The following is a 144,179-nucleotide window of genomic DNA, read 5'->3' as shown; positions in this document are numbered from 1 at the left end:
AGAGAATTGTTACTCAGGGACAGACAGAATTGTTACTGAGTGCCAGAGAATTGTTACTTAGGGCCACAGAAACTTTACTTAGGGCCACAGAATTGTTACTCGCACAGACACAGAATTGTTACTGAAGGCCACAGAACTGTTACTTAGGGCCACAGAATTGTTACTCGCACAGACACAGAATTGTTACTCGCACAGACACAGAACTGTTACTGAGGGCCACAGAACTGTTACTTAGGGCCACAGAATTGTTACTCGCACAGACACAGAATTGTTACTCAGGGCCACAGAACTGTTACTTAGGGACAAAGAAACGCTAGTTAGGGCCACAGAATTCATACTCAGGGACAGACAGAATTGTTACGGAGTGCCAGAGAATTGTTACTCTGGGCCACAGAAACTTTACTTAGGGCCACAGAATTTTTACTCAGGGACAGACAGAATTGTTATTGAGTGCCAGAGAATTGTTACTCAGGGACAGACAGAATTGTTACGGAGTGCCAGAGAATTGTTACTCAGGGCCACAGAAACTTTACTTAGGGCCACAGAATTTTTACTCAGGGACAGACAGAATTGTTACTGAGTGCCAGAGAATTGTTACTCAGGGACAGACAGAATTGTTACTGAGTGCCAGAGAATTGTTACTTAGGGCCACAGAAACTTTACTTAGGGCCACAGAATTGTTACTCGCACAGACACAGAATTGTTACTCGCACAGACACAGAATTGTTACTGAAGGCCACAGAACTGTTACTTAGGGCCACAGAATTGTTACTCGCACAGACACAGAATTGTTACTCGCACAGACACAGAACTGTTACTGAGGGCCACAGAACTGTTACTTAGGGCCACAGAATTGTTACTCGCACAGACACAGAATTGTTACTCAGGGCCACAGAACTGTTACTTAGGGACAAAGAAACGCTAGTTAGGGCCACAGAATTCATACTCAGGGACAGACAGAATTGTTACGGAGTGCCAGAGAATTGTTACTCTGGGCCACAGAAACTTTACTTAGGGCCACAGAATTTTTACTCAGGGACAGACAGAATTGTTACTGAGTGCCAGAGAATTGTTACTCAGGGACAGACAGAATTGTTACGGAGTGCCAGAGAATTGTTACTCAGGGCCACAGAAACTTTACTTAGGGCCACAGAATTTTTACTCAGGGACAGACAGAATTGTTACTGAGTGCCAGAGAATTGTTACTCAGGGACAGACAGAATTGTTACGGAGTGCCAGAGAATTGTTACTTAGGGCCACAGAAACTTTACTTAGGGCCACAGAATTGTTACTCGCACAGACACAGAATTGTTACTCGCACAGACACAGAACTGTTACTGAGGGCCACAGAAACTTTACTTAGGGACAAAGAAACGCTAGTTAGGGCCACGGAATTCATACTCAGGGACAGACAGAATTGTTACGGAGTGCCAGAGAATTGTTACTCAGGGCCACAGAAACTTTACTTAGGGCCACAGAATTTTTACTCAGGGACAGACAGAATTGTTACTGAGTGCCAGAGAATTGTTACTCAGGGACAGACAGAATTGTTACGGAGTGCCAGAGAATTGTTACTCAGGGACAGACAGAATTGTTACTGAGTGCCAGAGAATTGTTACTTAGGGCCACAGAAACTTTAATTAGGGCCACAGAATTTTTACTCAGGGACAGACAGAATTGTTACGGAGTGCCAGAGAATTGTTACTCAGGGCCACAGAAACTTTACTTAGGGCCACAGAATTTTTACTCAGGGACAGACAGAATTGTTACTGAGTGCCAGAGAATTGTTACTCAGGGACAGACAGAATTGTTACGGAGTGCCAGAGAATTGTTACTTAGGGCCACAGAAACTTTACTTAGGGCCACAGAATTGTTACTCGCACAGACACAGAATTGTTACTCGCACAGACACAGAACTGTTACTGAGGGCCACAGAAACTTTACTTAGGGACAAAGAAACGCTAGTTAGGGCCACGGAATTCATACTCAGGGACAGACAGAATTGTTACGGAGTGCCAGAGAATTGTTACTCAGGGCCACAGAAACTTTACTTAGGGCCACAGAATTTTTACTCAGGGACAGACAGAATTGTTACTGAGTGCCAGAGAATTGTTACTCAGGGACAGACAGAATTGTTACGGAGTGCCAGAGAATTGTTACTCAGGGACAGACAGAATTGTTACTGAGTGCCAGAGAATTGTTACTTAGGGCCACAGAAACTTTAATTAGGGCCACAGAATTTTTACTCAGGGACAGACAGAATTGTTACTGAGTGCCAGAGAATTGTTACTCAGGGACAGACAGAATTGTTACGGAGTGCCAGAGAATTGTTACTCAGGGCCACAGAAACTTTACTTAGGGCCACAGAATTTTTACTCAGGGACAGACAGAATTGTTACTGAGTGCCAGAGAATTGTTACTCAGGGACAGACAGAATTGTTACGGAGTGCCAGAGAATTGTTACTCAGGGACAGACAGAATTGTTACTGAGTGCCAGAGAATTGTTACTTAGGGCCACAGAAACTTTAATTAGGGCCACAGAATTTTTACTCAGGGACAGACAGAATTGTTACTGAGTGCCAGAGAATTGTTACTCAGGGACAGACAGAATTGTTACCGAGTGCCAGAGAATTGTTACTCAGGGACAGACAGAATTGTTACTGAGTGCCAGAGAATTGTTACTTAGGGCCACAGAAACTTTAATTAGGGCCACAGAATTTTTACTCAGGGACAGACAGAATTGTTACTGAGTGCCAGAGAATTGTTACTCAGGGACAGACAGAATTGTTACGGAGTGCCAGAGAATTGTTACTCAGGGCCACAGAAACTTTACTTAGGGCCAGAGAATTTTTACTCAGGGACAGACAGAATTGTTACTGAGTGCCAGAGAATTGTTACTCAGGGACAGACAGAATTGTTACTGAGTGCCAGATAATTGTTACTCAGGGCCCCAGAAACTTTACTTAGGGCCAGAGAATTTTTACTCAGGGACAGACAGAATTGTTACTGAGTGCCAGAGAATTGTTACTCAGGGACAGACAGAATTGTTACTGAGTGCCAGATAATTGTTACTCAGGGCCCCAGAAACTTTACTTAGGGCCACAGAATTTTTGCTCAGGGACAGACAGAATTGTTACTGAGTGCCAGAGAATTGTTACTCAGGGACAGACAGAATTGTTACTGAGTGCCAGAGAATTGTTACTTAGGGCCACAGAAACTTTACTTAGGGCCACAGAATTGTTACTCGCACAGACACAGAATTGTTACTCGCACAGACACAGAATTGTTACTGAGGGCCACAGAACTGTTACTTGGGGCCACAGAAACGTTAATCAGGGACACAGAATTGTTACTGAGGGCCACAGAACTGTTACTTAGGGCCACAGAATTGTTACTCGCACAGACACAGAATTGTTACTCAGGGACACAGAATTGTTACTCAGGGACACATAATCGTTTAATTAAAGAGTATGTCAGACAACATGCAGAGGAGTGGCAGAGGAGGCAATGTTTTAGGAGCGAGCAGACGTGGCAGCAGAGGAAGGGGTCGAGGCAGCACTATTCGCAGCCAGAGGCCAGTGCTCCCGGTGTCATCCAGCGGTCGTGTCTCCACCGACAACCCTGCCGTCGTCGATTGGTTGGCTCGGTCGTCTTCCTCTTCCCAGGTCACCTCTGACACCTACAGCCAACGGTCGGTGGGTACGTCAGACACAACCGTTAGTTGGCATGGCCCGGGACCAAGCCCACTGAAATCACGTGTCCTCTACCTGCCCCTGTCCTTTGGTGTTCCCTCACCAAGCGAAGTATCGCATGCTGTGGGCTCAGCCCCACTGTACAGTGAGGAAGAGCTAACAGAGGGCGGTCAGGAACGGGGGGAGACATCCGCCTTTTCAGCAGCCAGGCGAAGAAGTAGTGGCGAGGAGAGTGGCTCGGTAGCCGGTCTAGAGACAGGTCTGTCTCCTGACCCAGACGCAGCCGAGGGGGCTAGTAGTGAGGCGGAGACCCTACTTGATGATGAGGAGGTTGATCGCACTTGGCAGCCTCGTCGTCATCAGGCAATTTCTTCCGCATCATCAGGAGAAGAGGGTGGCAGCTTGGCAGCGAGCAAAACAGTCGGTGGGTTGCCCAGGAGACAGCAGCAGGGTCGCAGCAGTGTCAGTGGAGCCAAACGTCCACGGAGTAGAGCACCAGCTCCACTGCAGCCTACCACCACGGCCAGTAGTGGTGCCGGTGTGCACGGAGGAAGCAGCAGTCAGCCAGTGAGGAGTATCGGGGGCAAAGTTTCCTACTCGGCGGTGTGGCAATTTTTCGTCAAGCCGCCCGAGGAAGTAAACGTAGCCGTATGTCGACTATGTGGCCAGAAAGTCAAGCGTGGCCAGGGGGCCCATGTTGGGACTACAGCGTTGCGGCAGCATATGCAGCGTCGCCATTTGGTGGCCTGGGAAAACCGTGATAAAGATACGGCGGTTCTGCCAGCCCCAGCCCCTGCTCCATCACCCGCTCCGTTACTTGCTCCGTCACCCGACGTCAATCGCCCTCCATCAGCCAGTCAAGGCTCCAACACCTCTGCTGAGGGGAGTTGTCGCTCGTTGGCATCTTCCGCTCGTTCAGATGCTCCTTCTCCTGCTACTCCTCTTCACGGATTCCGTCAGCAGTCTTTCTTGGAATCCGTTTCCAAGAGACAACAGTTTGCGAGCACGCACCCGACGGTGCAAAAGCTGAACGTCCTCCTGTCCAAGTTGCTGGTGCTGCAGTCCCTCCCTTTCCAAGTGGTGGACTCAGCACCTTTCAGAGAAATGATGGCTTGTGCCGCGCCGCGGTGGAGAGTGCCAAGCCGTCATTTCTTCGCCAAAAAGGCAGTGCCAGCCCTGCATTCACATGTAGAAGACATGGTGGGCCAGTCTTTGAGCATGTCGGTCTCTGCCAAAGTGCACGGCAGCGCCGACGTGTGGAGCTGTAACTATGGTCAGGGACAGTACATGTCATTTACGGCCCACTGGGTGAACGTGGTGCCGTCACAGCCGCACCAGCAACTTGGACAGGTCACGCCGCTTTTGCCTCCACGTTTGCACGTCCTTGGTCCGGCAAAGATGTCCGCCTCTACCACCTCTTCTTCCGCCGTGTCCTCAGCCGCCACCCCCGTGCCAAGTCCCATTACCCGACCGGCATATCACATGTGCAGGGCGCAACGGTGTCACGCTGTTCTGCACCTGGTATGCCTTGGCGAACGTAGTCACACAGGGGAGGAACTTCTGAGTGTAATGAACAGAGAAATCGACAGATGGCTGTCTCCGCGCAAACTGAAAATCGGAACCATGTTGACCGACAACGGAAAGAACATGGTGTCTGCTCTGCGTCAAGGAAGGTTGTGCCATGCGCCATGCATGGCTCACGTGTTCAATCTGGTTGTCAAGCGGTTCTTAAAATCCACCATCCCACTGCAAGACATCCTTAAAATGTCACGTAAACTTTGCATGCATTTCAGCCATTCCTACACCGCAAAGCACACCCTCCTTGAGCTGCAGTGGCAGAACGGAATTCCACAGCATCGCCTGATCTGCGACGTTGCAACAAGGTGGAATTCAACCCTACACATGTTAGACCGCCTTTACGAACAGCGAAAGGCCATCACCGATTTCCTGATGTTACAAGCGGATAAAGGTACTCCCCTGTGTAACTTCGATGTCAGCCATTGGCAGCTCATGCGTGACACCTGCCGCTTGCTCAGGCCCTTTGAGGAGGCCACGCTATTCGTGAGTCGGCAGGATTATGGGATGAACGACGTCATTCCTCTGTTGCACGTCCTTGAACAAATGCTGTTAACAATGGCTGGTCAGGGTGCGGTAGACGTGGCGCACAGATCTCAACGCCACATGACCCCTGTGGGGGCAGGACAGGAAGAAGAGGAGGAGGTAGAGGAGGACATTTGTGCTCAGGAATTATTGAGTGAAATGGGTGGTTTTTCCACTCAGCGGACAGGAGTGGAGGAGCAGGAGCATCTGGTAGAGGAGGAGGAGGAGGAGACAGAGGACCCAGACGCACCGTGGCAGTATGCTGTGGAGATGGAGGCAGGGAGTCCCTCGCATTCCTTGGCACAAATGGCCCATAGCATGCTCGGTTGCTTGCGTAGCGACAGCCGAATAATAACCATCAGACAGAGGGATGACTTTTGGCTGTCCACCTTGTTGGACCCTCGCTACCGTTCCAAAATGGTGGCCTTTTTCACACCTGCTGAGAGGGAGGCCAAAATAACGTACTATAAAAACCACCTATGTAGTCAGTTGGTCTCTGCCTTTGTGCGCCAACGTCCATCCTCAGACACTGTGGGCCCTGTGCGCTCGCGTTCCGCTGCCATGGCAGCAGGGGAGGGGTGGGGTGGTAGTAGCAGTGGCAGCTCCACCAGCAGCAGCTGCCTCAGTCTGCAGTCGATGATGAGTAGCTTTCTTCACCAGCGCAGTGAGGAAACTACTAACCAGCCGCAGCAGCAGCAGCAGCATCAGGTGGACCTGGAGCAGGACCTCAAACAACAGGCTTGGGCCTACTTGGACAGCACCCTGCCAACCGAGGTAGACAATCCCCTTGACTACTGGGCAACGAAACTTGACCTTTGGCCCCAACTAGCTGAATTTGCCCTTGAAAGGCTGTCATGCCCGGCCAGTAGCGTGGCATCGGAGCGCGTGTTTAGTGCGGCAGGAGGTATTGTAACTCCGCGGAGGACACGACTGTCCACCCAAAGTGTGGAGAGACTCACGTTTGTGAAAATGAATCAGGCGTGGATTAGTCTGGATTTCAAACCACCAGTTCCTGACACAACTGACTAAATCCACCATGAATCATGCCTCAAACATGTGCCACTTTGAGGTCTCCTCACACACTGCTGGTGTGTAGAATTTTTTGACATAGGGTGCTGGCAGATTACGGGCCTCCCATAGCTGCTGCCAGGCCCCTAATCTGCCATAGGCCCCTATATACCGCCTCCTCATGCTGCTGCCAGGTCCAGAGTCTCTCATGGGTCCCTGTACGGCCTCCCATTGCTGCTGTCTCCATCGCCACACTCTGCCATGTGCCACTTTCAGGTCTCCTCACACTGCTGGTGTGTAGAATTTTTTGACATAGGGTGCTGGCAGATTATGGGCCTCCCATAGCTGCTGCCAGGCCCCTAATCTGCCATAGGCCCCTATATACCGCTTCCTCATGCTGCTGCCAGGTCCAGAGTCTCTCATGGGTCCCTGTACGGCCTCCCATTGCTGCTGTCTCCATCGCCACACTCTGCCATGTGCCACTTTCAGGTCTCCTCACACACTGCTGGTGTGTAGAATTTTTTGACATAGGGTGCTGGCAGATTATGGGTCTCCCATTGCTGCTGCCAGGCCCCTAATCTGCCATAGGCCCCTATATACCGCTTCCTCATGCTGCTGCCAGGTCCAGAGTCTGTCATGGGTCCCTGTACGGCCTCCCATTGCTGCTGTCTCCATCGCCACACTCTGCCATGTGCCACTTTCAGGTCTCCTCACACACTGCTGGTGTGTAGAATTTTTTGACATAGGGTGCTGGCAGATTATGGGCCTCCCATAGCTGCTGCCAGGCCCCTAATCTGCCATGGGCCCCTATATACCGCCTCCTCATGCTGCTGCCAGGTCCAGAGTCTGTCATGGGTCCCTGTACGGCCTCCCATTGCTGCTGTCTCCATCGCCACACTCTGCCATGTGCCACTTTCAGGTCTCCTCACACACTGCTGGTGTGTAGAATTTTTTGACATAGGGTGCTGGCAGATTACGGGTCTCCCATTGCTGCTGCCAGGCCCCTAATCTGCCATAGGCCCCTATATACCGCTTCCTCATGCTGCTGCCAGGTCCAGAGTCTCTCATGGGTCCCTGTACGGCCTCCCATTGCTGCTGTCTCCATCGCCACACTCTGCCATGTGCCACTTTCAGGTCTCCTCACACACTGCTGGTGTGTAGAATTTTTTGACATAGGGTGCTGGCAGATTATGGGCCTCCTATAGCTGCTGCCAGGCCCCTAATCTGCCATAGGCCCCTATATACCGCTTCCTCATGCTGCTGCCAGGTCCAGAGTCTCTCATGGGTCCCTGTACGGCCTCCCATTGCTGCTGTCTCCATCGCCACACTCTGCCATGTGCCACTTTCAGGTCTCCTCACACACTGCTGGTGTGTAGAATTTTTTGACATAGGGTGCTGGCAGATTATGGGCCTCCTATAGCTGCTGCCAGGCCCCTAATCTGCCATAGGCCCCTATATACCGCTTCCTCATGCTGCTGCCAGGTCCAGAGTCTCTCATGGGTCCCTGTACGGCCTCCCATTGCTGCTGTCTCCATCGCCACACTCTGCCATGTGCCACTTTCAGGTCTCCTCACACACTGCTGGTGTGTAGAATTTTTTGACATAGGGTGCTGGCAGATTATGGGCCTCCCATAGCTGCTGCCAGGCCCCTAATCTGCCATAGGCCCCTATATACCGCTTCCTCATGCTGCTGCCAGGTCCAGAGTCTCTCATGGGTCCCTGTACGGCCTCCCATTGCTGCTGTCTCCATCGCCACACTCTGCCATGTGCCACTTTCAGGTCTCCTCACACACTGCTGGTGTGTAGAATTTTTTGACATAGGGTGCTGGCAGATTACGGGCCTCCCATAGCTGCTGCCAGGCCCCTAATCTGCCATAGGCCCCTATATACCGCCTCCTCATGCTGCTGCCAGGTCCTGAGTCTGTCATGGGTCCCTGTACGGCCTCCCATTGCTGCTGTCTCCATCGCCACACTCTGCCATGTGCCACTTTCAGGTCTCCTCACACACTGCTGGTGTGTAGAATTTTTTGACATAGGGTGCTGGCAGATTATGGGCCTCCCATAGCTGCTGCCAGGCCCCTAATCTGCCATAGGCCCCTATATACCGCCTCCTCATGCTGCTGCCAGGTCCAGAGTCTGTCATGGGTCCCTGTACGGCCTCCCATTGCTGCTGTCTCCATCGCCACACTCTGCCATGTGCCACTTTCAGGTCTCCTCACACACTGCTGGTGTGTAGAATTTTTTGACATAGGGTGCTGGCAGATTATGGGCCTCCCATAGCTGCTGCCAGGCCCCTAATCTGCCATAGGCCCCTATATACCGCCTCCTCATGCTGCTGCCAGGTCCAGAGTCTGTCATGGGTCCCTGTACGGCCTCCCATTGCTGCTGTCTCCATCGCCACACTCTGCCATGTGCCACTTTCAGGTCTCCTCACACACTGCTGGTGTGTAGAATTTTTTGACATAGGGTGCTGGCAGATTACGGGCCTCCCATAGCTGCTGCCAGGCCCCTAATCTGCCATAGGCCCCTATATACCGCCTCCTCATGCTGCTGCCAGGTCCTGAGTCTGTCATGGGTCCCTGTACGGCCTCCCATTGCTGCTGTCTCCATCGCCACACTCTGCCATGTGCCACTTTCAGGTCTCCTCACACACTGCTGGTGTGTAGAATTTTTTGACATAGGGTGCTGGCAGATTATGGGCCTCCCATTGCTGCTGCCAGGCCCCTAATCTGCCATAGGCCCCTATATACCGCTTCCTCATGCTGCTGCCAGGTCCAGAGTCTCTCATGGGTCCCTGTACGGCCTCCCATTGCTGCTGTCTCCATCGCCACACTCTGCCATGTGCCACTTTCAGGTCTCCTCACACACTGCTGGTGTGTAGAATTTTTTGACATAGGGTGCTGGCAGATTATGGGCCTCCCATTGCTGCTGCCAGGCCCCTAATCTGCCATAGGCCCCTATATACCGCTTCCTCATGCTGCTGCCAGGTCCAGAGTCTCTCATGGGTCCCTGTACGGCCTCCCATTGCTGCTGTCTCCATCGCCACACTCTGCCATGTGCCACTTTCAGGTCTCCTCACACACTGCTGGTGTGTAGAATTTTTTGACATAGGGTGCTGGCAGATTATGGGCCTCCCATAGCTGCTGCCAGGCCCCTAATCTGCCATAGGCCCCTATATACCGCTTCCTCATGCTGCTGCCAGGTCCAGAGTCTCTCATGGGTCCCTGTACGGCCTCCCATTGCTGCTGTCTCCATCGCCACACTCTGCCATGTGCCACTTTCAGGTCTCCTCACACACTGCTGGTGTGTAGAATTTTTTGACATAGGGTGCTGGCAGATTACGGGCCTCCCATAGCTGCTGCCAGGCCCCTAATCTGCCATAGGCCCCTATATACCGCCTCCTCATGCTGCTGCCAGGTCCAAAGTCTGTCATGGGTCCCTGTACGGCCTCCCATTGCTGCTGTCTCCATCGCCACACTCTGCCATGTGCCACTTTCAGGTCTCCTCACACACTGCTGGTGTGTAGAATTTTTTGACATAGGGTGCTGGCAGATTATGGGCCTCCCATAGCTGCTGCCAGGCCCCTAATCTGCCATGGGCCCCTATATACCGCCTCCTCATGCTGCTGCCAGGTCCAGAGTCTGTCATGGGTCCCTGTACGGCCTCGCATTGCTGCTGTCTCCATCGCCACACTCTGCCATGTGCCACTTTCAGGTCTCCTCACACACTGCTGGTGTGTAGAATTTTTTGACATAGGGTGCTGGCAGATTATGGGCCTCCCATAGCTGCTGCCAGGCCCCTAATCTGCCATAGGCCCCTATATACCGCCTCCTCATGCTGCTGCCAGGTCCAGAGTCTGTCATGGGTCCCTGTACGGCCTCCCATTGCTGCTGTCTCCATCGCCACACTCTGCCATGTGCCACTTTCAGGTCTCCTCACACACTGCTGGTGTGTAGAATTTTTTGACATAGGGTGCTGGCAGATTACGGGCCTCCCATAGCTGCTGCCAGGCCCCTAATCTGCCACAGGCCCCTATATACCGCCTCCTCATGCTGCTGCCAGGTCCTGAGTCTGTCATGGGTCCCTGTACGGCCTCCCATTGCTGCTGTCTCCATCGCCACACTCTGCCATGTGCCACTTTCAGGTCTCCTCACACACTGCTGGTGTGTAGAATTTTTTGACATAGGGTGCTGGCAGATTATGGGCCTCCCATAGCTGCTGCCAGGCCCCTAATCTGCCATGGGCCCCTATATACCGCCTCCTCATGCTGCTGCCAGGTCCAGAGTCTGTCATGGGTCCCTGTACGGCCTCCCATTGCTGCTGTCTCCATCGCCACACTCTGCCATGTGCCACTTTCAGGTCTCCTCACACACTGCTGGTGTGTAGAATTTTTTGACATAGGGTGCTGGCAGATTATGGGCCTCCCATAGCTGCTGCCAGGCCCCTAATCTGCCATAGGCCCCTATATACCGCCTCCTCATGCTGCTGCCAGGTCCAGAGTCTGTCATGGGTCCCTGTACGGCCTCCCATTGCTGCTGTCTCCATCGCCACACTCTGCCATGTGCCACTTTCAGGTCTCCTCACACACTGCTGGTGTGTAGAATTTTTTGACATAGGGTGCTGGCAGATTATGGGCCTCCCATAGCTGCTGCCAGGCCCCTAATCTGCCATAGGCCCCTATATACCGCCTCCTCATGCTGCTGCCAGGTCCAGAGTCTGTCATGGGTCCCTGTACGGCCTCCCATTGCTGCTGTCTCCATCGCCACACTCTGCCATGTGCCACTTTCAGGTCTCCTCACACACTGCTGGTGTGTAGAATTTTTTGACATAGGGTGCTGGCAGATTATGGGCCTCCCATTGCTGCTGCCAGGCCCCTAATCTGCCATAGGCCCCTATATACCGCTTCCTCATGCTGCTGCCAGGTCCAGAGTCTCTCATGGGTCCCTGTACGGCCTCCCATTGCTGCTGTCTCCATCGCCACACTCTGCCATGTGCCACTTTCAGGTCTCCTCACACACTGCTGGTGTGTAGAATTTTTTGACATAGGGTGCTGGCAGATTATGGGCCTCCTATAGCTGCTGCCAGGCCCCTAATCTGCCATAGGCCCCTATATACCGCTTCCTCATGCTGCTGCCAGGTCCAGAGTCTCTCATGGGTCCCTGTACGGCCTCCCATTGCTGCTGTCTCCATCGCCACACTCTGCCATGTGCCACTTTCAGGTCTCCTCACACACTGCTGGTGTGTAGAATTTTTTGACATAGGGTGCTGGCAGATTACGGGCCTCCCATAGCTGCTGCCAGGCCCCTAATCTGCCATAGGCCCCTGTTGTCGCTTGTTGGCATATTCCGCTCGTTCAGATGCTCCTTCTCCTGCTACTCCTCTTCACGGATTCCGTCAGCAGTCTTTCTTGGAATCCGTTTCCAAGAGACAACAGTTTGCGAGCACGCACCAGACAGTGCAGAAACTGAACGTCCTCCTGTCCAAGTTGCTGCTGCCAGGCTCGTAATCTGTCATGCGCCCCTGTACCGCCTCCTCATGCTGCTGCCAGGTCCAGAGTGTGTCATGGGCCCCCGTACCGACTCCTCATGCTGCTGCCAGGCCCGTAATCTGCCATGGGCCCCTGTACCGCCTCCTCATGCTGCTGCCAGGTCCAGAGTGTCTCATGGGTCCCTGTACGGCCTCCCATTGCTGCTGTCTCTATCGCCACACTCTGCCATGTGCCACTTTCAGGTCTCCTCACACTGCTGGTGGTTTCCATTTTTGTCATAGGGTGCTGTATGGCCTCCCATTGCTGCTGCCTCCACCGCCACACTGTGGCTCCACACTCTGGTTTTGGCCCCGTGACTGGCCAAATGAGTGAAGTGTGCGGTGATTCTAAGATCGACGGCACTCATCTGCATGTCATACTGCCTGACAGTATTATTTCTCTTCCCCAGCAGACTCCAAGGGCATTTAAATTAAAGGTACAGTGTTCAGCACTAATATTAAGTCTCTCTGAAGCCTAGAAACACCCTTTTTTAAGTTAAATTCACAGCGAATATATTCGACTCGAATCGAAATTTTTCTACGACTTCGCCGAATCAGTCGAATCGAATTTTTGAATACTTCGCTCATCTCTAGCTGCATATATGCATACAGCTGGCAGCAACAGGTTAAATTCCATGTATGCCAGGGGGATGCTCTGACCCTGCCTGTGATGTGGCACATCTGTGGGATGTTTATAACAAAACTGACATTTACAAAGAAAAGTGTGTTTGACTTTCCATCAAAATGACAACTTTTGTCCACTTTGTTTTATTGGTAAACAAATTGGGGATTCCAATCATCTACAGGGGTTAGTTGCAGACAACATGTTTCTTTCCTAAGTGTTTCTTTTGCGAGTGTTGTTGTTTTTATCATTTTCTCATCATCATGTCCTCTCTGTTTTTTCATAGGTAAATGTCTCTGTGCAATAACCATCTGTACTATCTCCATGCCATTTATGATGGATAATTGACACTGCTATGCTATATGGTAAATGTCAGCATGCAAAATCCTTTAAACTTGTCTATATACTGTCTATACATGTCTATATACTTGGTGATTTGATTCTTGCCTCCCTTTTTTTGCCTTCACAATCAAAGAATCAATCACCTTTTTACGACTTTGGCCTTTGTCTGACCTTTTTTCCTCCCCCACCCATTCAAGTGTCTAAAATCAGATCCTAATTAAATCAATTGACAAATGTTTGCCAGTCCCATCTTCCTATAAATTTAGTTCAGCTAATGGAGAAGTCGCAGACAGGGGTTAGTCATGGACAACATGTTTCTTTGCTGAGTGTTTCTTTAACAAGTGTTGTTGCCGTTTTACCGCCACAGTTTAACAAAAGCAGGACAATGAAAGCTGTACAAAGATACAAGAACTCTGCTCCACTCTGGAAGGATGGCAAACAAATCAACATTTGATATTTCTTTTCCTATGACATCTGATTCTCACTAATATGCTCCCTCTACTCTTCCTTTTCACATTAATGTTCTCTGTCCTCAAATTTTCCTTACTTTACCGCTCATCTCCACACCACAGCCTATACATATCACCCTCACTCCTACCATCTCCCTTTTACTGCACCTATCACCTCTTTGAAATGCTGAACCTTCATTCTGACACAAACACCAGGGCAGTGAAGTATGTGCGCTCATATATATCTTGCTCCCATCTTACTTTCCTCACCTTCTGTCTTTTCCTAATCTCTGGGGACATTTCTCCCAGTCCTGGTCTGCCCTGTTCTAACTTCAAAAACCATATCCATAACCCTTCCTCCAATCTACAAATATATGTTGCACTCCTAAATACTTCTCAATAAATAATTAAATTATTACCATTAAATTAATTCAAATTATGATACAAATAACTAATAAAAGTGTATAAATACCAAAAAATATTTAAATAGATAATTTCAACTAATCAATCTCCTCCAAATAAATATCAAAATAATTCCACATAAAATACTCCTCTGAAAAAATATTTTGCCAAGTGCTCATAAATCATTAGTGGCATGATGTACTTACTAATACCCTCAATTTCATTTATATTCATAATACCCTCATTTAATATAAAAAAAATAATAAACCAACTAATAACACTCAACTAAAACGCATTTAAATGATCCCCATAAACAAAAATAACCAAATGCTCATAAATAACTAGTAGTGATTAGTATGAATCCAAACATCATCAAAATAATAGTCCCATTGAATAAACAATTGTTTGTATATAGTGACTTGGTGCTTGTTGTTCCTCAATTTGTGACTTTTGTGAATCCTTCAAATAGTGAAGATGTGCGCTCACCTCCTTTGATGCCTGCAATTAGGCTATACACGCTTTCGGTTCACTTTCCCTGGAACCTGCTGGACATATACTTTTGCTGGTAAAATTGGGAGATCCTTCCTTTAGGAGTAATGGATGTATCCTCTGGTGGCTGATTATCCCCTCAGGGATTACACACTCCTTTTGTTATCCCAGACCTCCTAATTATCCTCTCCTTGTGTTACTCCGCATGCAGGAAGAAATAGAGGACATAGTGCTTTACCTTTTAAAACTTTTTTATTCCCACCATCCAAGTATTAAACTCACATTAGACAAGTTTAAATAACGCAATATCCCATTGGAAATGCCACTAATGATTTATGAGCACTTTGCAAAATATTTTTTCAGATGAGTATTTTATGTGGAATTATTTTGACATTTATTTGGAGGAAATTGATTAGTTGAAATTATATATTTAAATATTTTTTGGTATTTATACACTTTTATTAGTTATTTGTATCATAATTTGAATTAATTTAATGGTAATAATTTAATTATTTATTGAGAAGTATTTAGGAGCGCAACATATATTTGTAGATATTTCTAACACAGTTGTAGTTATGTGTTTCATGTTTGCGATCCTCTAGTAATTATCACACCTGTGGCTCGCAAGTCACTCTGATTCATCTATACCTTCCTCCAATCTACTCTAAGTTAATTTCTATGCCCATTTCCAAAAAACAGCCCACCCCCAATCTCATTTGACCTCTGGAATTCCAGGTAAATCTGTAACAAGGTCGCATCTGTGCATGACCTTTTTATCTCCCATTGCTTCAACATACTTGCCATAACTGAAACTTGGCTTCAAGATTCTGACTCAGCTTCTCCTGCTGACCTCTCCCATGGTGGCCTGCACTGGACTCACTCACCCAAACCAAGTGGACAAACAGAAAGGAGGTGGAGTTGGATTCCTTCGATCCCCATGGAGCACCTTCCAAGTCCTTCCTATCCCTCCCTCTCTATCCCTTCTTTCTTTCAAGATGCACTGTATTCATCTGTTTTCTCCAATTTCTCTGAGGACTGCAGTCATTTATCATCCTCCTGGACCATTATCAAGCTTTTTTGACAAGTTCTCTGCAAGGCTACCCTACTTTCTTTTCTCTGAAATACCCACTATTATTCTTTAATGTTAATGTTAACAGCCCAGCTTCTGCTCGACTTCTCAACTTAACCTTATCTTTTGACCTAACACAACGGACATTGTATTCTCCCATCTCTGCACTCTGCATCTCTGCACTCTTGACAACCTTACCAACACCCCCTTTTCACTTTCACAGTATCCTTGTCTTCAACCACTTATCCCTCCAAGCAGCAAATGATTACTTGTGGAAACCTTCACCACTTTATCCCTTCACTGGTCTATTGTGCTACTGACCACCTCTATGACAAAATCTCTCCCTTTTCCTGTCCTAACCTGGCCACCTCTATCTATAACAGTTCACTCTAATCCTCACTGGACGCACTTGCTCCTCTAACTACATGAAGAATCAGACCCTGATCGTTACAACCCTGGAAAACTGACAACACCACAAATCTCAAGAGACATTGTCATGCTCTTGTACTACTGTGGTGTGAAACCAAATCCCTGCAGGATAATATTACCTTGTCATCCAGTCGGCTTTTCACTACCTTTAACTCTCTGCTTTGTCCCTCACCTCCTTTACCCACTACCTCGCTCACTTGCCAAGAGATTGACTATCACTTCAAAGACAAGATTGATGCAATACACGAGGACACATCCACTATACAGATATCTTCCCCACTTAATATATCTTGTCCAACAACACAGTCAACACTTTCCTCTTTTGGCCTGGCTACCACTGAAGAAGTTACCAAACTGTTCTCAGATGCCCACCTAACCAGTTGTCCCCTGGATCCTGTTCCCTCACAACTACTATGGTTACCCTCTTCTTCCTATGCTCTCTCATATCTTCAATTTCTCCCTCTCTACTGACACCTTCCCCTCCCTCCTAAAGCATGTACAGATAACTCCCATACTTAATAAGCCCTGACTGGACCCCACCAACGTGAACAACTTAAGACCCATCTCCTTGCTCCCATTCACCTCTAAACCTTTGGAACGCTTAGTCTACAACCATCTTCACTCCTACCTCACTGAAAACAACCTTCTTGACCCCTTAATATCTGGCTCTCACTTGGAGCACTCCACAGAAACTGCAGGTGTAGTGTCCCGCAGCCCCAAGAATTTGAACACAGGCCCATAGAGCCGATAGTGTCCTTCCAGATGTGCTTGCAAATCTTGATTGGCAGCCCACAAATTTTGCAGCAGCCGTACTTCCCCCCCCCCCATTCACTGTCCAACACGGAATTCAGGTGGAAACAGCAAATTTTAACTACTACCCTTGATTTTTGGAGTTGTTTTTCACAGACGATCTGTATGGATTGATTTTGGATCAAAGCAATTAATATGCACAACAATTTATCACCGCCAACCCATATTCTAACCCTGCTAGTCCATTTACATGGAAACATATTACAGTTTCCAAGTATAACGTTTTTTTTGTGCCTAACCCTCAACATGGACATTAAAAAGAATGAGTTGAGGTCATATTGGTCCACAGACCCGCTGACATAGCCAGGCATAGATATGAGAACATAATGCAATTTATGCATTTCAATGACAATACACTCTGTCATCCTCAGGGTGCTCCACAAAAATTTGGCCCCTTGTAAATCACCTCATCCAGAAAGTAGCAGATGTGTATATGCCCCAGCAAACCATCTGCGTTTATGAGTCCCTAATTAATTTTTCTGTCCCCCTTGCATTCAAACTATTTCTCCCTAGCAAGCATACCAAATCTGGGGTCAAAATATACAAGCTCCATGGGAGGACAACAGGCTATACATGTAAGTTTCAAATTTATGACAGAAAAGCTAGTCATGTGGAGCCCCTCGGATGCCCAGACTACAATGGGGAGCAGTGGCAAGATAGCTTGGGACTTGGTGTCACCTTTGTTCTGTAAGGGGTACCACTTATATGTGGACAATTATTATACCAGTGTGCCACTATTTAGACATTTGTACATGGCTCATGTGGCACCATACGACCTATTTGCTGGGGCTTCCCCCAAAGGCTTGGAAATACCCAACTTAGAAAGGGGGAGAAAGCCTACTTGAGAAATGATAAATTGCTCTCAATGAAGTGGAAGGACAAATAGGATGTTTTCATCCTGTCTTCCATTCATGCAGACACGACAGTCCAAATTTGCACAGCAACTGGTGCTGTTGAGTAGAACGCTTTTGAGCTTTACAAAGCAACTGGATGAAGTGGATCCTTGTAACTTCTTGTATTTAAAAGATCTTTACTAATATACTGTATTGAGATCTGTAGCTCCACCATACCTGGAGAAGTGGAAAAAAGAGCTTGGAACAAAATTGGAGGAGCAAGATAAAAATAAAATATTCAGATTGGCACACAGTGCTGTAAATATGAAGGTAGCAGAAATGAACTATAAATGTCTAGTAAGATTGTATTGCACACCTAAAACAACGACCACAGAATTCACTTTTATATTGCAGGGGGTGTGGGTTTGAAGGAACTATCTCCTAGATTGTAAGCTCCAAGGAGCAGGGCTGTGTGGCAGGCGCAGCACCCTTTGGTGCCTAGTGCGCTGTGGCATTAGAAAAATTATGCAATTGTTGTTTTTTTGTTTGATTAGACTGACTTTACTCTGTAATTCCTCCAATGCCGCTCTATGGATGCAGTAGGTTTAAAGAGCACACCGAATACTTTAGTTAACTTCTTTAATAACTTCAATCTTCTTCATATAACACTGCTTACAATGGCTTGTTTCATTTATCATACAGTAGCTTATTTCTTTCATATTACAGTGGTTTGATTTGATAGCTTATCTCGATAGGTTCAATAGATTCAATAAATTTGTTCTGTATATTTTGATAGATTGATAAATTTGCTTGGATTTATAAATTCGTTAGATTACTCTACAGTGACTTGATTCGTAAGTTCGTAAATTCGATAAGTTCGTAAGTTCGATAAGTTCGATAAGTTCGGTGGAACTACAAGTAAACACACACACAACAGTTTTAACATACAGATCTACCTGCATTACTAAACAACAGAGGAACACACACGTGCATTAAATACCTATTTGGCCTGCTCTGCTTCCATAAAGCTTTTCTGATTGGAACTGTCTGTTTCCTCTTCTGTCTGGTGAGCATGTGTCTCTAGAAAATCCTAGCAGGGAGTTTTACACAGGCATAAATGTGAAACTGGCTGGGATTGGTTAAGGCTCTGTACAGTGTGAGGCTGTCTGTGATTGGCTCATCTTTAACTAACTCTTAAAGGCATATTTTCCTTTTCTGCCTCTGCTAACACAATTAATATAAAAATGTCATATAACAATCAAAGACATAAATCACAGCAATGATTCTGCTTTGGCTTTAACATATGCACATATATACTGTACTGAGGTTATTGGCAGGTTTGGTATACACATATATGTGAACCATATTAGCAACCTAGGACTGGTCTTAGCTGGCCAGCTACACTCCCACCAAAATTACCTATAATTCTATGTTCTCAGTAATAGGAATCGAACATGAATTTGAGGAATTTTCCATCAGTTTCTCAACTCTCCAGTGTCTTTGTTCTTCTGTAGGTCTACGTGCCTTTCTACAGATTACACATTTACTTATGTACTTCGCTATAACTTTGCTTCCTTTCACTATCCAGTAACCACCTTCTCTCAAACAGCTTTGAGTAAAGCTTCTTCCTTGATGCAAGGATTTGTTGTGGTAGTGATTGATAATCAACCTTGTGAAGGTAGAATTTTTGGGTAGAATTGCTGGATGCCTAACTCTGTTAGGTAGCGACGCATTTTCCAGCCTCCCTCCCACCTTCAGTATACCATCCTGCAGAATAAGATTAAGCTTGTATAATGGGTGGTTGTTTGGAAGTCTCTTAGGTTCTTGACTAAGTCTCTTCAATTCTTCACTGTAGAATCTTTGATGAATGAGTCTTATAACCGTTTCTTCATCTTTCACTCTTTCCTCTACATTCAATGATTCTTTCTTTCTGATTCCTTTTGCTAAGCGTTGAATTCGAGCTACTATGTTTATGACTGTATTCCACTTTGAACATCTAGCTAGTCGTTCAAGTATGTCATCTTGACACTTGGCGGCAGTGCTCAATGTTTGAACTACCTTTACTTCTGGATCACCCATAGACAGTTCTGTATAACCTTCACTGGGTATGATTTCCCTTTCCCAAAGGAACTCTGGACCGGTGAACCAGTTTGAATTCTTCAATTCTGTTACATTTAGGCCTCTTGAAGCATGATCTGCCGGGTTTTGCTTTGTGTCAACATAGTGCCAATGCTCTGGATTTGTTGCTTTTCCAATTTTTTGAACTCTGTTAGCGACAAAGGTGTGGAATCTTCGAGCTTCATTGTTTATGTAACCTAGGACAACTTGTGAATCTGTCCAAAAATGCTCTTCATCTATTTTCAATTCCAATTCTTCTCTCAGAAACTGACTTACTGATGCTGAAACGACGGCTGCCGTTAGTTCGAGTCTTGGTATTGTCTGAATATTGTTGGGTGCTACTCTGGCCTTTCCCATAACTAGGGCACAGTGTATCTTTTCTTCTCCTATTGCTCTAATGTAGGAGCACTGACCATAACCATGACTACTGGCATCTGAAAAGTGATGAAGTTCTATTTTCTTGTACTTTCCGAAATCAGGAGGTACAAAACATCTGGGTATCCGAATTTCTTTCAAATTTTGCAAGTCTCTTACCCAACTCTCCCACCTTGGCCTCAAGCCTGCAGGTATGGGTTCGTCCCATCCCAACTACTGTCTGCATAATTCTTGCAGTATTTCTTTTGCTCTGAGGATTATTGGTGCCAAGAATCCCAACGGATCATATATTGAGGCTACTGTGGAAAGAATGATACGTCTAGTTGGAACTTTCTCTTCCATGGATATTTCAAAGAAAAAATTGTCGTTTTCTACATTCCATCCCAATCCGAGTACATTCTGAACTGGAAGAGGATCATAGTTAAGATCCACATTCTTTGTTGTTGATGCACGTTCGGAGCCACTGATGGATTCTAGTACCTCTCTGTCGTTTGAGATGAATTTGTGAAGACGCAGGTTTCCCTTTGCGCATAACTCTTGGCTCTCTCTCACCAATTGAATTGCCGATTCTGAGGATTCTAGGCTTATAAGACCATCATCTACATAAAAGTTTTTCTTCAAAATATTTGCTGCTGATGGACAATCCTTTTCATTCTGATTGGCCAGATACTTCATACCATAATTGGCACAACCTGGGGATGCTGCTGCTCCAAACAAGTGTACTTTCATCCTGTATTCTGCTGGCTCTGTATCTGTATCTCCGTCTTCCCACCATAGGAACCTCAGGAAGTCTCTATCTTCTTCCTTCACATGAAATTGGTGGAACATCTTTTCAATGTCGCACATGACTGCTATGGGATACTTTCTGGATCTACAGAGTACTCCAGGTACAGTGTTTGTAAGATCTGGTCCCTTTAGTAGATGATCGTTCAATGCAACATCATTGTACCTTGCTGAGCAATCAAAAACTACTCTGATCTTATCTGGTTTCTTTGGGTGATAGACACCTTGATGCGGGATGTACCACACTTCTCCATTTTTAGGCTGACCATCAACTTTCTCTGCGTGCCCTTCTTTGAGGATTTCTTTCATGAATTTCAAATAATCGTCTTTGAGTTTGGGATCTCTTCCCATCCTTTTCTTTAAGCTTTTCAATCTTGCCAGGGCAAGATCCCTGTTATTTGGCAGATGAGGTCGTTCTCTAAAAGGTAGGAGCATTTCAAGATGACCTTGTTGATTTTGCTGAATATTATCTTCTAGAACTTGTACAAACTTTATGTCCTCTTGGGATACACTCTTTTCATTACAACTTACGTCTGCAAAGTCGGATTCTAGGATTTTGAGTACTTTCGCTGGACTTACAGTTGGTAACTCTTGGACAGATATTCTATGACACAATCCTGTCACCTGTCCTGAATCTGCAATCTGTCGTTTTCCTCCAACAACACCCCATCCTAGATCAGTTTGGACTGCGTAGGGTTCACCCTTTCCTCCTGCGATTATCTTTCGTGGCACCAAGGCCTCGGGACAGTCGTAGCCTATCAAGAGTCCAACACCAAATTCCTTCAGCGGGGACATTTCATGAGGTATGACAGATAGGTGTTCCCATTTGTTGGCTGTTTCACAGGTAGGTATGCGATCTCGATCCAGAGGTATGTCGTCTTTTGTATAAGCTGGAGGTAGATCTAATATGCAGTTTGAGTGGAGTCCTCTAACTCTCAGTCCTTTGACTCTTTGACTGTTCACCAATGTGTCTCTTCCTGTCATTGTAGTGAGTTTGAGTTTCACTGGTTCTGTGGCCACTTGTAATTTCTTGCAGATTTCTTGATCAATGAAGGTGACGTCACTCTGGGCATCCAGTAGCGCATAGGCGTGTACCTTCTTGTTCTTCCTTTTAGGATTTGAAATACACACTGGTACAACCATTGACGTGCCATTGATTTCTCTTTCTTTCACTCTGCAAGAGAATACTGTTGCTTTATTTTCTTCCTCAGTGTCCTTGGGCATTAAGGATTTCTCTTTCTTTGGACATTCTTCATGTAGTGGTGTAGGATGACGTCCTTTACAAACGCTGCAAGTGGCCTTTTTGTTGCATTCTTTATTAATATGACCTTTTCTTAAACATCCAAAACACAGCTGATTATCAAACACAAACTTCTTCTTTTCGTCTGGAGACCTTTCCTTCAATCGTTGGCACTTATGTATGGAGTGATTCTCTTCACAGAACATACACTTGAAGGTAGTCTGAAGACTTGTCGGTTCAAACTCTTTACTGATCCCAGTAGTGATGTTGAACTTGCTCTCATGGGCATCTGGACCTTTATTAGCTGTGTTGGTTGCAAAGCTAGTTGCTCTTGCGCGTCTTGTCTCTCTTATAGGCCTTTCTTCTAAGGGTTTTAAGACATAAGATGCTGTTATTGGATTACACGCTATTCGTGCTTCCTTATTGATAAATTCAGAGAACTCTCTGAAACTTGGGAAGTTTTTGCCTTGATCTAACTGTTCAGTCACATAGCGATTCCATTCAGAAGCCACTTGTTCTGGTAGCTTGGCTAGCATCCTGTGGTTTTCTAGATAGTCGTTCAATACTTTTAGTCCTTGAACATGTGGGATAGCATTGCTGCATGCTTGCAGGAAGTCGCCATACTCTTGGAGCTTGAAGTGTTCTTTAGGACCTATTTTAGGCCAGTTTATCAACTTCTCTCTGAAAGCTCTTTGTACTAAGAAGGGATGACCATATCTTGCATTTAATTTTTCCCAAGCTTGCTTGTAGGCTTCTTCATCTTTCCTATAGAAGTTACCTTCAAGAACCTTTTTTGCTTCTCCACCAGTATACCGCTGGAGGTAAAATAACTTGTCCACTGGACGGGAGCAATGATGTTCAATGATCATTTCAAAACTTGCCTTCCACTCTATAAACTTCAGTACGTCTCCGGAGAATACAGTAGGTTTCGGAACAGGAAGTCTAGTGAGAAATATTCTCTGAGGTTTCGTTGGGTCAACAGTTGTATCATCCTCGTGACCACTGCCATGACATATGAGAGTTGAATTATCTGGTTCTATTTTTCCACTTTGTTCTGAATCAGGTGAGTCTCTCTTCTTTTCTCTCTGAGCAGGGATGGAAGGACTATGACTTATTTCTTTACTACATGCTGGAGATTTCCTTCCATTTTCCTGGGCGTAAGGAAGAACGGAGGAGTCAGCTTGTCAGGGATCTCCTTGATCCCTGCCGCGATGGTCCCGGCGCAGGCGCACTGCTCCGCCCTGTACACGGGCACTAGGTCCGGGCCGGCCGCGGCGTTCGAGTTCGCGCATGCGCAGTAGAAGCCGCGGCCGCCCGCTGGGCACCAATGGCAGCGCAGGGCGGGATATTTAAAGGTCCCTGAGCTGTCATTTCGTTGCCTTCTGGTCTTACCTGCTTCCTGTGATTCTGTACCTGTGCCTAGTAAGTTTATTGACCCGGATTGCTTCTTGACCTGCTGATTTCTCCTGCCCAGACCCTTGCTTGCCTGACCTCTCTCCCTGGATGCCCCTCATTAGATCTGACCTCCTGTTGCTGACCTGGCGTGTGACCCGACGATTCTCTGCCTGCTCCCTTGTACCCTACCGTCCTCTACGTTACCGACTCGGCCTGTCTGACTACGCACTTGCTCAGCCATCCATCCATCCATCCCATCGGGGTCACCCGACCTCCTCACATTTGGCTCTCCCTGGTTGGAGCCCCTGGCGAACACCCCTACCACTGACAGGTGTGCTCAGTAGTGGCGACCTGGTCTCGGGGTACTACAAGTCCATCCCCACCATCAGGGGCCCTGGTGAACAAGTACCCTGGGGCTTAGACTCCGCCATGACTGAGCCTCGAGGAGGACCCTCCCCATTGGACGAGGTTTGCAGGCACCTGGCTACCCTGACGCAAGCAATAAACACATTACAGGACAGATGTCTGCAGATCGAGAATCTGTTTCAGGCCTGCACCATATCTGTTCCTGTTTCACAGGCCCCGGCTCCTGCACCGCCGGTCGCAGTAGCCCACGAGCCGGCTCCTGGGCCTTCCACATCACTCCCTATGGCGGAACCCCGAGTACCCTTACCCGAGCGCTTCCACGGGGATCGCACACGTTTTCGGTCATTCCGTGACTCCTGTCTGCTCTATTTTGAACTGCAGCCACGGACCTTTCTGATAGAATCGGTGAAAGTGGGGTTTGTTATCTCCCTGTTGCAGGGGGAACCCCAAGACTGGGCCCACCGACTAAGGGGAAACAATGATCCTCACCTGGTTACGGTTGACAGCTTCTTTAACGCTATGGCCATCTTATACGATGACCCACAACGGGCGGCCTCGGCCGAGGCCACATTATACGCACTTCGACAAGGTCGGCGGGCGGCTGAGGAATACGCCTCTGACTTTAGGCGCTGGATGGGTGACACTCGTTGGAACGAGTTCACACTTTTGCACCAGTTCCATATGGGCCTTTCTGAGGCTCTGAAAGACGAGCTCGCCCGGGTGGAGGTGCCCGAGACATTAGAGGACTTGATTGCACTCACCATTAAAATTGACCGTAGGCTACGGGAGCGCAGATTGGAGAGGTCTGGTCAGGGTCGCGGAAATACCTGGGGGTCATTCCAAGGATCCAGTCAACATACTAGGCCAAATGTCCAGAACCTGCCGTCTGAAGATGCTCCCGAACCCATGCAGCTAGGCCTGGCACGGCCTAAACTATCGCCTGAGGAACGTCAGCGCAGACGCTCCCAGAATCTGTGTCTGTACTGCGGCGAAGCTGGTCACATGGTACGTTCCTGCCCGCAGAAACTGAGTAAGTTCACCTCATCTTCTTTATCTATTGGCAATATGAACCCGTCCCAATACTTAGTTGTTCCCCTCTCCTTTCAGCTTTCAGAAAGGACCGTGGAGGTGACGGCCATAGTTGATTCGGGGGCATGCAGCTGTTTTGTGGATATCAATTTTGCTCACCAGCAGGGTATCCCCCTCCGCCCAAAGGAGAAGGGGTTTCACATCTTTTTGGCTGATGGTTCCCGGATAAAGTCAGGGGTGGTTAACCAGGAAACCCCTTCCATTGTGACTTCCATTGCCGGTCAGCACCGGGAACTCCTCCGCCTGGATGCTATTGCATCACCCCTTTTCCCAGTCATTCTGGGGCTCCCTTGGTTGCGGGCCCATAACCCCCAAATTGACTGGGAAACTGGGGTTGTCTCGTTCCCTTCCCCATACTGTCGGGAACTGTGTCGAACTTCGGGCCCGGAGGTCCCCCAGGTCCTCCTGTGCTCTGAAGGGGATGACAGCCTAAAACAAGTGATTCCTGCAGCCTATCATAAGTTCCTTGATGTATTCAGTGAACGGGGAGCAGATGCTCTACCCCCCCACCGCCCATATGACTGTCCTATTAATCTGTTACCCGGTTCTGAAATTCCGTTCGGGCAAATTTTTCCCCTTTCTGAGCTAGAATTAGGGGCCCTGAAGGATTATATTGAGGACAGCCTCCGAAAGGGATTCATCCGTTCCTCCACTTCCCCAGCAGGTGCAGGGATCTTCTTTGTAGAAAAGAAGGACAAGACTTTGAGGCCATGTATCGACTATCGGGAGCTGAATAGGGTCACAATTAAAAATCGTTACCCATTACCACTGGTACCTGAATTATTCCAGAGCTTAAAAGCTGCAGTAGTATTTACCAAGCTGGACTTAAGGGGAGCCTACAATTTGGTTCGCATAAGGGAGGGGGACGAGTGGAAGACGGCCTTCCGCACCCGTTTCGGCCATTTCGAATACCTGGTCATGCCTTTCGGGTTGTGCAATGCGCCGGCCACCTTCCAGCACTTTGTAAACGACATCTTTAGGGACCTCCTGGACATCTTTGTCATCATCTACTTAGACGACATTTTGATTTTCTCATCCTCCCTGGGGGAGCACAGGGTACATGTAACAAAGGTGTTGGGGCGGTTGCGGCAGCACGGGTTGTACGCTAAAGCAGAGAAATGTTGCTTTGAACAGGCTAGCGTTACATTTCTGGGTCTGATTATCTCTACCATGGGGGTCGCAATGGACCCTCAGAAGGTCTCTGCGATCCTAGATTGGCCTGAACCCACGGACAGGAAAAGCGTCCAACGTTTTATTGGGTTCGCAAACTTCTACCGGAAGTTCATCAAGAACTTCTCGGGTCTGGTCTCCCCCATCACTCAGTTAACCAAGCTTGGGACGCGATTCAGATGGACGCCTGAGGCACAGGAAGCTTTTGAAGCACTAAAGAAGTTATTTACCTCGGCACCCATTCTGGGTCATCCCGACGCCTCCCTGCCCTTCATCTTAGAAGTAGATGCATCAGAAAACGCGGTTGGCTCCATCCTTTCCCAGCGGAAGGGCGCCAAGGAATTACTTCACCCAGTAGCATTCTTCTCACGGAAACTTACCCCTGCGGAGAGGAACTACGACATTGGGGATCGCGAACTACTGGCTATCAAGACCGCGTTAGAAGAATGGAGGTACCTGCTGGAAGGTGCCTCCCATCCCATCCTGATATTCACGGACCACAAGAACCTGGAATATCTGAGGACGGCCAAACGTCTGCACCCACGACAAGCAAGATGGGCATTGTTTTTCTCGAGGTTCCAGTTCCACATCACATACAGGCCCGGCTCGAAAAACACGAAGCCAGACGCGTTGTCGCGCATGTACGAAGACACCAAGGAGATCCCAGTACCCGACACTATTCTTCCTGCAGGAAATTTCTTGGCCCTCCAGACGAACCTCCGCTCCGAGATCCTGAGAGCGTCCACAGCGATGTCTACCTCCGATGGGGCACCCCTCCAGAACAAGGAGGGACTCCTATGGAGGGAGGACCGGATTGTGGTGCCGGAGGATGCCCGAACCTTAGTCTTGGGACATTGCCATGACCACCCAATGGCAGGACATTTTGGCCCGGTCAAGACCCTGGAACTTCTCCGACGTTCCTTCTGGTGGCCGGACATGGCCAAGGATTGTAAGAATTACGTGGGCTCCTGTGCCATCTGCCAGCGGAACAAGCCTTCAAGAAATAAGGCGTGGGGCCTGCTACGTCCATTACCCATCCCTGAACGGCCCTGGCAGAAAATCTCTATGGACTTCATAGTCGAGCTTCCACCTTCACTGGACCACACAGCAATTCTCGTGGTCGTGGACCGCTTATCCAAGATGGCCCATTTCATTCCTTTACGGAAGACTCCAACAGCAGCCGAGACGGCGCAAGTTTTTATTCGAGAAATCGTTAGACTGCATGGGGTTCCCGAAGACATCGTCTCGGACCGAGGGGTGCAGTTTACCTCGAGGTTTTGGAGGGCATTGTGCAAAGCCCTGGATATCAAGCTATCCCTTTCCTCTGCATTTCACCCTCAGACCAATGGTCAGACCGAAAGGACCAATCAGAACCTAGAGCAATACCTGCGATGCTACACATCATTCTCTCAGGACGACTGGGTGCCACTTCTCCCTTTGGCGGAATTCGCGTACAACAACGCTTGCCATTCAGCAACTGGGCAGTCCCCGTTCTTCTCCAACTATGGGTTTCACCCTGTCTTCCTCCCGGATTTAGTCCCGGAATGCCCAATTCCAGCGACACAGGATGCACTGACCTTCTTCACTTCCAACAATAAGAAACTACAGGAAGCCATCCGTCAAGCCCAAGAAGACTACAAGAGGGCTTTTAATAGGAAGCGAAGAGGGGATCTGGTGTTGCAGCCCGGAGAGAAAGTTTGGCTGGCTACGTCGAACTTGAAGATGCTCTGCCCGTCAAAAAAGTTGGGACCTAAATTTATAGGCCCTTTTTGCATCAAACGGATGGTCAATGAAGTGGCCTATGAACTTGTTCTCCCTGAGACACTCAAGATCCACCTTGTCTTCCACGTGTCCCTGTTGAAGCCGGTAGTCCCTGATGCCTTCCCGGAACGGGAATCCAGGCCCCCGGAGGCCGTAACGGTTGAAGAGGAAGAAGAATTCAAGGTGGAGGCAATCCTGAAGTGCCAACGAAGGGGGGGCCAGACCCAATTTCTCATCAAGTGGAAGGGCTACGGCCCTGAGAACAATTCGTGGGAACCGGCCCATAATGTCCATGCACCTAGACTTGTCCGGAGGTTTCTTTGTGATCACCCGTGGTGGAGAGATCGGGTGGGCATCCGGAGGTTGCCCGTAGGGGGGGGGCAATGTCAGGGATCTCCTCGATCCCTGCCGCGATGGTCCCGGCGCAGGCGCACTGCTCCGCCCTGTACACGGGCACTAGGTCCGGGCCGGCCGCGGCGTTCGAGTTCGCGCATGCGCAGTAGAAGCCGCGGCCGCCCGCTGGGCACCAATGGCAGCGCAGGGCGGGATATTTAAAGGTCCCTGAGCTGTCATTTCGTTGCCTTCTGGTCTTACCTGCTTCCTGTGATTCTGTACCTGTGCCTAGTAAGTTTATTGACCCGGATTGCTTCTTGACCTGCTGATTTCTCCTGCCCAGACCCTTGCTTGCCTGACCTCTCTCCCTGGATGCCCCTCATTAGATCTGACCTCCTGTTGCTGACCTGGCGTGTGACCCGACGATTCTCTGCCTGCTCCCTTGTACCCTACCGTCCTCTACGTTACCGACTCGGCCTGTCTGACTACGCACTTGCTCAGCCATCCATCCATCCATCCCATCGGGGTCACCCGACCTCCTCACATTTGGCTCTCCCTGGTTGGAGCCCCTGGCGAACACCCCTACCACTGACAGGTGTGCTCAGTAGTGGCGACCTGGTCTCGGGGTACTACAAGTCCATCCCCACCATCAGGGGCCCTGGTGAACAAGTACCCTGGGGCTTAGACTCCGCGCTCTGGGCACGCCTGACCAGTGGAGTGCTAGTGGTGCCGCTCGGCGGTCCCTCACACAGCTTCTCCACTTAGTACTGATTTGGATCTATGACTACCCTGATTCGTATCCTCTTCGTGCACTCTGAGTCTGGCTTCTATAATCTTAACTTCCTTCTGCCTTTCCAGACTTTCCATTTTATGGCGCTGAGCTTCCAGTTCGGCTTCCATTTTATGGCGCTGAGCCTCCATTTCAGCCATCCGTAGACGCTGAGCCTCAATGGCAGATTCCATCTCAACTTCTGCTCTTTTGGCAGCGAGTTGTTCAGCTAATTCCTTTCTTTTGGCTGACGTACTTGAGAACTCTGTTATGTGGCTGGCACTTCTGCTAGTGATGGAAGTCACACTTGAGATTGTGGTTCCTCCTAAGGACCTAGCATAGTCTTTCATGAAGAGCTCATTCATTCCCTTTCGTGCCTTGACTTCATCATAATTTTCTGCAGATGATAGTTCTCTCATAAGCTTCACTAAATCCCTAGTGACTGCGGTACATGTATCCATGTTTCTTACAATATCCTGGGAGGGTGTCAAGAACGACCGCAAGTTGACATATGCTGTCATAAGCTCTGACTCAGAATCTTCTACTGTCTCTATTATTTCACTCAAATTCTCCTTTATGCTGTCTTGTTTTAGCTTTCTGCGAATGTTTTTTGATGTATGCTTTCCACCTCTCATATATTCGGGCAAACTTTTTTCCTTTCAGTACTGCCTCTTGCTCCAAATTTTCTAGCACCTTTTGGGTCGGTTTTCTGTCCCGTGATGAACGTCTTAGTTCACCTGTTTCAGCTATATTTGTTTGGGGCGAGACTACCGTTTCATTGCACCTTTCAGATTCAGACAGGTTCTCTTGATCTTTACCTTCTACCATATCTATCATTGCATCCGCTAACAGTGGGGTGGCAATGCTAGGCTCAGCCATTTCTGAATGCTATAACAATTAATATGAAAAATAAGGACCTGTCACTTTAAATGCAATACTATCAAATGCAAGAATAAATGACTTTCACTTTACATGTAATAGCACCAAAACGCAGGCAATAAATGACTTTCACTTTAAATACTTCAGAATCGTATACTATAACTGTCTCTTTTTTTTAAAAAAAAGTCTGTATTCTCTTGAACACAAAAATGTCTCTTGCAGAAACCTATGGGCATAAGTGAGTAATAAAGGAAAGCTCTGACCTTAATTGAAAAGCAGGATACCGTGATCTGAAGGTTGCAGAAACAAATGTCAGTCTTAAAGGAGACTTTTCTTTTCTTGATGCGGTGACTTGCGATGCTCTGCGGTGACTTTGCGATGTTCTGTGATGACTTGTGATGCTTTGCGGTGACTTGCGATGCTCTGCGGTGACTTGCGACTAGTATCGTGAACTCTCTGGATGCAACACGTGGTCTCTTGATGGATAGCGGTGCGGGCACTCTAGCTCTGGACTGTGGCCCTCCCCTCATGCATCTCTTTCTCTCTCTAGGGGTGCAGGAGGTTTGGCGCTCTTTCTCTGACTGTCTTGCCTTTGCCGTTATGCCACTTTAAGAGTCGGTTGCAGTCTGACTAATGCCCACGTGCTATGGCCTGTACTGTTGTTCTGCTGAGGTGTCTCCGCGTGGCGGTATATAATGGCGCTCTGTTTCTCTAGTGTACTCTTTACTGTGCAAGTTGAGGAGCGCTGTTGCTTGACCTCTGAAGGTAACAGTTCCACTGTGGCAGGAGCAGCACCCTTTGGTGCCTAGTGCGCTGTGGCATTAGAAAAATTATGCAATTGTTGTTTCTTTGTTTGATTAGACTGACTTTACTCTGTAATTCCTCCAATGCCGCTCTATGGATGCAGTAGGTTTAAAGAGCACACCGAATACTTTAGTTAACTTCTTTAATAACTTCAATCTTCTTCATATAACACTGCTTACAATGGCTTGTTTCATTTATCATACAGTAGCTTATTTCTTTCATATTACAGTGGTTTGATTTGATAGCTTATCTCGATAGGTTCAATAGATTCAATAAATTTGTTCTGTATATTTCGATAGATTGATAAATTCGCTTGGATTTATAAATTCGTTAGATTACTCTACAGTGACTTGATTCGTAAGTTCGTAAATTCGATAAGTTCGTAAGTTCGATAAGTTCGGTGGAACTACAAGTAAACACACACAACAGTTTTAACATACAGATCTACCTGTATTACTAAACAACAGAGGAACACACAAGTGCATTAAATACCTATGTGGCCTGCTCTGCTTCCATAAAGCTTTTCTGATTGGAAATGTCTGTTTCCTCTTCTGTCTGGTGAGCATGTATCTCTAGAAAATCCTAGCAGGGAGTTTTACACAGGCATAAATGTGAAACTGGCTGGGATTGGTTAAGGCTCTGTACAGTGTGAGGCTGTCTGTGATTGGCTCATCTTTAACTAACTCTTAAAGGCATATTTTCCTTTTCTGCCTCTGCTAACACAATTAATATAAAAATGTCATATAACAATCAAAGACATAAATCACAGCAATGATTCTGCTTTGGCTTTAACATATGCACATATATACTGTACTGAGGTTATTGGCAGGTTTGGTATACACATATATGTGAACCATATTAGCAACCTAGGACTGGTCTTAGCTGGCCTGCTACAGGCCGTCCTATCCCTCTTGTATTGAACTGTATTGTTGCTGTATTGTCTCCCGTTATATTGTAAAGCGCTGAGCAAACTGTTGGCACTAAATAAATCCTGTATAATAATAAAAATAATAATAATAATAATAATAATAACTATGGCACATATATGGTGGGAATGCCCTAAAATCCAAGGAATAATACAGGTTCAGGAGATAATGGGAACTGGAATACCAAATAACCTTTGGGCCTGTGTATTTCATAATGGGGATTTTACAGTGAAGCAATATAAGAAAATGGTAACATTCCATTTAATAAATGCAGGCAAAGGTCTAATCCCGAGATTTTGACAGAGATTTTGACTCTATGTGAGAAGTGATCTCAGAGCAAGGGCTTGGACAGTGATAATAATGGGGGATTTTAACTACCCGAAAATTGACTGGAGTAATGGTACTGCAGGAACAATAAAAGGGCAAAAATGTTAAACCTACTTTAGGAAAATTTTTATGGTATAGTTCATAGAGGCCCCTACTAGGAATGATGCTCTGCTGGACCTAGTAATCTCAAACCATGCAGAGCTTATTACGAATGTCCATATAAATGAACATCTGGGTAGCAGTGACCATAACATGATTTCATTTATTGTTAGCTGTAAACAGCAAGCACATACAGGAAAAATAAAAACACTCAATTTTAAGAGATAATTTTCCAAGGCTGAGAGCTGCTCTCCAAGACTTTCTACTGGGAGGGAATATTGGCATCAATGAACACAACACAAAAATGGGAGTTCTTCAAAAACACTGCAAAATATATTCCCATGGGCAACAAGTTTAAAAGACTAAAATCAAACTTATGTGGCTTACGGCCAAAGTTAAAAAAGCTATAGATAAAAAGAAAAGAGCTTTTAATAAATATAATCATGAAGGAACGCTATCATCATTTAAACATTACAAAGAATATAACAGAATATGTATAAAGGAAATCAAGGCAGCAAAGATTTAAAACAAACGGCAGATTGCAAAAGAAAGCAAGACAAACCCCCCAAAATTCTTAATATATTAACTTCTATTATAAAAGAACATATGTGCTGAGAGCTCGTGCCCTGCGCGGTCCCAGCACACATGTCCGGTACTCACGGAAAGGTCCCAATCTCCTCTTTCGATTGGGACCTTTCCCAATCATGTGACCGCCGTGACGACGTGCCACGATTGGTCACATGACCCTAAACCCCGCCCCGCCTCCCGGTTTCTGAAACCCTTAAAGGGCGGGGAGGCGCCGGCGCCAAGAGGTTAATAGTAAAAAGGTTCGGTCCAAGCATGTAGGCCCTTTACAAAATAATCTAGAGTGGGTGACTGGGGACAAAGAGAAGGCAAATTAAATACCTTCTTCAGCTCTGTGTATACAAAGGAGCATAGGGGAGCTCTAGTCCATAATGGGCATGGTATTGACACAGCTCCAGATGATCCACATTGGCTCACAATTGATATGATCCCAAAATATTTAGACAGAATAAAGGTGAATAAAGCACCTGTACTGGATGGCATACACCCACAAGTTCCTAAAGAATTGAGCTCTGTCATTTCAAAGCCATTGTTTCTCATTTTTAGGGACTCTTTAATGACTGGCATAGTACCACTGGATTGGTGTAAGGCCAATGTGGTTCCAGTATTTAAAAAAGAGGTCAAAATCTTTACCAAGTAATTATAGACCTGTTTGTTTAACTTCTATAGTTGGGAAGATACTGAAGAGTTTAATAAAAGACCACATAGATGAGTTCTTGCTGGAAAAAAATATTTTAAGCAACAGACAGCATGGATTCATGAAAGACAGAAGTTGTCAAACAAATATGATTTCTTTTTATGAGGAGGTGAGCAAAACCTTGAACAGTAGGGTGATGGTGGATGTGGTATACTAGGATTTTGAAAAAGCGTTTGACACAGTTCCCCACACATGGCTAATGTGTAAGATAAAGTCTACGGGCTTGGAAAAATCTGATATGGAATGGATAAAAAACTGGCTAAAAGATCGTATTCAAAGAGTAGTGGTTAATGATTCATACTCTGAATGGTCTAGGGTTGTCAGTGGTGTACCGCAAGGTTCAGTGTTGGGAGCCTTACTTTTTAATATATTCATCAATCTAGGGTCTGGGATTAAAAATACCACTTCAGTCTTTGCAGATGACACCAAGCTGCGCAGTGGAATAATGTCCTTACAGGACGGGGGATCAGGAAGTCATTTTTTTCCCTGCAGGAGCAAATCGGATCATGCTTTGCTGGGTTTTTTGCCTTCCTCTGGATCAACTGTGGGTATAGGATTATAACTTTTTTTTTTGTAATGGTTGAACTGGATGGACTTTTGTCTTTTTTCAGCCAGACTAACTATGTATGTTTCAAAATTAATAAAATATATAATTTAAAAAAAAAGGCCAATCACAGCGGCCTTTTACCACGTGATCAGCTGTGTCCAATGACATATCTGTTCACAAAGTAAATACAGTTGCCGGTTATCAACAGCACTTTCCTCACTGTCACAGAGTGAGGAAAATACTGCTGGCAAACGGCAAGCTTCACAGAGGACATCTGCACTGATAATCAGGGCACTGATTGTCAGTGCCCTGATTATCAGTGCAGCCCCAAAAGTGCCCAGCAGTGCCACCCATCAGTGCCAGTGTCCATTAGTACCACCCATTGGTACCCAGCAGTGCCACCTATCAGTGCCCTGCAGTGCCACCCATCAGTGTCGCAAGTCTGTGCTGTCAGTCAGTGCCGCCAGTCATTGCCCATCAGTGCCACATAATAGTGCTCACCAGTGCTGCATCAGTGCAGCAACATCATTGCCTCCTCATCAATTCCCACCAGTGGCGCCTCATCAGTGCTGCCTACCAGTGCCCATTAGTGCTGCCTATCAGTGCAGCCTCATCAACGCACATCAGTGAAGGAGAGAATGTACCTGTTTGCTAAATTTTATAATTGAAACCAGGAAAAATGTTTTTTTCTTTTCAGATTTTTGGCTCTTTTTTTGTTTATAGTGCAAAAAATTAAATAAAAAAAAAATGACAATTAAATACCCAAAAAAATCTCTTTGTGTGAAAAAAAAAATTATAAAATATTCATATGGGTACAGTGTTGCATGACCGCACAATTGTCATTCAAAGTGCAACAGTGTTGAAAGCTTGAAATTGTCCTGGACAGGAAGGGGGTAAAAGTGACCCGATAGACAAGTGGCTAAAAAAGGCCTGGATTCTTTCCTAGACACACAGAATATAACTGGATACTAACATTTATAGGTAAAGTTGATCCAGGGAATATCCAATTGCCTCTCAAGGGATCAGGAAGAAATGTTTTCCCCTGCAGGAGCAAATTGGATCATGCTTTGCTGGGAGTTTTTGTCTTGATCAGCTGTGGGTATAGCATATAAAAAAATTTTTTTTCCCCTTTTTTGGTTGAACTAGATGGTCTTTTTTTCAGCCATACTAACTAACTATGTATGTAAGTTGTGCACGCATATGTAAACTGTGTTCGCACCACACATGTGAGGGCCAGTGCTAGACCTCCTCTGTAACTTTAAACAGGTAACCTGTAAAAATTTTTAAAGTGTTGCCTATAGAGATTTTAAGTACGGTAGTTTGTCGCCATTAAATGAGCATGTGCAATTTTAAAGTGTGACAGGTTAGGTATCTGTTTACTTGGCGTAACATCATCTTTCATATTTTCCAAAAAAATTGGGGTATATATTGTGTTTGTTTCTTTTTAACCTCTGAGCAAAAACCATGTGAAATAGAAAAAATTGCAATGATTGTCATTATATTCTTCAGGGTCTTTGTTAAAATAAAAAATATAATGTTTGGGGGTTATAAGTAATTTTCTAGAAAAAAATACTAATTGAAACAAATTGAAATTTAAACAAAAAGTGCCAGAAAATGCTTCACCTTTCAAGCGGTACATAGTTTTGGCACAGGGTCACAATACAATTTGGGATATTCTCAAGTGATGCCCCATTAAAGTGGTCGTTAACCCTTACATACATCCAGTTAAGTGACTGGCCTCAAGTGAAATAAAGAGATGAAACAAATATTCCTACATAAGTTGTACCTGTCTATCGGCAGTCTTCTCTTCTTTACATCCATTCAAAGTGTTGGATTTATAAAAGCTTGTCTGAGAGTTCAGAAACAAGGGGGTGGAGTGCTGAAATTACACTCTACAGAGCCTCAGTGAGGAGAGTTCTGAGAGGTAATTGTAGGGAAGAAACACCCCCCCCTTCACAGAGCACACTGGGACAGAGCTGAGGCTGTCACTCTGTTGGAGCTTCCTCCATTGTCACCTATTTTATCTTGGTGTCAGGAAAACTTGTCAGAAGTGATTCATGCTGATAGGAAAGGAATGAAGCCGCAGACAGAAATGACACTTAAGCTGGCCATAGACGGTTGAAATCTCGGCCAGTTCAGCAGGAACTGGCCGATATTCCTACCATGTATGGGCAGACCAGATGTATACATCTATACATCATGTATACACCAGATGTATGATCGATCAACTTGGTTACAACCAGCTCGCTGGATGTTGCATTTGATTATTGCTAGTGGCTGTCAGAGCCACTAGCAATAATCACTGTTTTCTTCTGGTGGGCTCCCCCCCCCCCTCCTTCCCGTTGGGAGAACACAATGGCTCGACTTGAGGGATTCCCCTTTCAAAACTGTCTGTGCTAATGGGAGAATCAAGCAAATTTCTTTCCTGGAACCTATTGCAGGAAATAAATTTGCACCACCTATGGCCTGGCTAAGATCTCCTAATTGAGACAAGTACACTCTATAGATGGATATTCTTTGTTCGTATTTCTTACATGTTAAGGTTTATAACCACTTTAAGTTACATCACTTGAAACAAAATCTTACTGCATATTGCCTCCCAAAACCAGAAAAAAGAAATTTACCTGACAAGCAGACTGTTTTCAAGTGGAGATAGTTGAGTAGCCAGTGTCTTCCAGTTTTTGAATTCTGTCAATGAATCACAACTGAAATTCTGAGGTTTGACAGCGTAGAAGTATTCCTCATCTCTCTCATCTATATACTCACACAGTTCTTCTTCTTTACTGAGATTGAAACCACACTTGGTTTCTACTTCTTTGCCTGGACTAGTGAATTTGCACAAGTAGCCAACATTACCATACCAGCTATTTCGTGATTTCCACAGGGCTGAGACTGCTTCACTTGGGTGCATTAGAAACAATGTTACCACTACTTTACCTTCCCAAAATAAAGTAAAATGTACATGGTATGTCCCATTTTTAAAGTCTTCAATTCTTCCAGAAGCTCCCGATTGTATATTAGGATTGTAAATCATTGCTCTCAGATAATCTCCTCCATAGGTTTTCTTTTTACCTATACAATCATATGCATCAAGTTGTACTATTAATGTGTCTCCAACACAATATTTTTCTTTGGGGTTTTGTATGAACATTTTGCTATTTGTGGCACTTGTTGTGTTGTCAGTATGCTCAAAAGTCACTTTAGGCATCATCTGATCTATATGATTGAATATCTCATTGACCCGCTTCTGAATTTCTGATTCTTTTTCTACTTTACTGACTGCAGGTGTATGGGTCTCTGTAGTAGCATGCTATAAAAGCAAAAAAGCATCAAATAATTAGACATTACAAAGTGAATACTGTATATGCAAATTAGAGAATTTTAGCAAAATTGTAAATTATAATATCATTCAGGAAAACAAGAAATGATCAAATATGAAATACAATAAATAGAGAGTTATGAGCTGTCACAGAAACCACAATGACTTGGGCTCCTGGAGGGGCCTTGGGCCTGCCTCCTTTCCACTGACTATGGACCCAGGATTGTTTATTTGTTTATGTATTGTAATTTTCTCTTTGGACTTGTAATGTGTGCCATACCTGTCTATTGGGGATGTTTTTATGTGTAAATGCTGTGCTGTGTGTTAATAAAGTCAGTCCTGTTTTACTTCAACATTGGTGCTTGGAGTAAAGATTAGAGGAAGCTGTAGTTTGGTGGAGATTCATAAATACAAAGTGTAGCGCTAATTAAATGCTAAACATAAATAAATATAAATGGTGACACACTCAATCCCCCTATAATGCACATAAAGGGATACACACACAATTGTGCAACATGTGAATTCCCTCTGTGGGAATATAGCAAGTGCAAGTGTAATATAGAGTCATAAAATGCAATAGTGATAGACACACAAAAACAAATCGATAAATATATCATAAAACATAAATCATCATAAGCCACGGTGTGTGTGTGTGTGTGTGTACATATATATATATATATATATATCTCCAATAATGGTGCTCCAACTCAACTCCCATGCAAGTGACTGTGTATGTGTCCAATACGTGATAATCCTTCAGTGGCCAAAATGCCCCATCACCTCCTTACATCGACTCCATAGGGTCAGGGATAACACCAATCCTATTAAGGGTAGATTCCTCACAGGCTCCCCTCAGGGTAGTAAGTGCACCTCACTCCATGCCTCCGTAGAGTACACAGCAAACCTCTCCCCGGATCATAGATAAACAAGAAGATCTTTTTTTGCTGTTTGGCGCTGCACTAATTCAACTGATAATTGTACGGTCATGCAATTCTGTACCCAAACAAAATTTACATCCTTTTTTTCCCACAAATAGAGCTTTCTTTTGGTGGCATTTTATTACCTGTGTGCTTTTTTTTTTTTGCGCTAGAAACAAAAAAAAAACACGAAAATTTTGAAAAAAAACAATATTTTCTACTTTCAGCTATAAAAAATATATTGTAAACTCAAAGTTAGTCATAAATTTAAGCCAAAATGTATTCTGCTACATGTTTTTGGTAAAAAAAATCCCAATAAGTGTATATTGATTGCTTTGTGTGAAAGTTATAGCGTCTACAAACTATGGTATAGATACTGTAATTTATGGCTTTTTTTGCTATACAGCACTGCACTAGTTTAACTGACAATTCTGCGGTCATGCAATGCTGTACAAAAATGAAATTTATGTCCTTTCTTTCACACAAATAGAGCTTTCTTTTGGTGGTATTTGATCACCTGTGCACTTTTTATTTTTTGTGCTATAAACAAAAAAAAAAACAAAATTTTGAAAAAAAAAACAATATTTTTTCATTTCCGTCATAAAAAAATATCCAAAAATCTCAAATTTCATCATAAATTTAGGCCAAAATGTATTCTGCTACATGTTTTTGGTAAAAAAATCCCAATAAGTGTATATTGATTGCTTTGTGTGAAAGTTATAGCATCTACAAACTATGGTATAGATAATTTGAAATTTATACAGCTTTTACTTTCTGACTGCCCACCACATTTCTTGAGGTGCTAAAATACCAGGATAGAACAAACACCCCCAAATGACCCCTTTTCGGAAAGTAGACACCCTAAGCTATCTTCTGAGAGGCATATTGTGTCCATGGAAGATTTATTTTTTTCCACAAATTTCTTGAAAATTACAAAAACATTTTTGTTTTACACAAAGTTGTCATTTAAATGATTTATTTCTCGCACAAGCCATGGGTATATGTGGAATTACACCCCAAAATACATTCTGCTACTTCTACCGAGTATGCGGATACCACACATGTGAGACTTTTTGGGAGCCTAGCCACATACAGGAGCCTGAAATCCAATGACCACTTTGAAAGCCTGAAGGTGCGTAACATCTTCATTTCACTTCCTCACTACCTATCACAGTTTTAAAGGCCCTGACATGCCAGGATAGCACCCCCCTTCTAAATGACCCCTTTTTGAATAGTAGACACTCCAAGGAATGTAAAAAGAGGCATGGTAAGTATTTTGCAGATCTCATTTTTTCTCACAAGGTCTTGAAATATGAAAAAAAAAGAAAAAAATGTTTTTGTTTTTTCTTCATTTTCCAAAACCTTGTGGCAACAAACGAGATCTGAAAAATACTCATCATGCTTCTTATCAAATTCCTTGGGGTGCCTACTTTCCAAAAATTGGTCATTTTGGGGGGGTTTGGTGCTATTCTGGCATTCCAGGGCCCCTGAAACTGTGATAGGTAGTCAGGAAGTGTAATGAGGAAATAAAGCCCTTTAAAAGCCTGAAGGTGCTTATTGGATTTTGGAGTCCTGTACTTGGCAAGACTGCCAAAATGTCTCTCACATGTGGTACCCCCATACTCGGGAGAAGTAGCAGAATGTATTTTGGGGAGTAATTCCACATATACATATAGCATGTGTGAGCAATAAATTATTTAAATGACAATTGTGTGTAATTTTTTTTTTTTGTCATTTTCCAAAAACTTGTGGTAAAAAAATAAATTCTATTGATTCAACATGCCTCTCAGCAAATAGTTTGGGGTGTCTACTTTCCAAAAAGGCATCATTTTGTGGGCTGGGGGCATTTTATGCCCAGCATTAGAAGTGTATGCCACACATCACTCACTCTTCTAACCACCTGAAGACCAAGCCTTTTCTGACACTTTGGGGTTTATTTACTAAAGCTGGAGAGTCCAAAATCAGACTCCCTTCTGCATAGAAACCAATCAGCTTCTAACCTCAGCTTGTTCAATGAAGCTTTGGCAATGAAACCTGGAAGCTGATTGGTTTCTATGCAGAAGGGAGTCTGATTTTGGACTCTCCAGCTTTAGTAAATAAACCCCTTTTTGTTCACATTAAAAAAAATCAGTATTTTTGCTAGGAAATTAAAGTAAATCCCCAAACATTATATATTTTTTTAGAGCAGAGTCCCTAGTAAATAAAATGGTGGGTGCTGCAATTTTTTATCTCACATATTACTTACACAGCGATTTTTCAAACGCAATTTTTTTGAAAAATATACACTTTTTTTAATTTTAATGCACAAAAACACAATATATTGGCCAATTATTTGGTATGATATAAAAGATGATGCTATGCTGAGTAAATTGATACCAAACATGACATGCTTTAAAATTGCGCATGCCCTGTGCAATGGCGGCAAACTGCATACATTTTTAATATCTATAGGCAACGCTTTAAAAGCCTTTACAAGCTACCATTTTAGATGTACAGAGGAGGTCTAGAGCTATAATTACTGCCCTTGATCTGACGTTTGTGCGCGGGTGGGCGAGGGTACTTTTTTTTTCTGATTTATTTAATTATTTTTACACTGTCCCTTTAATTTTTATTTTTTTTATCACTTTTAATGCTCTCAGGGAGGGGGAGGGGTGGGGGCATTTTCTCCCACTGCTTGTAAAAGCAGTCCTGCAGCTAGTTAGTCACTAGGAATGTTTTTACATGAAAGCCCATCGCCGGCTGAAAAAAATGATACCAGGATGACGCCTGCACCTGCAGGCATCACCCTGGTATAACCATTCAAAGTCCAGTGATGTACCAGTACGCCGCTGGTCCTTGTTGGGTGTATATGCTATGTTCTGTTTATCTTTATGCAGCCTGTGGGCTGAATGAAAAAAAAGAGAAGAAATCTCTGCCAGAAAAAGTGTGTGGTATGCCCACCATTAGAATACCTCCCTGCATCCACCCACTTCTTATGGTGGACACACCTGAAATGTGGCAACAAATATAAAATATATATACCGAAGCATAGGGGCCATCCACCCACTGGCCACCCCAGGCTCCCATGCTTCAGCATATATGCTCTTTTTTTTTTTTTAACTGCGGATGAAAAATCTCATCCGACAGCACTGCACACACCTACTTATGTCTATTCTAAAAGCAGGACCCTATTGCTGTCAGAATAAACAAGTCGGTGCTGTAGTTTGACATTCCTGCAAAGAAATAAACAATGGTTAACAATAGAACATTAACTCAATAAAACAACTTTATAATTGAAATATCTCTGCAAGGAAAAGTGTGTGGTGGTATGCTCGCCATTAGAAAACCTCCCTTCATCCACCCACTTCTAACGGTGAGCACACAGGAAATGTGCCAACAAATATAAAATATATATGCCGAAGCATAGGAGCCGTCCGCCGACTGGCCACCCCAGGCCCCCATGCTTTGGCATATATGCTCTTTTTTTAACTGCGGATGAAAAATCTCATCCAACAGCGCTGCCCACATGGATTTATGTATATTCTGAGAGCAAGTTCCTGTTGCTGTCAGAATAAACAGGTCAGTGCTGCAGCTGAAAGTATTCCTTCAAACAGAAATGGGTAACAATAAAACAGTAACAATAAAACAGTAAAAGTAGAACAATCACAAAAATGACAACAAAAAAAAACTAACTATTTTTGGTTTTTAAATTTTTTTATTTTTGGGGGGATTTGTACTTTTAATTTTTTTTTTTAACTTCTTTTTTTTTCAAACTTTAAACATTTTTAAAACAGATGGTAGGGTCTCTCCAAATGCGATAGCCAGTTTCCTGACTACCTAACATCTTTTGAGACCCTGTGTAAATGTGCCCTGAACTCTGCCGTGCTGTACCCTATACTAATAGTCCACTAGTGTATGGTAGAGGCGGAAGTAGGGCTTGACGCAGAGGCCAGGTTGGCCAGGACAGGAGGGACAACAAAAGCAGCTGTCACGCCTAATTCCACGTTTGCTACAGACACAACACCTTTTTTGGGTCTTCTTTGGTCTGGCGTACCAGGAATGGTATCGGGAAATGTCTCTCATGCAGCCGGCTAACTGCATCTGGGATGGGGGTTTGGGGCGCAGCACCTTCTGGATACAAAAGAGCCCTGATGATCTCTAACTGGAATTTTAGGTAGGATTCACTATGTCCAGTTGCTTTGTAGAGAACAAAAGCATTATATAAAGCCAATTGAAATAAATAAACAGACACTTTTTTGTACCATCGTCTGGCTTTTCAGGAAACTAAGTACGGCATCATCATCTGGTCATTGAAGTCCACCCCTTCCCATGTTAAGGTTATAATTGTGGACACAGAGGGGCTTCTCAACAACACCAGCTGCCATGGCAATTTGGATGGTCGTATCTGCGTGAATGAAAGACAGGAGGTAAACATCCCGTTTGTCCTTCCACTTCACTGCGAGCAATTAATCGTTTCTCAAGCAGGCTTTTTCCCCCTTTCTAAGACGGGTATTTACAAGCCATTGGGGGAAGCCCCGGCGATTAGATCGCACAGTGCCACATGCGCAAATTCCAAGATTGAACAAATGTCTAAATAGTGGCACGCTTGAATAAAAATTGTCCACATATAAGTGGTACCCCAAATGGAAAAAGGATGACACCAAGTCCCAAACTATCTTGCCACTGCTCCCCACGTAGTCTGGGCATCCGGGGGGCTCCACGTGACTATCTTTTCCCTCGTAAATCCGAAACTTTTATGTATAGCCTGTTGCCCTCTCTACAGACCCCATATCTGGCATGCTTGCTATAGAGAAATTGTTTGAGCTGCTAGAAAATTGAATGAGGGACTCATCGATGCAGATGTTTTTCTGGGGAGTATACACATATGCAAATTTTTGGTTAAAGTGATTTACGAGGGGCAGAAATTTTGTGGAGCCGGTCAAATTCAGGGTCACCCTGAGGACGACTGAGTGTGTTGTCGTTGAAGTGCATAAACCGCATTATCGTCTCATATCTATGCCTGGCCATGGCAGCAGAGAACACGGACATATGAACAAGTGGGTCTGTGGACCAATACAACCGCAATTGATTTTTTTTATTAATGCCCATGTTGAGGGTTAGGCCCCAAAAAAGTTAAATTCGGAAACCGTAATGGGTTTCCATGCGAATGGTCTGGCAAGGTTTGAATTTGGGTTGGTGGCGATAAATTGTCGTACATATAAATTGCTTTGATCCACAATCAATGCATAAAGATCATCTGTGAAAAACAGCTAAAAAAAAAATCAAGGCGAGTATTTAAATTAGCTTTTTCCACCTGAATTCCGGGTTGGGCAGTGAATGGTGGAAGTAAGCGTGCTTCAGAATTTGTGGGCTGCCAATCGGGATTTGCAAGCACATCCGGAAGGATACTAGGGGCTCTATGGGCCTGTCTGCGAATTCTTGGTGGCTGCGGGACACTACTTGTGCTCACCACCGCACCAGCTTGTACTGCACTTATGGGACTCGCCACGTCACCAAGTGATACTGCAGTGCTGGTATGTATAAGACCAGGATGGACTAGGAAGCTGGTACTCGCCAAGTTACCAAAAGGTAGTGCGGCACTAGTACTGACACTCTGCTGCATATGAGAGTCATCCTGCGTTTGTACCACCTCAGCAACCTGGGAATGGGGTCGAGTACACCTGATCTTAGTAGGAACCTCTTCTCCGTCATCTGAGCTATCTGTCAGGGTGCCGCTGCTGTCTACAGGTTCGTATCCTGAGCCCGATTTTGTCAGGGAGTCTTCCCCTTCGCTCTCACCTGACATGCTCAGAATCCTGTAGGCCTCTTCACTAGAGTACCTTTGGTTGGACATTTTGGCCACTAAATTTACAGGTACCTGTGACGGTCACGGCATCAGACCCCAGTTCTTCTCACCAAACTCGTAACCGAAGGACTAGCCAATCTAAAACCACGCTGTCACGTGCGTAACAATGCCACACCCAGTTGCACCCTGCACAACGATTTTCCAGCTAATGGACAATAATCTATGTACCGGCAGCCTGAATGCGCTTGTTACTGGGTCAGGTTAATTACGCAATTAATCCCTTCACACTGCCACCACCTCCTTTAGTACAAAGAAACTCACAATATCGCTATAACACTATAATAATTGAAATAATCGTCCGCATAACCCGGTCATTGACACAGGCCGGTTATACAGAGAGTTAAACAGTAGTGTCTTTTTAAAGGCAGGGATTCGTAAATTGCAATTAAGAGTTATAGAAACAGTTCCAACACTTTCAGAAGAAAGATTTATTACTAAAAGGGTCAAACAGGTGCAGTAAAATATTTACAGAGAAGATGTAACTAAGATATAGATATATAAATATACAGAGCAATACAGCACAGCAACAGATAACAGAAAGAAGTTTAGGTAAGTAAGTACTTGACAAATAAATGCCTGGAGTTAAGCAGTTTCAATTCTGATGAGCTCAAAAGGATTTCTGGTCTTGCACTCAGTTGCGATGGTACAATAAGACTCTCGGTCACCTCGATAGTACAGAGCCAATGTCCTCACTTGTCTGACTGCTCACAAAAGAACTAACAGTTTCTTTTCTACCCAAAAATCAATTGGTATTTTCTTACAACAGCAAGCTTATTGCCTTATTTGGGAAAAGGATGATATAGACAGCCACTTAGCAAGGTACACTGAACGCATTCCTGGGGGAGTTGGGAAATCGGAGGAGGGAGCCTGATTTGGAGTTTGAGAAAAATAACAAAATGCAGAGGTTTAGGAGCAAAATGAAGGACCGCGCCCCTCTCTGTGCATGATTGTGACAGTACCTAGTGCGACTCACGGGAAAAAGAGCACCTGGCTGTCAGGGACTGCTTGAACTGCTACAAAAAATTTACCGACAAGTGCTAACAGAGATCAGGTCTGATTCTGTGAACACTGCGGTTTTGTGTGTAATGTATCAAGTGACAGTTGTCTACTGACACTGTACTTGCTGGGGGAGAAGGGGGGGGGGGGGCGTAGGGGCTAAATGCAGGTGCTGGCAGGTGTCGGAGCTGATCCCGCTAACGCTGAGTTTTTGGGGATATTATAGTAATGTGAACGCTGGTATAGTGCTGATCTGATCAAAGATATTGATCCAATCAGACACTATACTAGCAATGGAGGTTTAGCGTGCAAGTGAGCATGTTCCTGGCAATCAAGGGGTCAAATGTGATTACTTGTGTACTAGCGGCAATCTGACGCTATTTGGGAGGGGCGCTAACTGACGCTAACACTATCGGAAGTCACCAGTGACACTAATACAGTAATCAGTAAAAATCTGTTCACTGTAATCAATGACACTGGTGACAGGGCAGTGAAGGGGTTAACTGGGGGGGGCAATCAAGGGGTTAAATGAGATTACTGGTGTACTAGCGGGCAAACTGGCGCTATCTGGGAGGGGCACTAACACTATTGGAAGTCGCCAGGGACACTGATACAGTGATCAGTAAAAATCTGTTCACTGATCAATGACACTGGTGACAGGGCAGTGAAGGGGTTAACTGGGGGGCGATCAGGGGGTTAAATGTGTCCTGGGTGTGTTCTAACTGTAAGTGTAGTGCTTTGTACTCACAATTCTTCTGTCTTCTTCTCTGTCTGGAACGGAATGTGCCCAGGCAGAGAAGAATGACATCATATCCTGTCCTGTGTAACTGTCAACACAGGACGGGATAGGACCGGGATCGATCATCTGATTTCAGTCGGACATCACTGGCTGAAACCGAATGATTGATCCCTCGGGGATCAAATGGTGACACCCACGGGTTGGCGGGCACGCGCGCGCCCCCTGCCCGCGAAAACCTTGGGAGCGCAGAACACGTTTAAAAACGTGGTTTTGCACAGCCGTGCCGCCCTGCAAACGTTTTGATACAGTGGCTGGTCTTCAAGTGGTTAATCCATCATTCATATATAGGTGCATGGTAACCAAACAACTGGGGGCGGAACTCCGACGGCCATTTTATTGGAATCCACTCCCTCGGTTGCCAAATATACTATTGCAGTGACACATTAAACCAAAATGAGATAATCCAAAAACGGGTCAACACTGACGGCAATAGGAAATACACAAAGACCTCCTAAACACACTAAATATCATTACTAAAAAAGGTACCAATCAATAATATCAGGGGCCCTATTGCAAAAATTCCATGGCTTAATAACACATGCCAAATAAAATATTATAACATACTATATCTCCCAACCCTCCTATAAATATTATGAATATATAAGCACTCATCCCCCACATGAATCTGAGCCATTAATAGATTACACTAACCCATACATATCAATAAATCTCAACCAATTAATTCATTAAAATATAATATAATTAAATCATAATTAAAATATAAAACATAAAGACTCATAATATTAGAGTCACGTGACATCACTATGAGAAAAAATATATTGGGAAAAAATCCCTTAAATAATAAATACCCATGTAGACACCCATAACACTTGGTTTACACAAAATATACTAAAACCATAAATATATAATTAATTAAAATAATAATAATAATATAATAGTAAGATCTAGTAGTACATAAAATATCTAAAAAATACATAATCGAGACAGATCACTGCATATACAAACATATGGATGTAAATATATAAATACAACAATGCAAGATAATACTATAGGTAAAACAATCAGCGCTCCTCACCAAAAAACACTAATAAAACAATTTAAGTCAAAGACCACGTTCAGGCCTCTAGGGACCTGCGTTCTCATATCATATATCCACCTGGACTATCTCTTACTAAGGGAACGTATCTTATTACTCTCCAATGCCCTTTATATTTCTCTATGCCCCAAAAACGCAATGAAGAGGGGTCTTTATTATGGTAAGCCAAAAAATGTTTGTGCACACTGTGTTTGGGTAACCCCTTTTTTATATTCTGCACATGCTCACCCAATCGCTTCCATAGTGGTCTCTTCGTCCTTCCCACATACTGAAGACCACATGAGCACTCCAAGCAATATACCACCCCCTCAGTCCTACATGAAATAAAATCCTGAATAATGAACTCCCTTCCTGTGGTATTTGCCTGAAAAGATTTCATCTTCTTATTACTTCCTTTTGTTTCTTTACAAGCATAGCAATTCCTACAAGGGAGGAAACCTTTTTGATCTAGAAACGTCACCCCCTTACTGATACCAGGTGGATCCATCACATTCCTAACCACCCTGGTTCTAATAGTAGCTGCCTTTCTATATGTAAATTTGGGGCAATCTGAAAGATGTTATTCAAAATAGGATCCACTTTTAAAATAGGCCAATGCTTTCTAAAAATGTTTCCAACTTTTTATAGCGTATATTAAAATCTAAAATTATGGCTAACTGGTCATTATCCCTATTCTCCTTAACCTTATCTTTCAGAAATATAGATCTGTCCATTTCACCCACATCCTTCATTTAATTTATTTGGCATGTGTTATTAAGCCATGGGATTTTTGCAATAGGGTCCCTGATAATATTGATTGGTACCTTTTTAGTAATGATATTATGGAGTTTAGTGTGTTTGGGAGGTCTTTGGGTATTTCTTATTGCCGTCAGTGTTGACCCATTTTTGGATTATCTCATTTTGGTTTAATGTGTCACCGCAATAGTATATTTGGCAACCAAGGGAGCGGACTCCAATAAAATGGCCGCCGGAGTTCCGCCCCCGGTTGTTGATTGGTTACCATGCACCTATATATGGAGTTTCTTCCTCCATGGGCATATACCCTGAGGAAGTCACGTGTCAAGCATGACGCAACACGCCGGTACGCGAGGAGGTATTTCCGGGTGCGCGGGGACGTGACTTCCGGCGTGGGGGCCATACTGGAACCCATGCAGTACCCATGCAGTACACCTCTAGCATGAGGTGATAGAGTTCTGTACAGACGAGAAAGAACATGTGAGTGGGCATTTTAAAAGGTTATGTATATGAATGATGGATTAAAATAGATTACACTATGGAAGATCTTCTTGTTTATCTATGATCCGGGGAGAGGTTTGCTGTGTACTCTACGGAGGCTTGGAGTGAGGAGCACTTACTACCCTGAGGGGAGCCTGTGAGGAATCTACCCTTAATAGGATTGGTGTTATCCTTTGAGTGAGCTGACCCTGTGGGGTCGATGTAAGGAGGTGATGGGGCATTTTGGCCACTGAAGGATTATCACGTATTGGACACATACACAGTCACTTGCATGGGAGTTGAGTTGGAGCACCATTATTGGAGATATATATATATATATATATATATATTGTGGGAACTCGCTTCAGAGTGGTAGAGCTTTTTAAAAGCACACAGCAACTCGCTTCTTCTTAAGGGCCTTTTTGCCCAATTTTATTTGAAAGAAAATGTCCCGTCACATAAAATCCTCCCACGCAGGGGTATCCACATCAAACAAATTAAAATGATCTTCAGCCTTCTGGCTGGTACACCAATTTCCGTCTGTCTCCTGCAGACTCTATCCAAAAATGGCTTTCCCGCACACAGCTAACCAATCGCACACAGCTTGTCTGGCTTCCACCTCTACTAGGTGAAGCCCACCTGACTCCAAGGCAGTGACCTCCTGCCTGCCGGGGTGGAGCCCTCCTGACTCCTATCTGCCGGGGTGGAGCTCAGAATCATGGCCTGGCCTCCACAAAAAGGCCTGCACACACCTGTGCAATCAGCGCACTGGCTGCTCCCAAAATATGGGCCCAGGATTGGAGATTTCATCCCTCCCAAATCTCTTAGAAATCTCCAGGCTACAGGTCCCAAAACAGGCTTTACAAACCAAAGAGGAAACTGATAAACCAGTTTCCTCTGCATTATGAGATCTGCCTGAAGCCCCTCAACCTGTATGGTTGAGAATCCTGGGTCTCCATTATGATTTCCACCGTGGCAGGATACCGTACTGCCACTATATATATATACACACATTGTGTGTGGACTGGCTTATGATGATTTATGTTTTATGATATATTTATTGATTTGTTTTTGTATGTCTATCACTATTGCATTTTATGACACTATATTACACTTGCACTTGCTATATTCCCACAGAGGGAATTCACGTGCTGCACAATTGTGTGTGTATCCCTTTATGTGCATTATAGGGGGATTGAGTGTGTCACCATTTATATTTATTTATGTTTAGTATTTAATTAGTGCTACACTTTGTATTTATGAGTCACTTCACGTATTGGGTATAACGTTAGTGTCAGCAGCTTTAGGTTTAGGGCTCCATTTTAAGCGCAGGAGGATCATCTCTTTAGTTTGGTGGAGATGCATCCATGTCAGGCAGTACATCACATGAGCGATTCTGGGTTCACTGGATATCAAGGGCTGTGGTGAACAGGATGCCTTTTTTTCACATGCTCAGTTTAAATTGTGTATTGGTTAGGGGTGACTACCTAAATTGACTTATCCTTGGAATTTTACAGCTGCCTTTTCTGGTTCAGTTTGTTACAGCACAAAAATATTTATTTTCCTTCTGCTGAATAAAAGACGTATTGGGTTACTCCTTTAACACCCTGCTATAAATGTTTGATGCAGGATGTTGAAGCCAACACAAGATGGCAGTGTCCTGCAGAACAGTGACAGTCTCATGCTGAAGAACTGTTCTATGGAACTTGTATGCTGAATCTCAGGACTCTACTGAGGAGCAGTGCAATTAGAAACTACATTTCCCAGAAGAGCTGGCATATATCATTGATAGATATATATATATATATATATATATATATATATATATATATATAAATAAAAGGCCATGTCACAATCATCATAAATTTACCCTTTTTAAAGCGACCTCTTCCTATTGTGCTAATAGACTTACAGTCCTGAGAGGAGCTACCTTGTATCAACAACTACTTCAGCCAGCCTAACAGGCACTTTATACCTGTTCATTGCCATGACAACAACAAGGGGAGTGTTGTTTCTCCTTTGCGTTATTGCATTGTTCTTCAGGAAACCACTATTCACACCTCTCCTCATTGTGCACCAACTGGGCCCCATCACGCACGCAGAAGTATCTTCATTGCACTTAAAGGGGACATTGGTTACTTTAGGGGTAAAAAGCTCCCTCATTTCAGGCTACATCCCTGCCATCAGGTCCTGAGGGCCCAGAATGAGCTAGTCATGCCTGTTTGATAGTTCTCATTGCTCACTGGGGACTATATGGTCACCTCAGGTTGAAGGGATTGGGTTAGTTTCTGAAAAGCAGGCCTGCTAACAATATTTGTGGCTCTATGATAAGTTTTGTCTTTTCTTTGTTTAAAGTTAACACAAGTAACAACTGATCCCCCATAGGCTAATTTTCTTTATGCTGTGTAACCAAGCTACATTTAAATCTGATATAAACCTCTTATCAATTTACTCCAATCAGTGCGTTGGTTCATTTCCTGGAGGTAATCTAATCTGGTTAAGAATGTACAGTGGTGGCAGCAGGGGTTGGGCTTTCAAAGAAGGGTCCAGAGCAACAGGGATCCCAAAAATAATCTAGCAACTCCTAAGGGGGTAGTGTTATACTTCATTAACCTGGCAGTTTTCCCGCTGTAACATCCTTTATATTAGGACAGAACATTGTTAGGGAGTTTGGTGACATAAAATGTTTTGTATTATTTCATGTATGTTACAAGGTGGAAATGTGGGGGTATATACTAAAATACAACACATCCACTGTTGTCCTGCTAATTTCAATTACATATGACCACATTTCCTTTTCTTTACCTTTATGAGGTATTATTGGGGATGTTATTTATGCATTTTGTAGCTTTAGTTAGAGTGTGGTCTGAGAATTGTTTGCTGTTCTACAACTATCTATCTGAATAGCGGTATTCTACTAATCTCTCTATCCCTTTTGGTTCTTTCACCTAACAATCACAAACCAGCCAAAAACATAGCTCCATGCTAAGTGCCCTCATGTTTACACCAACCTTATTGTTTAGTGGCAGAAGGCCCTACATAAATGTCACAATACACAGGTGTGAGCCCTGACAGCTATGTATAGTAAAGTTGATAGCCGCTCACACATCATTCAAAAGATGATTTAAAGTGCTTTTAAACACACAAGCATAAATGTATTATATTGCAGCTTACCCTTACTTAGATGTGATGGCTGCATTCATTTTTCTTTTTTAGGCTTTCTTCCTTCTATTTTCATTTGGTGATCCAGTTAGTAAGTCTGCTGTTCTTCAAAAGAACAAGCTCTCCAGCATAATGTATTGCTTAGGTGTTTTTCACACTTGCTGTAAACACTGACACTAAACAAATGCTCCATTTTTTTTTTCTTTTGTGAACAAGGTCTAACATGCAGTAAATGAGTACTTATGGTGCCTTCATAGTGCATTACCATAGGCTTGAATGGAAGAATTTGAGATGCTTCGACTTTTGATAATATGAACAGCTCTGTCCTCTGTCCATATTATCATTTACAGACTGCTTTACTAGGTGTTTGAGAAGCATACAAAATGCACCTCAAACGCTTGCTTTTAATGCCAGTGTGAACAGGGCCTTACAGAGCTGAGACAAACCATATAACACTAGCAGGTGTGCTTACAATAATCAGCTTTTGTTTATCTAAAATCATTATCCTAAAAAAGAAATAAACGGTTTGCTGTAACTGCTTATAAAGTGAAGTGTTAGTTGCAGTTTGGCTTCAGTTTGTTAGTGTATTCAATTCTGCAAGTAAACCTAACAGTCCCTCTGCCACACTGACAATGCTGCAGGCCAAAGGTGTCTATGTTGTTCCTTCATCCAGAGTGGGGGCTCTCTGATACAGGAGGTGTGTTACTGGCCAGCTCACCATGTGAAAACAGAGAAAAAAAGGCCTAAAAAATAAAACGGATGCAGCCACCACATCTAAGGATTGGTAAACTGCAATATATTACATACTTGGTTTTGGGTTTAATATCCCTTTGATGGATGTAAGTAGAACATTTGTGCTGCCCGCACCATCACTTTAGAATGACTTGTCACTTGATCATTGAAGCTATGAGAATATGGATATGGGGATTTCTGTTTTCCATTTGCAATAATAGCAGCTGGTAATCTAACAGATGTGAGCTGTTGGGGATTCGCCATAAATATTTCCCCATCTTTTTAGGCTTCAGCATACTATCTTTAATATTTGTATTTGTGAGTCCCGCTATAAGTCGCTGATCGCCGCCATTACTAGTAAAAAATGTTTTAGCAAAGACATGTTGCAGCATACATGTTGGCCTAAATTTATGATGAAATTAGATTTTTTAAATTTTTTTATTGGACATGTTTAATAGCAAAAAGTCCAAAATATTGTTTTTTTTTCTCAAAATTTACAACGCAAAAAATAAAAAATGCACAGGCGATCAAATACCACCAAAAGAAAGCTGTATTCGTGGAAAAAAGACATACATTTTATTTGGGTGCAGCGTTGCATGACCACGCAATTGTCAGTTAAAGTAACGGAGCACCGCAATGCAAAAAATAGCCTGGTCAGGAAGGGGGGTAAATCCTCTGGAGGGCAAGTGGTTAAAGCAGGTGGTGAGGAGGAGATACAACACCTCCTTGCTGCCTGCTAAATGCTCTCTGAAGAGTGATCTGAACACAGATTGCTCTTCAGAGATCAAAGATAGTGTGAAGGAGCTCTTAAAGAAGCATGATAAACTTGTGAGTTAAAAATGTATTAGTTTATCCAACTAGTAGTTGGTCAGCCATTCTCAATAGTACTTCAAGTGTCCCTGGACATGAAATCAACTCTGCAAGTTTGTGAAAACTTCTCTTCTATAACAAGGAGGAGGGGAGAAGGGAGGAAGATGGGGACAGGTCAGTTATAGAGCAGGGCTCACCAAAGCTAGGATCTGAAGACTCAGGTAGCGTCATCAATCATGCAGAGAGGATGGAGCTTCCAGGTGCTGGATTTCATATCTCCCACCGATATTCCCTTTCTGAGGCACTGCACTGGCCATGTGTGGGCAGACAGGGGGAGAGGGGCGGGATCACCTGGAGCAGATCAAGTCCTGTCTCCTCTCATGTCTATGCAGAGGGGAGGGGAATTCTGACACGGGGGGGGGGGGGTGGACTGTGTCACTGACATCCCAAATGACACTAATACAGTGATCAGTGCTAATAGAAAGCATTCACACTGTACTAATGACACTGGACAGGAAGGGGTTAACATGTGGGGCAATCAAAGGGTTAACTGTGTGCTGTGTGTGTGCTTTACTGTGTAAGCATTGCTTTGTATTGCTCTGCTTTGCAGAGCTATACAAAGCAGTGTGCAGGAGCTGACAGGGGAGAGAGCTGTATTGTTTACATACAGACCTGTCCCCCGTAAGTGATACTCGGCGATCGCTGGCTGCCGGTGGGGAATCAACAGCTGTGGCCTCCAATGGCACGCATGCGCCCTGCTTGGAAATGCAAAATCACGTATATATATGTTATTTGGACAGCCCTGCCACCCTGCTATAGGGCGGCTGGCAAACGGTTAAACAATGCAGAGAATTAACCCTTTAGGTTGCACAGGGAGTATACCATGCATGCGTTACTGCATATACAGACTGATTTTACTATTGTAGGTTTAGTAACTCTTTAATTGAACCAGCTGAAGTTAGCATCTGCTGCAGTTGTGCATGATAGCCAATCAGCTTCTGAGTGTGACAGTCTGAGTAAATCCCCCCCCCCCCATAAGCCATTCAAACAGCACACAGGTTAGTGAACAGCCAGCTCAGATTTCTTTTCAGAAGATGACAATATGTAAAAATGCAGTTTCAGTTTGATTAATGCATGCATGATTAAAATGTATGTTTTATATAACCACTACTATTAATTGGACCTGTTGTCTGGAGAGGATAACATGCAGGGGAGCCTCACTGCAAGCGACTGTGAAGAATTGCAAAGTGAATCTGTCTCAGACAAAGAATTGGGGGCACAACGGTTCTGCAGAGAGCAGCCCCAATCCTCCTCCTCTTTGGTCCCTCGCTGGCACTTCTGGCCCCTCCCCCTTGCAGAGTGCCCCCAGAGCAAGCTGCTTGCTCTGGGAACACTTACGCGTGCTCGCTCCTGAGCCTCCTCTGTGTGTCTATAGGACACACAGAACGTGGCTCAGTCCCAATGGCTACCGCTGCTGTGTCTCAACCAATGAGGAGAGAGAGACCCAGGAGAGCCGCTGCTCCTGTGCACATTGCTGGATTGAGATCGGTTTTGGAGGGGCTGAGAAGGGAGCTGCACAAAAACAGTGTTCAAATCTAGTTTACAAATGCTAATGAGATCTTCTAGAACAATACAGACAGGGTTAATGATAGTACACATTAATTCCCCAGCCTCCGCCTTAACATTGCATAGCAGAAGAAAACTTCAGTTTTCAGAAAAGATCAAGTAGCAATTTTTTTTTTTTGATTATGCTATGTGAATGGGAACCTGTAACAAATATAAAGTACTGTAGTTATCCCAGTTTGGCTGAAAAAAGTGGAAATGCATTATCTAAAGCCTAGTATACACAATGAGAAAAATCGGATGAAAAATACCAGGGGCATCCCTAGGGTTGGTGTCACCTGGTGCAGTAACGCTTTGTGTCACCCCTCTGACAATCCCCGCAGGATGGATCGGATCTGTGGATTTAGCATAATGGATCGGAGTTCGATCCATTATCCTCCCCAATCTGCAGATCCGATCCATCTTGCGGGAATCGTCAGCTTGCAACCTATACAGGGTTTACTGATCTTTCAACATCGGTCCAGTCTGCACGTGCTCGAGAAGTGATGTCAGATGGAGTAGGTTCCTGTTGTCATGGCCGCATTTCCGGGTTACAGATAATACCCGGATCTTGCACAGCCTTACCTATATCAGTTAACCCCGTATAGATGGACCGGACTCTGCGGATTGGGGAGCATAATAGATCGGACTCTGATCTTGCAGGGATCGGTGGTTTGCTTTAAAACTTTCCTTTTTGTGGAGCTCGTGGAGAGGGTCCGGTGTCACCCCGTGCAGCGCGCACACACAGCACCCGCTTAGGGTTGCAACTGAAAAATACTGCTTCCGAAGTGATCGTCCGATAATCTGATTGTTAGTACACGACTTTCGAGAGTCGATCACGGTCCCTGCCTGTGATTCCCCACTGACACCCGGAGATCTCCAAGTATTACCGATGAGGGAGAGACCTGTGTATAAACAACACAGATCTCGCCCCTGTCAGCTCCTGCACACTGTTTTGTATGTAAAATAGCACACAGACGTGATCGCCCCAGAAGTTAACCTCTTCCTGCCTAGTGCCATTAGTACAGTGTCAGTGCTTTTTATTAGCACTGATCACTGTATTGGTGTCACTAGGGATGTCAGTGACACCAAGTCAGTTCCCCCAGGGTCAGAATGTCCACCACAGTCTTGCTATAAGTCGCTGATCGCCACCATTACTAGTGAAAAAAAAAATTCCAGTAGATAAAGCGCCATTTGTAAACGCTATAACTTTCACGTAAACCAATTAATTTACACATATTTGGATTTTTTTTTATCAGAATACATTTTGGCTTAAATTTATGATGACATTTGATTTTTTATACCAGACATGTTTAATAGCAAAAAGTCAAAATCATAGGGTTTTTTTCAAAATTGTAGGTCTTTTTTTGTTTATAGTGCAAAAAATAAAAAATGCACAGCTGATCAAATACCACTGAAAGAAAGCTCTATTTGTGGGGGGAAAAATTACGTAAATGTCATTTGGGTGCAGCGTTGCATGACCACACAATTGTCAGTTAAAATAATGCAGTGCCGTATCGCAAAAAATGGTTTGGTCAGGAAGAGGGGTAAATCCTCTGGAGGGCAAGTGATTAATTCTGCACTTTAGCTTGTCCTGCGACTTCACACCCATCTCCAATTGGCTAGTCAGCTGCTCATCTACTACTGACTTTGACCAGTGCCCTGACCAGTGAAACCTGCTATCTACCAGTTCTGAATCTGCTGCCAGCTGGTTTCCTTCTACAATTACATCACCAGCAAACAAATGACAGCGGTGCCTGTAACACACTATCTGTTATCACACCTGTGTACATGTGCATTAAATATAAAATTAACAAACATGCCTAATATACATTTATACACATCTTGGCATCTTATGAATTGAGGTGGGAGGTATGATCTAGTGAAATCAGGGCTATAATAATGCACACAGCAAATAATAAATAATAATAATAATAATTACTTTTTTTAAAAAAACTTATCAGTTTCATAATGTTACCTTTTTCAGTTTTTGATTGTAAATTAGGCTTAAGAGAAGACAAAATAGAGTAACCATAATTAGCAGACTCTTATAAGTTAGTACATCTGTCATTCTGTCTGCTGGGAGAGAGGGAGAGGAAAAAAAGATTGAAAACGTGCTTGTTAAATTATATAAATGCATTTCTATATTGAAACAAAGGAAATATACAAATAATACTTACAAGGTTCTTGGTTTCAAGTGTTCTGTAAAGAGTTCCTTCGATGTCTGTGGGACATTCGGATTCAGGTACAGAGCGGTGGTTAACCTGTCACAATTTCCAGAAAAGGGTGTGTACTCAACTCACAAATATGTTGTGTTAAAACAGATAATTTCAAAGCCTTTACCCACCAAAGCTATAAATAGTTTTAAACAGTGCATTCCGGGATATGAATATTAACATAATCCTTTAAAGTTGCTATAGCTGTTCTACTTGTTGCAGTTGCATTAGGAAACAATAGGTTCAAAAAATATATATCCATGACTGGTACATTGTTCACTTCTCCCTGAGCTTGACTAAAATATCCACACTGTTGAAATAGAAGCAGGCCTGTATGATATAATACATTACCATGATGAATTCTTGTTCATAGGTCCTGCAGGTTCGACAATGTGTTTATGTATGCTGCAATTGTTTAGTAAAATAATGCAGCATTTTGGCATACCATTGGCTAATGAAAAGACAGTCTTTCCAACCACAAAACTGTAATTTCTAGGAATAATAATAGATACAGAAAGACTAGAATTCCAATTGCCGAAGGATAAAATTAAAAATTGATAAACGATATCTGTTTTTTGAAGACAAAAAAAAAAATCATTGAAAGAATTTCAGTCATTGTTTGGTTTATTAGCATTTGCATCCAGAAAAATTCCAGTGGGAATTTTTTTTTTCACACAGGCTTTATTTAGCGATTTCAGGCTTAAAATTTAAGTTTTCTCATGTTAGATTAAACTATGAGTTAAAAGAGGATTTGGTTGTTTGGTTATAATTTTTTGACACATACAATGGTTGAGAGTTTTTGCAAGATGAATTTATTTTTGCATCGGATTTTGAATGGTTACCGAAGCAGCTGGCTCTTGTGGCTTTTCTGCAATATGGAAAACACATTGGTGTTGTGGTGAATGGCCTTCAAAATGGATTCAAATTAAAGCAACAAAAAACAGTCGTTTTCCTATAACTATTGCCTTTAATAGTAGCATTGGAATTATGGGGAGAACAATTTTCCAACAAAAGGATATTACAGACAGATAGTAGAGGGGTAATGTATGCAGTGAATTGTTTATCATCTAGGTCCATTTTCGTGGTTAAACTACTCAGATATTTAGTCTTTTTATGTTTAAAGCTTAATATTTGGACTAAGGCCAAATATGTACCAGGGAAGGAAAATCAAATTGCTGACACTTTCTCTCTATTCCAGATATCAAGATTCCGCCAATTACTTCCAAGAGCGGATTTAGAAGGTTTTGAGTGTCTAGATCACCTTTGGAACCGGATTTAATAAATAATAATAAATGCTTAAAATAAAAATCAGTATCCAGCAGCATGAAAATGTCTTTCAATTTGATTTTCTGTCATAGAGTGCAATTCATTTTTGTGCTCATTAATGCACCTGAGTTTTTCCTATAATCATATAAACTATTAGCAGGTGTTTAATTTTTCTTAAACTTGTGTAATTTTCCATCCTGCACATCATTCTTTTCAGGTAAACAAGCACTTAAGGGATATAAAAAACATCACTGTCTTCCTGATGCAAGACGGCCTATACCTATTGAGTTGCTTCAAAAGATATGCACTGTTACCGCAGAAATGTGTTTTTCTGAATTTGAAGTGATATTGTTTAATGTGGCATTTGTCCTAACAATTGTTTTGAGCATTATGCATATCAGAAATATTCCCACCAAATAAAAAAATCGTATTCAGGTTTAATAGTTCAAAATGCGTTTGTTTTAGAAAATGGAGTCAGTTTATTTTTGTTTCAAAAACAGACCAGGCTGGAAGGGTAAATGGATTCAACTTTATACATGGGGAGACATGAATATTTGCCCTTTTTGTTTTGGGAAATTATTGGTAAATTAGACCAGTTATACCAGGTCTTTTTCTTATCCATGCTGATTCCTCACCTTTATCTAGGTACCAGTTTAATGCTGTTTTTAAAGGAATGCATTAACAAATTAGGAATTAAATGATTTAGATTTACATCTCATAATTTTAGAATTGATGCAGCTACAAGAAGCTGCAAAAATGGGCTTGGAAGATGCAATAATAAAAAAAAACTAGGTAGATGAGAGTCACAGTCTTTCCAATTATATCTGTCTGTTTTTTTTATTTTATCATTGAGTTTTTATTCAAGGTTTTTTGTTCAGAATACAAAATGCAAATAACAAATGCAAATAAATGAGGCACTTGGGTGCAGTAAATCACAGGCACATGGATGAATACACTTATGAAAAAATTAATTTACAGTAGAGCACCCAACATGAGTTAAATTGTTAAGTACAAACAAGGAACTGTATGAGGACAGGGGAACAAGAAGGGGAGGGAGAAGAGAGATACGGTGTAAACACAAGAAAAGGAAAGAAAAGATGTAAGTTTTTATGCCACCAAAGGATCATATTGTAATGATGTAATATATGGTATAGTATATTACATATTATAGTAATCACCAGGTTAAGAGCATGAACCAAAATTACATGACATATCTATCTTTTATACCAATGAACCCAAACTTTCCAGCTTTTGTTGAATAAGCTGCAAGAGGATGACCTGATAGCTAAAAGTCGTTTGCATTGATAGTTGAGGTTAATTTGTTCTAAGACTTCTGAGGGGTTGGGGGAAAGGTTATTTTTCCAGTGTCTTGAGAAGACTAGTTTCGCTGTCAATGACAAGTGCGTAGCAACTATTCTAGATGAATAGGAGAAGTGGTCTATTCCTGTGTGTAAGAGTGGTAATGCAGGATTTGGAGATTGTAACACCCCTGAGATGTCAGCTATAATATTGAATATGTTCCTCCAGTAGCTTGTTAGATTCTTGCAAGACCAGAAGATGTGGAGGATAGTGCCAGGTTGACCACACTCTCTCCAACACAAAGAAGATAGGGAAGGGTAGAATTTTGCAAATTGGTGCGGAGTTCTATACCATCTGGTCACTATTTTTTGCATGAATTCCCAGTGGTTGATGCAGTGGGTTGCTGAGTAATTGTACCTAAAAGCTGCAACCCATTGCTGAGGATTGAAAACCGCGTTCAGGTCCTCTTCCCATTTTAGCATAGCAGGAGATTTAGTGAATTGCAATTTGTGTTCTAATCTGTCTGTTTAATCCTTAGATGATAGGAGATATATATGGATACTGGGACATTCATTTGTCTAATGGGCTATGAAAGAAGCTTCTCAGCATTCATATTCAACTAATTTATCACTGGATCCTTCTAAATTTCAAGTTTTTTGGAAAGAAATATGTGGTCTTAAATGGTTTACCATGTTCTTTTATCTCTCTAGGTTGTTAGAAGTTTGGCCTGCTTCAGGTATTTTAATTGTTCATCTTGGGGAAAATGATCTAGGTAACGTAAAATCTTTAGATTTAATGTTTAGGATGAAGCGGGATTTACACCGCTTTCATTCATCATCCATATCATCAATACTACTATTATCTTTTCTGAAGTAGTCCCTAGACTTGTTTGGTTGATTAATCCTTAATGGAAATTGAAAAAAATCAAAAGATGGCTGAATAAGTCTATGGAAAAATTCATGCCACTTTTAGGAGGCTTTTCATACTGTCACACAAATCTGGAAGGAGGTTTTAATGTTATTTACCGTTCAGAAGGTGTTCATTTATCTGAAGTGGGAATTGATATTTTTAATTTAGGATTGCAAAATAGCTAGGAGTTGGCCTGAGGAATTGAGTTAGGCCGGACATTGTAGGACAAGTTCAGCTGGTGGGGATTTATTGATATATTTATTTCAGTTTAGCTCGAATCCTTAATGACTGAGCGGTGTTATGGGTTGAGAACGTGTGATTTGTTTAAAGAAAATATATTTTCAAGTATAATTTATTGTATATGTATCTCGCCAATAAAAGTGCTGCGGCCAAGCTTTTATGCCAAAAAAAGTTGTGTTGTGTATTAATTTAATTATATTTCATAATATTAAGGTATTCAGGAAGGAGGGATAAGGTGCGGCCCGCATTCCCATGTACATTGCTATTTGGATACTGTCCCAACTGCTCTCCCCACACAACCCCTCCAAATACTTACCTGAGCCTGATCTTGATCCAGCTCTGTGCCCTAGAGCAGTGGTGCTGCTCTCCTTCTCTTATTTCTCACTGGACTTGGCTCCTGCTGCTGTCGATAAAACCATGAGAAGTGAGCGGGTGGAGGGGGGGGCTGAGCCACACTGTGTGTGGGTCAATGGATACACAGAGCGTAGCTCAACATTCCTATGGTGGCACATGGAGGAGAGGAGGAGCCCACAGCACTGGCGATGGACCCAATCAGAGGAGGATCAGGACTGCTCTGTGCAAAAGCATTGCACAGAGCAGCTAAGTATGATGTGTTTATTAATTGAAAAAAAAAACAAAACTTTAGTCACTTTACGGTACATGTGGTGTTGCGAACATGATTTTGACGGACAGTGTCTGTCACACCATATACTGGCATCACATATTTTGTATGCGTGTTTGATGTTTAACTGTGGATATGCATAGAAACAGGCCCCAAACACCACACACCTCGCAAAACCATTAGTAAACAGGTAAAAGCATCCTCAGCCAATTTTATCCAACGCCACACCCCCAACATGATTCAACTCAACCATAGGGCTTAATCATGGAGGTCAGGAGGAGGTGCACCCATTGCAGGAATCACCGGATAGACTTACAGGAGCTTGAGCGTAGACCTTAAGTTTCATGAAGTTACTTTAATTTTTAAGTTCGCTTGGCTTACATACAACAGTAGTACCACAATCTGTTTCAGCTCAACTTAACCACTTTAGCCCCCAGCCTATTCTGTTATTCCTCCAAACATTGTATATTTTTTAAGCAGTCACTGCAATGAAATTTCAGCAAAATGGACTAGCCTGCTGCATCATTTTTCCACTTTGATTTTCGAGGTGTCTTTGAATTCATTCCTCTGTAGGTTGATAGTTTTCATTTCCATCAAAGGATGGGGCATCCTTATGTTCCTAACACATTATGTAGTCCATATCAGTATAGATGTCCAGCATATTTTACCCCATTGAGATCTGATGTGTGTGTGTGTATATATATATATATATATATATATATATATAAACTGTTTTTTCAGGTTACTTTCAAATGGTAACTGTGACATCTTACAAAGTCTGAATAAACAAATATAAAAGAAAACAAAAAAAAAGTATATATATATATATATATATATATACACGCACACACGCACACATACACACATACATACATACACACACATATACTCACACACACATTTTGTTTTCTTTTATATTTGTTTATTCAGACTTTGTTGTAAGATGCGACAGTTACCATTTGAAAGTAACTTGAACAGTAGAGAGACACACTGTCAGGGACCACCGCGACGCATGAGTCTGCACATGCGTAGGTGTCCGACAAGACATGCAGGCAGGCGGGCACTAGGACCCAGGCGCGCCTGTCACCTATGATGGCGCTGGGCAGGCACTAGGACCCAGGCACACCTGTCAGCACCTAGCGGCATACTTAAACCAGCCCTGCATAGACACAAGTTGCCTGATGGTCTTCTCCCTGTTCCTGTGCTCCTGCTCTTCCTGTATGCCGATTGCCTTGTTGCTGACCCTGCCTGGACCTGATACCGCTGTCTTCTCCTGCCCTGACCTTTGGCTCACCCTGATCATCCTGACCATCCTCTTCCTGCTCCTTTTGTCTGAACTGCTGTTACCGAACCCGGCTTGTGACCCGATTACTCTTTGTCTACTGATCTGTACCGTCTGCCTCGCTGTTACCTACCCGTCTTGCCTGACCACGTCACACCTCTTCACATCTGGCTCCTACCCGCTACACGCCATTGGCGGTTGCCTTTACCACGGTTGGTGTCACTCAGGGGTCGTGACCTGGTCATGGTCTGCTTCAAGTCCATCCCCACCATCAGGGGCTCTGGTGAACCAGCAGACCTGGGCTTAGACTCCGCGCCCTGGGGGACTTGCCAATAGAGGTCGCCATCAGTGTTCGTGACAGAACCATCAGGCCATGACTGAGTCAGGAAGAGGTCCTTCCCCGCTGGACAAAATATGCCAGCATCTGGCGGCACTCACCCAGGTGGTGAAAACCCTGCAAAAGGGATACATGCAGCTGGAGGGGCGGATCCAGATGCTCACCGGACCAACAGCCACATCCGCAACCACGGCAGGTCTATCAGCGACCCAGGAATCCGCGGAATTCCCCGCCAGAGCAGTACTCAAGATTCCTCCACCTGAACCACGGGTACCTACGCCAGAGCATTTTTATGGGGATCGGAAGAAGTTTCATGCCTTCCGGAACTCCTGCTTGCTGTACTTCAACCTCCAACCCCGAACCTTTTTCTCAGAATCCGTAAGAGTGGGGTTCATCATCTCGTTATTACAGGAAGAACCCCAAGGCTGGGCCCATCGGTTACTAGAGGATCATCATCCCAGTTTAAATTCTGTGTCATCCTTTTTCAATGCTATGGAACTCCTCTACGATGATCCACGGCGAGCCGCCTCTGCTGAGGTGACCCTGCATTCCCTGCAACAAGGCCGCCGGGCAGCGGAGGATTATGCGGCTGAATTCAGGCACTGGAGTGGGGACACGTAGTGGAACGACGCAGCACTGCGCCACCAATTCCGTCTGGGCCTGTCCGAACCACTCAAAGATGAGCTGGCCAGAGTTGGCATTCCAGACAACCTGGAGGAATTGATCCACACAGCCATCCAAATTGATCGCAGGCTTCGGGAACGCCGACAAGAAAGGGCCAATCAAGTGGCTAGGCCCACATGGGTGTTACCCGGAGTTCCCCTTCACTCTACTTCCCCAATGAGAAATCCAGGTCAGGAAGGGGCTGAAGGTCCAGAACCAATGCAGATCGGTCTAATGCGGCCCTCTCTGTCTTTTGAGGAACGTCAGAGGCGCCGACTGAACAGGTTATGTCTGTACTGTGGAGCAGCTGGTCATATAGTCCGTACATGCTCTGAAAAGATGAGTAAATGTCCGTCTGTTGCATCTGCTGTATCTCCTGCCTGTCTAAACAACTTAACTCATCTAGCTGTGCCTGTCTCGTTCCAACTTCCCGGACGAGTCATATCAGCGACAGCCATAATTGATTCGGGGGCCTGTAGCTGCTTTGTCGATCTTGGTTTTGCAGCGCAGCAACAGATTCCATTGCAGACCAAGGAGCAAGGCCTGAATATCTTTTTGGCAGTTGGGTCTCGGATAAAGTCCGGGTTGGTAAACCAAGAGACCCCTCCAATCCACACTACAATAGCTGGGCACCACCAGGATTTCATTCATTTGGACGCCATCACGTCACCCCTATTTCCAGTAATCTTAGGACTTCCCTGGCTGCGACCCCCCGACCCTCACATTGATTGGAAGACTGGTGCAATTCAGTTTAGGTCTTCCTACTGCCAAAAATACTGTTGCCTCAAGACGCCCGGAGTCACCCAGTCCCTAGGCTGTGTGACCATGGACAAAGAATTGATCCAAACAATCCCACCGGCTTATCGCTCCTATCTTGATGTGTTCAGCCCATGAGGAGCAGACATCCTTCCCCCACATCGGGCATATGACTGCCCAATAGACCTCCTCCCAGGATCAGAGATTCCTTTTGGCTGGATTTTCCCTCTGTCGGATCGAGAGTTGGGGGCTATGAAGGATTACATTCAGGAGAGTCTCAAGAAGGGGTTTATCCGCCCGTCCACGTCACCGCCAGGAGCCGGGATCTTCTTTGTAGAGAAGAAAGATCATTCGCTGAGGCCCTGTGTAGACTACCGGGAATTAAACAAGGTTACTGTGAAGAATCGTTATCCTCTTCTTCTGGTTCCCGAGTTGTTTCAAAGGTTAAAGGCGGCTTCTATTTTTACTACGTTGGATCTTCGGGGTGCCTACAATTTGGTCCGTATTCGTGAGGGAGATGAGTGGAAAACGGCCTTTCGTACCCGATTTGGGCATTTCGAGTACCTGGTGATGCCTTTCGGGTTGTGCAATGCCCCAGCAACTTTCCAACATTTTGTAAATGACATCTTCAAGGACTATTTGGATATCTTCGTGATTGTCTACCTTGACGATATCTTAATCTTCTCCCCGTCCTTGGAGACTCATCAAGACCATGTCAAAAATGTGCTTGAGCAGCTTCGGCAGCACGGCCTGTATGCCAAGGCGGAGAAATGCTGCTTCGAGCAAGATAGCATCTAGTTCTTGGGATTGATCATCTCCACCTCAGGGGTTGCCATGGATCCCCAGAAAGTCTCCGCAATCCTGGAGTGGCCAATTCCCACAGACAAGAAGGGAGTTCAACAGTTCGTGGGATTCGCAAACTTTTACAGAAAATTCATTAAGAATTTCTCGGGCTTGGTCTCCCCCATCACTCAGCTTACTAAATCGGGGTTGCGCTTCCATTGGACGCCAGAAGCACAGACGGCCTTCGAGACCTTGAAAAAATTATTCACGACAGCCCCATCTTGAGTCACCCAGACACATCTCTACCTTACATTCTGGAGGTAAACGCATCAGAATGCGCAGTAGGGGCTATCCTGTCACAGAGAAGCAGCTCCAAACACACGAAACCCGATGCTCTGTCACGAATGTTTGAAGACCCAAAAGAAATTCCCAAGACTGATACTATTTTGCCTGCAGGAAACTTCCTGCTACTACAGTCCGAGCTCCTGTCCAAGCTACAAGCCGCATCTATGGGGGCCCCCAACCCATCTGGAATCCCAGTACAAAGTCGAGAAGGGTTGTTATGGGAAGGGGAACAGATTGTGGTCCCTGAGGGAGCTCGAACTCTGGTCTTGGGCTACTGCCATGACCATCCACTGGCGGGGCATTTCGGAATCAGCAAGACTTTGGAACTGACCCAGCGCATGTTTTGGTGGCCAAGTATGGTTAAAGACTGTGAAACATACGTCAAGGCCTGCACCATTTGCAACAGGAGCAAACCTACATGGAGTAAAGCCTGGGGGGTACTCTGACCTTTACCGGTACCTGACAGATCATAGAGGATGGTGTCCGTGGACTTAATTTTGGAGCTGTCACCTTCGCAAGGCCACACAGCAATATTTGTGGTGGTTGACCGCTTATCTAAAATGGCCCCCTTTCTGCCACTCAGAAATATACCATCAGCTTCTGAGACTGCACAGCTTTTCATCAAAGAAGTGGTAAGATTGCACGGGGTACCTAAAAATATAGTATCTGATCGTGGAGTTCAGTTCACGTCAAAATTCTGGAGAGCCTTGTGTGAAATGCTGAAAATCAAGTTATCATTTTCCTCGGCATATCATCCACAGACGAATGGGCAGACAGAGCGGACCAATCGGACATTGGAGCAATACCTCAGGTGTTATACATCCTTCCTCCAAGATGACTGGTTGGCACTCCTACCTCTAGCTGAGTTTGCCTACAATAATGCAAAGCACCCCGCCACGAAACAATCACCATTTTATGCCAACTATGGGTTCCATCCCACTATCCTTCCGGATTTAACTCTGGAAAACCCAGTACCAGCAGCGCAAGCTATTGTAAAATTCTTTTCCTCTAACAGCAAATTACTACAGGAAGCAGAAACTAAGGCCCAGGAGGATAGCAAAAGAGCATTTGATAGGAGGAGAAAGGGAGAATTGGCTATACTCCCGGGAAACCAAGTCTGGTTAGCTACTACCAACTTGAAGATGGCTTGCCCTTCAAAAAAGCTGGCACCTAAATTTATAGGCCCTTTTTTGGTAAAATGGCAAAACAATGAGGTGGCTTTTGAATTAGCTTTGCCTGAGTCCTTTCGAATACATCCAGTATTCCATGTATCCTTGTTGAAACCAGCAATTCCTGATCCCTTCCCAGAACGTAAGTCAAGACCTCCGGTAGCCTTGGACAGTAATGGAGAGGAGGAATTTGAAGTGGAGGCAATTTTGGATTGCAGAAGGAGGGGAGGCCAGGTACAATACTTAATTAAATGGAAGGGCTATGGCTTGGAGGAAAATTTGTGGGAACCTGCCCAAAACATCCACGCTCCCAGATTAATCCAGCAGTATCACCGTAACCACCCACAAAGGAGAGGTTAGTTGGGCATCCAGACACTGGTGATACACCCTGGAGCACAAGATGTGCCCTCACCTTAAAGATAGGACCTATAGGTGGGTATAGGTCAATGCATGCCTTCCCCAACATCAGGGGGTTTGTACCAATAGCTCAGGGATTTTCCAAATACTTCTGCTATTTTCACACAAAAAAAATCTCTGATAGCAGTGAACTGGATGCTGTGACTACTCCAGTATCATATAGAAGCCACCATAGTGTAGTAATTTGAATAATTCAGGAATTTTTTTTTAAACAGTACCCACTGATGTGTGGTGCAATGCATTAGAGCAAAGCCAGCTCAGGTAGGCGTTGAAACTGGAAGTGAGGTGGGATCTTCTTACCATGAGCCAATGGGTCTACTGTTTGTACAGTATGTCATTATATTACTTTATTATGTGAGTTCAATACCATTTTCCCTGCCTTTGTCATGCACCTTTGTCTGTGCTAACAAAAATCCTTGCACCGGCCCTGATTGTATTCTAAAGAAAGGCAGAAGGTTGGGTTGCAGGACTGGTTGGGAAAGGGAGTTGGCAGGATGGGGGGTGACATTGGTATTGGGGAGGTGGTTGGATAAAAGGTGGCAACAGCCCATATATAGATAGGGCAAGCATGTCAAGTGCTGAGAAGAAAATTTGCCAACTCTACTTGCATTCTATTTTTTGGGCATAGCCTTGGCTATTGGGAGGGTATCACAAATGAGATGAATGGCGGGATATGACCACATAAAATGGCCAAAAACCCTTCTGGCCTGCCAAAGGACCTCCTGGAAGCCAGAGTACTTAATGATGACTCACTGCACCAGCAGGTTGGGGATTCAGTTGGTGTTGAGGATCAGTCACCTCTCAGCCTGGGCATGGAGAGCTGCCAGAAGCTTTTGTCCAGTGTGACTCCTATTCCCCAGGCATACCAGCTGCAAAACAGCATGGCAGGGTTTGGCCTCCATATGCTCTGGGCTGCTGTCTCCTGTGCTGTCACCATCAGATAAGAGATGTGTGTGGAGAATAACCATAAAGGATATGTAGCATCCTTGCCCATGTTTACTAGACCATGTGTCTGTGGTCATGTGTACTGACAGCATGGTCCAGTGACACAAATACATTACATTCCACATGATGGTAGATAGCAGGAATAGCTTTCTGGGCAAAATAATGGTGGCTGAGTGCCAACCACTGAGGTGTAGCACAACATAAAATCATGGAAGGTGGTTGATAATACAAGCTTGACAAAAATGCTGGTTTTGCAGCTGATTTGATTACAGCTTGCATAAAGATGGTGGTCGTGGGGGTGTTTTGGGGACGTTTTCATCCATTCCAGTACCTGTGGAAAAGACACCTTCCTTGGCAAGGATAATACTGGAGACAGTTGTCAGTGTAGAAGAATTCTACAGATGTGCAAGCCTTTGCTTGGCCCTCTCCAGTGTGGCCCCATGAAAATTTCTCCCCACTTGATGTGGTATATCCTAAGCCTTCTGAACTCCTCGTAAAGGCTTTCCTCCCTGTCCCTAGAGACTGACGATATTGCAGCAGGAGAATCTTGTGGATGGGTGGAGATTTGGAAAGTGAAGAACAAGACAGAATGTGGGTCTTTTGCTGCCAACATGTCTTGAGGTGCTGCTTTTACCAAGCTTTGTGGTGTTTGTCATGTGTGCTTACATATGTGGTAACCAAATTGCTGGTACTTTTATCGTGGCCCTCGGAAAATGCCCAGTGCAAGAGGAGCGCTAGAGAATATATGAACCGATGGTGCAGTTCTGCCTACACTGAGCCTCTAGATAGATGGTAAAAGTGGACAGGGATCCACAATGGGTAGCAGGGTTACTAGGGATCATGTGGATTAAACAGCTATAAGAACAGCTATTAGAGCAGGATGGATGAAGGGTGAAGCTAGCAAATTCTAAAACATGGGGAAAAAAAGCTCAAATAGAGAAATGAGAGTCAAATCGTATAGAAATAAGTTTTTGACCCTGGCTCAAACAGAATATTTTATATGTGGTGAGAGAAGGAAGATGGGATGAGCACTATGGCTGCCCGTCTGAACATAAGAGCTGGAGTAAATTGAGTACAGGATTACAGTAGATGGAATGCAAGGGATATCAGAGAACAAAATAAGGAAAGCAGAGTTTAGACAGATAAAACTAACTTAAGCAGAGATGTTCTGAAGAGAGGTAAAAGAATGAGAAAATGATATGCATGTGTTGTGTATAAAATGGGAAAGATGTAAGTGATTTAGAGAGATAGTCATGTAGGTGTATGAATGAGTGTGCTGGGCTCTTTAGTCCCACGTCCTTTGTCTTGTAGTCTGTGCAGATTCCCCCCTCCCTCCTTTCTCTTTCCCATGATGAGACAGGACACCAAGGACACCCGTATTATGACTGAGGGTTTTCATAACATTATGTGCGGGCTTAATTAATCTGATAAACAATGTGATCACATTAATCATGGTAAAATGAAGGTTAATTTTAAAAGTGCATGTAGTATAAAATAACAAAATTTAAATATCCTTTGAAAGTGGAAATGGTGCATTTAAAAAGGGGAAATGAGGTAAAGCGTCCTCCTTTTATGAAGATGTATCTGTGTAATTGGACTTAGGGTGTGATATTGAAATTATCACTTGAGTATTCATTTCTGATTTGATGTTGACAATTTTATTAATGATAAAGATATATTTTAATTGGTTTACACAACCTTTGGTTGGAAATGGAATATAGGTTTTTGGTAAAATCTGTAATTATTATTATTATACAGGATTTATACAGCGCCAACAGTTTGTGCAGCTCTTTACAATATAAAGGGAGACAGTACAGTTAGAATACAATAAAAAACAAGAGTAATAAAAGGGCCCTGCTCATCAGAGCTTACAATCTAATAGAGTAGATATGGGGTTACTTTAGATCAGTGGTCTTATAGTAACATGATGTGAGAGTAATAAATAAAATTACAGCACCAAGCCCACACACCCTGTTAGTATAGATGCCACCTGCAGCTGGCTGTTTTATAGTTTTTTGATCTGGCTGATGATTTTTCTGTTTTTTAATATACCCATTGCTGGTACTGTTTTTATTTATTTACATTTAATTGAAAGCAGAATGTGTGGACTGCGTAATGATGTGTCTTTCCCTTTTAGGTCCAGTGGTAAGCTAAAGAAAACGTTGGATTTTTCTCTGCATGACCGCACAGTATTGTTATCATATAGCACGTTGTTACATCAAGAAAATATGACAGAGAGAAACTAAGAACTTGTGTTATCTGGCTAAAACTGATAACAGAGCAAAAAAAATAGAAATTATAGTATTGTCAGGAAAAGGTTGTCTTTTGTATGCTTAAACTGGTTTATTCGGTTTTTCAACAGAACAGAGAATATATTTAAGAGTACACATCAATTGCCATGAAGTTTGCAAAAATATAGATCAGGTCAAAATGACAGAAAAAATCCACACAAAGTCATGTCATAGTAAAGGTCATTAAATCTACAAAAAACAAAACAAAAACAACAAATGACTACCCTCCACCACCAAAAAAAGATAATGTTGTCTTAATACAAAAAGGTACATCTAGACGTTAAACACCATTATGTAACTACATTATATGGCAGTATAGCGATTCATTAAAATTACAACAGTGAGCACATTTGTTTTTTTGTGGTATCTGCTTCTTTACATGTGTGCTCTGCTCCTGGGAGTTATATAATTTAAACCCTTGTTGCCATCGTGGTTCATGGCTTCTGAATGCTGCTGTAGAAGATTTTTAATCCTTGCATATGTCAAGAGCCATTAGCCTTCCTATAATTTATAGGTCTAAATATAAGGTAAGCAATTTGATTGAAACGAGGTAAAGAAGGGGATGCTTTGTGGTGCCACGTGAAACTTTGTTAAATTCATGTTGAAGAAGATCACTGTGGAGTTTTGAATATGTAATCTGATGTGCACCCTGGGATTATTAGCATACACGGTTCACCTTGCACATTACTTTTGTTTGAATTGAAGACTAAAAGTTTTCTAGCACAATAGGTTATATACAAATTTTGTAAGACTGTTTTGTTGATTCATGTTTTTAAAAAGTTCTTTGCACTATGTGCAGCCCCCCCCAGGATATTTGTTAATTGCTAGCCTCCCTTTTTAATAGGATGCTCCATTTAGTTATTTTAATAGGGATTTTTATAGCACCTTCCTAGTCAAGGTTAATCTTTACTGTTCAGAAAACCTAGTTGGTTCACTGTATCCAGTGGAGCTGGGTTTGCTTATTTTGCTCTGGTCTGGATTCCAGAGGTTGCATGATTGTTTGCTTTTCCTTGTTCACCTGGAGGAAGTCTGGGTAATAGAGGCAGGAGCATATCAATCAGCAGCTTAATATTTATGTAGCCCCAGCCAATACCTGGGAGGCCTGGCCCAGAGGATTATGGGAAAATATATAAATATTCTGGAGCTGAGAGCAGATTTATCTTCTTCCAGGGGTATAGATCATCACTCAGGAGGTTTTTTTGCCTTCCCTGGACACCACTTCCATGTGCTTGTCAAGTGTAGGTCCAGGCTGGGAGGCTGGAGCTACTGTATGTTGCTGAAGACCGGCTGAGAGACCATCGTCCAAGAATCTAGTCTGCTACCACTGGGAGAAGCTACCTGCAGAATACTGGTAGGAAGCCACCATTTATCCAGAAGCAATCTGTGAGTACATGCAGGGAAATATTCTAAAGACTAAGTGCCACCCCTCGTGTGCTAAAAAATCATTCCTGTGTTTGCTAAGAAGTTTTTCTGTTAGAGCATAGTCATTCCATTCCTTGTGAAGCGGCTGTTGCTTGAACTATTCACTGTGGAAAGCTCAACCTCCTCAATCCTGCTACACAGGGACAGTGTTTGGAGTTTCAAGAGTTCAACGTCTGAAGAAGCATGTTTAGTTTGTTCTAGCAAGTCACTGGAGTATCCTATTTTCCCCAATCCCCATCCAAGTTCATCCCTTAATAAAACAACAAAACCAACAACCTTAGACTGTTTGAGCCAAGTAAGTGAAAGTGCATGTGTGCCTGGCTGTGGGGCATGAGCTGAAAAATACCTTGGGACCTACAATCTGCTGGCCCCTACAGTGGTCCCACTACATTTTAGGGCTTGGTCCAGGATTTTACACAGGGCACGGGAGAAAGAACCCCAAAAGGGTCTGCCCAGTGGGCGGAGAAACTGCCAACACACCAGCCTATTGAGAGAAGCAGGTGGGACTGCTACCTGGCTTCAGCCAACCCAGAACTGTGGAAGGAACTGACACATCAATTCTGGGTGGCACCAGACAGAATGCAACAGGGGTGCCCAGTCGGGGCAATTCCCAGGCATGTGAGAACTGATGGTGCAGAGGTGATGGAGCCTTATGAGGTACCTGGTGGGGCAGGAAGCATGCAACTAAATCAAGTTCAGCAGGTGTCAGGACCAGCACTGACACTCCAGAGCAGTGCTAGTAGTGGCTGAGAAATGGCTGAGGTTGTCTCTTACGGCATTGAGATAGAGCTGGAAACTGAACACAAGCAGCAAGATGCTTTAACAAGACCCACTATTTGAGTTAACACTAATGCTCCTGGATGGGCCACAATGGAGACTACTGTTTTAATCACTGAGTCAGCAGGGAGCTACAGTGGTGAAGAGGCAGTTGGCGCTGGGAGTTAGTTGATCTGCTCTAGAGGTGTGGGTGGTTTATTGCTCAATGGAGATCTGAGAGTGAGAGGGCAGTTTGGAACTTTATTGCTGAAGACTTTAGAGCCCATGCTTTTGCATGCAAGGTGGCTCAGGAGGAACTTATAAAAAGGGCATCAAATTCATATGTCCCTCCGAGGACTGGTAACCCACAGGAATTGCCTGGGCTTTCACGGTTTCAGTGTATTTTGACGAAGAGAGTAGCCATTGAATATAGGTATGAGTACCATTATGTGCCCTACCATGTGATGGAAGAAGTTGAAATGCTGAGACAACAGTGGTGTGATGGATATATGTGGGAGCTTTTGCATGTGCCCAAGCCCTGTTGAAATCCTCAGTATCCTTCATTTTGGAAGATGTTTCAGGAAATGAAGACCACCTGGAGTGAGGGGAGCTCTGTCTACTTGTATCATGTGGTGCTAAAAGAGATAGGCTACGAGGATCCGTAGTGGTCATTTTGTGTCTGGAATATGGATGGAAGAATGATCCAAATCCAGAGCTTTACAGCTAAATGTCCAGGCCTCAGCTGACGTTTTTCAAGTCAAGTTCCAGAGTGATGTTACTGTAACAAGTGGGTGACTGATTACCAACTAAATCTGTGTTCAGAAGTGACTCTGAAAAAGTCTTTCAAGTTTGTTACTTTGAACTGAGTGGTCATCCCATCAAAAGAAGTGGCAACTTTTGTTACTACTAAGATGTTTACCAAAAGGGAGCAGGAACCCTTATGAATTCTACCTAATGGTGTTGTAAACTGAACTGTTTCTCTACATAAAGAGGGCAACCACCTAGATCTAAACCCTTTCCCTGCTTGCAACTTAGGGGGGGGGGGGGGTGCTTTGGCCTACTGTTTAGGTATTGAGCTGAAGCTAAGTTTGGGTAGGTCATAATTTTAGCAGTGGGTGATTACCTGCCAATCAAGAAATGTGCTAAAAGGAGGCCTTTGTGACATTTGTTCTACAGTTGCAGTGAGAACTGAACTATTTCCCGACATAGGGGGCAATCTATTTTTTTTCTGTTTCCAGGAGGTTTGTTGCTGAGTTGTTGTCCTTCAAAAGTTGGGGGAGGGGTGATGGCTCATCTTAAGAATTCCCAGCAAGTTTAAGTCCTACTCTGCATGAAGAGCAGAGTCCCTTTGCAACTAAGCTTTATGGATGTCATGTAAGTCCTTGTACATTTAGATCTGTAAAGCTTCACTGAACTGTTGCTCAACACAGGTGGCAATCTCCTCAAGTCACTTACATATGGGGCACTGAATGTCCTGCTTTGTTTCAAGGAAGTGCAACCTGAAAATGATACCTAGGGCAGGGGTAGCAATTCATTGGGGAACTTGTGCTCCTGATGTGGCAGGTTTGGGGTTCCTGCTATGTTGGTTGAGTTCAGCATTTCTACGCTTGGGTTATAAACTTTGGCTAGAAGAGCCAGAACCCACATCCTTGAAGGACTTTTGTAAAAATCATACATTTATGTCCTTAGCTAAGAAAGTAAACATCATTGCAGGTCATGTAAACATATGGTCATTTAGATATGATAAGTTAGTTAGGTTGCCTGTTTCTGCTTTGTTTTTCAGGGCTCTGGAAGACTCTTCGAGGCAAGATCTGGCTTTAGTGTTTATAAATAGTCTGCCTTTAGAAAAGCTTTCTTGCCCACTAGGGGCTTATTGGCAAATGTAGTTAGGTCGCTAGGTGGCATGGTATTAGGTTGTTAAGATAGACTATGCATATTATGCATATTAGTCAGATGTTAGGATAAGTTTTGTTTAGGCCCATTGTAGTCAATGGAGTTCATCTGTTGTTGTTAGGCAAATGTAGTTGGCTCACTGTATCCAGTGGAGCTGGATATGAATATTTTGGTCTGGTCTGTGTCCCAGAGGTTGCATGATTGTTTGCCTCTCCCTGTTCACCTGGAGGAGCTCTGGGTAATAGAGGCAGGAGCATATCAATCAGCAGCTTAAAATTTATGTAGCCCCAGTCAGTGGGAGGATTGGCCCAGAGGATTATCGGAGAATATATTTATATCCTGGAGTTGAGAGCAGATTTGTCTTCTTCAGGGGGCTAGTTTTGTCCTCCCCAGGCATTGCTGCCATGTGCTTGTAGAGTGGAGGCCCAGGCTGGGAAGCTAGTGGGCTTAGAGCCAATGTATGTTGCTAAAGGCTGGCTGTATATTGCTGAAGGCTGGCTGAGGGGCTATAGTCCGAGGATCGAGTCTGGTACCCTAGGGAGAAGCAGCCTGTAGGATACTGGTAGGAGGCAACCACTTATTCAGAGGCATTCTGTGAGTACAGGTAGGGAGTGATCCTAGAGACTGAGTTCTGCCACCATTCTTGTGTGCTAGAAAGCCTGCCATGTGTTTGCTAAGAAGAATTTTGTCCAGAAGAGCCATTACATTCCTTGTGAAAGGGCTGTTGCTTGGGCTGTTCACTGAGGAAGGTTTATCCTTAATCCTGTACTGAAGAATCTGCCCCCTATCTGCTACACAGAGACAGTGTTTGGAGTTTAAAGAGTTCAGAGTCTGAAGAAGCAAGTTTAGTGTCCTTAACTGCACAAGATTTGTTGACATCTGCTTACTCAATATCAATTTTTTTTAAATTCTTGAGGTATTGGGAATTATAACATTTGAGATAGAGCTGCACATTTTTCATTTTTTTTTGTCTACTTGAGGGTGTGAAATGCTTCCGAAATGCTTACTGGCTCTTTATATAGGATTGAAGGTGTGGTTGCACACTTGAGTTAATTATATCTGGATGTTTGTAAGTAAATTTTCAATGCAATAAAGTGCTATTGGTTTTACCAATTTACACTATGGAGTTTCTCCTTTTCCCTTGTATTGTTTATGAGGGATTATGCCCGCTGAAATATTTCTAAATCGGTGGAGATCTGATGCAGAGATTGCCTGGTACCATCCATTGTCTGACCCAGTGCCATGAAAATGCTTATGATCCCATGATGTTAGGGGGGAGATGTACTCAAATTAGTGCACTCAGAATCTGGTGCAGCTGTGCATGGTATCCAATCAGCATCTAACTTCAGCTTTTTTAAATTAAGCTTAGCCAATAAAACCTGGAAGCTGATTGGTTTCTATGCAGAACTACACCAGACTCTGCACTCTCCAGTTGTAATAAATAACCCTTAACTTTTATAGCCCTTTGGTAAGAGGGTTTTTTGAATTGTGGTGTGGATATTTGAACTATATTGAACACGAATGAAGATTTGGATCAGTGTTTTGATTTGGGACTTTGGATTTTCATCCATTATTGATTTTTTTCACAGTTTCATCATATTGTTTGTTTATATATTGATTTTTTTTTTTTTTTAAAGAGAAGTATCCAAATATATTAACTAGGGGAGTTTAAATAACTAGTATTAGGGAACAGAGAATGGATTAGCCTTTTCTAGACTAAATCCAAGTTACATTTTAAGAATATATATATATATATATATATATATATACACACATATATACATATACACACACACACTGTACACACAAGAATGTGCTCAAAAGTTTGCATACCCTTGCAGAAATCATGAAATTTTGGCATTGATATTGAAAATATGGCTGGCCATGCCAAAAAAATGTCTTTTATTTAAAGGATAGTGATCATATGGAGCCATTTTTATCACATACTTGGCTGCCTCCTTTTTAAATCAGAAATCACTCAAATGGCCCTTATCAACAGTTTACATACGCTGGAATGTTTGGCCTTCGTACAGACATACAAGGTGACACACACAGGGTAAAATTGCAATTAAAGGTTAATTTCCCACATCTGTGGCTTTTAAAATTGCAATTAGTGTCTGTGCATAAATAGTCAATGAGTTTGTTAGTTCTTACATGGTTGCACTGAGCAGGCTAGATACTGAGCCATGGAGAGCATAAAAAAACTGTCAAAAGACCTGCGTAACAAGGCAATGGAACTTTATAAAGATGGAAAAGGATATACAAAGATATCCAAAGCCTTGAATATGCCAGTCAGTACTGCTCAATCACTTATTAAGAAACAGAAAATTCAGGGATCTCTTAATACCAAGTCAAGGACAGGTAGAGCAAGAAATATTGCAGCCACAACTGCCAGAAGAATTGTTCAGTATACAAAGGAAAACCAACAGGTGACCTCAGGAGAAATACAGGCTGCTCTGGAAAAAGGTGCTCTGGTTGTTTTGAAGGATCACAATTTGATGATACTTGGACAAATATGAGCTGCATACTCAGGTTGCCAGAAAGAAGTCTTTACTGTGATGCCACAAAAAAGCCCAGTGGGGTGTGTCAAAGTGTTGTTGGGCATATTGTTTTAACCATCTCTCTCATGACAACTGAGTTTCATTGAAGGTGGGACATAGCTATGCATGCTCCTGATGTCCCCTTTGACAAAACTAGTAGGGCAGGGATGGAACACATGCCAATATGCATACCTGATCCTGCTATGGCCAACTTGGATTCTGGAACATGAGCTATTTATATGATATGAAGTGCCTGGTAGTCACCTTTCTATTGTAAGTGCCTTTACCACATTAAATTGGTGTTTTAATTGGGATTACACTATAGAGAGCGTTTCTTTTTTCTTTTTCATGGTACTATGTCCAACTGAATATATTTGCACAACAATCTAATATAACGCAGCAGTACTATAATTTGACATGTGGTTTGAGGAAAGCTGGATATATTAGATTGACACACAAGCGCTGGTTAACCACTTTTAATTGAGGGTCATGATTCTGGTAAGCCTCCCTCTGTTGTACACCGAGGTGCTGTGTGGTTTATCATTAAGAAGTTTGGTGGCATTTGGTATCCACATCTGTCATTTCCATCATAATCGAAGAACAACTGAATTCACAGCTTGTGGTTTCACATTTGGATTCCTTTGTTTTAATTTTTCAATATGTGGTGACGCATAAGAGTTTGATATATTTGCATTGCACATACTGTACATTTATTTATTAATACATTTTATTATACATTATTATTTTATACATTAATTTATCTTAGCGCTGTACAATTGTTTTGTGATGTTTATTATACTATGTATTATGGTATTGAGCTAGCTGCTATGTTTTTTTAACATCCAACAGAGCCCTAGTGTTTTTTTTTTTTTCGTTCTTAAATATGTGATCATAAATGGCTTCATATGATCACTATCCTTAAAAATATTTTCAATATCAATGCCACAATTTCTGCTAGGGTATGAAAACTTTTAAGCACAACTGTATATAGACTATATTGTCAAAAATATTGGGACACTTGCCTTTACATGCACATGAACTTTAATGGCATCCCAGTCTTAGTCCGTAGGGTTAAATATGGAGTTAGTCCACCATTTGCAGCTACAACAGCTTCAACTCATCTGGGAAGGCTGTCCACAAGGTTTAGGAGTGTGTCTATGGGAATGTTTGACCATTCTTCCAGAAGCGCATTTGTGAGGTCAGGCACTGAAGTCGGACAAGAAAGCCTCGCTCACAGTCTCCACTCTAATTCATCCTAAAGATGTTCTATTGGGTTGAGGTCAGGACTCTGTTCAGAACAGTCAAGTTCCTCCACCCCAGACTCGCTCATCCATGTATTTATGGACCTTTCTTTGTGCACTGGTGCGCAGTCATGTTGGAACAGGAAGGGGATATCCCCAAACTGTTCCTGCAAAGTTGGGAGCATTAAATTTTCCAAAATATCTTGGTATGCTGATGCCTTAAGAGTTCCCTTTACTGGAATTAAGCCCAACCCCTGAAAAGCAATCCCACACCATAATCCGCCCTCCAAACTTTACACTTGGCACAATGCAGTCAGGCAAGTATGGTTCTCCTGGCAACCACCAAGCACAGGCATGTCCATTGGATTCTCAGAGAAGTGCCATTTATCACGCCAGAGAACACATCTCCAGGGCTTTAGAGTCCAGTGGCGGCGTGCTTTACATAACTGCATCCAACGCTTCGCATTGCACTTGGTGATGTTAGTGCATGGATGCAGCTGCTTGGCCATGGAAACCCATTCCATGAAGCTCTCTAAGCCCTGTTGTACTAATCTGAAGGCCATATGAAGTTTGTAGGTCTTTAGCTATTGACTCTGCAGACAGTGATGTCAACACACTGTGTGCTTCAGCATGCGTTGACACCGCTCTGTCATTTTACGTGGCCTACCAATTCGTGGCTGAGCTGCTGTTCCCAGTTTCTTCCACTTTGTTATAATACCACTAAACAGCTGACTGTGAAATATTTAGTAGCATGGAAATTTCATGGATGGACTTACTGCACAGGTGGCAACCTATTACGGTACCACACTTGAGTTCACTGAGCTCCTGAGAGTGAGCCATTCTTTCACAAATGTTTGTAGAAGCAGCCTTCATGCCTAGGTGCTTGATTTTATACATCTGTGGCCATGGAGGTGATTGGAACATCTGAATCCAATGATTTGGCAATATAGTGTATATACACTCACCAGCCACTTTGTTAGGTACACCTGTTGAATTGTTTGGTAACACAAATTGCTAATCAGCCAAACACATGACAGCAACTCAATGCATTTAGGCATCTAGATGTGGTGAAGATGACTTGCTGAAGTTCAAACAGAGCATCAGAATGGGGAAGAAAGGGGATTTAAGTGATTATGAACATGGCATGGTTTTTGGTGCCAGTCGGACTCGTCTGAGTATTGAAAATCCCAGTAGATCAGCAGTTTTTTTATGTACAACCATCTCTAGGCTTTACAGAGAATAGTCCGAAAAAGAGAAAATATCCAGTAAGCAATAGTTGTGTGGACATAAATGCCTTGTTGATGTCAGAGGTCAGAGGAGAATGTTACAGCCAAGGTATGCAGAATACCATCTCTAAATGCACAACACATTGAACCTTGAAGCAGATAGGCTACAACAGCAGAACACCACAGCTGGAGTTACTCCTGTCAGCTACAATTCATGCAGGCTCATCAAAATTGGACAACAGAAGACTGGAAAAACATTGCCTGGTCTGATGAGTCTCGATTTGAGCTGCAACATTCAGATGGTAGGGTCAGAACTGTGAGGTAAACAGTATGAAAGCATGGATCAATCCTGCCTTGTATCAACGATTCATGGATGTGCAGCCTAAAAATCTGCAGCAACTGCGTGAAGCTATTATGTCAATATGGACCAAAATCTCTGAGGAAAGTCTCCAACACCTTGTGAATCTATGCCATAAAGATTTAAGGCAGTTCTGAAGGCAAAAACAGGATCCAACCTGGTACTAGCAAGGTGTACCTAATAAAGTGGCTGGTGAGTGTGATAGATAGATAGATAGATAGATAGATAGATAGATAGATAGATAGATAGATAGATAGATAGATAGATAGATAGATAGATATCAGGGGAAATTAATCCTATCTATGACTGCTGTAATCTGCTAACTGGCATCTCCTCAAACCTGACACTTGCACTGGATACAGACAAGGCAGTGAGGGATTTCAGCCCCCCTTCTCCTCTCAGACTGTAATAGAGAGAGAGACAATCAGAAGGGCCATTAAAGGAGCCAATGACAGGGACTTTCTCAAGCAGGAGTTGCAGCTGCAAAGCATTGTGGAATATACAGTCTTGAACAGAAACAGCCTGATAGGCTGATAAAGAAATAGAACTTCAAAGGCCATCATGCTTAGTGAGAGCAGAGTGAAGGACTCCATCTTGTGTTTTCCTGGGGGGAGGCAGTCTGCATGTGGCAAGATAACAGTCTGGACCTAGCAGAGAAGTGCTTAGGGCCAGTTCACAGCATGCTGAGTTATCTGCATCAGTCGGGGGAAAATCCAAACTGAAATATGTGGACCTACAATACAGAAGTGCTGATCGTGAGGTGACCAGAGGAGCCTGTCATTCCCAGGATGATCATTTGGGCCTTAGTCACAGGATCTGGTGAGAGGGATTTTGCCCACTGGAAGATGACAGGAACACTGCACACAGACAGAGACATTACACTTCGCCCATACTCATCAGGCACTGGGTTATGTAGATGGCCCTGCTAAATAGACACAGTATTTGCTTTGCTATACAAATACTGCCACGGGATTACAATTATACTTTATCATAGGAGTTTAAGTGCACCAACGAAAGTGGCTAGCTGATGATCCCAAGATTCATCCTGTTACCAAGAGACTGAAGTTACTGGTGCCATACGGGCATGCGCATGCGTATTCAGGCCTCTATATTGCGTGGTGTGTGAGGGAATAGCTTACATTGGAAAGTAGCTATTAAGCATCATTTGGGTACGGTGTTTGCCTATTGGGCTTGTGGTGTTGGGGGTTAGAAGGGAGAAGTCTGACACAACAGAGTCATTCTTCTGCTCCCCTCCTACTTGGACATCATAGAGCAAAATTTATGTAAGAGGGTTTAGACCCACTTTGAGGTTGCTATTTAAGTGTTTGCCTCTGTTCTTGGGGTTATTCACGGTTGGAATCCCCTGAAAGCAGCCTGAGTGTAAAAGTGAGTTATATTGCTGTCGGTCACAGTATTTGCTGTTCTCTTGATTCACCTAACGTATACCTGTTGTTAATGTTTATTACTTCCCATAGAGGTCTTACAGTAAAGCTGATCTCTGTGTTTTATTATAAAGTGTGTGCTTTTTATTGGTCCTTGCACTTACACTATTACCAGGTGAGTCATTTGGGACTGAGACAGTTCTTGGGGTTGAGAGGCAGAGTGGCGGAGTGAACAAACTTAAGCAGCCCCTTCAGGGGTATCACTACACACATACATACATTTTTATATATATATATATATATATATATATATATATACACACACACATACATACATATACACCCACACACCCACATATATACACACATTTGTTTCTGTTATCTTCAAGTTGGGTGTTGGCCAGTAAAACACTTCTAGTCCTAGGATTACAACACTCACTCTCTCATCTTTATCAGGGCGAGAGAAATAAAGATAGAGCTATTTCCATAACAGAGGGTTTGGTTTTGAAGTACAAAGAGAACAATGTAACTGATAAAGGTCAGTGCAGACAGAGAGCACAGGAGGAAATCCCTTCACAAGATTTATGCCAAGAGCAACAGGTATTTTTTGAACATATTAAACAGATATAAAAACATGCTTTTAATGGTATATTTAACAGATCAAAAGATACAAAATAAGAAAGGTTTATTGTTAAGGTCTACATACACTTTAAATACAATAAAAAAACAGAAGTTCAGCCTCCTGGCTAACCACCACATTCTTTGGGGTTGATTTACAAATAATTTGCATAGTAACAGTGCATGTTCCACAGTTGGCCACTAGATGGGCTAAGTGTCATAGGAATCTCCTATACCACTTAGCGCCATCCAGTGGACAAATGCTACGTTTTCTGTTTACAAAAAAAAAATATTTTCTATAAAAAAATACAGAATACAGCCTGTTTACATTTTTTTTTGCCCCATTCACACAAAACTAATGCACATGCACTTTCACTGGATGAGTGTCTGTGCAAACCCTTTATAAATCAGCCCTTCTGGGTTTGTTACACTCTCAGCCTGTTCCATTATAGACTGAAACTCCTCCAGTTTCTCACAGCTACTCTTTATCAAGTATGATAGGGCTTATTAAGTTATTAATCCCCTATCTACTCCAAAACAGCCAGTTTGCAGGGAGTCAGTCTACCTGATTGAATTCTGGACAATAAATACACTTCATCCTGGACATATCAGCCAATAAATGTTCCATCCGGCTCAATGACTTGTATATTCACATTTACGAAGGCGAGTGCAGGGCCACTCATGGCCCAAAATTCAGTGGATTCAACAAGAATTAAACAGAACTTGAGTTGCATATTGGCAGCCTTATTTTGGCCATATCTCATTTCATTCTAATGCCTGGTACACACTATCAGTTTTTTAATTCAATTAAAAAAACTGTACTAACTATCCAATCTTAGTACAGTGATCTCCCCGCTGAACTATTGTGTTCTGACAGGGGGACAGCCCCAGCATGCTCATTTGACAGAAGCCAGATGTTCAGACAGGCTGGCGTACACAGGAGCCAAATGTCGGCCGGTTTCTGTTGAACTGACAATACCAGCCACTATTGGACCATTGTGTACGGGGCTTAAAGCGCAATTGGCTGCACAATAAGCCTTAAAAGCCCCAGCTTTATTATTGGAACTGCTGGTAGTTATTGCCCAGGACTAACCACAGGATCTGAAGGGACCATAGTAGCACAGAAAAATACAATACTTTGGTATTTTGTTTAAAGGGGAAGCTCAATTACATTACTGTCATTTCATCCAACATAGCTAGATGGGGCAGAGCTGGATCCAATCATGTGACCGCTGTGCCAGCCAATTACAGCAATCAAGTGATATTGAAGCTGCCTCCACCTCCTGGCTCTAAAACCACTATAAAGGCCTATAAAGGGCTGCTGGAAGGTGCTGGGAAGGCGTTAATAGCATCCTTATAGATCATTAAGTGTACAAAAACTAAGCTATTTTATGGCCCTAAGAACATGTTATAGGCCTCATAACCAGTTCCCAACCACGCTATAGCCGAAGGACAGCTACAGCTCAGTTGTGGAATCCTGGGACGACGTCCATGGACATCATTCCAGAACCTGTCCCCCTGCGCGCCTCCAGTGGCGCGCACCCGGCTCCGCCAGTGATTGCTGTGTCCTACAGACACAGCTGATCACGGGGTATGGTAAACAGCCAATCATGGCGGCCTTTTACCATGTGATCAGCTGTGTCCAATGACACAGCAGATCACTGGGTAAATACAGTTGCTGATTCTCGGCTGCACTTTCCTCACACTGTCACAGCGTGAGGAAAGTACTGCCAAGAACCGGCAGTTGTCAGTGAAGGGATTGGCACTGATCTTCAGGGCACTGAAGATCAGTGCCCTGATGAGCAGTGCTGCCCACCGTGCCACCCACCTGTTCCCAGCAGTGCCACCCACCTGTGCCCAACAGTGCCACCCACGAGTGCCGCCTATCCATGCCCATCAGTGCTGCCTATCAGTGCAGCTTCATCAACGCACATCGGTGAAAGAGAAAAATTACCTGTTTGAAAATTTTATAATAGAAACAAAGAAACTTTTTTTTTTCAAATTTTTTGCAATTTTTTTGTTTATAGCACAAAAAGTAAAACACTCAGGGGCAATTAAATACCACCAAAAGAAAGCTCTATTTGTGAGAAAAAAAAATGATAAAAATTTCATATAGGAACAGTGTTGCATAACCGCGCAATTGTCATTCAAAGTGCAACAGCGCTGAAAGCTGAAAATTAGCCTGGGCAGGAAGGGCCTAGTAGGCAAGTGGTTAAGGCCCTTTGTATATTTTAAGCTGACCACCATTGATATACAGTAGATAATACTTTTTCAGATATAACAACTGAAGTTCAAATATATAACTGTCTCTAATCTTGTTTTTCAAAAATTTCATGAGGCCGATTTACTGAAGTTAAGAAGATTTAGGTAATAGATTGTATGAATATTAACGTTAGTTATCCAATCATATGAAAATAAAGTGCGTGGTTACTTATATCTCCATGTTAGGATCATTGAAGTAAATATTCACACTATTTATTGGCAATCAGCCCAACTGTGTGTTTCCTAAGGAAATCCTGTTCTCAATGGAAAGCAAAACTATAATTTCAGGGCTGCAAGCTACAGGACAAGCCTCAGTGCAGTGCACCCACTGTATTACATTTTTAAATGTAATTTTTCATTCTAAAATACTTTAGTGATGAAAATGCACATGACTGATTATCACATATGTGAATACGAATATGCGAATACCAATATTCCCGAAAGTATATATCACACAAATATATATAAAAAATATATATATATATATATCAGTCCAAAAATAGATAGGAAATAAAATGAAATATATTGTTATAAAAGTCACTCTGTGCCAACTTCAATCATCAATCTTCATATTCAGCCTTTCAATGGCTCACAAAGAAACCTCAACATAAAAAGAAAAATCACATAGTGCATTATCTTAAATAAAACATAAATAAAACAGATGTGATAAATGCAAACAACCATGCATGATCACAAATAGTGAAAAAAGTGAAAGTGTCAAAACAGTGCAAGTGAATCAATCGAGTGAAAAATATGCATCCAAAAACAGCATGTGAAACACTGTGTCCACATCTATGGTGTAATGAGTGAATACCCTTACCAAAAATATGTAAATAATATGCCTTTACACCTCCCGGCGAGGGTATTATCACAAATTCTGCTTCAACCAAAGGATCATCACAGCCTCATGGATCAGATCAAGATGTCATCCAGATATAGTAGCTTTCAAGAATAACCATGAATCTCCACCAATCCACCAATGCCCACCATATATAGAATAAATCATAGTGTAAACCCACATATACAATTTAAAATACTTTATTGAATATGCTTACATCATGATTCCTCTTTAATCGCTTGCCGCCCTGCCACTGTGTATATACGTGTGCAGGGCGGCAGTGGAGCGCAAAACCACGTTTTAAAACGGGTTCCGTGCTCCCGACACTTTCGCCGGCAGGGGGCGCGCGCGCTCCCGCCAACCCGCGGGTGACACGATTTGATCCAGGAGGGATCAATCATTAGATTTCAGCCAGTGATTTCTGGCTGAAATCACATGATCGGTCCCTGTCCTATCCTGTCCTGTGTTGACATATACACAGGGCAGGATATGATGTCATTCTTCTCTGCCTGGACACATTCCGTTCCAGACAGAGAAGAAGACACAGTAAAAGTGAGTACACAAGCACTACACTACAGTTAGAACACACCTAGGACACATTTAACCCCCTGATCGCCCCCCCCCCAGTTAACCCCTTCACTGCCCTGTCACCAGTGTCACTGATCAGTGAGGCGATTTTTACTGATCAGTGTCGCTGGCGACTTCCGATAGAGTTAGCGCCCCTCCCAGATAGCGCCAGTTTGCCCGCCAGTACACCAGTAATCCCGTTTAACCCCTTGATTGCCCCCCCCAGTTAACCCCTTCACTGCCCTGCCACCAGTGTCACTGATCAGTGAACCAATTTTTACTGATCACTGTATCAGTGTCGCTGGCGACTTCCGATAGTGTTAGCGCCCCTCCAAGATAGCGCCAGTTTGCCCGCCAGTACACCAGTAATCCCGTTTAACCCCTTGATTGCCCCCCCCAGTTAACCCCTTCACTGCCCTGTCACCAGTGTCACTGATCAGTGAACCAATTTTTACTGATCACTGTATCAGTGTCGCTGGCGACTTCCGATAGAGTTAGCGCCCCTCCCAGATAGCGCCAGTTTGCCCGCCAGTACACCAGTAATCCCGTTTAACCCCTTGATTGCCCCCCCCAGTTAACCCCTTCACTGCCCTGCCACCAGTGTCACTGATCAGTGAACCAATTTTTACTGATCACTGTATCAGTGTCGCTGGCGACTTCCGATAGTGTTAGCGCCCCTCCAAGATAGAGCCAGTTTGCCCGCCAGTACACCAGTAATCCCGTTTAGCCCCTTGATCGCCCCCCCAGTTAACCCCTTCACTGCCCTGTCACCAGTGTCACTGATCAGTGAACCAATTTTTACTGATCACTGTATCAGTGTCGCTGGCGACTTCCGATAGTGCCCCTCCCAGATAGCGCCAGATTGCCCGCTAGTACACCAGTAATCCCATTTAACCCCTTAATCTCCCCCCCCCAGTTAACCCCTTCACTGCCCTGTCACCAGTGTCACTGATCAGTGAACCGATTTTTACTGATCACTGTATCAGTGTCGCTGGCGACTTCGGATAGTGTTAGCGCCCCTCCCAGATAGCACCAGTTTGCCCAATAGTGCACCAGAAATCCCATTTAACCCCTTGATTGCCCCCATCCCCCCCCCCCAGTTATCCCCTTCACTGCCCTGTCACCAGTGTCATTGATTACAGTGAACAGATTTTTACTGATCACTGTATTAGTGTCACTGGTGACTTCCGATAGTGTTAGCGCCCCTCCTAGATAGCGCCAGTTTACTGCTAATGCACAGCATTTTTTTTACCAAAAACATGTAGCAGAATACATTTTGGCTTAAATTTATGACTAACTTTGAGTTTACTATATATTTTTTATAGCTGAAAGTAGAAAATATTGTTTTTTTTCAAAATTTTTGTGTTTTTTTTTGTTTATAGCGCAAAAAATAAAAAGCGCACAGGTGATCAAATACCACCAAAAGAAAGCTCTATTTGTGTGAAAAAAAGGACATAAATTTTGTTTGGGTACAGCATTGCATGACCGCGCAATTATCATTTGAATTAGTGCAGCGCTGTATAGCAAAAAAAGGCATACATTACAGTATCTATACCATAGCGTGTAGACGCTATAACTTTCACACAAAGCAATCAATATACACTTATTAGGATTTTTTTTACTAAAAACATGAAGCAGAATACATTTTGGCTTAAATTTATGACTAACTTTGAGTTTACGATATATTTTTTATAGCTGAAAGTAGAAAATATTTTTTTTTTCAAAATTTTCGTGGTTTTTTCGTTTATAGCGCAAAAAATAAAAAGCGCACAGGTGATAAAATACCACCAAAAGAAAGCTCTATTTGTGTGAAAAAAAGGACGTAAATTTCGTTTGGGTACAGCATTGCATGACCATGCAATTATCATTTGAATTAGTGCAGCGCCAAACAGCAAAAAAAGGCCTGGTCATTAAGGGGGGTAAATCCTCTGGGGCTCAAGTGGTTAAAATAGTTTTTATCAGAATATCCAAACCTCTCAGAGTTCCCTGGTTCCTCCACATGGACTTCTATGAGGTTTTCCCAGATTCTAAAATGGCCACCAGATCACTTTCAGTTCCTCTATGCATCTGACACCCCTTCCCTTGACATGTTTCATCACCTGACTTAATCATAAGGGATGAAGATGCCAGACAAGAAGGATCAATTTATACCCCTCTCCAGCATGGTGCCGAGACCAAAACCGCCATGTTGGAGTGGGGAAACATAGAAGTCCATGTGGAGGAACCAGGGAACTCTGAGAGGTTTGGATATTCTGATACAGGCTATTTTAAAGAGGAATCATGATGTAAGCATATTCAATAAAGTATTTTAAATTGTATATGCGGGTTTACACTATGATTTATTCTATATATGGTGGGCATCGGTGGATTGGTGGAGATTCATGGTTATACTATATCTGGATGACATCTTGATTTGATCCATGAGGCTGTGATGATCCTTTGGTTGAAGCAGAATTTGTGATAATACCCTCGCCGGGAGGTGTAAAGGCATATTATTTACATATTTTTGGTAAGAGTATTCACTCCTTACACCATAGATGTGGACACAGTGTTTCACATGCTGTTTTTGGATGCATATTTTTCACTCGATTAATTCACTTGCACTGTTTTGACACTTTCACTTTTTTCACTATTTGTGATCACGCATGGTTGTTTGCATTTATCACATCTGTTTTATTTATATTTTATTTAAGATAATGCACTATGTGATTTTTCTTTTTATGTTGAGGTTTCTTTGTGAGCCATTGAAAGGCTGAATATGAACATTGATGATTGAAGTTGGCACAGAGTGACTTTTATAACATCATATTTATTTAATTTTATTTCTTATCTATTTTTGGACTGTTATATATATATTTTACATATATATATATATATATATATATATATATATATTTGTGTGATATATACTTTTGGGAATATTGGTATTCGCATATTCATATTCACAGTTTTTACACTTTTTGGGGGAAAGTGTATCTTTATGCTATTTATAGCCTTATTGTATTGAATTATTCAAGGGATACCGTAAAATTCACATATATTATGATTATCACATATAGAAGAAAAAACTAGAACTTGTTTAAATTAATCATAATGTCTTTTGTATAGTAGCCTAACAAATGTAGGTCATCAACATTTTAACTTCATTCCCAATTACTGTATCTGAAGGGTGAATTGCATTGGAGTCAAATGCATTGGTCATATCCCATCCATTGACAAAACCCACATTTAGGTTAGTGAAAACGATTTCCATTATTGAATAATGAACAGAAGCATGAAAATCGCTTATGGCTTCAAAGTGTTTGTCCATCTCACCTGTATTCTCAGTCTTAATGATAACTTTAGTTTGTGGACTTCTTAGAAAGAGACGTTCAATAGCACGTCGTATATTAAGGAGCCTTTTAATGAAATAATAAGTGGGATATGCTCTAAAATGTACCCCTATATTTAGTATAATCACAGTACGCTGATCACCTCTAATTAAGTCAATTTCTCGAGTAATAGTGCGCTCCTCCTTCCAGGACTGATATGAGCCAGTGATGAATGGATAGGTGTGCCTTTTCCAGGATATCTTCATATTCCTTTTCAGGTCCAAATTTAAAAGCTGCTTTGACCAATTGTCATCATAAAGGTAGAATTGTGCCAATGCTGAGGGAAAAAAAAATATTTGAATTGAGAGCATACATAGAATGAAGTTACCTTTGTATATCTTATTTAATTTCTTGGTTGCCATAAAAAAATGTATATTATACAGTATATTACATATTAATATAGTTACGTATTAACCCCCATAAAACAAACATACAACACCAAGTCCACCCCCCCCTTCCTAGACTGCTCTCTTAGCGATCCAGATTTCTATCTGCTTTCCCTACATTCTTACCCTCTAGTTCAGGAGTGCTCAACCTGTAGCCCTCTGAGCCCTCTGGTGTGGTCCTCAACCTCAAACCAGGGATGTACGCTTCTAGTATATCCTGCAGGTTTGGTACACTTTCTACAGTTGTGGCCAAAATTATTCAACCCCCACTGAAATTGAGTGTTTTGGCCAGTTTGACATTGCTTTTGATCATTCAGTCATCTTGCTTACATTTACATTAAAGAGGCACTTGTAGGTCAGACAAATATAACATAACAGTTATAATGAAATAACCACAAATGTCTTTTCTGTGCTCACAGCATTATCAGTTTTATTCAACCCCCAAGTGACATTCAATCTTAGTACTTAGTACAGCATCCTTTTACAGTTATAACAGCTTTTAAACGTGAAGCATAGCTTGACACAAGTGTCTTGCAGCGATCTACGGGTATCTTCGCCCATTCTTCATGGGCAAAGGCCTCCAGTTCAGTCACATTCTTAGGCTTGCGCACTGCAACTGCTTTCTTTAAGTCCCACCAGAGGTTCTCAATCGGATTTAAGTCTGGTGACTGCGATGGCCACTCCAAAATGTTCCAGCCTTTCCTCTGCAACCATGCTCTAGTGGACTTGGAGGTATGCTTGGGATCATTGTCCTGTTGAAAGGTCCAACGTCTCCCAAGCCTCAGGTGTGTGACGGACTGCATCACGTTTCCATCCAATATCTCCTGGTACTGAAGAGAATTCATGGTACCTTGCACACGCTGAAGCTTCCCTGTACCTGCAGAAGCAAAACAGCCCCAAAGCATGATTGACCCTCCACCATGCTTCACAGTAGGCAAGGTGTTCTTTTCATCATAGGCCTTGTTCTTCCTCCTCCAAACATAGCGTTGATCCATGGGCCCAAACAGTTCTAATTTTGTTTCATCAGTCCACAGAACACTATCCCACAACTTTTGTGGTTTGTCCACATGGCTTTTGGCATACTGCAGTCGACTCTTCTTATTCTTTGGAGACAGCAAGGGGGTACGCCTGGGAGTTCTGGCACGGAGGCCTTCATTACGCAGTGTGCGTCTTATTGTCTGGGCTGAAACTTCTGTACCCACATCTGACAAATCTTTTCTCAGTTCCTCAGCAGTCACACGGGGACTTCTCTCCACTCTACGCTTCAGGTAGCGCACAGCAGTCGAAGTCAGCATCTTCTTTCTGCCACGACCAGGTAGCGTTTCAACAGTGCCCTTTGCCTTGAATTTGCGAATGATGCTTCCTAAGGTGTCTCTTGGTATGTTTAACATCTTTGCAATCTTCTTATAGCCATTGCCCTTCCTGTGAAGAGAAATCACCTCTTCTCTTGTCTTCCTGGACCATTCTCTTGCCTTCACCATGTTTGTAACCACACCAGTAAATGTCTAGAAGGAGCTGAGTATCACAGTCATTTTAAAGCTGCCTAATTGGTGCTTATTATGCTTGATTGCTGCTCGGTGACATCCACAGGTGTTTTCAATACCTGATGGAAAGCACCTGTATGAACCTCTGTTCTTCAGAGTGGTAGTCTTTAAGGGGTTGAATAATTGTGGCAATGAAGAAACCACATAAGAACCATTTACTACTGTATTACATAAACAATTGATGTCATTTTAGTTGCATTTGGGTAGTTACAACGTCCTTGTAGGATTTGATTCTGAATACAATTCCAAATGTACACTATAGTCCCTAAACCCCTTTACAGCATTGGGGGTTGAATAATTTTGGCCACAACTGTAAATGCACACCAAAACTCCTGAATGCAAGAGTTTTGGTATGCTTTCAGAAAGTGCACCATACCTGCAAGATATAATAAAATAAAAGTATGGCAAACCACAGCTAACCTGCAGTAAAGCTGCAGGTGCACTGTGCTGAACCCACAGCATGGCTGGATCTAGGGGGTGCTGGGGTGGGCTGTGCCCCCCCAGATTTCAGTTGTGCCCCCCCCAGGCTGGGTACCCCCTCCTCCCATGTATTTGTGCCACATACTCCCCCCCTCCCTGCACTCACGGCCAGCCACATCTAAAGTGATCAGTCTAGAGAGGAGAGAGTGGGGAGGAGATGCGGGCTCTTTGTGATCTCCCCTCCTATCATAACAGCAGGTTACATAGGATCACTATTACATCCCAAGGTACACGACTTCATTACACCTCCCCCCATCCACATATCCAAGAGTTGAGCAGTCTTTGGAGGAGTTGAGAAGAGTAATGAAGCCGTGTACCACCGGATGTAATAGCGATCCTATATAACCTGCTGTATGGAGGATAGCTGTTATGACAGGAGGGAAGATCACAGAGTTTCCGCATCTCCTCACTACTCCACTACTCCTGTGGTTTCCGCATGCAAGATTGGAGGAGGGGGAGCTCGTAGAGGATGGGTGGAGGGGTTATTTGTGCTGGGAAGGGTAATTGGGAGGGGAAGATGTTGTAGGAGACAGGATTGGGGAAGATTTGTGCTAGGAGTTGGGAATTTTGGGGCAAGGGGGGTTATGCTAGGAGGGGGAAATTGGGGGGGGGGGGGTTAATGTTAGCTGGGGGGAATTGAGGGTGATATGTGCTACTAGAGTGATTTGGGTATGGGGGATTTGTGCTGGGAATAGGTCATTTTTAGGTGGTTGTGCTAGGATGAGGAATTTGGGGGGGGGGGGGGGTTTGTACTAGAAGGGGGGATAGGGAAGGGAATATGTACTAGTAGGGGGGATTTGTACTAGAAGGGAGGATTGGGGAGGCATTTGTACTAGAAGGGGGATTTAGGTGGGAGGATTTGTACTAGGAGGTGGGATTTGGGGGGGAGGATTTGTACTGGGGGTAGGATTTGTGCTGAGATCGGGGTGGTTTAGGGGGGAGTATTTGAACGAGGATGGGAGATTTTAGGAGAGGATTTACACTAGGAGTGGGGATTTGGGGGAGAGGGTTTGTGCTAGAAATGGGGGGAATTTGTACTAGGAAGGGTGATTCTAGGAAAGAATTTGTACTAGGAGTGGGGATTTGGGGAGAGGACTTGTGCTAGGAGGAGGAGGAGGGGGATTTGTACTAGAAGGGGGAATTTGGTAAAGGATTTACTCTAGGAGTGAAGATTTGTACTAGGGGGGAATTGGGGAGAGAATTTGTACTAGGAGTAGGGCTTTGGGGGAGAGGGTTTGAACTAGGAGGGGGGATTTGGAAGTAAAGAGGATGTGCTAGGAGGGGTGATTTTTGGGCATGTAAGATTTGTTAAGGATTGTGGGGATTTGAGCTACAGTGGGGATCGAAAGTTTGGGCACCCCAGCTAAAAATTTGTATTAATGTGTATAAAGAAGCCAAGGAAAGATGGAAAAATCTCCAAAAGGCATCAAATTACAGATTAGACATTCTTATAATATGTCAACAAAAGTTAGATTTTATTTCCATCATTTACACTTTCAAAATAACCGAAAACAAAAAAATGGCGTCTGCAAAAGTTTGGGCACCCTGCAGAATTTATAGCATGCACCGCCCCCTTTGCCAAGCTGAGACCTGCCAGTGTCATGGATTGTTCTCAATCATCGTCTGGGAAGACCAGGTGATGTCAATCTCAAAGATTTTAAATGCCCAGACTCATCTGACCTTGCCCCAACAATCAGCACCATGGGTTCTTCTAAGCAGTTGTCTAGAAAACTGAAACTGAAAATAGTTGACGCTCACAAAGCTGGAGAAGGCTATAAGAAGATAGCAAAGCGTTTTCAGATGTCAATATCCTCTGTTCGGAATGGAATTAGGAAATGGCAGTCATCAGGAACAGTGGAAGTTAAAGCAATATCTGGAAGACCAAGAAAAATATCAGACAGAACAGCTCGCAGGATTGTGAGAAAAACAATTCAAAAACCCACGTTTGACTGCACGATCCCTCCAGAAAGATCTGGCAGACACTGGAGTTGTGGTACACTATTCCACTATAAAGAGATACTTGTACAAATATGGTCTTCATGGAAGAGTCATCAGAAGAAAACCTCTTCTACGTCCTCACCACAAAAATCATCGTTTGAACTTTGCAAATGAACATATAGACAAGCCTGATGCATTTTGGAAATAAGTTCTGTGGACCGATGAGGTTAAAATTGAACTTTTTGGCCGGAATGAGCAAAGGTACGTTTGGAGAAGAAGGGGCACAGAATTTAATGAAAAGAACCTCTGTCCAACTGTTAAGCATGGGGTTGGATCAATCATGCTTTGGGGTTGTGTTGCAGCCAGTGGCACAGGGAACATCTCAGTAGAAGGAAAAATGGATTCAATAAAATTTCAGCAAATTTTGGATGGTAACTTGATGCCATCTGTGAAAAAGCTGAAGTTAAAGAGAGGATGGCTTCTACAAATGGATAATGATCCTAAACACACCTCGAAATCCACGGGGGATTACATCAAGAGGCGTAAACTGAAGGTTTTGCCATGGCCTTCACAATCTCCTGACCTCAACATAATTGAAAATCTATGGATAGACCTTAAAAGAGCAGTGCGTGACAGACAGCCCAGAAATCTCAAAGAACTGGAAGACTTTTGTAAGGAAGAATGGGCAAAGATACCTCAAACAAGAATTGAAAGACTCTTGGCTGGCTACAAAAAGCGTTTACAAGCTGTGATACTTGCCAAAGGGGGCAGTACAAGATATTAACTCTGCAGGGTGCCCAAACTTTTGCAGACGCCATTTTTTTGTTTTCTGTTATTTTGAAAGTGTAAATGATGGAAATAAAATCTAACTTTTGTTGACATATTATAAGAATGTCTAATCTGTAATTTGATGCCTTTTGGAGATTTCCTTGGCTTCTTTATGCACATTATTACAAATTTTTAGCTGGGGTGCCCAAACTTTTGATCCCCACTGTAGAAGGTGGATTGGGGAGCAAAGATTTGTACTGGAACTGTGAGGATGGGGAATTTTTGCATATTTGTTTGGGTAGAATTTGGGCTTTCAGAAGGGATTTATGCTTAGGGGTGAGCGTGTTGATTATTGCTGGGGTTTTTTTGGGGGGAGCAGTTTGTCACCTTCACCTTTGGTGCTGGATGCAGTCCCAGCACTGCCCGCACTGCACACAAGACACTCAACAGATCTTTTCCTCCCCACATAGCACAAAGCTGAGATCAGATTCCCCACAGCATCAATCTGCACAATGTGTAGCTGGCTGAAGTTGCAGTTCCAACCTGTGAAATTCCCTAATTGGATTGACAGCTACAGTAGCCAGCTACACATTGTGTGGAGGGAAGCTGTTCTCAGCTATGTGCTTTGTGGGGAGGAGAAAATTTCTTAAATGCCCTGCCAGCAGTGACCCTGTCCTTAACTCTGCTGACCACTGTCTTCCACCATGCTGACTCTTGTACCCTGCCCTGCTAACCCCTGTCCTCTGCACTGCTGACCCCTGCACACTGCCCTACAAACTACCGACCCCCTGTACACTGCTCTACTGACTCTTATACACTGCCCTGCTGACCTTGCATCCTCTGCCCCCTCTGACATTTTTACTGCACCCCCAAATCAGACAGGTTAGATCCTGCCCTGACCCACAGTGCAGGTAAACCACAGTGCAACAGTATGAAAGCAGCCTTAAATAAACTGTAAAAAAGAAAACATGGCACATTGACATGATACAGTATATGATATCCATATGATGTCCATGTCCCCTCTTTCTTCACATGGACATCACATGTAGGTTTCCCATTTTTTATTGTTACAGTTTGTGGCAACAGCAATGATTGCTATATGGAGTAAGGGTAAGTAACTGTTTATGTGTTCTTCCTCTCTCTTTTTTGCAGCAATTTCTATAGTTTCTGAACCCTTTCCTTCCCTATGGTGACCCTTGTGATTGTAGAACGTTTGGAGTTCTGGCATTTCTGTCCCAGTGTGGGCCTCATCTGGTGACAGCACATCTACCACATCCATGTTTATTTCTGCCAATCTAGTCTGTTCCTTTACATATTGGGTTAGTGTTTCTCTGTTTAACATATACAGTATGCTATAATGATATGTTTTTTCTGTGTGTGCAGTATCCATATGTAGCAGGCTCCTTGTACAAGAGAATTCAGAAGGAATCACACGTTCTTCAGTCGGTCCTCCCTCTCCCTCCCCTATTGTAAAATCTGGGCATTCTGCCAAGCTCATGACTCATCCACTTCACAGTAAAGAGCTCTCAGCAAAGGACGCTGGGAAGGGGAGGAAGCAGGAAGTGAAGGGGAGAACAGAGAGACACACGAGGTGGGAGAAACACAGGGACACGTGGAGCCCGTCCAAGGAGAGAAGGAGGCACTACAGCACTCATCGCGGATAGAGGGACCCTGCTGTGTGTTCGGAGTCTGGTGAGCTGTCCCACTGGGAGAGAGTAAGACACACCATTTACACTTTTCATATAGACTGGGACATCCGCACCCCACTGCTGGGATCTCACCCATCCGGGGCCCTGTGCAAGCCACAGATCCCTCTGCCTGCTTTGTCCCTCACCACCAGTGTAATTGAGACTGTCTGCCCCGGGGACTGACACATACTGGGAGATTGCATCCTGCGACTGCTCCTGGTCTGGAGGGTGCTTTGTGTTGCTCTAGACACTGAGATTGGATCCTCTTAGCCCAGAAACCTAGTGAAATCTGATGTAACCCACACCAGCTGAAACTCCAAAGAAGCCTTCAGCTGCTATTTACTTCATTGTAAGGACTAAACGTGCACCAACTAGAGCTCCACCGTTACAAGGACTGAAGTGGGGGAATCTGGCTTAGTAGCTTTATTAGAGGTACCTCTTTATTGCATTCTGTTCTGACTCTGAGGTGATTTTTTGGCTAACGCCCCTCAGAAGCAGAATCATACACCGGTGTGGGTAATACATTTCATTGATAGAGCATAAGTACGTTTATTTGTTTGATATCAGTTGTATTCTGCTTAAAGTGCAGCTCTGCCATCCGGAGACTCTTGGCTGTGAAGCCCTCTAGTGGCAGACCAAATTTACTGCATTGCACAAAGAAGAAAAGCAAGTTTTGAAGTTGAAAGGGGAACCCCACCCCTCTACACTGCATTTCATTCTCCATAAAGTTGTTCTTGTTTCATTTAACCCTGTGTCTGCAAATTTCTTGGTGGTGTATTTGCTAATCATTACCAGTTGTGCCAGAGGGATTGGGATTGCTTAGGGTTGGATTTATTGAGCGCAGGACCCATAATATATTCCAGCTTGTCCCAAGGGGCAGTGCTACATGTGGGGGCTCGTCCGGGATTCTTGCTGCTCAATTACCCAACAACCACTCAAGCAGTGCCCTATACCAGCTCCTAAGATGGACGTCGCAGCTGCGACCAAGTGGTGCAGCAGGGAAAATGCTTGCCCAGAACGGAGTGTAGTGGTCGAGTTCCCCAGAGAAATGGGGACCGAAGAACAGATTACCAAGATAGTGAATGCACTACCCATAGAGGGAAAGAAAACGTGGGTGATAGATGTGATACCCGCCTCAGACACCACCCTGGCATATGCCCTGCTACAGTGGAAGAAGGGGATCCCTGACAGTTTCCAAGGAGCCAATATCCAAATAGAGGATGGGACAAGGCTCCAGTTACTTCAGTTGAACACCCCAGGGCCTAGTTGTGCAAAACCTGAGAGGGAAGAACCCCTGTCCCAGACACCTCTAGCCACCATAGGCCCGGAATTCCTCACTGCATTGGGGGACTTCATGTTAAAATGCCATAAAGACCCCTCTCCATACACAGGGATGTATCGGAAGCTCCGATTCTTCTCGGGTAGGCAACCAATACCCACCGGGGAGGATGGCTTTGAAGAGTGGCTAGATCAAGCCATGCAAGCACTAAGTGAATGGGACATTCCTGAGGCCCACAAGAAACAGAGGATTACGGAGAGCCTAAGGGGCCCTGCATTGGAGGCCATTCGCAACCTAAAACTTAGCAAACAGGATTGCACTGTTCAGGGCTATCTAGATATTTTACAAGATTTATTTGGGCATACTGAAAAGGCTTCAGACCGCATCTATCAGCTAGAGCATACCTTCCAAAATGAAGGGGAGAAACTCTCCAGTTACATGGGACGTCTAGACAAGATAATACACCAAATTCTGCTAAAAAGGGGAATAGGCCCTGAAAGAGTAGATGAGGTTCGGGCGCAACAAGTCCTACAGGGAGCCAGGCCCCTAGACCCCATTGCCATTCTCTTATGAACTCGCGAGATGGTGGCCTCCTGAACTATCCAGACTTGATCCGGACTGTGAGACAGGAGGAAGCCATGTTGGATGACAAATAGAGACAGTCAGACTCTGTTGTAGGGGTCCGGGTAGTCAATGTTGGAGGTGACACCCCTGAAGTTGAACTCCTTAAGACTCAGGTGTCTCAACTAATGGAGATGGTGACCTTGCTAATGGCGGGACCGTCGGGTTTAGCGAGAGAGACGAGAGCAGTTTCTGAAAACCTGTCAGGAGTTGCCCCAACGCAAGCAACTAGTCCTACCATTCAAATGACCTGCTTTAATTGTGGAGGGACCGGACATGTCAGGAGAGTCTGTCCGAGCCCCAGGAAGCCTGAAGCTAAGCGCCAAAAGCCGGCGGAAAACTTCAGAGGGCCCTGGTGAAGGAGCAACCCAGGGACCCCACCACCGCAGCTAGCTTCACTCAACCAAGTAAAATGGGGGCGAGGAGAAAATCTGGTCCTATCCAGAAGGACCCCACCATCCCTTTCAAACAGCCTAGGGAAAATGCCATTTCACCTCAGGGAGTCAGTGCACACCTCAAACCTGGGAGTCAACCACGGCTTAGGCCGAGCCAAAACTCCCCCATGAGGGGAGTAAGGATAAGAACTGCAGAACAGAAGAAGACGGCTACCTGTTCACCACTCCCTGAGAATTTAGTGGGACCCTCCCCTGTTGTCCCGATTCAGGTAGAAGGGATCTATACCAGGGCTCTTCTGGACACCGGAGCCCAAGTAACCCTTCTGTACCGAGACTTCTACGACAAGCATCTGAAGCATTTGCCCTTGCAGAAGCTGGAAGATCTGGAGATATGGGGCATAGGAACCCAGAAGTTTCCCTATGATGGTTACCTATCGGTCAAACTAACTTTTGATCCTTCCATGACAGGGAAGGCTGAGACTTTCGAAGCCTTAGCTGTCATCTGTTCCCGACCACCTGGGGCCAATAGGAGTTCCCTAATCATAGGGACCAACACCAATCTTGTCAGAAGGCTGTTGGCGCCCTTGGTTGAAGAGCCCAATGATCGACCCACTTCTGTACATCCCATGCTGAGGCAAGCATATCAGCGCCTGGTACAAGAGAGGAGAGCCCCAGCGGAAAGAATAGGGAAGATATGGCGCCTGGATCAACACGAGAAGGTGCTACAACCCGGAGAGGTGGCGTGTTTACAGGCATCAGTCAAATTGACCTGGAAACAGCCAGGCCCCTTCATTGTCTTTGAGGCTGGTGGCTGTGAATAGAACACAGGAGTGGAGATCCTCCCTGAGGTAGTGTCAACAAAAGCGCTACGGAGGAGCCACGGAAAGGTTTCGGTCAGTGTTCGTAACCCAACTGCTGCCCCAGTGAAAATCCCAGCTCGGGTGCTGTTAGGACATGTGGATCCTGCAACCCCAAACTTGCCCACTGAGCTAGGGGACGGAAGAGAGAAAGAAATCCCTGTCGATGTGTTTTACCCAAAGAACACCCCCCTTTCCCCAGAATGGAGAGAGAGAGCGAAGAATCAACTCCTAAGGTGGCGGGCTGCATTCTCCAGAAGTGAGTTCAATGTGGGGAGTGCCCATCATCGGATCCGGCTTCAAGAGCCCCATTCAGGGAAAGGGTTCGACGAGTTCCATTGGGAGATTTGGAAGACCTGCGTGAGCAACTGGCAGAGTTGAAGAGGACAGGCATCATCAGAGAGTCCCGAAGCCCATACGCCTCTCCGATAGTGGTGGTCCGGAAGAAGAATGGATCTCTGAGATTGTGCATTGACTACCGGACGCTAAACCGAAGAACTGTTCCTGATCAGTATACCACCCCCAGGATAGAGGATGCTTTGCAAAGCCTATCAGGGGCAAAGTGGTTCAGTGTGCTGGACCTGAAGAATGGGTATTACCAGATCCCCATGCACCCGGAAGACCGAGAGAAGACCGCGTTCATAACCCCAATAGGGTTCTTGAATTCGACCGGATACCTCAAGGTTTGTGCAACTCTCCAGCCACCTTTCAAAGGCTGATGGAGAAGACGGTGGGTGACATGAATTTAATTGAAGTACTGGTATACTTGGACGACATCATTGTGTTCGGGAAGACCCTGGAGGAACATGAGGAGAGATTGGAGAAGGTGCTCAAGAGACTTCATGATGAGGGATTGAAGATGTCTTTGGAGAATTGCCAGTTTTACCAACCCTCGGTCAATTACCTGGGTCATATCGTATCTGCCGACGGAGTGGTCACTGACCCAAAGAAGCTGGAAGCTGTCACCTCATGGCTGAGACCCACAAATGTCACAGAGCTCAGATCTTTCCTGGGGTTTTGCTCCTATTATCGCAGATTCGTCCAGGGCTTCGCTCGGATAGCCCGCCCACTCAATGAACTGCTCAGGAATGAAGAAGACAATGATGCAGATTTTTCTAGACCTGCGAAGCCAGCAGTGGGACCAAGGAGGCCTAGGGAATCTATTCAAGGACAATGGACAACCCAGTGTGAAGAGGCCTTTGAACGGCTGAAAAAGAGTCTAACCACCGCCCCAATCCTGGCCTATGCAGACCCAGCCAAGCAGTACGAATTGCATGTGGATTCAAGTAGAGATGGGTTAGAAGGAGTCTTCTATCAAGAACAGAATGGATGCTTGCGACCTGTCGCCTATGTGAGCTGTGGTTTGGCGTCCGCTGAGTGGAACTACCCCACCCACAAGCTTGAATTCTTGGCCTTGAAGTGGGCAGTAGTGGACAAACTTCGATATTACCTATATGGAGCAGAATTCATGAAAAAAAACAGATAATAACCCCCTCACATACATTCTCACTACAGCTAAGCTGGATGCTACTGGCCACAGGTGGTTAGCTGCCTTATCAGAGTTCACTTTCAGCCTCAGTTATCGGCCAGGGATTGGGAATAGGGATGCAGATGCCTTATCCCGAAGACCTCACTGTTCCAAGTATTCCCCAGAAGAGTGGACTCAGGTGCCCTCTGAAGGGGTATGAGCCTTATGCCAAGGAGTGGAACACCGAACAATAGGTGGGTCCAGGGCAGAAGACATTGGGATTCGGCATCTGGCATTCCCAGATGTTATTGCAATGTCACCCAGGTTGGGGGTGAAGGCCTGCCCAAGCTTTCCAGGAAGGATCTGCGAAGAGATCAGTTGGAAGACCCCCTCTGCAGCCTAGTATTGAAGGCTTTAGAAAGCAAAAGCCCTGATTTGCTTCTTACGTCGTCGAGGGAGGCCTGGCGGCTACATCGTGAGTGGGATCGGCTACAGCTACGCCACGGAGTGGTCTACCGAAGGGGCCCCTCTGATGATCCTGAAGAGAAATGGCGGCTATTTTTGCCCGCAAAACACAGAGAAATGGTGCTGACCACTCTCCATGATGACCATGGCCATCTGGGACCAGAAAGAACCTTTTGTTTGGTAAGAGACCGCTTCTACTGGCCCTGCATGCGGACAGAAGTTGAAAGTTACTGTCATTCCTGCATCCGATGTATTCAGAGGAAGACTCTGCCTCAACGAGCTGCCCCAATGGGCCACCTTCAAAGTCAGGGACCCATGGAGTTGGTGTGCATTGACTCCCTGTGCCTGGAGTCGGATCAGAGTGGACAGGGAAATATCCTGGTAGTGACTGACCATTTTACCAGGTATGCCCAGGCTTTTCCTGCTAGAGATCAGTTAGCATCAACTGTGGCAAAGATTTTAGTAGAGAGGTTCTTTGTGCATTACGGACTACCACAACATATCCACTCAGACCAAGGGAGAAATTTCGAGAGCAACCTCATCAAGAGACTCTTGAGTCTACTAAGCATCCAAAAGTCGAGGACTACTCCATACCATCCTCAGGGAGATCCTCAGCCAGAGAGATTCAATCGTACCCTCCTGAATATGCTCAGGACTTTGACTTCAGTGCAAAAGCAACACTGGAGTAAGCATGTAACAGCCATCGTACATGCCTACAATAGCACTGCCAACGACGCTACGGGATACTCTCCTTACCGGCTGATGTTCGGCCAGGAAGCCCGACTGCCAGTAGACTTGGCTTTTGGAACCTCTGTAGACCATACCTCTGCAGCTTCCCATAGAGGATATGTGGACTGTCTAAGGAAAAGCCTGAAGATTGCTTATGAGAAGGCTCAAGCCACCTCAGACACCAGGGGTCAGAGAAACAAAGAGAACTTTGATCTCAGAGTGCGAGTACAGGACTTACAATCTGGAGACAGAGTCTTACTGAGAAATCTGGGTATCCCTGGAAAACACAAGTTGGCGGATCGGTGGCGATCAGAACCTTATGTCATCTGCAAACAATTGCCTGGATTGCCAGTTTACCAGATTCGACTGGAAAAGGGTGTTGGCCCACTCAAAACCTGGCACCGCAACCACCTTTTGCCTTTGTCAGATGCAGTCCGTCTACCATCACAATCTGATCCACAGTCTACGCCCTCAACTTCTCAGAGGACTAGACCTGTGACCTGGTCTCAACCCACACCACCTCCTGCAGATGAAGAGGACAGTGAGAGTGAGGAGGTAGGGACAGATTTGCTGTGGCGATCCGACATTTCTGAACCCACCACTCCTTCTTCCACTGGAGTGACTGACGTAGTTCCTCTTAGGCCAGAGGCTCCTGAATTTGTGCCTCAGGCCCAACCTGCAGAAGACTTGCAAGAGCCTGAGCCTTCTCCACCCGAGTTACCACCTGAAAACTCTGGGTCCATTGTTGATGAGGGAGAAGACGAGGAGGAAGCTAAACTGGGAGAGACAGAGAGCGTCGAGCAAGAAGCGAGGGTTGATGAGTCAGTAATGTCAGAACCAACATCGGAACCAACGCCAGAACCATTGCTAGTGCCCAGGGAACAGAGAGAGCGTAGAGTTATTCAACCCCCAAAAAGACTGACATATGATGTGTTGGGTGAAAACTCTGAAGAAGTAGTACATGCTTCTCAAAAGACTCTCATGACGCCTGGTTCTCCTACCGCAGTTTCGGTAGGGGACAGCCCCAACTCACCCCCTGGCACATCTGGTTGGGCCATTCCCATTAGTGTGGCCTATGGGCAGGACAACCCTCACTCTGCTACATGGTGGGAGGTTCCTCTGCCAGATTCTTATGCAAGTGTGAATGATTTAATTTCCTGTGTGTACTAACTTTGCTTTCTCTCCGCGTGTGAATAAAAAGCATGTAACAGGTTGCTCTTACTGCTGTCTTTGGAGGACCAAAGCTTCTCTGGTGGGGGGAGTGTGTAGCAGGCTCCTTGTACAAGAGAATTCAGAAGGAATCACACGTTCTGCAGTCGGTCCTCCCTCTCCCTCCCCTATTGTAAAATCTGGGCATTCTGCCAAGCTCATGACTCATCCACTTCACAGCAAAGGGCTCTCAGCAAAGGACGCTGGGAAGGGGAGGAAGCAGGAAGTGAAGGGGAGAACAGAGAGACACGAGGTGGGAGAAAGACAGGGACACGTGGAGCCCGTCCAAGGAGAGAAGGAGGCACTACAGCACTCAGCGTGGATAGAGGGACCCTGCTGTGTGTTCGGAGTCTGGTGAGCTGTCCCACTGGGAGAGAGTAAGACACACCATTTACACTTTGCATATAGACTGGGACATCCGCACCCCACTGCTGGGATCTCACCCATCCGGGGCCCTGTGCAAGCCGCAGATCCCCCTGCCTGCTTTGTCCCTCACCACCAGTGTAATTGAGACTGTCTGCCCCGGGGACTGACACATACTGGGAGATTGCATCCTGCGACTGCTCCTGGTCTGGGGGGTGCTTTGTGTTGTTCTAGACACTGAGATTGGATCCTCTCAGCCCAGAAACCTAGTGAAATCTGATGTAACCCACACCAGCTGAAACTCCAAAGAAGCCTTCAGCTGCTATTTACTTCATTGTAAGGACTAAACGTGCACCAACTAGAGCTCCACCGTTACAAGGACTAGAGTGGGGGAATCTGGCTTAGTAGCTTTATTAGAGGTACCTCTTTATTGCATTCTGTTCTGACTCTGAGGTGATTTTTTGGCTAACGCCCCTCAGAAGCAAAATCATACACCGGTGTGGGTAATACATTTCATTGATAGAGCATAAGTAAGTTTATTTGTTTGATATCAGTTCTATTCTGCTTAAAGTGCGGCTCTGCCATCCGGAGACTCTTGGCTGTGAAGCCCTCTAGTGGCAGACCAAATTTACTGCATTGCACAAAGAAGAAAAGTAAGTTTTGAAGTTGAAAGAGGAACCCCACCCCTCTACACTGCATTTCATTCTCCATAAAATGGTTCTTGTTTCATTTAACCATGTGTCTGCAAATTTCTTGGTGGTGTATTTGCTATTCATTACCAGTTGTGCCAGAGGGATTGGGTTTGCTTAGGGTTGGATTTATTGGGCGCAGGACCCATAATATATTCCAGCTTGTCCCAAGGGGCAGTGCTACACATATATGTACTATTTTCATAATTTCAGAAAAAAACCCAGAGTCATTAATTACACACCCCTGAAGAAGAGATGTTCTCGAAACTTGTCGGTTGTTAAGTGCTGATTTATTTTCCTCCCCTTTGGGTTTTAATATTTATCATCATGGTTGTTTTTTCACCTTAACTGATCGCCTGTATATTTTGTACACTTTGTCTTTTATTGTATGTTTTTAATTTTATTTGTAATAAACTTTATTTTTATATAATTCATGATGTTATTCTGGACATTCTGCTGCACCTAAAGTCCCCATTTACAGAGGGTTACTTCCAATAACATTTAGTATTGGGATGATTGCAGCCTCAGATTTCCCTTATCTATTACAGGTTATGAGGAGGGGAGAGGGAGGAGTGGGGTGGTCTTACAAACAGGAAGTCCCTGGGAATTAACAGCTTGTTTTAAAAATCAACAGCCTATTTCACAGCAACTACTGAGCTAACAAGAAGATGGGTGACATATTCAGCAAAGGTAGGAAATCAGCAACTAGGACATGTATAATTTTTTTTCCCGAGTTCTGTTTTAACAAAATACAAACACAAATAGAATATTGTATTAAAAAAAAATAAAAAATAATATAAACTCGCGCTTGGACTAGCCAAAACAGCAGCACTTACTTAGTCTGAACATTGGACCTAATACCTAAATTTAAGAAAATTAGTGCACTTGTTTCTTTAAATTCTCTTTAATTAACTGACAGCTGAGCAGCTTCTGAGCACTGAAAGAAAAGAGGTGCTCGTTAAGTAGCAGGAGCCCAGCCCTGACAGTATCCCCTCCTTGATGACCCCTCCCCCTCAGGGGGGCACCAGGCTTGAAGGGAAAACATGAATGGAAAGCTCGGAGGAGGGCAGGAACATGTACGTATGTAAATGATAAGACTCAAGAGCATTCCTATGGACCATAATCTCTCCAGTGACCTCGTTATTGTATGCTTCCACGAAACCTACAGGAGTCAATGATAGATTGTGTCTCCTATTCCTCATGGTTGTCAACCTGAATCGGGCAATGGGATGGTACTGAGCTGGTATAGCAGTTACACACCATATAGAGGTTAATAAGGAAACATGGAATATGTTGGAAATACGGAAGGAATAAAAGGAAAGAAGATCTAATGCGAATGCCATTGGGTTAACCTTACGAAGTATGCAAAAAGGCCCAATATAACGAGGTGCCAGTTTTAGTGAGGAAACATGGAGTCAGAGGTTACGGGAAGACAGCCAGACCCTCTCCCCAACTTAGTAGGAGGGTTCAGGTAGGCATCGACAGCCAGAATGGAATTTGTACTATGAAGTCTCTCTGGAGTGCTGCAAGGATTCTTGGATCTGCACCCAAGTGTAACAAAGTTCTCGAAGATGTTCCTCTAACACTGAAACTCCCTGCAGAATGAATGTATCAGACAACATGGATGGCCCCACAGTTCGCCATAAACGGAGATTAACAGGAGCCCAGCCGTGATAGAAATAATTAAAATATCACATATATATATATATATATATATATATATATATATATTGTGACAGTAGGTAGGTGAAATCACCTGGTTGCGTCCTGGATGGATGATACATTTGTCCAAGGTTCAGACTCTATGGGGATTTGTTCCACTAGGGGGAAGTGCTGAGTCCTTCAGCACTGGGTTAATGAGCCCAGCTGAAGGTAGTGAGCTCAATAAGGCTGTTATAAAACTTCCCAGCTTGCTTAGGGAGTTGCTCCAACCTGGAACCAGATCTGTGCCTGAACTGACTGGGGAGCAACATCCTATCTGTGTGCAGGGAGACAAAAGCCTGTGTGGCTAGCCTCCAACTACCAGCAACTAGGTATAGCATCAGGCTGTACCTAGTGGACAGCTAGGGAAGCTATTTGTACAGTAAGTAGCCAAGTTGGCCAGGATTTGATTTGATGTTTCTTTTTGGTTTGACGTTTTTCTGTAAATATTGTAAATAAACTGCACCTTTTTGTTTTTTACCTCCACTGTTGTTGTGCTGTGCCTGTGTTTTTGTGTTGTGCACCCATCCAGGGGGTCACACACACCCGCCTCTGAGCGAACCCCGTTACAATATATATATATATTTTCACATTACAGTATATACGCAGTCAACTATTTCATAATACAGAAATCCTAAAAATCATGTGCGAAAGCAAAATTAATTATGCCCAAAACATGTAATCTGATCCACAAAGATATTAATGTAATAATTCATGCAAATAAATATTAAATATAGCTAAATCCAAAAATGAATGTGTAAAAAAAAATATGAGATATAAAACAGGAGAAGCCTTATGGTGTTGCAAGCTCCAATACAATTTCTTGACGTTCAGCAGCATAAACAGCAGTATATCAAATAACATTTGGTTTCGGTTACTGACTCAGGGATGTCACAAGATCAGCTCTGGCTGACGCATTTCCTCTAAAAGGAGGACACAGAGTATAAATATTCATATTGAAATTGGAGCAAACCGCTGTCCACCAATCAAAAGCCGCAATAGCGTAAAAAAAAAAAAGAGTCTAAAAGACCTTAAAAATTTAAATTTAAAACTACCACACAAATTTCAGTCCAATTTGTCATAATTTGAAACAAAAACATTATTAAAAATAACAATTAAAAGCTAAGAAAAAAATATTAAAAAATAAAAAATGAAAGCATTAATAAACAGGCAGGTCACATCCTAACTTTAGCTATTATTAATTTAGCAATTGATGTCCCTGTCTTTATTTAACCTCCACAGGGTAAAGGTTTTAATTGCCATTGTCAATTGCTATTGTCAACAGGGAATGATCCCTTTGTGACACCGTGAGAAATGTTTGGAGAGACTGTGTCCCCTAAATCCATTACAGATATTTGTGAGATGGTCACCAATCCTTACACTCAGTGCCCTTGTGGTCTACCCCACATACTGCACACCGCACGGAAATTGAAGAAGGTAAACTAGTCCAGTAATGGATAACAAAAATGGTGAAAGGTTTGAGGAATAAAACATATCAAGAGCGACTTCTGTAACTTAATATGTACAGTATGGGAGAAAGGAGAGACATGTTTGAAACCTCTAAATACAGGTGAAACTTGAAAAATTAGAATATTGTGCAAAAGTTAATTTATTTCAGTAATGCAACTTAAAAGGTGAAACTAATATATGAGATAGACTCATTACATGCAAAGCAAGATAGTTCAAGCTGTGATTTGTCATAATTGTGATGATTATGGCTTACAGCTCATGAAAACCCCAAATCCACAATCCCAGAAAATTAGAATATTGTGAAAAGGTATATATTAGTTTCACCTTTTAAGTTGCATTACTGAAATAAATAAACTTTTGCACGATATACTAATTTTTTGAGTTTCACCTGTACATCAAGTGGGTGAATAAGGTTCAAGAGGGCAGTATTTTTAATATGAAACCAAGATCAAGAACACGGAAACATGACCTCAAACTAACTGGAGGAAAGTTCAAAACTAATCTTAGAAATTATTATTTTACTGAAAGGGTAGTTGATGCTTAGAATAGACTTCCAACAGAGTTAGTGAGTCAGTCAACAGTAAGTGGTTTCAAACATGCTTGTGACAAACATACTGTAGGTCTATACTTAAAAAAAAAAAAATGGGCAGACTCGTTGGGCACTTGGTCTGTTTTCTGCCGTCACTTTTCTATGTTTCTGAACAATGACCTTAGTGGAGCAAAAGATAAATTGCTGTATAGCATATTATTTAGAAGTAACCTGAGAGTAAAAAAGCACTGTTCGGACGGTCTTACAGTTCCTACATACATTGCACCTTCTGAAGGGATAAAATACCTTTAGATCACCAAACATCTTCAATTCTGGAGGTCTAGCCACAAGATTTTCCTTCAGGATCCTTTTCTGAAGATGCCCTTTTGGGGGAAGCACGTCTGGCAGAGCGGATCTTGTGATGTCATTATGCACGCATGTTGTCTGATTCCACGGCAGTGCCTAGAGCCAAATGGTATTTGATATACTGCTGTTTATTCTGGTGAATATGTAAGTGCAATACCTAATACACAAAATTTTATTGGAGCTTGCTACACTATGACGCTTCTCCTCCTGTTTTATATCTCAACCGTTGCATTGGATTATGAATGACATGTGATACTGGAGCTTTGGATCCATGACCCTTATGAGGTAGATGGCGTTTTGAGCTGGCCAGGGGAGTTGCTTGCTTTCTATACTTACAAGTGCATTTAGATGCCCTGTATGTGAGATCTTTATATCTGGTAAGCTGCATTAACATTCATTCTCAGATTGAACTGTATTTATTATTTATTTCATTAATAAATATCATTTTGAATCAGATTATATGTTTTGGACATTATCAGCGTTTCTTTTTCCCATGGTATTTTGGATTTATGTATTATGAAATATTTGAATGTACATACACAGTATGTATGAATTGATTATGCACATTATATTTTGATTTTAAAGGGACAAGCGCACTCATTTTCTTAAGTAAAATAGTAATTGGTCATACATATCCTCACCTATCATCAAGTTATAGTTGCAGAATTAACATTCTACCTAAAGACTAACCACTCATGGGCCATACTCTAAAAGTGAACCTGAACTCAAAAAGTGGACTGGGCACTTTCACCCCCTTACTGCCCAGGCCAATTTTCAGCTTTCAGCACTGTCATGCAACACTGTACCCAAATAATTTTTTTATCATTTTTTAGAAAGATAGAGCTTTCTTTTGGTGCTTTTAATCACCACTGTGTTTTTATTTTTTTGCTAAATTAATGAATACAGACGTTTTTGAAAAATGTTTTTTTTTGTTTCAGTTTGTTATAACATTTTGCAAACAAGTAATCTTTCTTCATAAATTTAGACCAAAATGTATTCTGCTCCATCTATGGTGAAAAAAACCCAAATCAGTGTATATTATTTAATCTGCGTGACAGTTAAAGCATCTACAAACTATGGTACAAACTATAGTATGGTTCTTGAGGCCCTAAAATGCCAGAGAGAGAGAGAGAGATAAAAAGAGTACAAATACCCCCACAAATGACTCATTTTTAGAAAGTAGTCAGTCCAAGTGAGAGGCATGGTGAGCTTTTTGGTAATTTGTTGTATTTTTTTGTCTCAATTTTCTGGAAAATAAAATAAACAAAATCTGTTTTTGTTCCCACAAAAAATTTCCATATTAACAAGTTTTTTCTCACTCACAGCATAAGCATACCTAGAATTACACACCAAAACACATTCTGCTATGCCTTCTGAGTATGGGGATGCCACATATGTGAGACTTTTTCCTAGCCTTGATGCATAGAGTGGCCCAAAATCCCAGGTTCACCTTTGAGCTTCCAAGGAGCATAAATAATGCATCTGACTTTCTGACTAAATATCACATTTTGGAGGCCCTGGAGTACCAGGACAGTGGAAACGCCACCAAAATTACCACATTTTGGAAAGCAAACACACCTAGGTATATTTGAAAGGTATAATAAGTATTTTGAAAGTAATTTTTTGCCACACGTTTTTGGAACATGCAGGAAAGAAAATAGTAGAACACAGGGGAGCTCCGACAACAAACATTGCTGAGGCAATGTAGCCCAGTCTGAACACATCTTAAATAGACAGGCAAACAAGGAGGTTGGACAGGAAGTGATGGAAGGAAAGGACATAATACCTAGGGAAAAGCAGACGACGCTCATAGGTGAGCACAGAACAACACACATGTGAAGGAATCAAGAGCAGCATGGAGGTAAGAGTAAACAAACAAGAGGCTGCAGGTTAACTTGTGACACAAAGCAAATTCCAAAATCGAATCAATCTAACATGACACATATGACAAAACAAATGTATTAACTTAATGAATGAAATGTTTCCATTGTGCACATCTCATCTCCTGCACAATCTTTGTGTACAGGTGAAACTCAAAAAATTAGAATATTGTGCAAAAGTTAATTTATTTCAGTAATGCAACTTAAAAGGTGAAACTAATATATGAGATAGACTCATTACATGCAAAGCAAGATAGTTCAAGCCGTGATTTGTCATAATTGTGATGATTATGGCTTACAGCTCATGAAAACCCCAAATCCACAATCTCAGAAAATTACAATATTGTGAAAAGATGCAATATTCTAGGCACAAAGTGTCCCAATCTAATCAGCTAATTAAGCCATAACACCTGCAAAGGGTTCCTGAGCCTATAAATGGTCTCTCAGTCTGGTTCAGTAGGAATCACAATCATAGGAAAGACTGCTGACCTGACAGTTGTGCAGAAAACCATCACTGACACCCTCCATAAGGAGGGAAAGCTTCAAAAGGTAATTGCAAAAGAAGTTGGAAATATTTTTATTGAAAAAAATATCTTGCAACCAGCAACATAATTTTATACAAAAGTAAAAAATATAAATAACATAAACCACCTACTTGGTATCAGACAAAGAAAAATAATGGATAACTCTCCCATGACAAATATAAACAATAAGACAAAGGAAAAAAATAAACCTGGTCCTTATAACTACAGCACCAGGACATATAATTGGCACCCTACAAAGTGAAAAACTAAGTAGAAGGCCTTAACAGCCCTATATATCATCCATATTCATATATACCTTACACAGCACAGATTTACTTGTTCAAGTGTTTTAGGCCTTTCTGGCCTGCCAACATACATAAACAACCTTTCCTTTGTGAGGAAAAACCTCACTTATTATAAATTAGCAGCCTATATAAATTTTAAAGAAAAAGCCTAACACTCTACCCAACAAAGGCTAAGAAACCTAGACCTTCAGGTATACGTAGCCATTTAAAAAAAAAACAACCTTCCAACAAAATCTAAGGGAGTGAAAGAAGAGAAAAGACACAGGACAGCAACCACACCAAGAGATCAACAGACTGCTGCTACAGGCCTGATATTCCTCCACACCTTTATCCAGGCCCTTTCGCCACAGCCTGTCTTTCTCGAGACCCCGAATTTTCCCTACCTCACTAAGGATGTCACGCACCACCACCTGGACAGGAAGGACCTTCTGCCGCAAGGAGACCTGACACCGTGCATTCCACGTGAAATAACGGACAACTAGACAAACTAGAAAAAGTGTGTTTAAATCAAAGCCAGCATGACTTTCTAATGCCCCATATACCCACTCTGCATAAGACATGCAGTGCAGGAAAGGGATGCCTAGAGCCCTCCCCACCTCTTTGTACACCTCTACATTGAAGGGACATTGAAGCAAGAAATGGTCCATACTTTCCACTTCACCCCCACACTCCGTTCTCGCACAACCTTGGTCATCCAGAGAAAGGTGCTTCAAATTTCTCCTCACGTAGAGCCTGCCGTGGAACGCAAGCCAGGCCTGGTCCCTAAATTTCAAGGGAATCCTTTCCATATTTAACAAGCGCAAACCCTCCCTCAGAATATGGCCTGGGCAATCCTTCAAGGCCAGCAGTGCATGAAATGCAGAGGCCACAATCCTCTCCCTCAAGAGCCTCCCAGGGAGTGACCTGACCTCCTCCGCAGTCACACACCACCGCCTAAGAATCTTCAAGCACGGGGCGACATAAGTTGGGAGCTTACCGTGCTTGACCGGCAAGCTTCTCACTGGCCCGCCTCTCTCCCAGCAGCCCAGAAAAGGTCTAAACCAAACTTGAAAAAGGCTCATCCGTGCTGGCGGGTTCTCTTTCAACATATTACCAATGTTGTGCTTTATAAACATCAAAGAGAAGAAAACAATCGGGTTGACCATACCTAGGCCACCCTCCCGCCGGGATCGGTAAGTCACATTCCGCTTCACAAGGTTCAGCCTGTTCCCCCATAACAGCTGGAAGAAACAATTGTAGACCCTCGTGTAGAGAGACTCTGGCAAGAGACAGACGAAACTGACGTACAAGAAAATGGGGACCAAGTAGGTTTTAATTAGGTCGACCCTTTCCCTTAGGGACAACCGCCAACCCTTCCAGCATCTCACTTTGACATCAGCATCTGACAACCTGGATTCCCAATTTGTTTTACTGTCATCATCAGGTCCAAATTCGATGCCTAACACTTTGATCTTCTGACGGGGCTCTGGGAAGGCATCCGGAAGCTCGAAACCCTCACCTTCCCTATACATCCAGAAAACTTCACATTTGTCATGATTAATCTTGGAGCCTGAAATCTCAGCATACTGCTCCATCACCGAGACCACCTCCTGCGCCTCACTAGTCCCAGAGATGAAAACAGACACATCATCAGCATAAGCCATGACCCTCAGAGGTGACTCACCAGTAGCGCCCCTGGACACCCCGCCCAACACCCCACCATCTAGCCTCCTGATGAAGGGGTAAATGGAAAAGACATAAAGCAAAGGGCTCAGCGGACACCCCTGGGGCACCCCCGAACCAACCTCAAAGGGCCGCCCAACCCAACCATTGACCAACATGAAGCTCTCAGCCCCTTTATACAATGTCTGCAACCATCCAATTAACCTCCCCTCCAGGCCATACCTGCCAAGGAGATGCCAGAGGTACTTGTGATCAACCCGGTCAAAAGCCTTAGCTTGATCCAGTGCCAGCAAATACTTCCCACAACCGTCAGCCCTGCACCGCTCCAGAGCCTCCCGGACCGCTAACACCGCTGAGAAGGTGCTCCTGCCCTGGACCGAACAGTGCTGCTGCTGCTGCGAAAGTAGACCGTCTGCCACTGACGACAAGCGCCAGAAAAGGATCTTGGCCAAAATCTTTCTATCGACATTGAGCAGGCTAATGGGGCGCCAATTCTCAATCATCGCTGAGTCCTTACCTTTTGACAGTAAGATCACGGCTGATTTCCTCATGGAGGGAGGGAGTGAACCCTCATCTAAACAGCAATTAAACACCTCCACTAGGTGAGGTGCCAAGCGAGATTTAAAGGTCTTAAAAAACTCAGCTGGCAAACCGTCTGGCCCTGGTGTCTTCTTAATGGCCAAACTATCTATCGCTTTGGCGACCTCTTCAGCCGTGATCTCACCTGTCAAACTTGTAGGCGGATTGTTATTTTCCAAACCTGGTGTAGAATCCAGGAAGCCTGACATCCCTGCCCAATCAAGGTGCTTCTCCTTCAGAAGATCTTCGAAAAAAGCCCTTGAGACCTCCAAAATCCCTGACCTGGATTTCGTCAAGGATCCTGTACTATCCCTCAGACCACTGATCGTTTTAACTGCTATGCTCTGTTTGCAGCTCTGGTAAGGGTCGGGCGAGTGATACTTCCTGTAGTCCCTCTCCAGAACCAAAGTGGCATGCCGATCATACTGATACTTCTTCAAGAGCAGCTTAACCTCTGAGATTGCCCCAGAATCTCCACCCTCAGAGACAAGGCGATCAAGCTTCCTCCGCAACTGCTGATAGGCAATGTATTTTTCAAGCTGTTTTCTTTTACCTAGGGCCTTGAAAAACCTGCTGATCCGCACTTTGGAAAGCTCCCACCACTCCGACTTACTGCCGCAGAAATCCAGGATGGTCTCCTGAGCCTGAAGAAGATCCTCAAAGGATCGTCTTACCTCTTCGTCCTCCAGCAGAGCCGAATTCAACCTCCAGACACCCCTTCCCTTCAGCGGCAAATCTGAAGCATTCAAAGTCACAGTCAATAAAAGGTGATCAGAGAACTCCACCGCCCGATACTCAGGCGCTGAGAAAGCGGAGTCCCCCTTTAAAAAAACCTATCTACAGTTGCAAGAAAAAGTATGTGAACCCCTTGGGATTACGTGGAGTTTTGCATGAATTGGGCATAAAATGTGCTCTGAACGTCATCTAAGTCACAACAATAGAAGAACACAGTCTGCTGAACATAATACTACACAAACATTAGATGTTGCCATGGTTTAATTGCACATAACATGTAAACATTCACAGTGCAGGGAGGAAAAATTATGTGAGGCCCTAGCTTAATGACTTCTCCCAGAGCTAATTGGAGCTAGGAGTAAGCCAACCTTGACTCCAATCAGTGTGATGATATCGGATGTGTTGTTGACAGCTGTCCTGCCCTTAAAAAACACACACCTATTTTGGGTTTACTGGTTTCAAGAAGCACTGTCTGATGTGAACCATGCCTCACAGAAAAGAGCTCTCGGAAGACCTACGATCAAGAATTGTTGACTTGCATGAAACTGGAATGGGTTACAAAAGTATCTCCAAAAGCCTTAATGTTCACGTGTCCATGGTAAGACAGACTGTCTACAAATGGAGAAAGTTTAGCACTGTTGCTACTCTCCCTAGGCGTGGTCGTCCTGTAAAAATGACTGCAAGAGCACAGCGCAGAATGCTGCATGAGGTAAAGAAGAATCCCAGAGTGTCAGCTAAAGACCTACAGAAATATCTGGCACATGCTAACATTTTTGTTGACACATCTATAATAAGGAAAACATTAAACAAGAGTGGAGTACATGGGCGGAGACCACGGAGGAAGCCATTGCTGTCCAAAAAGAATATTGCAGCACATTTGAAGTTTGCAAAAGAGCACCTGGATGTCCCACAGCACTACTGGCAAAATATACTGTGGACAGATGAAACCAAGATTGAGTTGTTTGGGAAGAACACACAACACTATGTGTGGAGAAAAAAAGGCACAGCACACCAACATTAAAACCTCATCCCCACTGTAAAACATGGCGGAGGGAGCATCATGGTTTGGGGCTGCTTTGCTGCCTCAGGGCCTGGACGGATTGTTGTCATTGATGGGAAAATGAATTCCATAGTTTATCAAGACATTTTGCAGGAAAACGTACGACCATCTGTCTGCCAACTGAAGCTCCGCAGAGTATGGGTGATGCAACAGGACAATGACCCAAAGCATACAAGTAATTCAACAAAACAATGGCTGCAACAGCACAGAATACGCCTTCTGGAGTGGCCCAGTCAGAGTCCTGACCTCAACCCGATTGAAATGCTGTGGCGTGACCTTAAGAGAGCGATTCACACCAGAAATCCCAAGAATATTGCTACACTGAAACAGTTTTGTGAAGAGGAGTGGTCCAAAATTACTCCAGATCGTTATGCAGGTCTGATCTGCAACTACAGCAAACGTTTGGTTGAGGTTATTGCTGCCAAAGGAGGGTCAACCAGTTATTAAGTCCAAAGGTTCACATACTTTTTCCTCCCTGAACTGTGAATGTTTACATGTTATGTGCAATTAAACCATGGCAACATCTAATGTTTGTGTAGTATTATGTTCAGCAGACTGTGTTCTTCTATTGTTGTGACTTAGATGACGTTCAGAGCACATTTTATACCCAATTCATGCAAAACTCCACGTAATCCCAAGGGGTTCACATACTTTTTTTTTGCAACTGTATCCTACTCTCACTTCTACCTCTTCTATACGTGAACCCCGTGCTGTCTGGGCTGCACTTAATTAAGGCATCCACCAGACCTGCATCCCTGAATATCGCATTTAAAAAAACGCTATCATATCCCAGCCTGTCAGTGGAGCCTTTCCTGTCTTTGGGCCTAGTGATGGTGTTAAAATCACCTCCAAAGACAACCTGCTGGGAAGTAAAAAGGAACGGCTTAATATTCGTGAAAAGGCATTTCCTATCCCATTTTGACTGGGGACCATATAGATTTATAAGGTGTAACTCTTGCCCCTTCACAAAAATGTCCAGGACCATACATCTTCCAATCTCCACCTCAATGATCCGCTGACACGTTACCATGCCGGAAAAAAGCACCGCAACTCTGCTGTAAGGCTCAGCCGCAAGAGACCAATAAGAGAGACCACTCTTCCACTCCCTCTTGGCCAGGTGTAAATCAGTCAGGCTATCAAGCCTGGTCTCTTGCAAAAACAAAACATCAGCTCCAATCTTGCTGAGCAAAAATAAGGCTGTACATCTTGCACTAACAGATTTAATGTTGGCAACATTAATGGTTGCCACCTTTATCGGAGCGGGAACTGCCATTAAGATAATTGAGATGGCTGTTTCTTAACCTTTGTTTTTGCAACTTTAGTAGGGGATCTGACCCTCTTGAGGGAACCCCCTGCTTCCTCATCCTCCATAGGGGATACAGTATCACCTTCATCCTCAGATAACAAACTATATTTGTTCCCTAGGGAAACTTCTCCCACCTCAATAGAAGAGCAAGATGATGCAGATGATAGGATTGGCATATTTCTGCCACCCCTTCCTACCACTGACCATCCCTCTTCCTTGACTTCATCCTCCCTACCATGTCCTCCAACCCCGGAATCCTGACCTTGTTGGTCTTCCTCCCGCCCAATCCCAGTGGCCCTAGTGGCCCTTGCAGACCTCCTGCATCTCTTAGGGAGCAGCACTAGAGGAGGGGCCATAACATTATCTGCTATCCCAGCCCCTTTGGCAGCCTCATTGATTTTTGACACCTCTGATAGGGGTGACACATAATATCCGCAGCAGGGATCGATTAGTTTCTGACCAATATGGTCACATTCTTTATTAAGGGCTGCCTGGACACCATTTTGGGGATAAGCCCCTCCCACATGGTGGTACTCTTCCATTCATTTTCATATCTTTGCCAGAACAGATCCAAGCTTTCTGGTCTGACAAATGAGATGTCAAACTCCCCCGTTCCCAAGGGAGCAATAAAGGCAAAGATATCTACAGCTTTGAATCCCATATCTAGGATCCTATCTACCACCTCGCGTCTATTAGGGGGGGAGCTTCTGCCCTCCCATCTCAGCTGAACAACATTACGCCTCTTTATTGGAGATCCCAACACTCCTTTCTGCACCTCTGGTGCTCTCATTCCCCCCTGACCCCCCCTCACAGCTGCAGAGTAACTCACTGCAGGTCTCACACCAGGAGCAGGGACAGGGGTGGAGCCAAGGGCGGGAGCGGGACCCCCTACAGGAGTAACAACGGATACTGAGGCATGGGTTGCTGGCACTGTGACCCGCCCTGATGTCAGAGCTGACACCGAGCCAAGAGCAGGGACCGCAGTCACACCAGCAGCTGAGACTGACATCAAGCTGGGGGGAGAGGCGGAACCCTGAACACGGGTGGATCTAGGAGCAGGGACGGGAACTCGGATGGGGCGGGGCCAAGAGCGGAGACGGGACCCTGCCCTGAAGCCGTCATAGCAGTAGAGGTGGGGATGACAAGCACTGAGTCCGGTCCCGACACTGGAGCTGAAACCAGGTCAGGAGCTCGGGCTGTATCTACATTGGAAGCAGAGAGTGACACAGAGCCTGGAGCAGGGGCGGGGCCCTTCATGGAGCTATGAGCGGGGACAAAGCTACTGTCAGAGCAGGGACAGAGACACAGATGGGGGCGGAGCTAGCAGCAGGGATGGAGAAACAGTCGGGGTGGAGCTAGCAGCAGAGGCTGAAGCCTGAACGGGTGCCATGATTGGTGCATGGGCGGGAGCTTAGACTGAAGCTGGGTCAGAGGCGGGGATCACCCTGCTCTCCACGCTGTGCACGTCTAACACTAGCAGGGGGGATACAGGCAGGGGGGACACATCCCTGACAGGCTTTCCTGCAACATTAGCTTCACCACCAGCAGCCACACAGACATTCACATTGGCTGCAGCTGACACACTCTCCCCCTCAATGTCCAGGGCTTTACTCACAGTCCTGCATTTGGCTGCTCTCTGCAACTCTGCCTCCACATTCCCCACTCTCAGTCCGGCAGCTCTCTCCTGAGCTCTGGAAATCCTCTCCAGCCTTACATATACTGCTTTCTCCTTCCCCGTCGGTATCACCGGTCTTATCTTCCTCCATTTCTGATTCTGTATCCTCAGATGAGAAGGTAAACTGCCTGCCTTGCAGAGGGGACTCCATCTCCGTAATGAACTCCATCAGCCCGGCCTCCTCACACTCCTCCACCTGTGTTCCCCAATCTGGCTTCTGCTGTGCAGGTGGGTCAGACACCAGCACCTCACTCACTGCCTCTCCAGAAGTGGATCCCTCCATTGGGCAGACTGTTGCAGCCGATGCCCTGGCTGTGGTGTCAGATGATTCCTCTGAAGACAGGACATCTCTGGGTTGGCCTCTTGCTGCAGCAAAAGTCTTCTCTCTTGCTTGTTTAAAGCGGTCTTCATTGCTATACTTCTCTTTCAGCAGCCCACTTGCAGCCTTCAGGGTGGACACTCGCTCCTCTTGCAGATGGACCGCCTGCTCCAACCTCTCCAGCTCAGGCCTCATGGTCTGTCTCTTTGAGCTCCAGACCCTATTGTATGTCGATCTGTAATGCTTCAAATCCATTTTTATCTGAGAAAGTTTTTCCTCCTCTCTAGCGATCCTTTTCACGTGCGTGGCCACTCGTCCGTGGTATACTGTATATGACTCACCCGCCTTGGGGCCCTCTCCCAGGTTCTCAGTAGGTGTAAGTATGAGGCCGGTACTAGGGCCCTTGGGAGGACCCCCGCCTCCAGGGTCCTTCCTGGGAACATTCATCTCTCCTGGGCTGGGTGAGGAATCCAGTCCCTGGCTCCAAAACAAGGCCTCTGGAAGTCAGAGAGCAAGTCCACACACAACTCTCCACACCAAGCTCCTCCCAGGAAGTGGGCGCAAAGGAAGTTGGATGTTCCCAAAGTGCTGTATCAAAGCACATTAATAGAAAGTTATGTGGAAGGGAAAAGTGTGGAAGAAAAAGGTGCACAAGCAGCAGCGATTATTATTATTATCATACAGTATTTATATAGCGCTAAAAGGTTTGATCAGCGCTGTACATTATAGTGGGGGACAGAACATAAGACAATACAGTGACAAAACAAAACACAAGGGATTCAAGGGCCCTGCTCTTTTGAGCTTACAGGGATGACCGCAGCCTGGAGAGGATTGTCAGGAAAAGGCCATTCAAAAGTGTTGGGGACTTTCACAAGGAGTCGACTGAGGCTGGAGTCAGTGCATCAAGAGCCACCACACACAGACGGATCCTGGACATGGGCTTCAAATATCGTATTTCTCTTGTCAAGCTGCTCCTGAACAACAAACAATGTCAGAAGCGTCTTACCTGGGCTTAAGAAAAACAGACCTGGTCTGTTGCTCAGTGGTCCAAAGTCCTCTTTTCTGAGCAACTTTTGCATCTCATTTGGAAACCAAGGACCCAGAGTATGGAGGAAAAATGGAGAGGCACACACTGCAAGATGCTTGAAGCCCAGTGTGAAGTTTCCACAGTCTGTGTTGATTTGGGGAGCCATGTCATGTGTTGGTGTTGGTCCACTGTGCTTCATTAAGTCCAGGGCCAACTCAGCCGTCTACCAGGAGATTTTGGAGCACTTCATGCTTCCTTCCACAGACGAACTTTTTGGGGATGCTGACTTCATTTTCCAGCAGGACTTGGCACCTGCCCACACTGCCAAAAGCAACAAAACCTGGTTCAATGACCGTGGGATTACTGTGCTTGATTGGCCAGCAAACTCGCCTGACCTGAACCCCATAGAGAATCTATGGGGCATTGCCAAGAGAAAGATGAGAGACATGAGACCGAACAATGCAGAAGAGCTGAAGGCCGCTATTGAAGCATCCTGGTCTTCCATAACACCTCATCAGTGCCACAGGCTGATAGCTTCCATGCCACGCCGCATTGAGGCAGTAATTGCTGCAAAAGGGGCCGAAACCAAGTACTGAGTACATATGCATGCTAATACTTTTCAGAGGTCCGATATTGTTATATGTACAATCCTTGTTTTATTGATTGGATGTAATATTCTAATTTTCTGAGATTGTGGATTTGGGGTTTTCATGAGCTGTAAGCCATAATCATCACAATTATGACAAATCACAGCTTGAACTATCTTGCTTTGCATGTAATGAGTCTATCTCATATATTAGTTTCACCTTTTAAGTTGCATTACTGAAATATGATATTTTTTTTGAGTTTCACCTGTGTGTGTATATGTGTGTATATATATATATGTGTGTATATATGTACGTGCTATAACCCTCCTTTACTCTGTCCATAAATACATAGTTGGTAAGGTTGACACTGGTCAATCCAGTTCAATATGTGTGTATGTTTATCCAAAATAAAAAAAAAGTTTTGCCCTTAGTTCTATTTAAACCAGTTTTCCAGCATGCTCTACATAACATTAAGTAAGTTGGTCTCACAACTACCAGATTTTGTTAATCCTAATAACTCCCCCCCCCCCTTTTCATATAACACATATTGAACTGGATTGACCAGTGTCAACCTTACCAACTATGTATTTATGGGCAGAGTAAAGGAGGATTATAGCACGTACAGTTTTTTTTATTGCCACCTGTGTCCCTATTGGAGGATTTCCCTCTATTACTGTTATGGGGACAACCCAAAATTTGGTATTTTCTTTCACTTTTGGCAATAATAGTAAACAGGACAAATAGTGACAGGTGTCCTAATCTCCGCCACAATGAAATATTGCATTCTGTATTGTTTCAAACTTACCACTGATGTGATTCTTAAAATACATAATCCACTGTCTTAGAGTTGAATCACCAAACAGGTAGATGAACTTCCATTGCAAGCATGTACCCAGTTCTTCCAAACTGTTATATTTCATCATAGTGCATGCCTTTGGATACCATACATTCTTCATGACATATCCACTGGGATATTCTAACTTCATTCCAAGTGTGCATTTTTCTTTTACTTCAGTAACACCTATTAAAAATAAAATTACAAATAGCATTTGTTTGCCTCAAAATATGCTTTTGATATGCAAATATATTGATATATATGGTACACAGGCACACAAAAGTGAAATAAAATCACTGCAGGGTACCAAAAGTGGTATAAAGTGCACCAATCTCTCTCTCATAAGACACTTAAAGGATAAGTTCACCTTTTAGACAAAAATAATAACTGCACATTTTTTGCATGTAAAAAAATAGCATTTATTATTTTTGTCCAAAGGAGCCTGGAAAGCATTGCACCAGCGATCAGTAGATGTACAGTCAAGCAGATATTCTGACAGGAAGCTTGAATGAACTACAGTGGTGCTCTACAGCGCAGTGGTAGTTCATTGAAAACTACAAGCCCACAGCCGCTAAGGCTGCCAGGATGTGAAGGCACTCGTTCACAGAACTTTGTAAATGAGTGACGTGGCTGTGCAGCAGCCACGCTGTTTTCAAATCTGTCAGATAGTAAGGGAAACTATCTGTCAGAGGGAGGGGGGGCAGCGGGCACTGCTGCGGCTATGGGTGGAACATGTAACATGTTCCAAAGGTAAACTTATCCGTTAAAGTATATATACATCCTAACCACATACTTCTGTCATTTTGTCCCTTTTAGTTTGTTATATACCAGAAGACCACCTTTAAGACGAAACACAATGCTGATGTCATTGCGTAGCAGAAGTGACCCAGAAAGTTATTGCTGTGTGCTGACTATGGTGATCTATTAATGCACATTTACTGTTTTTATACATGTGAGCGCAATATCTTGAATAAAGGTTCGTCACGATATTTACACCATGTGAAGCATTTTTATGTTTTCTTTCTTTTAGTACATGCTGATAAGGACTAGAGGTGATGGGGCTTGCCGGTGGTTCTACTGCACAGAGGAATGATTTCATGTATTGAGCTGTTTATGACCACTCTTTAACTAGTTGCCAACCACAGATAGCCAAATGACGGCTACACTGCGGCCGGCCAGTTCTGGGTGGGCATCATATGACGTCCTCCCAGAACGCGCTTTCCTGCGCGCCCCTGGAGGCGAGCCCCTGGCGATCTCGGTGATCGCTGTGTACTACGGACACAGCTGATCACTTGATGTGGTAAAAGGCCAATCACAGCGGCCTTTTACCACATAATCAGTCGTGTCAAATGACACGCTGATCACAGGGAAATGCAATTGCCGGTTCTCGGCTGCACTTTCCTTACACTGTCAGAGCGTAAGGTAAGTACTGCCGAGAACCGGCAGTTGTCAGAGAAGGGATAGGCACCAATCATCAGTGCCCTGATGATCGGTGCCCAGCAGTGCCACCCACCAGTTCTGCCCACCTGTGCCCAGCAGTGCCACCTACCTGTGCCCAGCAGTGCCACCCACCTGTGCCCAGCAGTACCATCCAACAGTGCCACCCACCTGTGCCCATCAGTGCAGCCCAGCAGTGCTGCCAGTCAATGCCACCAGTCAGTGCCCAGCGGTTGTGCCAGTCAGTGCCCAGCAGTTGCGCCAGTCAATGCCTAGAAGTGCCACCAGTCAGTGCCCAGCAGTGCCGCCAGTCACTGGGAGTAAAAGGGACATCCTACACAATTCCTAGTTCCTCGGCTCTGTGTTCATTACCACTGATGATGTCTCTACAGGAAGTTTCAGGTCGCCCCTCCCTTACCAGACCATGTAGTACAGGCCTTACAGGAGCTGCCACTCACTCTCTGGTCCACCGGCCCTGAGAATATTGGCCATCTGAAAGTTACTCCAGTGTTAGTCCAGCTTAAGCCCGGAGCACCATTGCCAAGGAAGCCTCAATACCCTCTGAAGCAGGCCCAGATGAACGCCATCTCCAAACAAGTCAATGTACTTCTGGAAAATGGGTCATTAATTCCCTGTGTGTCCCCATGCAACACCCCCCTTTTCCCAGTGAAGAAAAGAACTCCAAAGGGTGAGCCCACCAAATATCGCATGGTTCAAGATCTGAGAGCAGTCAATGAGGCAACTATTTTGGAAACCGCCATTGTGCCAAACCCCCACACCCTGCTTGCAGGGGTACCTCCCACAGCCCAAGTGTTCACAGTCATTGACTTGGCAAATGCCTTCTTCAGTGTCCCACTGGACCCCTCCTGCATGTACCTCTTCGCCTTTACCCACGCCGGCCGACAGTATACCTGGAGAGTTATGCCTCAAGGGGCCCAGAATTTGCCAAGCCAATTTACAAAGGCCATGGCAACCATCCTCAGCACCTGGCAACAGTCACACCCGGAAGTCATAGTGCTCCAGTACGTGGACGACTTGCTCCTATGTGCCACCAACCACTCTGAAGGAAAAATCGCCTCTCTGAGCCTCCTCCACCATCTGGCTGAACAGGGCTGCAAAGTTTCCAAGGACAAGTTACAGTGGTGCCAAACTTCTGTCATCTTCTTGGGACATTGCATTTCCCAAGCCACTCGTCATCTCACGCCGGATAGAGTACGGGCTATCCAGAATGTCCCAATACCTCAGGGACCAAAAGCCCTGCATGCTTTCCTAGGGTTGGTTTCCTATTGCCGTTCCTGGATCCCAGAAGCCTCCATCTTGATGCAATCCCTCTATGATGCCCTGAAATCTGAACCCTTCTTCCTGACAGAAGAAGCTGTACTTGACTTCCATCGCCTGAAAAAGGCCATTTCCACTGCACCTGCACTAGGCCTACCAGATTACGATGAGCCCTTCACACTCTTCGTGGCTGAGAGGCAGGGTCATGCCTCTATTACTCCGGCAGGCTGGACCCGGTTGCACGGGGTGGTCCCTCCTGTCTGAGGGCTGTCTTTGCTGCCCATCTTCTCCTAGATAAGATGGCAGACTTGGTCCTAGGACACCCCCTCACACTTCTGGTCCCCCATGACATTACTGCAATATTGAATCAAACCCAACCCAAACATCTATCTGCTGCCAGACATCTGCAACTACAAGGCTCCCTCCTCCTGCCTGATCATGTTACCCTGGTCAGATACACCCAGATAAACCCTGCAACTCTTCTTCCTCTTCCTGAGGGGGGGGGGTAGAAGAAACAGAAGAAGACACCGAAGAAATGGCGCCAGAGGATATGGCACATGACTGTTGGAACTTATGCAGGCAGAAACTACGAAACTACACACCTACCAACAGTCCATGATATGCCCCTATCAAATCCTGACCTAATACTCTTTGTGGATGGATCCCGCTTTGCAGATAATGCTGGCACCTACCACACTGGATATGCTGTGACTACCGACACAATGGTACTGCAAGCTAGACCACTTCCACCTTTTATGTCTGCACAAGAGAATGAACTAAGGGCCCTCACCAAAGCCTGTGAATTAACAAAAGGAAAGACAGCTAACATTTACACAGAGTCCAGATATGCACTGGGCGTTGCACTTGACTTTGGCCTAATCTGGAAAATGAGGGTCTTCCTCACGGCAGCTGGGACTCCTGTAAGCATGGAAAGGCGATCAACCACCTTAGGGAAGCACTCTTACTACCAGCCCAAGTGGCCATACTGAAGGTGAAGGCCCGCGGTAAATTGACCACTATGGAAGCAAAAGGAAATCATCTGGCAGACATGGCTGCTAAGCAAGCTGTGGTCAGGGAGCAGGAAGAGGATGAAGAGATGTGCAGTGAGGTGGTGCCTGTGTTAATTCATCAGCCCAAGGACAGCCAACTCCAGGAAGCTCAGGATAACGCTTCAGAAGTAGAAAGGAAGGAGTGCATACAGAAAGGAGCAGTTGAGGACAAAGGGTTGTGGGTCGTGGGGAAGAAGGTTTTGCTCCCCAGATCCTTATATCTGGCCACAGTACAGAGGGCACATGGGGCGTCACACCTGTCCAAGATGCTAATGAACTCTTTGATCAACAAGTACTACGTAGCACCCGGAATTACGGCTTACACAGACAGATTCTGTAAGTCTTGCACCAAGTGCAACCCTGGAAGACCTGAGAAACCACCAAGCAAAACATCTGGCCAAGGCACTATATCAATTTCAGAGGATCCAGATAGACCATATCCAGATGCCAAAAAGTGGACGATTTCAATATGCCCTAGTGGTGGTGGATATGTTCTCAGGATGGCCAGAGGCGTTCGCAGTAACCAAACAGACGGCAAGAAAAACTGCCAAGAAGCTGCTCACGGAGATAGTCTGCAGATATGGGGTGCCAGAGGTGGTTGAAAGTGATCAGGGACCGGCTTTTACTGCCAATGTCGCAAAAGAGATCTGGGGGCTCTGGCGGTCACACTTGCATTTCACACACCCTATCATCCCCAGAGTAGTGGGAAGGTAGAGCGCCTGAATGGGGTCCTAAAATCAAGAATGTTAAAAATGGCCCAAGAGGTAGGCATGGGATGGCCGGACAGCTTGCCTATTGCTCTCTTCAGTGTTAGGTACACACCAAGGGGAAGTCATGGGTTGTTTCCCTATGAGATTTTGTTTGTGTCCGCCCCTAGACTGGGTACCTACTATCCTCAACAATTACAATTGCAGTCTGACTCATTGACAAAGTATGTGATATCTTTGGCACGTGTGTTGACTAATATCCATGCGCAGGTTTTCTCCTCTATTCCAGATCCTGAGGCGGACACTGGAATGCACACTTTGCCACCTGGAGACTGGGCCTTGGTCAAGAAGTTTCTGCGGAAACATACATTGGAACCCAGATACGACGGTCCTTTCCAGGTGCTCCTGGTGACGGCCACCTCAGTGAAGCTAGAAGGAAAGAGTACCTGGATCCACGCCTCTCACTGCAAGAAAGCTGTGCCCCCAGAAGACAACTAGAAACATGAGAGTATACGCATATATCCTTTTATATGTGCTCTGGGGAATGGGTAGGGGACAAAGAGTGGCAATCACAAGGGAAGGTGGGACATCCGAACAGAGTGGCCTGATAACATTTTGGTACAATTCTACCAACACCTGTGTGGCCACTTTCGCCTTTGATTTCTGCTACATAGTGCCTTGTCCGAAACAACCTTGGCAATGTACTATGTATCGGGACCATCCCCAACACTCCAGTAGGATATATATATGTATAAAGTAAACATGCAGTGCTCCTATAAATGATATAAAGCAAATACAAATGGAGACATATATATATTACTCTGAAAATAACATTAAGCATATATATGTGCAAGATAGTGTATAACGCACACAACCATGAGTCACCATGCATGGATAAGTTCATGAATTCATTTTCAAAAATAGAAAAGTGAAGATGGGTGACAGTCTATATGTAGCGAACGAACAGTATTCGTGACATCAATGGTGTGGAAAATGAGAATAGGTTGCACTAACCAGATAGCGCTTTATAAAACGCATGTAGATGATGATATCATCTAGGTGTGAGCATCTGGACCCAGGTATTCAGATTGGAGCACTTATTTCTTTATTTTTATGGATTTATTATTATGGATTTATTTTTAATTTTATGACTTTTTTAATTTCCATATCATATATGTGATTTATAAATTTTAACCTTTGGTTGACATTTTACATTTTATATTACTATGTATCTCTCATGTCTTTTAACAAGTTTTATATCATTGTGGTGTTTAATACTGATTATATGTAGGGGTATAACGTTATTTTCAGAGTAATATATATATGTCTCCATTTGTATTTGCTTTATATCATTTATAGGAGCGCTGCATGTTTACTTTATACATATATGTCATCCTAAGAGGTTTTCTGAGGTTTTACCTTTTCTTGCTAGCAGCTCCATTACACAAATCTAGCGCTCGTTTCTTCCAGATATTTGTAGGATATATATATGTGTGACGGATGACTATTTGGGAGACGATTGTGGATACTGGGGCTCCGTAGGATGGAATACGGGGCCTGACAGGTGGTGTAAACCACTAAATGCTTTGAAACGTAAAGATAAGAATGGGAAGAGCCTATTTGATAGATTGACTATACTTAAAACAGGCACATGTTCATATGAAAAACCAACAGGGAGAACCATGCCACTCACCCTCACCATAGAGAACCCCAGCCCAGGAGATGAGGGGCTTTACTGGTTGGGACACTGGTGGGCAGGGGCACATGGGGGAATGATGGGAAAATTCTGGATAAGGGATATGCATGGGTCAAAACGATGGGAATCTTCCAGAGATACCGCTCCCACCCACAACCCACTTATGCCAAAGATCAAAACATTGGCAGAGATGGTGGCCATAGCAAATACGAAGATACCATAGCAGTAGAAACCAGCCTCTCAGACACCAATCTGTGGTTAGAATGGATGAGATACAATGCAAACTCGCAAAATAAGTCCAACTGCAATGTGTGTGGACATGCCAGACCACATCTGGGGACGATGCCATTAACCCTACCAGATTTCATAGAGGAGTGTGTCTTAAGCCTGTATACTAGCATCTCTACGAACCAGTCTTTATGTGAGGACTGGAAGAAGCGTTACCCCCTGATCCAAGGAGACGAAAAGGCCCCAAATGGTTTAACTATATATCCCGGTAATTATAACTGCTATGCCAACTACGAGGGAGGAGGAAGGTTCCTGGGGAATTTCACAAAGGGATTCTGCGCTGCTTATAGCACAGCCCAGTCGGATCTAACCCAGAACCAGGTCATTTCATTGGGGGATATATTCTGGATCTGTGGTGATCAGAAGATTAGGACCCGACTGACAGGGAAGTGGAGAGGGGAATGTATCCTTGCCAAGACCATAATGCCACTACATATCCTCTCAGATCCATTAGTTAAGGGGGCGCCCAACCCCCCCGTGCAACCAGGCAGAAACGAAGTGCCCCACAAGGGAGTTTTGACCCCCATGTATATATAGACGCAATAGGAGTCCCAAGGGGGGTACCTGATGAATTCAAGGCCAGAGACCAGGTTGCCGCAGGTTTTGAATCCCTATTCCTCCTCATCACTGAAAACAAGAATGTAGATTGGATAAACTACATTTACTATAACCAACCTGCTGTAGGTATATCCCAGATAACACAGGCCCAAATGGGAAGGTGAGACTGGCCATCAAGAAGCTGGAGGACCTATCAAATGAACTTAAGGAAAACTCAGGTATTACACATCCCTGGGATCAGTGGTTTGGATGGCTGAGTGGCTGGCAGAAAGCCCTCACCCAAGCAGGGGTGGTTATTCAGGGTATTATCATTCTAATGGCAGTAGTCGCCTGCTGTGTGATCCCTTGCATTAACCTCCTCAGCGGTATGATTCTTTCCTATTTTTTGTGCTAAAGCGGTACCATTTTTTTGCATGGAAATATGTAGTTTTTTATTGTAGGCTGTAATTTTTAGGAATAACTCACTGAAATCTGTACGAACAAGAGTCTAGTAAACATCCCGGGTAGGATAAAACTTGAAACACGAAATCATAAATTATAATTTAATAAATAATCACAAAAAATAATAATATAATAATATAAATTTAATTCAATAATATAATCAAACCAAAAACACTGAAATTTGAAATACAGAGGCAAATTCGCACATCGCTGAGCAAAGTCACAAAATCGATTTCAGTGTGTGATGACGAATTTCCCCACAAATCATTATCACTCAATTCTGCAAGTGGTTCTGATTTACTATCGCTGTTCTCTAGCCGGTCTAAAACCGCTTTTGATTTAAAGGGACGCTTTTTGGACGCCATGGACTTTTCTAAGTTTCCAGGCAGAAAAAACAGTCAAAATGCAGGCAGGGCACAGGACAAAGCAGTAGGGACAAAATATATGTGAAATGCATTGAAACAGCAATGACAGCAAAAATGACATTTTTTTAAAAATTCAAATTTCCCGCCGGTTCCGGCGCCCGTACGTCCCGACATCGCAGGGACCGGAACGCGGAAGCCGGATGGCGGCATCGGCCGGAGGAGATGGCCGGGGACACTGCAGGGGACACATCGTGGGAGCGAAGGACAAGGTAAGTGCTGCAGGGACCCCCGAGAACGCCGCATGGTAAGCCTGAGTGTAGCTCGGGGTTACCGCTCTTGGTACTGAAATTTTACCCCGAGCTACACTCGGGAAAACCGCTAAGGAGGTTAAGAGGCTAATAGGAAAAGCTGTTAAAGAGATCTCCCCTACATTCCTGAACTATAACAATGTTGAACTCCCCCGTGAAGGAAGGGAATCCTATACTCCCTTACAGACTGTGGCCCCTGAACATCATATTTCAGACTTATAAAAAAGGGAATGCTACAATTCCCCCCCCCCCCCCTTAACAGACAACTATAAGCAGGGAAAGACAGTGCCTGACTGTGGCCTTCTCAGGACGCATCGAGACTCTAGGGATGGATTAGCCACTCGGGGGCTCTATATGCGTCTTAAAAGAGTTCGAAGGGGGTGGCCATAAGGCAGTTAGGACATCAGAGAGATATAGGAACAGTCAGGAATAAAATAGCCATTTTAAGGGGGGATTGTAGTGGATTGTGATAGACAGTCCATGTTCTATTAGATGATCAGTAAAATGACAATTTTATAGTCTTGCCACTCTCTGCTTCCTGCTTTATAAATTCCTTACTCTCTTAAGAAAACAATCAGATATAGGGTAACAGAAAAATGATAATTAAGATGGCGCCTTCATCCGGAGTCTCACCCTAGGTGACTCATTAGAAGAAAAGTATCTTTTAACGTAAACAACCCCCATAAAACGGAATGAGTTGTTTTGGTGACAATGATTGGAAGATATCAACACGGATGGAAGAACACGCAGGAAACTTAGGGGACTTTTCACACAATCATCGTATATGCTTCGCCTGCGTCCTGAGACTTATATATGTTACTGTTATTTCCTCAATAAAGTAGAAATTAGGAAGTTGGCAAACTGCAGTCTGTGCCAGTGTCTTACATCCACGTGCACGTATTCTCACATTAATTAGGCTCACTGGTAGATCACAACAGCTGTGGTCGGTTAAGTGATCACATCCAAAACACCGCCTATCTGTGCCACCTCATTAGTGCTGTCTATCAGTGCCGCCTATCAGTGCCCTTCAGTGCTGCCTATGAGTGCCCATCAGTGCTGCCTCATCAACGCACATCAGTGAAGGAGAAAAATTACCTGTTTGCAACATTTTATATTAGAAACAAAGAAATGTTTTTTTTTTTAATTTTTGCAATTTTTTTGTTTATAGCGCAAAAAGTTAAACACCCAGCGGCGATTAAATACCATCAAAAGAAAGCTCTATTTGTGAGAAAAAAATGATAACAATTTCATATAGGTACAATCTTGCATGACCGTACAATTATCAATCAAAGTGCGACAATGCTGAAAGCTGAAAATTGACCTGGTAAAGAAGGGGGTATATGTGTCCGGTAGGCACATGGTTAATTAGGGGTTCATCAATATTTGGTAATGTCAGGACTTGTATCATCACCTGGGTCACCTGTTGGTGGCACTATGGTTCCCAGAGTCAAAAGGCGCAGTTCCAGTGGTCACCAGCAGGTGTTTCCCAGCAGCTGGACTGTCCGAGTAATTAGGCTGCACCTAGCGTGGGCTGCTGGGAGGTATATAAGTCCTCCCATAACTGAGGTTCAGTGCTTCAGTATTAATCCTGCAAGCCATGTCCCTGCCTGAGCCTGAGCCTGAGCTGGAGCTGGAGCCTGAGCCTTGTTCCTGTTCCTGCACCTGGACCTGTTTCTGTGACCTGCTCCCTGTACCTTGCATCCAGCTCTCCCTGTACCTTGCTCCCTGCTCCTCTTGTTTCCTGTCTTAGTCCTGACCTTGCCCTGCTTGTGTGTGCTCTCTCCATTTGTATATAGTTAGCCAGGTTATCATTTGGTTTGCTTCACTTTCACATTTATTTTGTCACTTTAAATTGTTATTGTTGATTGGTGTTGTAGGAGTAATATTTATGTTAATAAACTTAATTTAACTATTCTTAGCCTGGTTCCTGATTTCCTAAGGTGCAGCCCTCTGATCTGGTCATCCTTGCTGGACGCCTGTGGTATCCCTAACAGGTAAGCTTACATCTTACCACTATCCTGGTGACGGTTGGAGCTACCTGGCACTTTATTTTTGTAGAAAAGGAATATTCTTTCACATATTCAAAAGAACCCTTTTTCTATAATTGGGTTTCTGGAACTTTTTGAGTCATTTCTACTTTTGCATGTATATTAGAATATCTGTATAAATTATTTATGACACTGTTTTTATATTTATTTAATCACATTCTCATGTAATTTTTCAAATATGTATGAGTTTAATGTTTTTTTTATGGAATTATTGAGTAATTTATGAGTGGTGATATTTTCACAGCATTTGACATCACTTGATCATCATTTAGCAGGGCAACACTTGGTTTTTAAATATACCATTGAAAGTGCAAAAATACCTTATCATACAGCCAAAAATCTAGTGATATCCTGTGTCTTCTGCACCCATCAGTGTTTTCTCAAACAATGTTATCAGGAAGTGTGTTAGTACTATAGAACCCCTCCTTTGTTATAGAGAGTGGAGAGAGGGGAAATGTTTGGTAGTTCTAAAACAGTGGTCTCTATACTGTGGCCCTGGCCAGATGCAGCCCTTTGTTTGTCTTTATCTGGCCTTTCGGACACACCAACAATGGGGCACTATTCATCCCCTGATACAAAATGTGGCAATGTTTACTCTCACTGATGCCAGGTGATATTCCAATCCTGCTAGCCATAGTCTGGCCCCCCTAAAGTCTGAAGGACAATAAACTGGCCCTTTATTTAGAAAGTTGGGAGACCCCTGTTCTAGAACAATTTCAATCCTAGTGAAATTACAGCTCTGCTAATCCACTGATACAATATAATTGTCACAATAAGACTGGAAGTATTTATGTTGGGAACACCAGGTAAAACTGAGGGAAAATAAGCATGAAAAAAGAAAACTAATGCAGCCACAACATCTAAGGACTTGTAAACGGCAATATAATTACAGTATTTGTTATTGGGCTGAAATGCACTATGTGTGGGGCTTCACTCATGTATAGTGCTTCCATCAAGTTCAGACCAGCCAGGGATGTACAATTAAGTGCTTTTGGTCCACTTTTATTTAAAAAGAAAGTAAAGTTCAATTTTAACACAGATAAAAGGGTTCCCCTGTAGGGGTGTTTAGCATGCCTCTTCAAAAAGATACAGAACACAAATGCTTCATTCAGCCTCCTGGCTTACTTTTGTAATGCTGTTGCTCTGATCTTACATTTGTGGCCCTATATGATCCTCCAGACTGTCTCACAAAATTCAGATTTTGCATCTCAGCCTGTCTTGCAGGTCTCTGCTGTATCGGTCAGCGCTCTCACTTCTGGGCAGGGGAACTCCTGGCTACCAGATGGAGCCCTAAATTACTGCCAGTTCCTTGATTAAAATAACTGTGCAGACTTGCGTAAGCAAACTGCTGGTCTCCAGTAAAACATGTACACAGAGTTAGAGATTTCACCCCCCAGGACTCTTCAAGCCTCTAGCACTCATTACAATCCCATGCATTTACCAATGCTGGAGAAAGCCAGTTTTCGCCACCCTGGAGCCCCTCAATCTTTGTCAATGAAAGCCCCGTGTAAAATTGAAGCCTTCTAACAAGTAACAAGACACAGCACTATATATAATAAAAGGATAATGAGCGCTCCTAAAAACAGCTGCTAAAACACCAAAAGGTACCAATAAAAACTTCTTAATAATCAAAACAAAAATATAGGTGTAGCGCTAAATGAATAAATAATAAAAAAAATTAATCATGATAAACATTATATGCTGACATAAAACTCATATGAATATAATAAAATGAATGTCCACATAAAAAAGTTCACATAAGAAACTCTACAGAGTGTATATAAAAAATATATCCCAGGGTAAAATTCTGCAGCAGATTAACTTGTGACTCCAACCAATAGTTAAAGTGCACACTCACCGGACGCGCATGGATAATGCACATGTAATATAAATCCTCAAGGTAAACAGGATAATCCGGTGGACTTTTCCTCTATGGTGCAGTCATCAAGCCGTTGGGAGTAGTATAAAGAATCTGCTGGATCCAGAGGTCCCCTTAGGGTTGAATAGGTGCTCAGCCTGAGTACAGATTAATATAATAGTGGTGAAGCGCTCAACTAAAATAATCAAAAAACTAGTGCAATACCTCCTTTGTGAATAAACCCTGGTGATATAGTGATAAATGATACCTCTTAAACTAAAAATTATACAATGGTAACTGGTGCAATATCCTCATCAGTGTATATTAAATCCCTAGTGATGTAGTGATAAACGATTATTATTAACCTATGCAAAAAGAGATACTCAAATACAATTAATCAGACCAATTTAAATAAAAATCAAATAAGATAGTGATGCCACACTGTGCAAAAAAAGTGTTCAAATAATATCACTCCATGCTGCAATAGTGCTCTTCGTGAAATCTTGACGTGACTCCCCTCAATGATAGCCAAAATGCCCCCTCACCTTCCACATTCGACCCTTGCGGGTCACAGAGCTTTTTATATATAAATAAATCTCTGCCAGATTTATTCTCCTCCACTGCCTCCACCGACCATGATCCTCCTCCAGGCAGTAAGTAATACTCCAATAGCTCCCCTCAACAAACGGACTCTGCCAGATATAATTCTCCTCCACTGCCTTCACCGCTCAAGATCCTCCTCCAGGCAGTCAGTTACAATGTCCTTTCAGCAAAGTAAAGCAGTTCCCATGTAATATGGGTGTATACAGGTGTCCAAAGATGGCGTCCGAACCCGGAACCGGAAGTACGTCACCCCTATACGTCGACGCGTTGCGCCACGATCACGTGGCTTCTTCAGGATAGGTATCCTGAAGAAGCCACGTGATCGTGGCGCAACGCGTCGACGTATAGGGGTGACGTACTTCCGGTTCCGGGTTCGGACGCCATCTTTGGACACCTGTATACACCCATATTACATGGGAACTGCTTTACTTTGCTGAAAGGACATTGTAACTGACTGCCTGGAGGAGGATCTTGAGCGGTGAAGGCAGTGGAGGAGAATTATATCTGGCAGAGTCCGTTTGTTGAGGGGAGCTATTGGAGTATTACTTACTGCCTGGAGGAGGATCATGGTCGGTGGAGGCAGTGGAGGAGAATAAATCTGGCAGAGATTTATTTATATATAAAAAGCTCTGTGACCCGCAAGGGTCGAATGTGGAAGGTGAGGGGGCATTTTGGCTATCATTGAGGGGAGTCACGTCAAGATTTCACGAAGAGCACTATTGCAGCATGGAGTGATATTATTTGAACACTTTTTTTGCACAGTGTGGCATCACTATCTTATTTGATTTTTATTTAAATTGGTCTGATTAATTGTATTTGAGTATCTCTTTTTGCATAGGTTAATAATAATCGTTTATCACTACATCACTAGGGATTTAATATACACTGATGAGGATATTGCACCAGTTACCATTGTATAATTTTTAGTTTAAGAGGTATCATTTATCACTATATCACCAGGGTTTATTCACAAAGGAGGTATTGCACTAGTTTTTTGATTATTTTAGTTGAGCGCTTCACCACTATTATATTATTTTGTTTCACATATCTTGCGGTATAGAGAATAGGTGATAGCAGCTTACTCACTAGGTTCTGTGGCGCGCAGGGGGATTTCTATATATTTATTTACAGCCTGAGTACAGGACTCCTTTTCCTCTGGTCATGCTTGTAACTCTGGGGTAACCTGTGGGCTTAATAACTCACACACAACATGATCCATCCATTGGCATTATACATGCGCTTCCGGTGAGTGCGCACTTTAACTATTGGTTGGAGTCACAAGTTAATCTGCTGAATTTTACCCTGGGATATATTTTTTTATAAACACTCTATATAGTTTCTTATGTGAACTTTTTATGTGGACATTCATTTTATTATATTCGCATGAGTTTTATGTAAGCATATATATAATTTATATAATTTTATTTTATTAAGACACAGCACTGTTTCACAAAGCATAAGTGTGTGGTTTTCATATCAGCAGGGTTTGTCAACTTTTTACTGTTTTTCTCTTCATTCATCTATCCTGTAGCAGAGGGATGACTATATATCAATTCATTCAACACGTGACAGGTATCTTATGTGTATTACCAAACCATTATATCTATCAAGGCAGAATTACATAGACGTGATGTTGAAAGTGTATAGAAACCAGCTGGTTAGTGCCACTTTTATCCTACCACAATAATTCACTAGAAAAATGAATACATAAAAAGTTATAAAAAGCATACGTTTTTAATAGCAGAGCCCTCTGATTACTACGATATTAAATTGTATTGTAATTGTACTGTCTGCCCTTATGTTGTAAAGCACAGAGTAAACTGTTGGCACTATATAAATCCTGTATTATAATAATAATAGTTACAGATGTTCTCTTCATAGCAGGGGTGGACTGACCATTTGGAAACTCGGGCACTGCCCGAGGGCCCGGTGTCAGTAGGGGGCACCATGAGATGCCCCTGGTACCTTTTTCATAGGCTTTTTTGAGTTTGGGCAAGGACACCAGGGCCCCATGATCTCCTATTGCCCAGGGGCCCCATGAGTTGTCAGTCCGCACCTGCTTCATAGTCAGATCCAGAAATGTTGCAGACAGATTTGTGCAGTGATAGATACATTGTCAACTATAATAAAACAGTATCCAGTATTTATGCGCATAATAAAGACAGTCCTAGAAATCTCTCACCTTCGCCATATTTTCCTGGAGGCACTTTATGTAATACAACCAGGTCGTACTTTTTCAGAAATAGGAAAATTGGACATCATTTTACCGTACTTACTGTTGCTGCAGGAAAACACATTGGTAGCTTGAAAGTCGTTTGGAATTTCAACTCTGATGTTAGACCTTAAAATCAACACCAAAAATAATTGGTAGATAAATTAACCATAAAACATTTAATTTGCATTAAATTTGAGTTCCATACTTTTAAAATGTGTTTAACTTAAACATGATCCCTAGGCTTCTGAAGCAACGAACATCATAAGAAGACCAAATATATTCAAAATAATAATATTGTAGTGTTCTGCTTTCATTGTCTAGCCATCATACCTCAACTCTAAAAAATATGTAAAAAAAAAATAAATAAATAAAAATTTTAATGCATAATTATAATTCTTATTACATTTTTTATGTTTCTTTTTTTTAATTTTGTGTATTTGAGATATGATGGGTAGACATTGAAAGGGTACTGCTACACTATTATTATTTTGGTTGCTGTGGGAACACATTAAAGGTGTTGCGGGAACACATTAAAGGTGTTAGCAGCAACCCACAACACTTATTGCACACTTTATTTCAGTGATGAATTTGAAATTTTGTCAAGCTTTTCATTCTGCAGCTTCAATATATGACCAACATAAAAAAAAGGGGAAAAAAGAAGGAAAAAAGTTTCTCAAGCCAACAATTTTTTAAACTTTTTGACAGACTAAGGAAAGTCTATGACCTCTGTGAGGCTGTTATTGTTTTCTGAGGCCTCCTTGGGAAAAGTTATCCACACCATCTGTTCAGGTGACATCACCAGAATGTAATTAAGGGTAAATATGCAACAGGGACACAGACAGCAATGCAAACCTACCAGGGTTCTCAGCTTTTCCCTACTGCAATGAACAAAAAGTGTTTTTATTGCCATATGTCTCCCTGTTAGAGATATTCCCTCACTTCCTGTCATTTTTACAACAATTCCTACAAGGACAAGTGAAGGGGAATCTCCCCAATGGAGTCAGTAACAGAAGTAAAAACCTGACAGAAGTTCTTACCCTTCCCCACTCTACAACTAAAAAAGAAAAAAACATAGCTTGAGATACACTCTAAAGTGGTTGTAAACCTCAGACATGAAACTTGAACAAAGCATACCCCTCTATTGTGTACACTTGTCTCATTTACGAGCACTAAGCGTCATTTCTGTCTGCTGCTTCATTTCTCTGCTATCAGAATGAATCACTTCTGACAAGGTTCCTGACACCAAGAGAAAAATGGTGATGGGGATTGACAGCCTCACCTCTGTTCCTGTGAGCTGTGTGGAGGGGGGGGGGGGGTGTCTCTTCCCTCACAATCAGCTTTCAGAACTCATCTCATTGAGCTCTGCAGTGTGTTATTTCACCACTCCACCCCCTTTTTTCTAAACTCTCAGACCAGCTTTATAATATCAGCACTGTGAATAGATGTAGAGAAGAGAAGACTGCAGATAGACAGGTACAACTTATGTAGGAGGATTTGTTTCATCTCTGTGTATCACCTGAGGCCATTTACTTTACTGGGTATATGTAAGGGTTTACAACCACTTTAAGATAACAAAAATAATTACATATGTATTTATGAGTGGCGTTCAAGTCAAACCGGATAAAAAAGAACAAATTTCAAGGAGTGGAAACTGCATTTATTTTTCAAAATGATCCCCTGCTACATTTATACACTTATCCCAGCATTTAACTAATGCCTGGAAAACTTCGGCATAGAAAGATTTGGCAGTACACCTGAACCAGCCTAGGACAGCTTGCTTCACTTTGTCATCATTGTGTTCACCATTCCCACAGAAAGATTTGTTTCTTGTGCAATTTCACAACAGACTGTTATCAAGAATAAGGCATTCCACGCAAATGTTCACAGGAATGACTGCTGTGGGCCGGGATGGTTACTGATGGATGTATGGTCATCTTTGAAATGTTTACATCATTTAAATGTCTTACTGTAGCTGAGCGTCTCATCACCGTTCTGTGCTTGAAGTCTTCTGTAGATGTCTGTGGGTTTTATGACTTCATTCACAAGAAACTTCATCACAGCACGCTGTCCCTTGCACGTTGTCTGCCATCTTTAATAATGGCCTCTGGACTGGCCTGGGACATGTGCGCCCCCTATCAGTAATAGGACACACTTGCCACTTACAACTGCGTGTAGTATCTCCGTGATGACATCCCTTTTTATACCTGAAAAAAGTCCCGGTTTTGACTTGATCGCCCCTCATAGATGCAGTAAAATAACTTAAAGCAGAGGTCCAGTGAGTATTAAAAAAAATAAAGTAATCAGCTACAAAACTGTACAAAACTGCTGTCATTTAAAAAAAGGACACTCATCTGTCCCTCGATCCTCACAATGGCCAGGTTCACCAACCATCCTGTCTCCTCGGCACTGGCATCTTCAGCGTGGGCACCAGGCTGTGACAGCTTGTGGCTTCACAGCCAGGTGCCCACTGCACTTACGCGAGTAGCGCTGCGCTTTGTAAATGGTCCCATAGTCTTCTGGGATGTGTCCCAGAAGACTACGGGGAGGGAGGGGGGACAACTTCCGTTTCTGATCACCTGGGTGAGGCCTTAAAGCGGAACGTCCCCTTTTAGGTGGAGCTCCACTTTAATTACAGTATGTGTTTCTCAAGTTCTTGCTGACCAAGATCACTCTTACTATTATACTTTTCTATGAAATTAATTCATCTCTTGCAGTTTCTACATAAATAAACTTTCTTCTTGTGACACTTCAGCCCGCAATAAGGTGGTTTTCCAGATAAACCCCAAAATGTTTTGGGTGGATGTTACAGAAATAAAGGATAATATTTTGACTGATATCCAGGGCTTGACATACCCTTTCTTTGTAAGCTCCGAGGAGCAGGGCCCTCCTAACCCTCTTGTATTGAACTGTATTGTTGCTGCATTGTCTCCCATTATATTGTAAAGCGCTGAGCAAACTGTTGGCGCTATATAAATCCTGTATAATAATAATCCTTTGCAAGCTATAAAAACTTGACAGGGATTCTAATATTATAAACTTCCCTACTCTAATCATGAATTGCAAAAAAAACGAAACATTTTGGCTAAACACAATTAAATGAACCAGTATAAGTGCATCATTCACTTACATGTCAAATAAACTAGACTCAAACTCAGTACATAGAGTCTTGTCATGTCTCCTCCAGCTCTTCATATCAGTAAGAGAGTTACAGTCAAAATTTTTTGGTTTGACACAGTAAAAATATTCTTCATCTCTCTGGTCTCCATATTCACAAAGCTCTTGTGTTTTGTTTAGATCAAATCCACATACTACCTCTTGTACTTCTTGTTGTCTTGTAAACTTTCCCAAATGGTCTACATATCCATGCCATTGATTTCGAAAGTGCCAAAGAGCTGATGATGCTTCACTTGGGTGCTTGATAAATATAGAAATAGTAACATTACCTTCCCAGAACAATATGAAATGGACATGATATGTCCCATTCTGAAAATCCTCAATTCTGCCAGAAGCTGCTGCTCCAAGCTCTGATGTAAACATTCTTGCCCTTAAATAGTCTCCTCCATATGTCTTCTTGCTTCCATTGTAGTCAAACATTTGAACTTGAACTGTTAAATGGTCTCCAACACAATAGCTGCTCTTTGGATTTCTTAGGAAGACTTTACTGTTTTTAGCACTGGTTGATTTTTCTTTGATTTTAACAGTAGTTTTAGGGAATTTTTGATTTATTTGATTTAAAATGCTGTTTATTTCCAGTTCAAGTTTTGAAGCTGGTGCCACTGTTGGTTCTGGTAATATGTCAGAGACATCTTGCTTCAACCACTTCAAACAAAATAGAAGAAAAATATTAAAACCAGAATTCAACATTACCAATGTGTTATATTTATACAGTAGCTTGTACTCTAATTGGTACAAAGAATCATTACTCAGGAAGCTAACCTTTAAATAGGAGCAGCACCAAGTTTGCTAACAGCAAGCAATCGTCACGGAAGAGAACCAAGCCTCATTTATTTTAGTGCAGCCATACAAAAAATACACTGGTAACAAAGAGTGAGGAGGAAGGCAGTTAATCTTCCTTTCCACAGGTTTAACAGTTAAGTGCATAGGCAGGAAAAGGAGCCCGTTTATGGTCTTTCAGAATTTAGGGGGGCTGGACTCAGGTTAGTGGGAATAGAAAATGTCCTGGCATCCAATGGGAGTAAACACTACTCTATCTTTCACATCAGTGGGAAGACTAGTGCCCCATCATTGGTGTCAGTGGGAGAATTAGTGCCTCATGGTTGGTGTCAACAGAAGGAATTCTGCCCCATCATTGAGGCAAGAAGGAGGAATGCTGCCCCATCCTTGGTGTCATTGGGAGAAATAGTGCCTCATCGTTGGTGTCGGGGGGAGGGAGGTGCCCTATCCTTGGTGTCAATGGAAGGAATTCTGCTCTATTGTTGGTGTCAGTGGGAGGAATAGTGCCCCAGATTTGGTGCTCATGGGAGGAATTTTGCCCTTTCGTTGTTTTCAGTAGGAGGAATAGCGCCCCCTATGTTGGTGTCAGTGGAAGGAATAGTGCCCTACTGTTGGTGTCAGTGACTGAAATTATGCCCCATTGTTGGTGTTAGATGAAATAGTTCCCCAAGGGCCAGATAAAAGGTTAGCAAAGGGTCACATCCGGCCCCTGGGCCACAGTTTGGAGAACACTGGTTTAGATCCAGTAAGCCAGGTCCATTCTGGTGGGGCTCTGCAATAGTTTTCTATATTTAAACTTCTGCAAACTCTTTGTTAATTAGGCACAGGACCATGCTAGTTTTTATTTCACCCTAAAACTGGTGCCATTGGTGCAGATAGACCTTAAACAGACACACGCAACGTGCACTCACTTCTTGTGCCATTGTAATGGTGCAGGATACTTTGTTAAATACCCATTGAGTCTACATTTTTTGGCAGATCTTGTAACAATGTATCTGACTTTGCATTTAACATATTGACTGCCAAGGACATATTATAAACATCATAGTTGCACCCCTTCTAGCTTAGTCAATGACATATCGAATATGGTATGGCAATCAAAGCGGTTGCAACAAAATTTCTACTGCAGCAACAATGATGGGTCTATTTTAAATATTACATTGGCCTGTCCACTGCATGTAAAAATGATTCAGGCAGCTACTAGGCTAGCTAGCATTCTCTATACACCACTGTTTGGCCATGGGTTCAACTTCAGCTCCTGTGTATTGAAAGGATGTATCCATTTTCATTTCACATATTTTGATGAACATGAACCTCACTTAGAGTGGTTGTAAAGCTTGGTTCACACTATTGCAGGCTGTGCAGCCTGTGTTTTAGTTTCCCATACAAAAAATGCGACTGCAGGAAAACTGCATGGTCTTTTTGACCATGCGGTTTCCTTGTGGTTCCCGCACTCGCAAATGTGCTGCGAGCTGAGATGTGTGAGTTGGCATTCAAAATTAATGGCATCCACATGCATCTCATAACAGCAGTGTGATTCAGCTGTGGTTGGTTGTAGGTGTGGGAATAGATGCGATTCCCACAATCAGCTCGCATAATGTGAACACAAAAAGTTGAAGATTTTTTAACCCTAATGCATTCTCTGCACTAAGGTAAAAAAACCTTCTTTTTCCAGTTCCCCCCCCAGCCCTCCACCCCTTTTACTTACCTCAGAGTGATCTCAATCCAGGGTTAAGCATGAGAACAGCATCTCTCTTGGCTCTCTCCCTCCCCATAGGCTCAAAACAGCAGCGGAAACCATTCACTTGCTTTGGACATTATTACTGAAATTTTATAGATAGGCAACTCCTATCCTCATACTGATTAGTGGTTCCAAATGATTAAAAACTACTGCAGTAGGGAACAGACACAAAAAGATACACTCAGCATCTTTCCAAATAACTGTTCTGTTTATTCAGTGCATTTGAAGTTTTTTTTTATGATTACATAGGTATCACATTAATATTACATTTGTACTTTTATGGTAACAAGGTGCGTTACATAGGCAGGCTAATTTCTAATCAAGACTTGAAGATATGTACAGTAAATTTAATCAAAGCATTATTTGTGTCGTGTGCACAATGAGTGCAGTGTACAATACATAGGCAATGCACACAAAACAGAATACAATTTTATACATAATTTACAAATTTCCTTTACAATCTCCCCTCTTTTGATCAATATTTTACATTTTGATCACAGACCACACCTACAATCACCTTTAACCTGGAACCTCCTTACATTTAGGTGGAACTAGTCCTGGCCTAGGAGGAAAACTCCACTGGGGAGAATCTTATAGAGAATCTAATAGCTATATCATTACACAATTAACTTTTATTGTAACTAAAACTTACAGAAACATGATTGATAAAAAATATTTACAGAGTAATTGGCTGTACACTCAGAGCCTATGACCGGAGTGGCCTTGTATCTGAATTGTGGACATGCTGACTTACCAGCATAGTTAAACAAGATAGACAATTCTACATTAAAATGGAAGACATATAAAAGACAATATGACTTCAACATGGCTGAACTACTTTTCAAATCACTTTAAATATACATATATCCTTTATTAATATATTTATTAAAATATTTGAATAAATAGTTTCCCAGACTGTGATTCCAAATTAAACACAGAAATACTTTCATTTAGTAATTTTTGTAGTGTCTGGTGTGGATCCAAGTGACTTTTCCTGCAAGTTGTGTAACTTGTACATGAAATAGAAGCTCAATTGTGTCTCCAACCATTTCATATATACTGTGTGTGTGTGTGTGTGTTAGTGTATATGTATGTATGTGTATACATTAAGAGATCAGCAAATTTCTCTGGGATCCGAGTATAGAGGACTTCAGCTGCTGAGAAAAATAGAAGCAAGTGACACTTCCAAACAAAATCTCATTGGGAGAGAGTCCACATATACCCTTAGAGGATTAATAAATATGAAGACATTCAGGCCATAGTTTTCTAGTTTCTGAAATCCATTAGTTACTCTACTTTCTCCATTACATAGTAGATGGTAGGGGCTGTAAAATAAAACCTCAAAGTTCTTGTAAGAACTCTCTTATAAAATGAGTTTCTCTGTTATTCTCTCTAGCTTCTGGGGCTCTTTACTTACAAACTACTTCTGACAAAACTCTTTACTTTGGCTTATAGGGGTGTATACTTGTGAGCTACTATGGTGGCACAAAAGTGCTTACAATTAATTAACTGATTTAAATATAATGGTGCATCAACACATAAAACACATACTCAAAATACTGTGTAAAAATAAACAAATAAAATATTAAATGTGTCGCGCTCCTCAAAAAAGTGTTTAGTAATATATAATATATTATAATATATAATTAAAATGAATTAAATAAATAAATCTAAATAAATAAATAAATATTATCTCATAATGATATAATTTAAATTAAATTAAAACATTCCCAGTGCTGTAATTAATTTAATTTTAAATAACTAAAGATAATGTATGTAATGATGTGAACAAATATAATATAATATGCCACAAATCTAGTGAACAAAGAAAACCTCTTTGCTCAATAATAAATATGTGCAAAAATTGTGCATGTGCAAAAATACAAATATTGCCCCAAAACAGTAATACAAAAATATATATATGATAAAGTGCAATACTCAATTAAATATGGAAAAATAAATAATGATAAAAAACTGTGCAAATAATATATTGTAATCACTCCACTTGTGCAACCTGAAGCGGTGATTAGGACTGTGTACTTCTAATCCTTATCTTAGATAAGATATAAACGTCCCAATCTATGCAGATATATAGAAAGTCTATTGCTGTAAAAGTAGACTGTGGTGTTGCTTTCCTTCCACTAGATGGCCTCCCAGTTCCTTCCGAGTTATGAGGGCTAGATGGATAGATATGGATATCTCCCCTCCTGTAGTTTGGGGTCTATCTCTTATCTCCTCTTCCTCCCCTTTTACTCCTCCGATTTAGGCCATGAAAAAGAAGAAAGATCCCCACATGGTGCTTATATCCTTTAAAAAAGATTTTAATGCGTCTCCTGACAAATGCAAACTCACATTTCCACAGAGCAATACAGAGCGTTTTTTTAAAATGTGTGCCCTCGCACAAAGACAGTACTCGCCGTTCCTCTGGTAATGGCGTCGTGACGTCAGAGCCCCTCCCCTACGCGTTACGCCACAGGGTCACGTGGCTTCCTCAGGGGGATGTGATACGACGCCATGACGCTTCTGCCCTTATATAGGCCATTCCAGCGCCATTTTCTCGGAGTCCGCACGGAGGCGGCCATCTCTATGGGGCCAGATAATTACTTATATTCCTGCGATGTGTACACACCTGGGACACATTGCTTATGTTATATTGGCAAAGTTAACAACCTTTTACTCTGACTTGATGTCACTAGTACTGTAATCGGGCCGGGCACCATCAAATGCAATAATTATATAAACAAAAAACCTTTAATTGGACATGTTAATAATCATGGCACTTGTAGTGCCACCATTTGAAATATAAAAAAACCTTTTAATTAATACTTTTAAAATAATATTAATGCAAGAGGAAACTTATTTTACTTATTACAAGGGGAGAAATTAAAATAATATAAATGATTGTGTGTGAATATTTTTATATAAAATAAAATAAAACTAAAAATAAAATTAAAAAAAATAATAAAATAATATATAAAAATCAAAATAAATATGAAAAATAAAATAAAAATAAAAATAAATAAAAATAAAAATAATAAAAATAAAAATAAAAATAAAAATAGAAATAAAAATAGAAATAAAAATAAAAATAAATATAAATAAAAATAAAAATAATAATAAAAATAAAAATAAATATAAAAATAAATATAAATAAATAAATAGAAAAAATAATAAATATAATAATAAAATCAATATAAATATTGAATAATAAATAATATAAATGCCAATAATGATATTGAGAATAATATAAAAAAATATTTTTCTTTATAATAGTGATTTAAAATATTATTTAAAATTATATGTTCATTTGATCCCCTTACTATCTGATCATTCAATCCTATCACCATTCATGAACAGATGTTATGCTATATTTTTATAGTTTTTATTATTTTGCACTCTACATGTGGAAAACATGTATGATGTCAGAAATGTTTATTCATTTTAAGATAATAATCTAAGAAGTCATTAACATCAATACACCACTCTTAAATGGATTGATGCCGCGATAACGTTGTGCTCGCATGTGCATGCCCACCCGCACAAAATTGGTATGTGCGTGGGCACACACGAGCACACAACCGTCACGGCATACTATTAATGTTATGTATCTATCATAATCTCATGAAGTAATGTACTCTTCATTAATAATTACTGATGAAACAGGATAAGTCAAATTCCTTATTTAGGCCTTT

The 144,179-nt window shown here is 43.5% G+C and overlaps 1 protein-coding gene across 1 annotated transcript; it reads right to left on the bottom strand.

Annotated features, from left to right (window-relative positions):
* Positions 1-88,102: 88,102 nt before the first annotated feature.
* On the bottom strand, positions 88,103-141,247 carry LOC149456201 (NXPE family member 2-like). The gene is made up of 5 exons (XM_089685302.1): positions 141,242-141,247; positions 137,920-138,611; positions 134,854-134,918; positions 119,912-120,127; positions 88,103-88,779 (listed from the first exon to the last, which is right to left on the bottom strand). Exons 1-5 carry the CDS (start codon positions 141,245-141,247, stop codon positions 88,244-88,246), a joined length of 1,515 nt encoding a protein of 504 aa, XP_089541428.1. The 3' UTR covers positions 88,103-88,243.
* Positions 141,248-144,179: the final 2,932 nt, after the last annotated feature.

The sequence above is a fragment of the Staurois parvus genome, unplaced genomic scaffold (assembly GCF_062004578.1).
Source record: "Staurois parvus isolate SC_StPar_1 unplaced genomic scaffold, SC_StPar_1.0 ptg000371l, whole genome shotgun sequence".
NCBI classification, from domain to species: domain Eukaryota; kingdom Metazoa; phylum Chordata; class Amphibia; order Anura; family Ranidae; genus Staurois; species Staurois parvus.
The sequence above is the reverse complement of the archived record's forward strand: the minus strand, read 5'-3'. Positions and strand labels throughout refer to the sequence as shown.

Bases quoted from the DNA above. Each gene is read 5' to 3' on its own strand.
- LOC149456201 (XM_089685302.1), bottom strand. The intron at 120,128-134,853 runs GTAAGTACGGTA...TATTTTTAATAG, and splicing joins TGTGTTTTCCTGCAGCAACA to GTGTTACTGAAGTAAAAGAA. The intron at 88,780-119,911 runs GTAAGTTTGAAA...TTTTTCCCTCAG, and splicing joins TTTTAAGAATCACATCAGTG to CATTGGCACAATTCTACCTT.